Raw genomic sequence first — 144179 nt, 5'->3', positions numbered from 1 at the left:
ATTTCTGCAAAATTCCTAAATCATGCCTGACCCGTGAGAATGCATCAGGAAGAATTTGGCATTCCTTCTTTTCTTGTTCTCTGTGTGCCTCAGCTCTCTGCTACATTCTAAAGGATGCTCAGCAAAATAAATCCTAAGCCCCGTTCTCACCAACTTCTTTTATGAAACTTCCCAGGAGAATTTTTTTTTAACCATGACAAATTTGGAATCCACTGAAGCGGTAAGAAAACTAAAGTTGAATTAATCAGAATACAATCCCCAGACAAGACAATCACTGCAGATGAAGAAACCTGTAGGGAGGATGTTTGTCCTTGAAAAATATTTGAAAAAGATCCAGTGTGAAACAAAGTCATCTCACAGTGGGCTCTGAAGAGCCACATAAGATCAAACCACTAGGCAAATAAGATGATGGTGAGAAAAAAAATCCCTCTGAATGAATCATAAGTAGCCTCTATTTTCATCAAAAATCCCTTTTTTTTTTTTTTTTTTTTTTTTTTTTGAGACAGAGTCTCACTTTGTTGTCCAGGCTAGAGTGAGTGCCGTGGCGTCAGCCTAGCTCACAGCAACCTCAAACTCCTGGGCTCGAGTGATCCTTCTGCCTCAGCCTCCCGAGTAGCTGGGACTACAGGCATGCGCCACCATGCCCAGCTAATTTTTTATATATATATCAGTTGGCCAATTAATTTCTTTCTATTTATAGTAGAGACGGGGTCTCGCTCTTGCTCAGGCTGGTTTTGAACTCCTGACCTTGAGCAATCCGCCCGCCTTGGCCTCCCAAGAGCTAGGATTACAGGCGTGAGCCACAGCGCCCGGCCAAAAATCCCTTTTTTCACAGGTAAAAGCCTGTCCCTGTGAGATTCAAAAACTCCTGGGGCTTCCACAAAATTCCATTGTTTTCTCTAGTAAGAGGGAGAAATGCAAGCAAAATAGCATCAGAAGATAATGGAATAGGTCTTAAAAATACGGCGCATTGATTCATTCCATACACACCAGAAATGGGCCTGGGAAAGTAGAAAAAGAATATATGTTCAAATTCCCAGAAAATATCCTATAAGCAATTTTGTTCATTCTATCTGATGGCAAATACAGATATGTTAGTGGCCATTATTAAGCTACTTCTATTCTCCAAGGGCAGTGAGCTCTTTGCTGGGATTTAGAGAATGCTCACAGGGAGCACAAGAAGGTCCTGTGTGAGTATTAACTTGATAATTTCTAGATGCTTTTTTGTCTATCTGTCAGGTTGGGGAAAACACAAATATATTTTCAAACTGCTGATACAATGCAGAGGGCTAAACCCTTTGCCCTCAGGTCAGATTAACTCAGTAGATAAATGTCTTCAGGTAGATGATTGATCTAAGCTAGACTGTCACTTTAAAAATTTCTTATTTATTTTAACAAAGCATCAAGAGTTCCATGAAGACTCATAAGTCTATACCTTAAGTCAATCTGGAAACTAATCCCCTGTATTAGTTATCTATTGCCACAATAATGCTGTATAACAATCAACCACGAAACATCAATGGTATACAGCATTAAGTATTCATTGTTCACCTATTGGAGTTGTCAACTATGTGGCTTTGCTGATATTGCCTGGGGTCTCTCATATGTCTGGGGCTGGTAAGACTGTGTGTTCATGATCTGGCAAGCTAGAACAATAATGATCTCATGATCATGCTCTCAGCAAGAGAACAAATAGAAATATACAGTGCCTTCTCAGACCTAGGGTTGGAAATGGCATGCTGTCATTCCTGCTACATTCTATTAACCAAAGCAATTCACAAGATAAGCCCAGATTCAAGGGAAATAGAATCTGACTTTTCACTGACAGGAATTGCAGTAGTGGAGTGTGGCATTAAAGTCTGCTAGGTAACTCTCCACTTTCTCACACTTCACATATACCCTTCTCAATGTTTGACCTGTAAAGGATTCTCTCTAGATTGTCCTGGTAAGATTTTGGATCTGACATAAATTGCCATCAATTACCATCAGTTTACCCTTGTTACCTCCTCCAAAATTCATTCAAGAGCAGTCTAGAGTTCAATAAAAAGCAGGAAATTTTCCCTAATTATTTTTCCTACTATATCACAATTTTTGCTCAACAAATATATGTAGTACTCATCTATATTTTTTTTAAATTTTTAGTAATGTGTGATGAAATAAGATTTTAAAAATTAGGCTAGCACTGGCTAATTTCATGATCAATTGCAATAGGAGTCTCTCCAGGTGAAAATTAAAACACACATACTATCTGGAAATTTTTTAATTGAAATAAGGAACTAAAAACCTTTTTTTTTTTGACTTGGTGAATGGCCATGCTGAATTCTCTTACTTGAATAAATTCATACCACGACCGTATAGTTCTCAAAAGACAAATTTTTAACCACATCATTACTTCCTTCCTCCTCAGATTTCTTTTCATCTTTTTTCATTCCATACCTGTTCTGTTACCACTCTAGAAATAATATATAAATGGAAAATATTATAAGATCCTTTAGTTTGTAAATCCTTCCTTCAGTTTGTAAATCTATAAGTGTAACTTAATGAAAGAATTTGGTATTTTCAGTAATTATCTTTCCTTTATTATATTCCAAATGATTGTGTAAAGAGCAAGGACCAAAAACAAATCTTGTCTTTTTTCTCTTTTTCTTTTTTCTAGTCTACATCAAGACTAGAAGCAACAACATGATGAAACATAATATGTTTCTCCTGTTATTTCCATCTTCCTGGATTGATGATATACCAGGCAACCCAATTTTCCCCAAAGCATAGGTGCAACATTTAGAAAATTAAACCCCTTAAAAAGGCAAATGTAGAAGCAATTTGATAGCCCCTATTTCTTCCCACGTCCACTGAATCTCTTAATGTAGCACCTTGACCAATGAGCAGCTCATTTCACTGTAATACAAATTCTTTTACTCCGCCTGACAATCTACCTACCTTTTTGTATGTTAGAATGTGAAAAACAATGTCAAGAAATAAAACCACCTCCTATAACCTATATCTGCTGATGCCAACCTTATTGATTGCTTGACCTTTACTGAGTCTGCCCACTAGATGATGCGTAATGTTGGGGGATTAAAGATGCTGACTTATTGCTTTTCTAAGTCAAATTTAAACTCTGACTATCCAGAATCAAACCTTGCAGACTGTCCCAACCTGTCCCCACTTTGCAGTGCTTTCTCTGACATTTGGACACCATTATTGATTGAATTTTTAGCAGCTGTCATTCAAGGACACCCAGCTTTAGCTGGACCAGCGTTGGAATGGCAGACTCCCAAGAGCCTGAAAATGACCCAATTTGACACAATTGTGTATAATCTTTCTACAGAAATAAATGGGTTCAACTGGGTCATCAGTTTAACTGATAATTCTCATCCCGTTCTGATTGTCACAATTAAGAAACAGCTTTAGTAACAGAGGCATTCAGAGTCAAGAGTTTTTCTTTTTAAGAAAGGAAATAGGATAAAAAATCATTTAGCTTTCTCATTTCCAAGTATTTTGGGTATGAAATCCATGGACTAAAATCTATTTTTGTCTAACAGATGAGTTGTTAGCTTAATGATATAGGATCATTATTCACAACCATAAACCCCTACCATACACACACATACACACACACACACACACACACACACACATACACACTAGATAATGCCCTGGTGAAAAAAAGTCTGCCAAGTCTGATTGTGATTCTAAAACGCTAGTCCTGGCTGCATATCAATTGGGTTTTATTTTGCTTGCAACTAAAAGAAAATTTTCCATCTTTCAAAAAGGATTTCAAAGCACTTTAAAAGTGGCAAATAATTTTAAAGTTATGCACATGCTCACCTATGACAGTATATTTACAAGTCATTTGTGACCTCAAAGATAAAAGCCAACTCTTCTGTTTTCAGTTGGTGAGCAAATCACTCCTACTAGCTGACTCCTAAAAACCAGATACAAGGCCGGGCGCGGTGGCTCACGCCTGTAATCCTAGCTCTTGGGAGGCCAAGGCGGGCGGATTGCTCAAGGTCAGGAGTTCAAAACCAGCCTGAGCGAGACCCCGTCTCTACTATAAATAGAAAGAAATTAATTGGCCAACTGATATATATATAAAAAATTAGCCGGGCATGGTGGCTCATGCCTGTAGTCCCAGCTACTCGGGAGGCTGAGGCAGAAGGATCGCTCGAGCCTAGGAGTTTGAGGTTGCTGTGAGCTAGGCTGACGCCACGGCACTCACTCTAGCCTGGACAAAAAAGTGAGACTCTGTCTCAAAAAAAAAAAAAAAAAAAACCAGATACAAACTATAAACACCTCCCCGACAGAAATAATCACTGGAGTGCCACTATTGACTCAATATATAATTCAGACTGGAATTTATGCATCCTAATACTTTGTATGGTTTAGTTTTATGTGTATAGGCCCCTAATTCACTTTGAGTAGTTTTCCCATTGACATAGAAAAAACATTTTCAGTTAAGCTGTATATTATAAATCCTCCTTTTATACCCAAAATACAATAAAGGTGGTTGTGAGGACAGGAAGATGAAGACTACCTTCTCATTAAGGTAGCCCAGTAAAAAAAGATGGCCCTGATGCTCTAAAATAGTGGCCTCAAATTTTAGCATGCATCAGAATCTCCTGGAGGACTTGTAAAACACACATTTCTGGGCCCTACCCCCAGAGTTTCTGATTTAGATATGGGTTGGAAACCAAGAATTTGCATTTCTAACAAGTTCCTAGGTAATGCTGATGCTGATGGCCTGGGAACCACAGTTTGAGAACCATGGCTTTCAAACTAATTTATGTCAGTCTTCAACTCCTTTTTGATCACAGTCTACATGCTTTTCGCTTAGGCTAAGGTCCTATTGACTGCATTTCCTGAGATGCTGGAGTACATCTCATTACTCTTTGTTGGTAATTCTGTTCTTAAGGTCTAGAGTTAAAACTACAAGAAACCTGACAAGTTCTCCTACTTTACCTCCTCTGTGGTCCCTGGAGCTCTGTTGTTTCCACTGTGCCAGATGCCACTCTCAGATGTGCAATTTAAAGAATTTCTGCTCATAGCCACAGCTGTTTATGAAAACTGCAGACACCCACTAATCCCTTTCTCTCTCTCTCTCTCTCTCTCTCTCTCTCTCTCTCTCTCTCTCTCTCTCTCTCTCTCTCTCCCCCTAGCCCTCTCCCTCTCCCTCTCCCTCTCATAATACCCTCCAATAGAATTTACTCAATACTAGCACAAAGAGCCAAAATAACTTCCGCTTTGCAAGTTCGTTGACAATATGGATTCAATAGAAGCTAAATGACTTTCTGTCCTAGAAGGAAAATGGCATAAAGAGACTCTTCCCCAAATGGAAACGCATCTATTTCAATAGATTGCAGACCCAGGAATTCAGATCACAAAAGTAGATGGCTTCTCAGAGGCTTCTTCAAGCCAATTTTAATTCTAATTTAACAAACAAAGAACAGTAAGAGGATTTGTGTAAGTAAGAGGAGAGAAAAGCTCTCCTATTCTTGTTCCATCCTTCCTCATTCAGAGGAGTGAGATGGTGTTCAGGGGGTCATTTTAGAAACTGGTCCACAGGGATCCAGGATAAAGAAAATTGATAAATACAGGATTAGTCATCAAGACAGAAATGATAGCTAAAAATGCATGTTGGTAATATTAAAAAAAAAATTATAAAAGCAGGAGAAATACAAGAGGATCAAATTCTGAGGTACCAACTTTTCCCTTCATTACTTCAAGTTTTGTTTCTGATCAGATGTTTCTTCATTTTCTAATACAGACTTCTGTTGTATCTAATCAGCACATTGTTAGGAAATTAAGAAACATTTTTAAATGTTTAAATGTTTCTGAGAGCAGAGGTATCAAACTCTGTTCTTCCAGCAACACGAACCTATTTTTATCTTTAGAACTAAATCACTTCTAGACTGGGGGAAAATGTCTTAGCTTTCCACTATAAACAAGAGATTAAATCTAAACTCAAAGCAAAGTACTGAATAAATAAAAATGGGTACTCTATTATTCCTCTTTGCATATAGATTATTTACAGTATGGATTATTTGCACACTTTTAAATCTATCTAAATTGGCCTTAAATAATCTTCTTATGCCAAAAACAACTGATGTGTGTTCAAAATGCAAATTAATTTTAAGGTTAGCCTGAACAAAATACCTCGAGATGATAAACCAAACGGTTCCCCTTATGTACATAACACTAAAAATTTCTAGTGCATTCCTAAGTGAGTTTTTTTTTTTACAAACTTCCATATTTCTTATGCTCAGAAAATCAAATGTTGACTTATTTTTCTAATAATTTAAAATTCTCCAGCCTCAAAAAGGGGAAAAATTGAGGTTAATGACATGCCTATGAAGTAGCAATGATGTTTGTGATTTGACCCCATCTACATTCCACATCAAAAAGCTACTAGTCTTTATCTCTCTTCTTTCCCATTCTCTCTCACACATTTTTTATACCATCTACATTCGTCAAATCTTGCAGTCACTTTTTCTACTTTCTTCACCTTTAAATGATACATACTGGAAAACACCAAGAGGAAGAGTTGAGTTGACGTTCATAGTACCTGATTTTAACTCTCTGCTGGGACTAAGGTGTTCTTATTCACGAATTTTCATACACTCTGCCTCCTAAAATAGATGCTCTTTATAAAGAAGAAGTCTGAATGGTGTCGTACAGACAGCACAAAAGTATTAGTTTGTTACCAGAACTTTAAAAGATATCTGTTTCTTTAATTTTCTTGATAATAGACAAGGTATCTTTTAATTATAGGCTGAATTTTCCACCAGTTAATAAGTTAATTATAAAGAAGAAACTTATCTTTGTGCCCTTCTTTGTCCAGTCGTCTTTTCCATTTCAGAGCTTCTTCCTAAAAATGAGTCCTACCTGTTATTGTGTGCTCATCATATGCTAGACACTGTTAGGACTTTATACCTATAGACTTAACTCTTTATATTAGCTCATTTAATCGTAATAATAATTGATCATAACAATCATTTTAGAACTGCAAAAACTGAGTTTAAAAAAAATAAGAATTGACCTTGTTCAATAGCAACTAGTAACGGCAGAGATGGATTCTAAACTCTGAAGTTTCAAAGCTCATGCATTAAATTCCATGTACTGAAGACTTCCTTGGAAACTATAATCCCAGCAAAAGAACTCAAAAAGAATAAGATGGCAGAAGTTTTTCAAAGTCTAATGAGATCCAAATGTCAATTAAAGCTTCCCATAAGAACTATTCATTACAATTATCAGCTTTTGCTGGCTTACAAATAGGTTAAAGAGGAAATTAGCTGAAGTAGATTTTAATCACTTAAATGGCTTTTTTTTTTCCCTTCAACAGGTGATTTGTTTCACCAAAAGCAAATCCTGCCAAGAGAATTAGATAAATAAGCAACCTGTAATTGAATGTTTCTTATCTAGTCTTCCTTGGAAGTTCGTAGAATTGTATTCATGGTTTCTGTCCCTTTAGCTATGGAAAAAGTTAATATTTCAATTAATATCTTATAACAAAGAAAAGGAACTAACAGTGGCTTTTTTCTCTCTTCTATCTTTACTTTGTTCAGCTTTTTGCAACTGAACCAGTAATGCCAAAATCATGTAGGCTACTCAAAACATGGAATTTGCCTCTGTAAGTTATTTCACTATTTAAAAAAAAATCAGGCCGGGCGCAGTGGCTCACGCCTGTAATCCTAGCTCTCTGGGAGGCCGAGGCGGGCGGATTGCTCGAGGTCGGGAGTTCAAAACCAGCCTGAGCAAGAGCGAGACCCCGTCTCTACTATAAATAGAAAGAAACTAATTGGCCAACTAATATATATAGAAAAAATTAGCCGGGCATGGTGGCGCATGCCTGTAGTCCCAGCTACTTGGGAGGCTGAAACAGAAGGATCGCTTGAGCCCAGGAGTCTGAGGTTGCTGTGAGCTAGGCTGACGCCACGGCACTCACTCTAGCCTAGGCAACAAAGTGAGACTCTGTCTCAAAAAAAAAAAAAAAATCAGTGTGACATAGTTCTTTGGGTACTTATATATCATTCCATGGTATATAGAGATTTCATCAACCTAACACTTGTTCAACAGTTACAAATGAAATGACTTTCTCCTTAGAGAAATTCAGATGATGGGTTCTTTTTGAATTTAGAGGAAAGAAAGGATTAAACAAAGAATTGGGTAAGCAGATAAAACTTCCACTAAGTTTAATTTAGAAAAACCCTGGAACCTAAAATTATAATCATAGGTTCTGAAATGGAAACCCTGATTGATATATTATAAAAAGAAACCTACCAAAACTCTGTGCCCTTTGACTCCTGATCATGTGCTTGTCTTTCTAATTTAATAGATAATTATTTAGTGGTTCCTAGAGGTCAGGCACCACATTTGGTACTGGGGATAAGGCAGTGAGTAAAATAAACATGTGTCCTGCTCTTCAGGGAGCTCACGGTACAGTAGGCTTTCAGAATCTCTTAGTCTTAAAGTCACACAAATAAGAGTGTACTTTTCTACAAATGTGAGGAACTGTGTTTCCCAGAGAAAGTTCTGGAAAACACTATCTGTCCAAAGATCCAGCTTTCTCAGATTGGGGCCAGTTCCACTCTCTCCTCAGACATTTCAGTTCTATGGAAGGCCACAAAAAGCTAGTCGAAACTTGTACCTCTAACTGCTGGGGCTGAGAAAGGTGAAAAGCTTCTAAGATTGAAGGGATTCTAAGAACCCCCAGGGGGATTAGTGAACGTAATCCCAGCTCTTTCCCAAGGATGAGAAGCAAGCCAGGGTCATGTTCTAAAATCCCCTCTGCACTGTTACCACTACAACACCATGTAAAGAGTAAAAAGTTGTTGGAACCACAGAAAAATCTAGTGCTTGGTGGTAAGAATCTTCCCTCCATTGCTAGTGACAGAAAACCCAAATCAAATTGATTCGAACAGTCAGAGAAATGTACAGATTCAAGTCATTGAAAAGGCCAGAGGTGGAATGGGCTTTAAGTGCAATTTCATTAAAGCTTTAGTTTCCTTTCTCTCTGATTCTTGGAGGCACTTTTCTCTGTGTCTGTTTATCTTCACGATGGCTTTTCGCATGGATGTAAGAGCATTGCCGGCAGAAAGCGGTGCTACGGTTCTTTCTCCAAAACACCCAGGGTATAAGATGATAGGGTTTCCACAACAACTGAACAAAAACCCTAAGCCTTACTCTGAACACCTGAACAACCACTGTTACCAAAAGAAATAAAATCTACACCCTGGGTTCTGCCCAGGCCAGGAATCCCCATCCGTTGTGGCAAAGGAAATCAGATAACCGTAAGGAGCTTTGCCTATTCACATCCCTGTGCAAGGGATATGGATCACGGTGGCCACAGAGCGGGACGAGGTAGAATGGGTGCCAGAGAGACAACTAAAATAACCACTTTGTATGCTTTTCTTTTAATTGATTGTCTATAGTAATATGTTTTCTCCCAACAGGAACAACGTCCAGCAAGTAAAACCTACCTGCACTAGTTGACTCACAACCCATAAAAGAAGTGCAGCAGTGTTTCCAAATTCTTTTCCCAGCTAAATCAACAATAATGTAGAAACTCATGTGCTTCTCTCATAAAGTTTTATCAGCGATAGTAAAGGAACCTGGATAACATCCCAGCTAATCTGTCAGCAGCAGCTGGGGAAAGCATCAAAAAATGACTTTTTCAATTGTCTATCCAAGTATTGTCTGCACTTAATCTGCAGATATCCAACTGTTAACACTGGGGACTTCACTCAAACAAAGCAACTGCTACGGCACCCTAGGCACAGAGCCCCCGTGACCACCCTCTCAGAGTGTTAATTAAAAATCCCGTAATCAGAGTAAGGTTTGTTTGGGAAATGTCCTCAAGCCCAGCAGAGCAGCCTGATTTCTCTACTAATTGCTCTGATTCCCAAATGCTAGTAGAGGCTTTCTTGGCAGAACCTATTCTGGGTGAAAAGTAAGTTTCCCAACTCTTTTTAAATGAATTCATTCTTTTCTATTTGAGTTCCCCATAGGGAACACTGGCTTCAACCATTAGCACATTGGTCCTAATAGGTAACAGGTAAAAGTGCTTTTGCTTTTTTATTTTACCTTTTTGCTTCCAAGTATAACATGGTGAGTAAGCACATGTGCTTTGTGGTCCAAGAGTCCTGTGTCTGAGACAAGTTTCCACTACCTCTGTAGCCTAAGTTATACCAACTTCTCTATATGTTACAGAAAAATTTTTTAAACAGTAAACAGTAAAATCATGATTCATACAAATGAATACAAAACGAACATGTGTCAAATATTTTGTTTAATGCACTAATTAATGAGAGAACCAGTAAGATGTCATTAATATAACTGTTTAAGAGCATAATTCATATATCTAGGCAATAAAAAATACTGAATTGAATTTTACAAATAGAGGCAACCCAGTCTATCTATCCTGAAGGCAATGATCAGTTACAGTTTGGACACAGTTTATTTGCATTTCTAAGGAGAAAAATCATGATTATTAGTTTTCTAAAGCTTACAGAATGATAAATTAGCTCAAAGAAAATGAAAAATATAGATAACCCTGAAAAGTCCAACTAACAAGAATTTTTTTTACCATTTCAAAGTCTTTCATGATTTTTTTTCTGAAAATATCTGTCAAGTGAAAAACAAATTCATCACGAAAATGCAATTCATCATAAAAGTATTTGCAAAAGACATATCTAATAAAGGACTGTGGTCCAAAATATACAAAGAACTCTTAAAACTTAACAAAGAAAACAGACAACCTGGTTAAAAAATGGGCCAACTATCTTAACAAACACCTCAACAAAGAAGATATACAGATGCCAAATAAGTATATGAAAATATACCCCACTTTATATGTCATTAAGAAAATACAAATTAAAACAATAATACAATACCACTATACACCTATCAGAATGGCCACAACCCAGAACACTGGCAACACCAAATGCTGACGAGGATGTGGAGCTGCAGGAACTCTCATTCATTGATGGTGGGAAAGCAAAATGGCACAGCCACTTTGAAAGACAGTATGGTGGTTTCTTACAAAATTAAACATACTCTTACCATGCAATTCAGCAATCATGCCCCTTGGGATTTACCCACAAGAGTTGAAAATTGACAGTTCACACTAAACCTACACATGAACATTTGTAGAAGCTTTATGCATAATTGCCAAAACTTAGAAGCAACCAAGAAGTCTTTTAGTAAGTAAATGGATAAATAAACTGTGGTATCTCCAGGCAGTGGAATATTATTCAGCATTAAAGAGAAATAAACTATCAAGCCATGAAAAAAAAAATAGAGAAAACTTAAATGTATATTATTAAGTGAAATAAGCCAATCTGAGAAGGCCATATACTATATGATTCCACCTATATGACATTCTAGAAAAGGCACAAGTGTGGGTATAGTAAAATGATCAGTGGTTGTCAGAGACTGAGGGGAAAAGAGGAATGGGTAGGCAGGACACAGAAGATTTTTAAGGCAATAAAACTTCCGTGATACTACATGGGTGGACACATGCCATTATACATTTGTTCAAACCCATAGAATGTCCAACACCAAGAGTGAACGTTAGTGTAAACCATGGACTTTTATGTGTCAATAAAGGTTCGTAAAATGGTACAAATGTACCACTGTGGTGTGGGATGTTGATAATGTGGGAAGCTGCTATGCATGAGTAGGGGAAGGGGGTATCTGGAACTCTCTGTATCCTTCCACCCAGTTTTGCCATGAACCTAAAACTGCTCTAGAAAAATAAAGTCTATTAAAAATTAAAATAAAAAATCCAAACTTAGGTGAGTAAAGACTTTATTTTAAAAGACTACTACAATAAGAGAGAAAGGACTATTGCAATATGGAGAATGCTCTAATCATAAGATCTGTAAGCATGCTGAAGATATGGCAAAAAGGGGGGGGGGCTTTTCCTTTATAAGGAGGAGTAAATAACCCTAGTAAGAACTGGGTGTGGGGACCTGGGATGAATGGGTGGCCTGACTCACCAGTTGATCAGGGACTGCTTTGTCCTAAGGTTGTCTGATGCTCAGGAAGGCCCATTAAGGATGGGCTGTTCCATGTTCCAATTCTCAAGGGTGGGCCAAAGCTCAGGGCCTGGGGAAGGAGAGAGCCCTGACTAAAGTTTGATCAAGTCAAGTTAATGGGCATTTTCTTCAGTTTGGTAAATGGGGACAAATATTTCAGCTAAATATTTATGAGATAAAGAATGTGGGTCAGGCACAGTAGCTCATGCCTCTAATCCTAGCACTCAGGAAGGCAAGGCAGGAGAATCGCTTGAACTGAGAAATTCTAGACCAGCCTGAGCAAGAGCAAGATCCCCCTACCTGCCCCCTGATTCTACTAAAAACAGAAAAAATTAGCTGTGGTGGTACATGCCTATAGTCCCAGCTACTCAGGAGGCTGAGGCAGGAGGGTCACTTGAGCCCAGGAGTTTGAGGTTGCTGTGAGCTAGGCTGATGCCACAACACTCTAGCCTGGGCAACAGAGTGAGATTGTCTCCAAAAAAAAAAAAAAAAATGAAAATGTGGAGAGTCTATGCATGGCCTTGTTCTAGGTAAACAAGGAGTTCACTTTTGAGTCTTATCTAAGTCATGTGGGGAAAGGTAGATGTAATATTGTGAAATACAGTCATGTACTGCATAATGACCTTTTGGTCAAGAACAAATGTCATATTCAATGGTGATCCCATGAGATTATAATGGTGCTGAAAACTTCCTACCGCCTAGCGACATCATAGCTGTCATAGCGCAGCACATCACTCACATGTTTGTTGCGATGCTGGTGTACACAAACTTACTGTGCTGCCAGTCATATAAAAGTACAGCCTATGCAGTTATGTGTAGTACATAATACTTGATAATCATAAGAAATATTTGACTATGGTACTGGCTTATGTCCTTACTATACTATACTTTTTACTGTTCTTTTAGAGTGTACGCCTTCGATTTATAGTTTTTAAAACGAAGTTAACTGCAAAGCAGCCCCAGGCAGGTCCTCCAGGCAGTGTTACAGAAAGAAGGCGGCATTGTCATCATCAGAGATGACAGCTTCGTGCGTTTTATTGCCCCGGAAGACCTGCCAGCGGGACAAGATGTGGAAGTGGAGGACAGAGATATTGATGATCCTGACCCTGCCTAGTCCTAGGCCAATGTGTGTGTCTGTATCTTAGTTTCTAGCAAAAAAGAGTTTAAAAGTAAAAGAAGCCAGAGCAGCGGCTCAGTCCCGTAATCCTAGCACTCTGGGAGGCTGAGGGAGGAGGATCCTGTTATTACAAAAGAGTCAAAAAGTTAAAAAAGAAAAAAAGTTAAAAGTAAAAAGGTTACATGTCTTAGATTTGAGTCTGTTATCCATGGTGAGTTGATTTTCGTGAGAGGTGAGAAGTGCAGATCCTGTTTTAGTCTTCTACATGTGGCTACCCAGTTTTCCCAGAACCATTTACTGAACAGCAATTCTTTCCCCCAGTGTATGTTTTTGTCTGCTTTAAATTGGCACTAATCGATCAACACTCATGTGCACATATGGAAGTAACATTCACTGGGTGTCAGGCAGGTGGGAGGGGGGTGGAGGGGGTGGGAAAATTCACACCTAATGGGCGCCATGCGCACTGGTTGGGGGATGGGCACACTTGTAGCTCTGACTTGGGTGGTGCAAAGGCAACATATGTAACCAAAGTGTTTCTACCCCCATAATATTCTGGAATTTAAAAATAAATTTATACAAAGTTACAGTAAGCTAAGATTAATTTATTATTAAAGAAAAATATTTTCCATAAATTTAGTGTAGCCTAAGTATAAATTGTTTATAAAATCTACGTAGTATCAGTAGTGTTCTAAGCATTCACATTCACTCACCACTGACTCATTAACTCAGCCAAAGCAAATTCTAGTCCTGTAAGCTCCATTAATGGTAAATGCCCTATAAAGGTGTACCATTCTTTATCTCTTATATTTTAACTGTACCTTTGCCATGTTTAGATACACAAATACTTACCGTTATGTTATAATTGTCTACAGTATTCAGTACAGTAATATGCTGTACAGGTTATAGCTTAGGAGCAATAGGCTATTCCGTGTAGCCTAGGTGTGTATTAGGTTATAGCATCTAGGGTTGTGTAAGTATGCTCTATTTATACAAAGAGAAAAATCACCTAATGGCAGATTTCTCAGAAGGTATCTCTGTCATTAAATGATGCATGCCTGTATATATTTGGCCTTTGTCCAGTTTCCTGACATACAGCACCGAAAACTTTTGGAGTCTTCAGAATGATAAGATTTCTTTTGTAGACTTATGAGAGAGGCTAAAGGTTAAGTTGATCACCAATGGCCAATAGTTTCATCAATCATGCCTACTTAATGAAATCTGCATAAAATCTCAAAAGGACAGGGTTGGAAAAAGCTTTCAGATGGCTGAACACAGAGAGGTTCCTGGAGGGTGGCACAGCCAAAGAAGGCATGGAATTTCTGTGCTCCTTCCTACATACCTTGCTCTTGAACTGCTCTTGCTAATTAATCAAATCTGAGTTGAAGGTTATGAGAACTTCCAGTTTGTAGCTGGTCAGTCAGAAGCATAAGTGACAACCTACTACTTGCAACTGGCATCTGAAATTGGGGGCACTCTTGTGGGACTGGGCCCTCAACATGTGGGATACGATGCAATATCCAGGTACGCGGTGTCACAGTTAAATTGAATGAGAGGACACCCAGATGGTGTCCACTGGATAATCTGCTGCAGAATTGATTGCTTAGTGTATGGAGAAATATCCCCATACATCTGGGGTCACAGAAGTGTTCTGTGTTGTGAAAGTATATAGTAGGAGAAACTGACTTAGTTTTTCCTATATCTCATACCACAGTGTTTTGCAGTAAGTCATTTCCCATCCTAGAAAAGGGAGGATTCTTAGCCCTCACTGTTTTCCAAAGGCACAGGGCTCAGGTAAAGTTCAACATTGTCAGTCCACCCTTTTGTTCCAGATGAATGGATGCCATTTTGTTGCTGAGCAATTCCGAGGCACTCATAAACCTCCTGAGTGGGCTGAACCAGGGCTTAAGCAAGAGCTTCTTGAGGACTCTTGTTACTATTATTCCTGCAAAAGCAGTTGAACTATCTGTTGAGAAGTGGTAGCAAAGGTCAGTTGTCTTAGGGTCTTAAAAAGTAAGCATCTTCTAAGAGGGATATATAGAGAAAAAGAAATATAAAATGTATCATAGTAAAAAAACTGTAAAAAAAATAGCAAAAATCTTAGATACCTCTAAGAGTATCTAGCCTAGTAAATTCCCAGAGGTTGTGGGGGAAAATCTTTTAATTTTGTAGCACTGCTTGTTGAGTTTCTTGAAGCTAAACTTGCAATGTTCTTGGTTATGTTGTACACTGTCTTGGTTACCTTTCATATAAGGGCATGTGTGACCTGGGCATTTTGACACACTTCCTTAGTGGCCCACACAGTAGCTCATCCAGAGAGAAATCCAGCCTATGCATGGGATAAGCCCTTCAAGGTATATGTCAAGTTGCCAGGACTTAACTCACAGATCCTGGGGAAAAGGCTAGCCACAAGGCCAGAAAGAATCCGGGCAGTCAGGTTTGACTTCTTGGTGATGCAAAGTCAGGAGAGAGGGGAAATAATCGGATATGTTAATTTGGAGGGTTGTAGCCAAATAATGAAGAAAACTAAAAGAACTGAATAATTTGATATGGGTTAACAATTCATGCAAGATGACAGGATAAAGTACAATTTACAAATAGGTAACATTAAGAGAAGAAATCAATGAGATATCTACCAACTAAATATCTACACAAAATTTCTCTCTATGGGTCAAAGAGAGTTGATAATAGCATAGACTTCATAGTGTGGCCTTTGGAGAAAGCAGCCCAAAAATCTAAAACACACCAGACTCTTTAACACAATGCTAGGTACAATGTTAAATAGATGAGAAGTATTATGTTGTCATTATTTATTGATGCTGCTGTAGCCAAAATATCTTCCTTAAACCTGGCTTTTTCTCTAACTTTTTTTAATTACTGAAAATCTTCGCCCATTATCCCACTATCCAAGATAAACTCTATGGTTTGAATATTTGTCCCCTCCAAAACTCATGTTAAAATTTAATTGCCATTGTAACAGTATTAAAATGTGAGACCTTTAAAAGATGTTTGTTTATGTCATGAGGGCTCTGGCCTTCTGAATGAACTAATCCTGTTATCATGGAAGTGGGTTCATCATCACAGGAGTGGGCTTACCCCCTCTTACTCTCCCTCACTGTCTCTTTGCCCTTCCACCATGTGGTGCCTTCTGCCATGTTATGATGCAGCAAGGAGACTCTTGCCAGCTGCCATCCCCTTGATATTGGACTTCCCAGCTTACAGAACTGTGAGCCAATAAATTTTTGTTCTTTATAAATTGCCTCATCTGTAGTATTCTGGTGCAGCAGCACAAATGGACTAAGACAAACTCTGTTAATGATTTCTTTTATCACTGCTTATATGAACGAAAATGTACAAACCCACAGGTCTACAAAGAATAAACAGCCAAATTGTGGAACATCCGTCCAATGGTGCAATGGAAGAAGATAGCAGTGCGATGAAAGGCAGCCTAAAAGTAGCGTCTAGGAAGAGTTTGAATGACGTAGAAATATATCAGAATACATTAATTTTAAAAAGACATAGAACTGTGTAGCCAAATAAATAGAATAGATAACTGATTTGTAGATAGATGAAAAATAACAGAAACAATTCTTGCTATATCATTAGACATTCTACATCCTCTCTTATTTCTAGATAATATGTTTTGAGCATCTCTCTATTCTGCAAATAGTCCTTGAGAATATATACTCTTAAAGTTATAGCACAAGACATATTCCCTCTATGTTTTCTTTTTTTTATTAACCTCTGACTCTTTCATTAAGAATTATGTGGTGGCGGATGGAACGTTAAATTGGCAAGCTCATGCAGCAAGGCCCTAAATAAATCTTCATTTGAGACAAAGAAAAGTCCAAACCACAAATGCCATGGTCAAAAGAGGACTAGTTGAGAGAAGTAATAGAGAGAAAATTGGCTACTGGAAATATGAGGGAAATATATTTTAGTCTAGGGTTTGGAATGAGCCAATTTGAAGGGATTGAGGTCCTTCTCTCATTCCAAATATGAAGAAAATCAGAGTGGCCCTTCTCCCATCTCTGTTCTTTAAGCATCAACATCACAATAGTTTCCTGAATACCCATATTTGCCCATGCTTCTTTGGTTTAGCACAGGTTGTTCTTCTGACTGGGACATCCTCTCCCGCTTGTCCACCTGGAAAACTCTCCTTCATCATTAAGTGTCAGTTCAAAGCTATTTTCTGCATGAAGCTTTCCCCAGTCCCCCAGGGAAAGTTAGGTTTTCTTTTTCCTGAACTTTCTCAGGACTTTCATTATAACCATTATTTTATTATAACATAACTCCTTGCATATTGGTCGGTCTTCTCTCGTAGCCAATAAATTCCTCAAAAATAATGTTTTCACATCTTTATCTCCTGTACTTAGCATATTGTAGGTGCCAAATAATTATTTAATGAATAAATAAATGGACAAATAAATGGAATTGTATGATGGTATGAAGTGAAATTTAATTGGTTATTTAGGGTCAAAAATAAGGTCATGAGGCCATAGCAGTTTGGGTAGCCTATTTTTTAAGAATTACTAATATTTCCATTTTACAAATAAAGGAATTGGGATCTAGAATGATTAGGTAACTTACTCTAGACAGTAAATTTCAAAAAGGAAATGCAAATGGTTCTTAATTATATAAATAAATAAATACAAATTAAAACCATTTTCACCTATCAGATCTACCAAAAATATTGTTTTATAATAGACTCTTTGGGTGTGGTATAAGAGGCACATTTATATATTGTTGGTAAAAGTATAAATTGGAATCCCTGCCAATTTGACACTACAGTATATATAAGATTACAAATATATATAATCCTCAAATCATAAAATCCATTTTTTAATCTATGCATGGACTATAATAAAAGATGCCTGTTTCTCCATAAAAAAAGAAAATCCACTTTTGGAAATTCATTCTACAGAAATACCTACACCTGTTTGAAACAGTATAAAAATAAGATTCTATTCCTTGTTTTCCTAATATACATTGCTATATAGTTTGTAATATCAAGAGGTTAGAAAAATTTCTGTTATCTATCAATAGGCTAAACATATTATAGTACATATAGAGTAGTGCGGTTCTCAAAGTGTGATCCTCAGACAACAGCACCAGCATCTCCTGGGAATTTATTTTGAAATGCAAATTCTCATTTAATCAAAGACTTGAAGGTAGAGTTCAACAATCTGTACTTTAATAAGCACCCCAAGTAATTATGATATACACTAAAATTTGAAAAACACTGATCTAAAAATGATGTACCATGCAGCTAGATAAAAAGTGAAGGAACCATCTATGTGCTGCTGAGCCAAGGTCACTGGCATACAGTACTTTGTTGAGTGAAGAAAACAAGCTGCAGAAGAGTGTCTGTAATATGTTACCTTTTGTGTAAAAGGGAAGAGGAAAGAAACCATATTTTAATTGGCTTTTATATGAATTTTTTTGCAAACTCTGAAAATTTGGATGTAAGAAATTAAAAGCATTACCCAAGACTGAAGTATTTCAGCAAAGAGGGAACAGGAATAGGATGGAAACTTGTAACTATGAACTTTTTTATACTTTGTGATTTTTGAGCCATGTGAATATGGCCACTCTATGATTGACAGACAGATAGATAGACTTTTTTTGAAAGCATGTAATCTCCAAAGTTGTGGCTAAAGTACTACCTGAGCTAATTGCTTCCTATTGCATCTTTCATATCAAGACTTTGCAGAATTATAAATATTTCTGGGTTTATTTTTATTTGTAAAAAGTTGCTGATGACCTGTAATAAAATCAGGTAGATAACACACAGACACGCTCAGATGTAAATGCAGATAGACACACACACACATGCACACACACATAAAGAAGGACTGGCTACTTTGTTAACAAGATAATTAATTTTCCAATTGATTATTTCCAAATTTAAGACCATTTTCTGTCCATGTGCAGAAGTTTGCTTAATTGCAGAAAGGCACACCTATCTACAAACTGCCTGCCTAAATTGGGGCAATCAGTTAGACAGATCTAAACATCGCATCCATTAGCAATGCAAATAACAGGTCACACTGATTGATAAGAAAATTAAATAAAACTGCACACCTACTGTACGGTGTCTAACCCTATAATCTGAGCAAAGTCCAATAGTTTAGACAGTTTCAAATGTGCACAACTTAACTAAAGCTGAGAAATGGTTTTTGGTGGTTAGAGTCTGTGTGAGTATACTGTTGCTGTTAATTTGATGTGTGATCCTCAATAATTACTAAAAGATTCAGTTGTCCTTTTTACAAAAAAAAAAAAAACATAACCCTCATCTATCTCCCTGGAATATGATAGGAATTAATTAGGGATTTTTTTAACTTAGTAACATTTTTAGTTCTTCAATTCCAGACATTATGCAAAAAGCAAATAGCCTTGTCATAAATGTCTTACTATTTTGTCCTATTTTCAGTATAATGACACTCGGACAGAGTTAAATCCCAAGATCCCTTCCTGCTGCCAAACTTCAAAATGGAATCAACAGCAATGACCTCACCTACATCTCCAGAAGGACTGGAAAATTACAACTCCAGGTGGCTCTTTCTGGCTTCCGTCCTCAGGAGACCTTTACAGGCCCTGTGCTGTGGAACGCAGCCCTACACTTGGCGTATTTACTGCGCTGTTTGCTTTGAACTGAATTTGCCTCCAATAAGTACCTTTGAAATCCACATATTTCCTGAATCTACTGCCCTGCAGATGCCCAAAATGAGCCATGAGACTATTAAACTGTAACCTGACCTGCTGTGGGAAGCGCAAATGAACCATCAGTAATAGGATATAAGAGAACCAAGAGAGAGCATGGCCAGTGATGGGTACAATTGCTATCACGGTACTTCTTATCTATTTCAGAGACAGGCTATAAAGATTTTGGAAAATGTTTGCCAAGTGCTTTGAGTCCTAGAAAAAAAATATTAGTGGAATCATTTGAGACAAAGAAGGGAAAAGAGGTTTTGTTTTCTTTTGTTTTTAAAAAGGCAGAAAGAACAAAAAGGATAATAGAAATTCAATTCAATGACTATTTCTTGAGTGCCTACCAGGTACTATACTCTGGGCTCAGAACTAAGACATCTGAGGCACTTAACAGGACATTGCTCTGGAAGAGGAATGGGAAGACAAGTTTAATAACAATGAGGTAGATTAAAACAAATTTCACGAGAGAATTGATCCTATTCTTTGACGTGGTTTTTGTTTATCTGTTTTAGTTCCCAGCAACTAACACCGTGCTTCACACAGAAGGTGTACTCACTAATACTGAAGATATCAATGAACAGATTATTGGATACAAAACACTGGAATAAAGATTTTTTTCTGACCTTTTGTTTCTTAGTCTGCTATCCTGTCTACATATTCTCCAGCTTGTGATTTTAAAACTCCTTTCTAATTACCTAAATCTTACATGTCTTTGAGAGACATCATTTGTAGGGCTTAAAGTTTATTAGTAGCTATTATTTTTACTGCTTGGCTGTCATCCACACAGAGGGCAGTTTAGAGTCTATGCTGAAATAATACAGATGGCATGTTAGGAGTAAAGAAACTAACTTATTCCATTTTGCTCAGGACTTTCCCCAATTTAATGGCGAAAGTCCTGCTTCCTAAGAAGCTACTTAGTTCCAGGCAAACTGAGATGGTTGGTCGCCATAATTAGGGACTTCCTATGAACCTTTCTTCAAGTATTTTCTCTATATTTTAGTGTCATAAAATTGAAAATGTTAGACTGTAACTTTCTGGAATACAGGTTAGCAATTTCCCTTTTACAACAACTGAAGCTCTTCCCATCTCTTAACTTTCCTCCATAATATTCACACTTTTAAAAGTTGTCTATTACATCCCTACTTACTTGTATCCAAAAGTTTTTGAGCCAAAATATACATAGAATTAACTAAACTAGTCTACTTTTTATAGTTAAGGAAACCTGAATCCCAGAGAGGTAATTGGCCAAAGTCACACAATTTTTTTGTCAGCAGAACAAGGCGTGTGCTCTGGCCTCCGAATTTCCAGGTTAGTGCTATTTCTTTTACATGTAACTTTTAAAAATTATTCTTATATTCAACGAGTTAAAAATTATATTTTATGTTCAATAAGCCTAAATTATAAATATTGTTTTTCCCCTTTACTAGATTTGACAATTCCCAATAAAATCCTTCACAATGTTTTTGAAATCAACTTATAATTTGATTAACAGTAGTCTGGTTTTAAGCGCCATATTTAGCTGATGAATAATCAAAATAACATGAGCTCTTTTATTTATGATTACAAAAGTTATTTAACTGTTCAATGAAAAAGAAATTTTTAAAAGTACGTTTCTACTTATTTGGTTATCAAACTCATTTCTCTTCTTGCCAGAGCCCAGGGTTGCTTACTGGGTTTCCATGATCCAGTAATGTCAAGAGTAACTCACAGTATTTATCAGTTTAGCAATGTCATTTAAACTCTACAATAACCCTGTCAGGCAGTATAGTGGATGAGTTGTCCCCTGAAGAGTTTGGTTAAAACAAAAAAGTTTCCCTCTGAGAGTTGTACTGCAAAATCAATACAGTGTGTAGTGATACTGATATGCAAAGCTGATTTATAAAAGTCAATTGTATCCCAGACATGCATAAGGCAAGTTTGAAAATTTTTGCCAATACCTAGGTCATTTATAATGAAGGTCACTGGGCAAGTCAGTGAAGCTGATGATGGCATTTGCCTATTCAAGAGAGAGGACTATCCCTATAGTGGAAAAGGATACATCAGGATACACCTACTTTACCCTGGTGTTCCAAATTCAATCATGTAATCAGCTACCTTTTTTTGAGTCCTGTTACCATAACAACATTCTGACTTTGAACTTCTGAAATAGCTTGCCTACAAAGACAACATCGCCTAACCAAAGAATACCACTGTTCATTCCCAGTGACTTTCACATTTATCATTCCAAATTAATAAATTTTTATGCTAGTTTATAGATGAGTCTTTATAAATTTGGTTAACAAGTCTTGCCAAGAAGATGCCATTCTCAGGACATAGAAAACTCTATTCTTCCTAGATTATGGAGAATTCACCATGGTAAACGCCTCCTCCTGAGGCCCCTTAGCGGCCAGCCAGTTCACCTCTCCTAGTGACTCACTGTCCTTGGCTCTGTATCTTCCATACAAATGTCACCTAATGTCACCTCATTGTACATATGAGAAAACTAAATCTGGGAGTTAAATGCCTTGGCCATGGTTACTCATTTAACCTAATTGTGGACTGGAACTCAGACCTTCAACTCCAATTCCAGTGACTATGCTATCCTGATTTTGTGGCAGCCCCTCTGGTGCCATAGCATATCACCTTCAACGTCTTCAATTTCAGCCTCAGCTGAAATCCACATGAGCTCAGACTATCCTCAACTTGATAATGTCTCACATCAAGGGCATGTCACTCATCTTTCCGCCTCTTGCCAAAAGGCCTTTTCTGATGCCATAAAAGCCTGCTCAGCCCATGAGCAAACACAGTCCATAGGTTGTTCTCAGGGATATCCCTCAACCCAAGTGGAAATGGGAAGGGTTGGATAAATGTCTCTGACTCCTAACCCACAAGAGTGTACTTCTGGGAGATATGTTTCCCAGAAGGTCCCAGGAGAATCAAATATTTGTTTCCTACAATAACAACCTTGAAAACACTCCCTTATGTTGGATTTTCCTCCATTCCTTTCTAACTCTTCCCACACCCTCACTCCTGCTTCCTGGGATCTTTACCAAATAAACTATAGACATCTAAATTCTTTTCTCAAGCTTTACATTTAGGGAAATCCAAACCAAGACAGATACCTTCATTCTGAACGTAAACCAAGACAGACCTTCTTTCTCCCCGAAACCAAGAAAATACCTCCCTCATTGCTGCTCCATGAAGATCCATAGGAAGCACACCCTCAGGGCTTCACAAGAGCCCCAGAAATAGTTGGGCCAAGCTTTATGGCCCATGTTCTGACCCAGTAAATCAGATCCAGGTAAGAATTCTGGACCAGAGAGAACTTTTTTGGTCTTAGAAGATGTTACATTCTAAGTCAAGAAGAACACAAGAGACTCTCCATCACATGAGCTTCTGCAACTACCAATAGTCAGAGTGGTCTAATTATCTATTGCTACATAATAAAGTACCCAAAACTTAGTGGCTTAAAACAATGCCAACATTTATTTTGCTCAATGCCTTATAGTTTTATGGATTCTGTTTTGACCCAATCTTGAGACCCAGGCTAGAGGCCGGTAAGTTCTCCTTCCTAAGCACCCAATTATATCCACACACCCCCAGGCACCTCCCTTATCAGGCTCTCTCACTCTCAGCCACTACATGCCCGATCCTAATCACCTCAGAGCCTCATACCACACAACCAGCCACAGTCTTTATGCCTCGGAGCCCACGAATATTATTCTAATTAGCCAACGCTAAGCCTACTTGTCCTGTCTCACCCTTTCTAACCACAGCAACCACAATCAAAGCATCTACCCACAGTTCCCCTCTCTCTCTCTCTGCCCCATGATTGACCCTGATGTGGCCCTGCATGGGCATACTGTGTTCTTCCCAGGGAACTGAGTATGACAAAACTGTAAAATTCTTGCCAGTTTCTCTTTCTTGATCTGTATATGGCCTCACCATGCCTGGCCCAAAGTAAAATGGTTAAAACACTGAACAGTCCTGCAATCTTGGCAGGGCTTGATGGGGCCATCTCATCTCTGCTCCATATAGCACCAGCTGGAGTGGCTCAGAGGCTGGGTGACAGAGCCATCTAAAGGCTTGCTTGCTTATTCACATATCTGGCAGTTGATGCTGGCTGTCAGCTGGGACCTTAACTGAAGATGTTGCTGGAATACCTGCACATGATCTTGCTGTGTAACTGCTAAATTTGAAAGAGTTAAACACCTTAGGCAAAGTCACTTAGTAAGTGTAATTCTGGACTTGAATACAGGCTGGGCTCCAAGGGAGAGTGTCCCAAGAGAGAGTCAGATGGAAACTATCTTACCTTTTCTTATCTAGCCTCACAAATCATGCAGCATGCTGCATTCCACCTGTTAGAAGTGAATCTCTTAGGCTGGCCTCTATTTTGATGGGAGGAATGCCAAAGAATTTGTGCACAGAGTGTCTATCCTTGAAGGAACCTGCTATCATTGACCTTGCCATATCATCTTGTCTTAAGGATCTGATTCTTGGATTCCCTAAATTCCTGGAAACTGGTCCCCAAATTTCTTAAACTGTAAGAACTCAGAGACTTGTAAAGGTCTTTAAAAAGCATGCAGTTCACCTCTCCATCAACCTACCTGGAAGATGATTACTTAGATCAGGTTTAAACTCTTTAGATGGCAACAAGGTAGGTCAGTACTTCTCTAACTGCCTGTTTCACTGTGAACAACTCTGCTAGAATATTATTCCTCATCAAAGTCTATCTTTCCTTGAAAGCTCTAAGTCTTGGTTTCATTTGTAGCTATAGAATTACACAAAATAAATCTAATCCCTGTATCACTCAATAGTTTTTAAATACTAGAAAACAAATTATCTTCCTAAATCTTCTCTTTCCCAAATTTAACATCTCCATTTTCCTTACACATTTCTTACAGAAAGAGGGTTTAAAAGATCGTCTTCAAGTTTATTTTTTAAACTGAATGCAAATAATTCAAATTTATCCTAATTCAATTTTATGTTTGTCTCTGTTCATTTTCCCTATCTGATCTAACATTTTCAAATTATAATTGTCTTAATCTCAAGTTTTGTCTTATCTGAAAATCTGATGTACATATATTCTGCCAATTCATTAACTAAAATGTTAAAGAAAATCTAGATGTATACCACCGGTGAAAACATTCGTTCATCAACTCTTTCCCAGCTATGTCTATACACAAGGACAGTAAGAGATGCTTTTTACATTTTTTAATATAAAATACACTATGTCTTATAATAGTTTCCTAATCTGCCAGCTTATTGACTCTATTTTAAAAAAATAAAATAAGTTTCATGACTGTATCTAACAAATATTTAATAAATGTCCAATGAGTGTCAGTTGCTGTTCTAAGTATTTGTATACAGCAATGAACAAAATAGACAAGGACTTTGTTTTGGATGGGGGAAGACTGATAATAAACAAGTAGTTGAATAAATGAATAAGACTATATCAAAGTTTGATAAATACCTGGGGCAGTGGGTAAAGGGAATTACGTGATCAGGGAAGGCCTCTTGGAAGAAGTGGTAGTTTTAATTGAGACCTTGGTAAAATGATCAGGCCCATGAATATCTGAAGCCAGAGAGATATGACAGAAGAAACAGTACATGAAAAGACACTATGGCTATGTTTGAAAAAAAATAAAAAAAAGAACAATGTGGTTGTAGGTAACGAGTGAGGAAGGAAGTAGTACAGAATAACAGACTAGTAGGTAAAGGCTACTGCTTAGGACCCCAAAGACCATTATAAGGTGTCCAGGTTTTGTTAAAAGCACAATTGGATAATGAGTTATGGAAGTCCCCAAGACCATCCTCACTGCTGACACCAACGGCAAGGTTGGGGAGTCCCATCCCCAAGACCATCCTCATGTTCAACAATTAACTAGAAGGACCTACAGAACTCATTGAAACCTGTTATACTTAGGTTATGGTTTATGACAACTAAAGGATACAGATTAAAATGAACTAAGAGAAGAGAGGCATTGGGAAGAATCTATGCTAGTCTCACCCATGGGCTCTCCAGTTGTTGTCTTGCAGTGGAGTCACGGGCAGCACTGCATTCTCTTGGCAACTATGTGCAACAATATGAATGGAGTGTTGCCAATGAGGGAGACTCACCTGAGCCTTGGGGTCCAGAGTTTTGGGGGGCCTTGGTTAACTGTCTATGTACCTGTCCTTTATACTTAAGCCCCTCAATAGGCCAAGCTGATACCATGTGGCCCTAGACTATGGGAAGAAGCAAGGATAGAAGAGATACATAAAGAAGTTGGGAGGCAAAAATACAAGCAATGCCAGCATACTACAGGATCACTTTTCTAAGAGCACCTAAATCACTAATTTATCTCACTACTTTAAAATCTTGCCAGTAACTACAGATAAAGTTAGCTTATTTGAAAAAGTGGGATGTTTCTATTTTTTTCATTTTTTGGAAACTTTAAATGTTTCCTTGATTATGTAATAATGACTTGAACAAAATTTCTATAATTGCAAAGTGGGGAATAAAACAATTTTTAAGTATCTAATATTTGTCAGATGCTGTTAGCCATATTATGTATGCCATTTCATCTAATCATAAGCAGACTTTTTTTCAAAGGTGCTAGATATGAAGTCTTAAATTTAACTAAAGGGCCATCTCTGAGAAACAAAATGTATCTCTCAGGTGGTAATTTCAGTATATATGGACATTAATTTCACTTATTTAACAAATATTTATCAGCTGCCTACTATGCACCTGGTTCTTTGTATTCCCCAATGAAGGTGGAAGGCACTGGTGTCTGCCCCCTGGAGTGTCCTGCCCATTACTGTATGATACAATAAGAAACTCACACTTCAGCACCAAACACACCTAGATTTGAATGACGACTCAACTACTTAATAGCTATGTGGTCATGAGAAAATTACTAAATTTCTCTGGAACATAATTTTTGAATCTGCCAAGTGGGACTAACACCACTTACTTCCAATGGTTGTTGTCAGGCATGAATGAGAGAATTCAGGTGAAGTGCCTGTCCTCTAGTGGATTGTTAGTTCCCTCCTGGCGCTAAAGTGGTTTGACCTAAGGACTGCAGGCCTGTCCTCAATTCTCTTCTCTTTCTTAAAGCCAAAATAAACTGCAAAATTCTAAACATGATATTTAAAGTAATGATATTATATATTTCCCAAAATAGAGAAAATCTATTTTTATACTCTGTTGAAAGTTTCCAGACCCACAGTCCTTGTCTCATTTTTTCTTCATGCCTTTTGGAAATTCACGTTTTAGTAACCAGCCTCCATAATGGCCCTCAATAATCCATCTCCTGGTATTCATACCTTTCTGATATAATAGGACTGTTCTGTGTAACCAGAGGATATTGTAAAAGTGACAGTGTGTGAATTCCAAAGTTAGGTCATAAACATTGTGGTTCTACCTTGCACAATCTTGGATCGCTCACTCTGGGGACAGCCAGCCGCCATGTTATGAGCACATGCTCTCAGCCCTATGGAGAAGTCCCCATGGAAAGAACTAAAGCCTCCTGTCCAAAACCAACACTAACTTGCCATCTTCGTGCAAACAAATCCTTTAGGCCCTGAATAACCTTCAGGCCAGCAAACATCTTGACAGCAACTTCATGAGAGACTCTGAGTCAGAATTACCTGGCTAAGCCCCTCCCTGTGTGAGATAAGAAATGTCTATTGTTATAAGATGCTAAGTTTCAGAGTAATTTGTTATGCATCAATAGATAACTAATACATATAGATAATAGCCCACTTGAAGAGCCAAAAACAAATAACCAAGTGTTTTTCAGAGGCTCAAATACGATATAAAGACACATCTTTTTCATTTTCCAACACAATTCAGGATACTATTTTGCAGGCTGCTTTTGTTGTTGTTTTTATATTGTTATTATTTTTTTTCTTTTTGGCTTTGGTTTATAGGTTACTGACACAAAAGTACTGGCGTAATAAAAGGTGAGCACATTGATCATGAAAAACTAGGATCTAAAAATGTTAGAAGTGTTTCAGAGGAACTATCCCCAACCTGGTAAATGTAATTTAGTATCTCACCAGAAAGTAAAGCAGAAATGCAGTTCTTGGTTCTAGAGAGTTCAAAAGATACAGTGTAGACTATTCTTGAAATACAGATATAGAATAGGCCACCAACAAACACTGCTTCCTTCCTACAGGCGAAACTCTATGCATTTGGTAGCTGACTCATTTCATATAACATCATATTATGTAACAAATATATGGGTACAAAAAATTTTAAAAGGCACAGTTTATCTTTATGAAAGACAAAGGCTAAAAGTTGAAAACAAAGAACCCAAGGATTAGGGTGGAATAGTGTGAAATAAATAAAAATTTTCCATAAAAAATTCTATCTCTTTCCCTAAATTTAAATTTACATTAAATTCGTAGAAATTAAAGTCATAATTCTCATATTCTTCTATCACTTTTCTTTTGTATACTTTAATTTCAAACCTTCTACACTGCACGTTTCATGTACCCACACATTCACACACACTTTACACATGTACACACTTCTTCATTCTTGGTAATAATTATAGATTTCTATGGCTCAACAAAGGAAGGGTGAAAATACAATTCTTTGGCCACAGTCAGCATGTAAGTAAATCAGCAAAAGTAAGTCTAAAGTTAGATTTAAGCAAAATTCTGAATCGCCCAATACAAAGACTATAACTAGACCTTATTTTAGCTCCCACAACAGAATCCACATCCCTTTGGTTGTTTTTAAACTGGTTTCCATGCTTACAGAACTTGGCTGCTTAATTCTACACATCCCAGGAGGGTTAGCTAATCCTGTACCTGCTGTTTACACAGTCACATTCCCATCACTATGCCAGAGCCCTGAGCTACCCTAGAGAATTTTCCTATAGGCCCTCCAAAAGTTGCAGCTGGCACAACAAATCTTAGAGCCTCACTTACAGAGAAGGTATTCTGAAGTTGCTACAAAGTGCTTATTATTTCTATGGAAATTACAACCCACAATTTAGTTTGGAAAACTTCATTTCAGTTATAAGAAATAAATAGAACAGAAATTTTCACCAACAAAGATTCTGACTCATAGGCATCATCCCTAAATTCAATTCTACCTCCAGTCAAAATTTGTTAAAAATATTCAATCCTATTTCTTAATCTGGGCTTCCATCTAAAACCACAAATTACTACATCTACTTGAAATTGCTAAAAAAAAAAAAAATAAAAAAAATAAAACCACAAATTATCCTGACAGAGTAATCTAATTGTTATTTTCTCCTACTTCCCTAAAGGTAATAACAGATTAAACTATTTGAAACATGGGGATTTAAATTTCATACGCTAACTTCTCAGGATCTTTTAAAAAAATGTTTCATTATAACAGTTCAAAAATTTTAATCTCCTTATAACCATTGGCTCATTTTCTGAAGTCTCTCATTTAAATCCTTTATTCCCAAATTATTGTTATTGATCCATAAACAAGTAGATTGAATTGACATGAGATCCAAAAAAAGACATGAGATTATGTTAGGGCTATTAAAATTGCAAATATAAATATATAGGTGGGCATACATACTTAGCAAGGTGGCTAGGGCTACATTTAAGAAATGTTTAGGCTGGGAATAGTGGCTCACACCTGTAATCTCAACACTTTGGGAGGCCGAAGTGGGAAGATCACTTAAGGCCAGGAGTTTGAGACCAACCTGGGCAACATAGCAAGACCTCATCTGTACAAAATATAAGAAAATTAGTACAGAGTGGTAGCACATACTTGTAGTCCTAGTTACTCAGGAGGCTGAGGCAGGAGGATAGGTTGAGCCCAGGAGTTCAAGGTTACAGTGAACTATGATCATGACACTGCACTCCACATCCTAGCCCAGGAGACAGAGACACTGTCTATTATTTAAAATATATATGTATTATTTTTTCACTGCTTCAACCTATTATTTATATATTTAAAATATTAAAATATTTGGGTGGAGAGAAAGAGGTGAAGTGTCATATATATCAATGGAGATACCCAAATTTTTTATCTTCAATTAGATTTTGTTTATTGAGTTTTTAGTCAATTTTACTTTTTATGCCTGCTTTCAACAAAGCATAAGATAGGTTCATTTTAAAGTTATTTGTTTCCACCACCAGCACTGCACCATAGTTCTTAAATGACTGGATTCATGTCCCATCCTGCCCACACAAGAGTAAAACTCTTTTATATAGTGTGGTTTTCTAAGACATACATGTTTAGGTCTTTCTAAATCAGGATAAAACACATCTCTTTAAACATTTTATGAAGTCTTGTCACGATAAAATCTACAATTGGAGCAATGTTAAAATAGAGGCCGCAGTGATTGAAGAACCACTGAGGTCTCTGGACTTTCTATTATAAATGTGGATATCTTTCAAGATGAGCTTTCACTTTTTCTTTTTAAATCAAAGCAAGTCCAACAAAGGAAGACCTGCAGATTCTAAAACAGAATCCCAGAGAACTGGGCTACATTAATAGCAATGCAGTGTAATTTGGTGCATTTAAAAAACACTATCGTTCGCATTTTCCACAGTTTGTCGAGATAACTAAGTGAATGGTGCAGCCATTCTCAGAGCCCCCAAGCCATTAATAATGCTACTTGGGCAAAGGAGCAATCAAATGTGTCAAAACGATGTTAAAATATTTTTTCAGTATCTCTCACCTGGGGTTCGGATGCTAGAATGACCAAATCCATGGAACCTCCTTCAGGTTTCAGCAGTGAGAGAGTCCAAGTCCACCACCAGTAACTGAGAAATGATCACCAAAACTTCTGAGCAGTCCTTCTCAAACTATACTGCATATCCACCCGAAGCTACTGGAGGGCTTGAAACACACAGATTGCTGGGCCCCACCCTCCTGAGTTTTTCATTTAGAAAGCCTGGGGTGGGGTTTGAGAACATATTTCCAGATGATACTGATGCTATTAGTCCGGGGACCAAAAGAAGTGTCAGGGGAGCAGCAAAGCCTCTGCATAGCTTTATAGGGTACAAGATACAGATCAGCAGGCCTTTGGTTGCATACTAGAAACACCTGGGAAGCTTTTTTAAAATCCCAGGGCTTAAGCCACAAGCCAGACCACTTAAATCCTAACCGAGGGAGGGGCAGCCCATATATCAATAGTTTTTAAAGCACCTTCCCCCCCCAGGTGATGCCAATGTGCAGTCAAGGTTGAGAACCAGTACAGACCCTATTGTTGGGGTGGGAACTAGTAGTGCAGGCTGAGAAAGAATTCTTTACACTAAGATTATGATAGAAAGAAATAAAAAGTTTATTTTACTTTCCCTAAGAGAGAAGAAAGGGCACCGCAAGAAAAAAGGAAAAGAAATACTGGCCTCAAGGGTAAGGGGCTTGGGGTTTTTACTGAGATATAGGGAAAGAGGAAAAAAGAATAGTTACTGTTGCCAGCTGATAGCAAAAGGCCTCTGTGAAGCAGCTGTACTTGCTTTTTTTCTTTTCCTTTATCTCTTTGTGAGGCTGGCTTTCTCAGTCTCCTTGGAATGTGGTCTGGCAGGAACTAGGGGTATTTTCTCCTTCTATCTGCTCAGTTCTCTTCAAGTGCTGTGAAAACAAACTCTTAGAGAGAAGATAGGGCCACAGGTGGTCAATCAAACAAACGGGCAGCTATGTGCTGTGAGTTTACTCCTTTTTTAATTTCTGTTAATGTATTTTTCTCCATTAGATAGTTTAGTAGTAATGCCATCCTTTCATCTATAGCAATAGTTCTCATCCTTGACTGCACATTGGAATCACATTGGGAAAATTTTTTAAGTACTGATGCCTGGCTCCCACCTCCAAACACTCCAGGCATCAGGATTTTAAAAGTTCCTGGGTGAGTCCAATGTGCACCAAAGTTTGAGAATCACTGGGCCTTACCTAATTTGAATCTTTCATTATATTAAAAAAAGCAATTGACCTTAAGTCGTAAAGTCACCATAATCAAGTTAAAATTATGGATATATTTTTTTCCAAATTCAAGCATTTTAAAAGACAATTTTTTTATTAAGCCATTACAAATAATGAGGTCTAAAGGTGGGTCATGTCACAAAAAGGACAGAAAATCATTCATTCTGTTTCTCTAGAGGGAAAAACAATGCCCAATATAAAATATTTTTTAAAAAAATGAAACTTGAATCTGATCAAACCTCTAGATCCAAATACTAATTTATAGGAAATACAGGGGACCACAGAAACATGTTAAATGGCACCACAGCAATACAATCACGAAAAGTCAGAATATAGGAAACTCCACAGGAGAAATGATCCAGTTTCTTCAATAAATAAATTCTGAGAGAGAAAGAGAGACAAAGACAAAAACAGAGATGGAGGGAAAACATAGATTTTTAAAAGATGTTGACTACTTATCCTAACCAATTAGAATATGTAAATCTTACTTGGATACTAATGCAAACTTTAAAATTTAAAATATTATGTGAAAATTGGAAATGAGAAGACTGAGGATAATCTGATTTAGATTTAGATAAAAGATTTTAAAGAATCAATGCTATTTTTTCAGTATGCTGATGGATCGTCATTATGTTTTTAAAATGGGGGGTGCTTATCTTTTAGAGATATGTACTGAAATGTTTATGGGCAGAATTGACATCAGAGATTTGCTTCAAAATAATTTAGACATAAGAAAAGTAAGAGGGTAGAAAAGAAACAGGATTGACCATAAAGTCATAATTGTTAAATTTGGATGATGGGCACATGAAGATTTATTATGCTGTTTTATCTACTTTTTTGTATATATATTTGAAATTTGCCACAATAAAAATTCACAATGAAAATACAAGGCAAGAAAGACTTTTATGTAAATTTTCATAATAGCATTATAGGTAAGAGCCTAAAACTGGGAAACAAATCCATCAATTAGTGAATGGATAAACAAACTATTATGTATCTTCTCTTTATGCCTACAACGGCCTAATCTATATGATATGACCACCTAAAATAGGACCATCCATGAGATTCCATTCAAAGACTGAATTGTGAAAATTCTAGGCAGAGCTGCCTGCTCAATAAAACAGTTCCCACTCTACTCAAGATAGTATTCATCAACAATTCACTCAATGAATGGTGGAAAAAGCTAGAACTCTCACATATGAAAGGTCTATGATCCCCAAACATCCTACATTTAAAGGTAAGTAGTACGATGCTGATTTACAATCTCTTTTTTCAACACCGAAAGTTGATCTGTTTCAAATCCTGTTCCCTTAAATCCCTGGGCAATCCTGGCTTAAGCAAATAAACTGAAAAACTCTAGTGCATTACCTGAATACCTAAATGCCTGATACAGCGACAAAATAAAGGCTCTTAAAGGAAAAGTTATTCCGGGGGATTTCAGAGAGTATTAAAAAAGACATGTGTTGTTATATGAAGGTAGGGGTTCTCAGGACCTCTCAAGAAACAGAAGGTAGCATCAGACACATTAGCGACGTTAATATACAAGTCTCCCAGAAAATAATATGGGTAATAAATACATTTCCATTCAGCATATTCTTGGGGATGTCTTCTCTCTAAATATCATCAACAATGACAACAAAAAGATGGAAAATCAATTTTCAGGTCCATATCTAATTAAATTCATGTCTAAATGAGGTCATAAATAAAGGTGGAAAGTAAGCTTTTGAAATACACAGTGATAAATACCTTTTTTAAGATCAAATCCCGACATCGCTACCTATTTATAAAACTGCCTGTAAGGCACATTTAATATTATGTCTCAACAAGCATGCTTGCTTGTGAGTACAAAGGCAGGAGGTTCAACTTGATTTCTAACATGCAATTGCCCATTTTTCAGACATGGAAACTCAAGAACATTTCAATATTATTTCCACTGTGTTGCACAATGGTATCAATCAACATTACACCTAATCCATAGGCCAACACTAAGCAAAGCTATGAAACAAAGCGCCTTGCTCAAATTTTAATGTGGCCATATAGAATTATTTCTAGCTTACTGGTCAGTTCAGAGAAGTTGGCACCTTCCGGAAAATGCCACAAAAAGCAATTCATAGACCAAGACAACTAAGGCCTGGAATCTAAATACTTTCAAAGAGTCTAGTTGTCCCTCTACCAATCATGCTCTGATTCTCAAGTTCAGGAGTTAACCAGCTACTTTTTTTTTCAACTTCTGAACAACCACTCCCTCTATCACCCTCTAAAATTAATTACTGGTTTTACAAATTTTAATAAAGATGAATTAAGACAGATTTTTGTTTTAGAAAGTAGATTGAGAATTTCCCATATCCCTTCAGATAATTAGAAGCACCCTGGAGTGTTACAACTCACTGCTTGAGGGATGTTCTTAGCCAACAATAAACATAGGGTACAGGGGGCTGTTTCCTAACAGGAAACTACTGTCAACAAGCTCACAAGGACCTGTCATTGGGCCCCTGCACAGAAGATGAGACAATTGGTAATACTGGCTAGCTACATTCTCCCAAGAGCAAGCAGGGGGTAATAACCCTTCTGCCCTTTTGCAACAACCCTGCATATTAAACAAATGCAACCTCCATCCAAAGAGGACTTTGCTTGTGAAGTTAACATGAAGACATCAAAAGTGTAAATGCACAAGCTCTTTACACAAGGGCCAGCAGGTAGCTGGTTAACACCCAAACATCCATATTTAAGCAAAATGGAAGCCATTAGGCAAAATGGAGGCCACTTAGACTGAATATCTAAATCCAGTTATGTTCATTTTATTAACTTACATGAATATATATACAAGTTTCACGGCAGCAGTAGTTTTAGTATAAAATAAAAAAGACAAATCTATGGATTTGATAGCTTTGTTGTGAGTTTAACATGCAAAGGTGGGTGAGTGCAGTTGAAAACCTCCAGTGTACGGTAAATTTCAGCTTGGGGCAAATAAACCTGTCACTTCCATAAGTTAAAAAAGACTGGTCGGTTCCTGTGCACTGATGTTTATAAACACAATATGGATATTTCTCCACGTGAGCACAGTAATAAAATTAAACCTGTAACTGTGTCAACCCATACTGGTCATGTAGTGAGGAGCAATTTTAAAATAGCAACCTGTATTCTTTGCTAAAATAAGAATTAATCAAAAAGTGTTGATAAGCAGTTTTGATACAACTATGATAATGTAAGTAACAAGTAAGGACGAGTTATGCTTAATCATATGCATGATGGATTTAAAACATGTTAGTAATTTTACTGAAATTCCTCCCTTCAAAAGTTGAAGTCTACTACTCTACTGCTTGCATGTGGGCCAGACTTTGGGACTTGTTTCTAATAAACAGAATGTGGTAGAAGTGATGCCATGTTATATCTGAGTCTAGGTCACATAAAAAAGGTGACTTCCACGTGTCTCTTTCTCTCTTAGATTGTTTTACCAGGGAGAATTCAGCTGCCATGTCATGAGGACATTCAAGCAACTCTGTGTAAAAGCCCATATGGGGAGAAACAGTCCTTCCACTAGTAATCAGTTTGCCAGCCTTGGTAAGGCACCTTGGAAGTGTATCTTTCAGCTCCAGTCAAGTTTTAGATAGACTTTACAGACCCAGGCAACATTTTGACTACAACTTCCCGACAGACCCGAAGCCAGAAGAGCCAAACTAAATTATTCCTGAATTCCTGACCCACAGAAAGAATAAGATAATAAATATTTAATGCACTAAGTTTTGGGGTAATTTGTTACACAGTAACAGATGACTAATACAAAGTAGAGATTTGTTTGTTTTTAAGATCAGGGGTTGTTTTTAAGGTCAGGGGTTGCTTAAGATTGGGTGGTACTGTTGTGCTTCCAACACTGAGCATGCTTGCAGATGGCCACCGAATCTCCATTTTACCTTGTAAAAATGCTGAACCCAAAAAAACTTCATAATTGGCTTAAAATAGTTTCTAGAAATTTATTTCTCAAAGCATAAATTGTTGTTGTAATAATATATAAGTGAAGTATGAGAAATCTCCTCTACTTAGGTCCTGCAATGGTTCCTCCATCACCTTCAGGGTGAAATCAAAGATTTAACATAACAGGCCGGGCACCGTGGCTCATGCCTGCAATCGTATCACTCTGGGAGGCCAAGGCAGGAGGATCACTCAAGGTCAGGAGTTCGAGACCAGCCTGAACAAAAAACGAGACCCCCCATCTCTACTAAAAAATAGAAATTAGCTGGACAACTAAAAATATTTAGAAAAAATTAGCTGGGCATGGTGGTGCATGCCTGTAGTCCCAGCTACTCAGGAGGCTGAGGCAGCAGGATTGCTTGAGCCCAGGATTTTGAGGTTGCTGTGAGCCAGGCTGATGCCATGGCATTCTAGCCCAAACAACAGAGTGAGACTCTTGTCTCAAAAAAAAAAAAAAAAAAAATTAACATAACATGAAAGGTCCTTCATGACCTAGCTCTGCCAAAAATCTCAAATTTTATTTTCCATCACTCTTTCCCTCATATGATATACTTCACAGAAATAAATTATTTATACTTCTATGCACTTAAAATGGGTCCACAACAATTGTGAAAGCCTTTAAGATGGGGGGGGGAAAATTACTAGCTGTTCTGATTAGCATGCTCTTCTAGATTATCTTCACTTTCATTGTTTTTGAATTATTTTTCCACTGGGTAAGTCACAAAAAACTGATTGTCATGCAAATGTATCCCCTCTATACTAATGCAAATGAATTATGTCTGGTGGTGATGCAGTCACTTTTTGTCCTTTGGATATTGACCAATTTTGCATCTATTTGTAAATTCATCTCACCACTCATGATTCCTTATATCTGCATGTTTGTTTTTTTTTTTAATTCTCTTCTGAACCAGTTGTGATACCTTATTTGTTCCCTCATTAATTAATAAATTTAAAATCTTTGACATGTGTTCATTTAATATTTGTATAAAAGTCATAATTTTACCTTTTAATAAATATTTTTAACACATGCTGATTCACTCTTCCAAACTTTTGTATATGGTATAACCTATGACTAAAATGGTCATTCCATCATCTTCAGTATAAAATCCAAGCTATTTAGCACAACACAAAAAGTCCTTTAAGACTGAGTTTTGCCAGGTTATGGGGCATCTCCACTACCACAACATCCTGGTGATCTTACATCACTCATCTTAATACTCCTGCTCAGACATCATCTCCTCTTGAAAGACCTCTGTAATCATCTAGCTATAAATAAAGAGATGTGACACTTGAGGCAAATGGAATAGTATTTGGAAGCCTTTATGTCTGGAGCAGGCCAGGTGTGTTTGCTGCACTCAAGAAGTTTGGTGTGAGTCGAGAAACAGAGTGAAAGAGTGATGAGAGGTGATCATGCCAGTCCATGCCTGCCTAAACACAAAGGAAAGGCATTAATGTGATTTAAGTATGGGACAGATCTCATCATTTTTACTCTTTGAAAAGTAAACCATAGTTGCTGATGGAGGAGCAATGGAGAATGGAGGAGATCAGAGGAGAATGGAGGAAATAGATGGAAGGTAGACCAGAGGAGAAATAGGGAAACCAGGTTAAGAAGCTATTGCGATTGTTCAGGTGAGAGACGATACAGGGTATTGACTGTAAAGATTAAAAATAATAAAGTATATGTATTTAAAAGATACAAACCAAATAAAGAGGTAGCAGATGTCTAAAAGGATTCTGTGTTTCTCACCTAGATAACAGGACAGCACACAGTGTCACTTATTGAAGGAAAGAGCATGGGGAAGAGAAGCAGGACTTATGGACCTAATTAGCATACTTTTTGAAAATAGAGTCTTTAAAATAAAAGAAAGGATAACTCATTTTCTAAAGGAAAGAGAGTACTGAAACATAGCTGATTACACACACAAATGCTAAATTTTCTGGGTGGGATATTTTAGCCCATTGTTGGATGATCCATTAAAATCAAACTACTGTCTCATGAAATATACAGGCAGTGAACTTTAGAGAATGGAGAATAGCTAAGTAGGCTAAACAATACACAATGATGAGGGCTTATCCTGGCTCAGATGATAGCACCATGTGGCCTTTTTCAAATGATTTAATCCTTGTCCCTTCATCTGAAAAGAGCATCTGAAAAAGTAATACATGAATAGCAGCCTTACCCCAAATGTAAAATGAATTCAATCATCCACAGATGATATTTCATCTGTGATGTTATTCATCCCAACATGGACTTTTTTTACCTGACTACCCAATTTGGCTATCAACCTTAATCAAGTCAATCAAATAATTATAACATATCCATATTAGTTTGTTATGTTGACTTATAAACTGAAAATTCATTTTATATCAAGACATTCTTTCCATTTTAAATTCTAATTCCTATAGATTTAAGATTCAGGAGTCCCCAACTTTTTACAAATGAGAACATCTTATGTGATTGATTGTCTTGGAAAAGGTAATTTTAAATTGTGATTTATGATAAATATTGTTTGAGTATTTTGTATCACCATTAGGCCAATAATAACTTAAACTTAATTATGAAAATAGTAGCTAAAAAAGTTAAAATCAAATCAAAATAGGAAAGTAATGAGAATAAAACAAAACATTTGTTGGGTATGGATTATGAAAAAAATAAGACAATTGGGTATGGATTATGATCCAAATAATTCCTATAATTTTTTATCTAGTTAAATATAGCAGTAAATTGGGGAAAAATATAATATCAGATAAAAAGATGAGGAATAGGGACAAATGCTTACCCTATTTGAACTCATCATTTGGTTTATACCAGGAGAAAACTAATTATAGTAATTTTAAAAATTTGTGAAAACTCTGAGTGTGATAGGGACTACAAATGATACTTGTAAAAATAACAATGAATTTATTTAGAGATGAGACTGTGAAACAGCAATGCCTCAGCTAATGAGAGAATTATGATGTGGGCAAAGTGTACTAAAAAAGATCATTTCCTTCCTTGATAACAAAGGCTTAATTTAACCTTTTTTTTTAACTTTAATAATTCTTAATTGAAATTCTTTTAAAGGTATCATAGATGTTTCACAAGAAGGATGTTGGAGAAAACACATTTATTTAAAATATCCCTTAATGTCCAATAAAAAAACTAAAGTTAAAAAAGTTAAATAGGCAGGGTGCGGTGGCTCACGCCTGTAATCCTAGCACTCTGGGAGGCCGAGGAGGGCGGATTGCTCAAGGTCAAGAGTTCGAAACCAGCCTGACCAAGAGTGAGACCCCGTCTCTACTATAAATAGAAAGAAAAAAAAATAGAAAGAAATTAATTGGCCAACTAATATATATAGAAAAAATCAGCTGAGCATGGTGGTGTATGCCTATAGTCCCAGCTACTCGGGAGGCTGAGGCGGCAGGATCGCTTGAGCCCAGGAGTTTGAGGTTGCTGTGAGCTAGGCTGATGCCTCACTCTAGCCTAGGCAACAAAGTGAGACTCTGTCTCAAAAAAAAAAAAAAAGTTAAATAAAACAATTTCTACTGACACCAGAAAAGACCCAACATTATACACAAACATTATATAAAGAGTATTTTTCAGTTACATATCATTTAGACTAAGTTGAGTACATATACGAGGACCAACCCATCATCTCCCAGTTTAAGAGCACCATGCAGCACTGCAGGAAAGATGCAGGAAAATTTCTCAAGGCTCCTACTGATATCTTCAGCTCCAGAAATCTATAACCCAACCAATGGGCAGGATACAAGAATGCAGGAAGCCTCCTCTTAAGTTGGTTCTCCCTCCATAGATCAGTAGTGAAAGAAAACTTAGAAAAGATATATATATCTTTATATCTATCTATCTATATATCTATCTATATATATATCTATATATATCTATATATATCTATCTATATCTATATCTATATCTATATCTATATCTATATCTATATATATAGTCTTCAAATCCGTCTTCCTAAACTAACAGATAAGTTGTTTTCAGGAATGGGAACATAGAAAAAACCACAGAATTTTTTCATGGTGTCCTTATGTCCTTATGTGCTGACTCTTTAATAATAGTTATATGTAGACTTCTCAAGTGACATCTGACTTTGAAACCCAATGCTAATCTTTTAATAAAGCTTGCAACAGATTGATGAACATGTATTCCTAAGAAATTCATTCATCATTTTAATTAACAATAGGCCAGATGCAGAGGTCTTTTCTCTAAGAATGAGAAATGCACATTTTTAAATCTACATTCTTTGTATTAGCTGAATGCTTGGTAATAGTAATAATAATAGCTAACATTTATTGAGATCTTACTCTATAACCAGGCACTAGTATATGTGCTTTGATTATATACAGTATTCATTTTATTTTTTCAACAAGATTATAAAGTAGATATTATCATCTCTAAAGAGATGATAGATAACTGATCTCTAAAATAAAGACAAAATATTTGAATGACTGGCCTGATGTCATCTACGTTAGGTAAGAAATAGCAGACCTAGGATTCAAATCCAGTTCTGTTTAGATTCAAAGTCCATGCTCTTACTAACCACTATACTAAACCACTAAGGCAATCTTTAGTGCCCTTGGATTTCACAAAGAATCTTTATATCAGCTCTTTCTGAGACTTTTGTTTTTAATCAGATAATACAGGTCAGTCAATATTTTATAGATCTGCCAATATGTCCCTTTGTTTTTACTTTTCAAGTCATGCTCAGATCTATATTTTCTTTATTAAAGTAAGCATTACTTTAAAGTAATAAGCATTAATAAAGCATTTAATAAAGCATTAAAGGAAGTAACAACATTCTTACACGTTTGCCTTTTGCTTTTCCAGGGAGATAGACTATATACTGAGATACAGACTGAAATATTGTGATCACTTTGTTGCTTGTATATATTCAACTTGACATTATTGTATAGACTACATTTTTCCATTTTGTTGTGAACTATTTTGCTACTTTTCTTCAAACAAAAAGCCTCTTCACAGTTCAACTGTGTAAGTTTATGTGTCTTAATAATAACCCTACCTAAAGCTAGCAGCGTCCAAGGATGCTTAGCTTACCTTTCCATAAAATATCCCCTATTCCAGGCTACTGAGCTCTCCTGTGGGTGAAGTGTTTTCATAAAGATACATTACCAGTATGAAATACTAAAATCTAAATTACATTTTGACTTTTCTGCCTTCTGACTTTCTAACACTAACTTCTCTTTCATTGCTACCAGAAAACTTTTGTACACAATCCCTAAATCTTTGTTTGTAATTCTCAAGACTACCCTGATATCTACTTTGTATTTACCATCCTCTGTCCGCTTCTTCTCGAGTCTACTATTTATCCCTCTTTTGACTCATTCTTCTATTCTTTTCTCACTACCTTCTTAGATTTTACAGAGACTAAACAGAGCAATCTTTTCTTTATATTCAAATATGACATGTTTGAGACTTAAGGTTTCCTGTTTATTAAATAACAAAGTATTTCTATAAAAGTTTTCATTTTTACTTTTATTTATGATTTATTCTGTACATAATTCAAAACAGAATTTTCTAGAATTTATTTGTCACATTGTACATTTGAACGGGGTCAAAGGGGCTAAGTTGGAAAATTAAATCAAATAATAGCCTGTTTCTTTCTGATACAATCAAAAGAACATAAATGTATTTTTATCTATGATCTTATCTAAGATTTCTAACATTTCACAAAATGTTATGGCAAACATTTTATTTTCTAGTTTCACTGCTGAGTGATTTATAGTTATGATACATCAGGAATTTAAATTACAATGGATTAGTTGGAACCCCCAAAAGTATGTGAAAAAAACTGAACAGCCATACCAAATTCTTAATCTCCTTTTATCTTCTTTGTCTTCAACATGACTTGATTAAATGTGTTTTAAAATCAACTATTACTTTACAACTCAATAGCAAAGAAAAAAAAACTTAATTACAAAATGAGCAAAAGAACTGAACAGACATTTCTCCAAAGAAGATATGCAAATGGCTGATAGGTATATGAAAAAGTATTCATTCAACATTACTAATCATCAGAAAGGAATGCAAATCAAAACCACAATGAGATATCACCTCACACCTGTTATGATGGCTATAATTATTATAGAAAACAAAAAAGTTAAGACATTTTGGCATATGAAGAAAAGGGAACCATTGCATAATATTGACCCCAATATGTATTGGTGACACCACTATGGAAAACAGATAGAGGTTCCTCCAAAAATCAAAAATAGACTTATCATATGATCCAGCAACTCCACTTCTGTGTATATTTCCAAAGGAATTGAAATAAGAATCTCAAAGATATGTTTGCACTCCCATGTCTATTGCAGCAATATTCACAATAGCCAACATTAAGAATCTCAAAGATATGTTTGCACTCCTATGTCTATTGCAGCAATATTCACAATAGCCAATATCCATTAACAGAAGGATGGGTAAAGAAAATGTGGTATATGCATATAATGGAATTCAGCTTTTAAAAAGAAGAAAATCCTGCCATTTGTAAAAACATAGATGAAACCTGGAGGAAGAGCATTATGCTATATGAAATAAACAAAGCACAGAAAGACAAATACTACATTATATCACTTATATGATGAATCTAAAATAGTCAAACTCATAATGTGTAAAGAGTGGAATGTTGTTTTCTAGGGGTTGAGGTGAGGGAAAAATAGAGGTATTAGTTAAAGGGTACAAAGTTTTGGGTATGCAAGATGAATAAGTCCTAGAGATCTATACAGCATAATGCCAATAGTTAAAAATATCATATTGTATACTTAAAAACTGGTTAAGAGGGTAGATATTATGTTAAGTATTACAAGGAGGAGGAGGAGGGAGAAAACTTTTGGACATGACGGATAGATCTATAGCATAAATTATGGTTTCATGGGTATATACTTACCTCCAAACTCATCAAGTTATATACTTTAAATATGCACAACTTTTTGTGCATCAATCATATCTAAATAAAGTAATTTAAAAAAGATAAACCATTCTTCCATTCTTGGGATACTTCACTTAGTAGAATGGGTTCCAGCTCTATCCATGAAAATACAAGAGGTGCTATATCACCATTGTTTCTTAAAGCTGAATAGTACGCCATGGTATACATATACCACATTTTATTAATCCACTCATGTATTGATGGGCACTTGGGTTGTTTCCACAACTTTGTAATTGTGAATTGTGCTGCTATAAACATTCGAGTGCAGGTGTCTTTCCTGTAGAGTGTCATTTGATCTTTTGGGTAGATGCCCAGGAGCAGGATTGCTGGATCAAATGGTAGATCTACTTGTATCACTTTAAGGTATCTCCATATTGCTTTCCACTGAGGTTGAACTAATTTGCAGACCCACCAGCAGTGTAGGAGTGTTCCTATCTCTCTGCATCCACACCAACATTTATTGTTTGGGGACTTTTTGATAAAGGCCATTCTTACTGGAGATAAGTGATATCTCATTGCAATTTTTATTTGCATTTCCCTAATGATTAGAGATGTTATCTTAAAGGAATTGATGTTATGGTAAATCATATCTCCAGCCCCAATACTTCACCCCTCCCCATATTCATGCTCTTTGCCATGTGGTTTTGTGGTTTGTCCCATTCAAGGGGTGAAGTATATTTCCCTACCCCTTGATTTGGGGTTTGGCCATATAATTGTTTTGACCAATATTTGAAAAAGACTGTGAACCATTTGTGAGCTTAGACCTTAAGAGGCTTCCCATGTTTTTACTTGTGCTTTTATGTCTCTACTATCGCAATAACGTGCCTAGAAAGCCCTGCTGATTCCAAAAGGATGATGAGAAATTTATGAAACTGACCCACACAGCCAGCTGCCCCAGCCAAGAATACCCAATTTCCATGAGCTACCAACATTCATATCAGCTAAATAAATGCTTATTTTTGTATGCCACAAAGTTTTGGGTGATTAATTATCTGCTACTTTTGTAACAATAGTTAACTGGTATAGATATTGATAGGAATAAAATGTGCTAACATTAGCAATCATTAGTCATACTGGATTATGTATATTCACCATATTCCAATTATGTACTGATCAAAAATGAAAGAACTTCTCCATTATATCTTAAATGTCCCATTTAAGAAAAATGAAGATTCAAAATCTGGATATCATAGGTACTGCCAATTGCTTAATTCACCTAAACAATGACTATAAATAATAGACAGTCCTATTGTGTATAGGCTTTGATTGAGTTTTCCAAAAGAAGATTTAAAAAATCACATTTCAGGACCATGGCTGCATAAAAAAGATAGACCTGAAGGCTACCTTTGAGGGGGATGATAACTTATCTTAAACATATTTATTACATGACTGGTATTGTCACTTGTCAACTAATTTGGGGGTTACTTTGGTTTGGGTTTTCTTTTATTGGTCACAACCAGATTTTGGTTTTTTTTGTTTGTTTATTTGTTTGTTTTTTTATTTCGGCATATTATGGGGGTACAGATTTTAAGGTTTCAATAAATGCCCATTTCCCCCCCTCCCCCCAAAAGTCTGAGTCTCCATCATGACCATCCCCCAGATGGTGCACATCTCACTCATTATGTATGTATATACCCGCCCCCCTCCCCCCTCCCACCTGCCCAATACCCTATTACTGTAGTACCTATGTGTCCACTTAGGTGTTACTCAGTTAATACCCATTTCAGATTTTGTTTTTAATTCACTTTGGTCAATCCTAAATTTTAACCAGTATAATAGCATGCTTAATATTATTTTTGCATTCCACAGTTCTTGATAATAGCAAACTAATTTCTGTAGCAGCATTTGATGAAAATATGCTTATGGAACTCATATTTCATATCATTGACTATAATGAGCTGTTTTATCAAACTGTCCTTATGACAGTATTATAGAGAAAATGATAAATTTACTAATTTATTCACTTGAGATTCCATTTGAAAATTTTAAAAGAAAGGAAAAGATCAATGAAGTCAGGTAAATTAGGCTTTCCTGAGATATGTCTGGGTCTATATGAAACAATAGCTCTAACTATTCCTGCTCTTAATGAAATGCTGACATTAAAAAAGAGTTGATTAATTATTACTTTTAATAAAATTCTGCAGAACAAATAAAAAGCTATGAAATACCTTATTGTGAACACATATGTACAATGTTTGCTCATAAGCAGTATCATTACTGCCATGATTTCATATAGAATTGGCTTTTTATCACTTTTATTTTTACTGAGCTTTTAATTTAGAAATTATCAGTAAGTAGATTTATCAATTAATGAGACTTACTAATCATTTTGTGGGACTTTTCAAAAAACCTTTGGAGTAACCAGAAACTGTAACATAGCATTTCTTTCTGGGACTCTGACATACCAATTGTCATAGATGATGCTGAAATTGGTGTAAATACAATCACACGTACAATACACTAAAGTGTCTTTTATCAGTCATTGTGCTCTATAGAATTTACGCTCACTGAACTCTAGAAACAATATTAACCTGGAGCAGTTCAGAGTCTTGGATGGTCTGGATAAATAATCTTTAAACATTACAAGACCATGACATTTTGTTTTGGAATCTTTGCTTGCTATAAAATGAAGTCATTGCTTTTTTTTTTTTTTCATTTATAAGTCATCAGCAATGAAAATCATTGCTCTAATAAATTATTTAACTTGATCTCCTCTTGAGGGCTTCATTCTCTCATTCTCCCTTATCTGTAAGAAAACACATACAGTAAGGTTATTTTAAGTGCCAACTATGTGCTTGATAAATGTCTACAGTAAAATGCATTGAAGCCATAACAAACACTATTTTTCTCCTTTCTCATTGTTCCCTCTATTTCTAATGTGTCCTGCCTACTACATTAAAACTGCCACTTTTCCCTCAATTCAACTAATAAATACTCTCCCAAATCCTAAAATGATAATGAATTCTAAAAACAGATTAGAAAAACATGACATTCTTAATGGAATTTCATAAAGGAACAATGAAACTATAATTTATGAAAAACCCCAAATCCTCATTAAATAAATAGTGGAAGCACAGCTTAGCTTTGGAATTTTAGTGTTGAATGCCAATATCCTCTGAGACTATAAGGTCTGAGGAAAATAAGCTCTTTTCATATAGATTTATTTTCTGCAGTTTCACAATAACCAACTGTTTAAAAAAAATAAGAAAGAGGACAGTTGAACTTATCTTGCCTCATTTGGGTACCAATGAATGGTGTGCTATTTGTACAATCTTAAAAACAGTGCTACAGTCATAAAGATGGGCAACACTCATATCCTCCACAAAGAAAGATTAAAAAACAAAACTATATAGACAACCACACATCAGATAGAGTGTCTGGGGAGAACACTGGAATTCAGCAAAGTGACAAAGATTGTCTGCAACACAGAGACTTAGGATGGCAGCATAAAGAAGAAAGAGAAGCACATGGCCTGGATCAGCTTGGAGCCAAGACAGACTCCCTACTACAGGAAGAAGGTAAGCAGAAGCTGCTTAGCACTCTGCATTCCCAACACAGATGCCCACAATTCTAGCTACATAAAAGCCCCACAGCCCTTGCAGGCCCTGAACCAGTACAGGGCACTACCTAGAGTCCATATGACTGTGTTATTCCATGGAGGATATTCACACTGGTTGGCCCTATCCCCAGAGACCCAGGTCTTCACAGGATATCACCACCTTGAGAGGAGAGCCATCACCAGCGTGCATACTGCCCAATAGGCCTTGCCAACATCCCACTACATCCACCCAGGAGGCTGAAGCATCATGCCAACAGCTGACCCCAGTGGTGCAGACATGACCCTGGCGCCCAATCTCACGCAATGCCCTATGCCATGGGGCACAGGTAATCTAGCACAGTGGGAAGGCAGCCCCAGAAAAGAGCTGATATGTGCACTACCCAGAACCTGATAGCCACCAGACCAAGACCCACTGATGCCACTGGCAACCCTACCTCCTCCAAAGCAAAGCCACCCTGCACCCTCCCATGCCTTCCATGGGCTCAAGGACTGGTCCACTCAGGGCCTGTCACATCCACTAGTGACCCCAACCCCTCCAGAATGGAGCTGCTGCACACTCAGGCTCACCCCCTCACAGGGACCAAAGGCCAGCCCACCTGGTCTCCCTGCCCCCAGCACAGCTTCATCACAGCTTCCACAAACAATTGCAGCCTAGTCCACTGAGATACTTGCAGACACCACTGATGTTAAATACAGTTGAAGAAATCAAATAGAAACTACACCACTGCACCCACCTAGAGTCAAAGCCAAAGGATCCTCCCTAACTAAAAATATAGAACACATCTACAGGAAAAGGCATTCTTTATGAAGGCTATTCCATAAAATTGGAAGAAGCAACAATTACATCAGACACACAGATGTCAAGTAGGAACACAACAAATATGGAAAAGTAAGCAAACAGAATACCTTCAAGAAACACAATAATTCTCCAGAAAAAGATGCAAAAATAAATAAATAAAATCTATGAAATGCATAAGAAGAAATCCAAAATAATGATCTCATGGAAATTCAGCAAGACAAAAGAGAACACAGAAAGACTATTCAACAAGATCAGGAAAACAATTCATGATCAGACTGAGAAATTCAACAAAGAGACAAATATTTATTTAAAAAGAAACAAACAGAAATCTTGACATTGAAGAATTCAATGAGGGCATGGGCAATATATGTAACCTTAACACTTGTACCCCCATAATACACTAAAAAAAATTATAATAATAAAAAAGAATTCAATGAGGGAAATCTCCCCAGACTTGGGAAGCTTTTAGCTATTATTTCATTAACTATTGTTTCTCTGTTCCTCGCTACTATCTCTTTCATATGACTTAGCTCCTCACTGTTCCTATCATTCTAGACAAAAATCAAAATTGCCCCATCAGTGGCTGCTAATCTTCTAGAATAATTCCTCCCTCTCTCAGAATCATCCTTAATCAACTATTTCTGAAAGCAGTTGAACTCCAGTGAGCCCCCTTGCTAAAGCCCTATATAACATTCTACCCTACCTTCCCAACTTAGAAGTCTCCTTCAGAGTCTCATGACCAGCATTTCCAAATAAAATCTTCTCTCCTACCAAAAAGAAAAACACAGTGATACAATAGTCAATGAGTCTATGTTTCATCATAAAATACCTGATCATCATCATAATAATACCTAAAATTATTGGTTGATTATTATGTATTAGATGTCAAGAATTGTCTTGTATTGTCTTATGTATTCCTCACCACAGCCTTGTAAGCTATTTACTAATATTTTTCTATTTTATAGATAAGGAAACTGATGCTCAGAGAGATTCACTAAATTACTGTATTCACACACTATTCTAACCTGATGGTATAGCTGGTATAACTCCATCAAAATCTAATATTTCCTATTGTTAATAATTTTCTCTAATGTCTAAAGTTTTTGTTTGAGCCTCTGTGTTATAATTCATAAAGAATGATAAATAAGGGATTATTTTTTTTCATGACATAAAGAAATATAGCACATAATTATCCTTCCATAATATCATCAATAAACTACTGCACTAGTGATAAAGTTCTATGTCTGATGAAAAATTAGGATTGGTCAAGCCAGTATTTTTGGAAAGTTGACAAGTTTCATAAAGTGACTTGTTTTAAAAGCTACATTTTCCATGAGAAGATGTTCTAATTCCCACGTCCTAGACAAATGAAGAATTGTGCCAACTTAGCGATTAGGTCAACAGTTTTATTTCAGGGCTCCCTTATAGGTAAAATACCTATCACATAAACCTGCATACATAAAAATCCCATCCTAATTTTAAAAAATTAAAATGATATCTTAAATTAATTAATTAAAATGATATCTTAAATAAATAAATAATTCACCTTTAAAAGGTGAATAAGTACATAAATAGATAGAAGATAGATAGATGGATAGATAACATTTGGTTTTGACTCAAATGACTGTGTCTTCAAACTGAACCCTAAGTGGAGGATAGGGGAAATGTGGTTATATGAGCTCATCCAGCAACTTCTCTAAATCTTTCTACCATTCAGATTCTGCCTCTTTCCCACGTGCTGCTCCACATTTGAGCTATTTCACTGAACCTCACGTCTGAACAGACAGAAACTGCCTGACTGCTGGACCACCATTCTGCTAAAACTCATGCAGCATGTTCTCCTGTCCCATATGCAAAGGCTGACATCAGGACAACTACACCCAAAGACCTCATCTGATCCATCTGAAACACATTTGTTATAATTCAGTAAGCAGTGTGACTGCCCCCCCCAAAAATGAAGTATTCCTTTCCCTTTGCTTACAGTGAGAATTTGGTAACGAGCAATGTTTCCCTTTTGCTTTGACCTCCAAGAAGGTCAGAAGCAAATTTACAGCTTAATTATGTAAAACTTTACAGTGTTTTCTTTTTCCTTCCAGTATAATTTACTCTATTTTGGTTTTTCATGCTGCTGATTTTATTTATATTTAACTAATTAAGCATTTATCCAACTGGATTTGCTGGAACACTTGTTTTTATATATGTTAATAGATGCTTTATAAAAAAACCTTTTAAAATCTTTTTGAGAAATAATTGCCTAATAACTATAACCCATGTCATCCTCAAGAGTCACTTTGTACTGAATTTTAAGGAAACCTCAACAATTCCAGATGAATTTAAACATGAAGTAGTTTTGTCATAATATCTATTAATATCTCAGAATATAGTTTTGGAAATACTGTGCTTCATCATTATGTGTATTTCCTCATAGCCACTTTCTATCTTTGGGGAAATTAAGGTAGGTATAAATGGATGGATGGATGGATGATTAAATAAACAAATTAGAATTGAATCCTTTATTAGAATTGAATTCTCTTCCAAAATTGCATTGTCTATTATTTTAATTTCAAGTTGAATTCTTTTTTTCTCACTCTGTTTCCTGGGCTAGAGTGCCATGGCGTCAGCCTAGCTCACAGCAACTTCAAATTCCTGGGCTCAAGTGATCCTCCTGCCTCAGCCGCCTGAGTAGCTGAGACTACAGATACGCACCATAACACCTAGCTACTTTTTCTATTTTTAGTAGAAATGAGGTCTCACTCTTACTCAGGCTGGTCTCTAAGTCCTGAGCTCAAGGGATCCTCCAGCCTCAGCCTCAGAGTACTAGGATTATAGGTGTGAGCTACCACTTTCAGCCTCAAGTTGAATTCTAGAGCACAGATATGTAGAAACCTCTATACCTATATGACCAGCCTATTTGAAGAAAGACTTTAAAGCAAGTTAAAATAGAGAAACAAATTTTAAAATTTTTTTCTGAAAGAGAGTAAAAAATAATAATCAGTAAAGTGGGAGATGGAGAGAAGGAACCTAGAAAGAAAACCAATGAAAGAGAAGGTACTGCAACAGATCATCAAAATTAGCTCTGAAGCACTCATATCTAAGATAAGAAAAAGCAAAAAGAAAATACAAAAGTGATTTCAAAATAAGGGCTCTCTAACAAAATAAAGCAGACCGTTATAAATTGGTATAAGAAAACTTTGGTCATTCTGAAATCTAAGAAGGTTTATCATGAAAAAACTTATGGTATTTAAAAGTTGGTAATAGCTTAGACATCACTAAGTAATATCATTTTAGATTTTATTTAATTATATATTTTAAGTATATATCAGGAGATTTAAAATATGTATCTTATAAATTATAAATGTAATGCATTCATTAAACAAACCCAGAATACATTCTTTTCTGTATCTATTTTGGCAGTAGGATATCAAGGTGAGTGAGACAAACCCCACCCTACATATACAGAACTGATAAAAAAAAAAGAAAAGAAAAGAAAAGAACCTAATGCATGACTCATAGATAGATTGGAAATATTAAAGCTAAAAAAGAAGACTAGGGAGTAGATGCTAGAGCATATTGATAAGGACATTTCTCTGGAGAGAGCCAGCGTGGAATGACTTGGTCTTATCCATAGGGCTCCCTAGGGAGGAGAAGACGCAGCAGAAAGTCAGCATCCTTGGAAGCTGGGACCTAGGAAGATGCAAGTGACAAAAAGAAATAGAGATGAATCCACTAGGCTGGCCCACTGGACTGTGAAGCCCAGTGAAGGCAGGAACCACAAATGCTATGTTGACCATCACATCTCCTGTACCCAGTACAGTGTACAACATTGTCATCATCTTACTCCTAGCTTGCCTCATGAACCTTGGTACTATTACCCAATACCACTACGATGCTTTCTACTTTTCCTAAGTATTTCCTCCAATCTCCTTCCATGATATCTTATTTCACCCAAAAGAATCCCTATTCCAAAATTTTTACTCTGCTTTCTCTCCTCACTCCCCCAATCTTCCTTCAAAATTCTCATTTAAACAAAATTCTCATTTAAACAACTACTACAGTTAAGAAAAAATAGAGTGCTTAAACTTTCATATTTTCTCATTCCAAAGTATTTTTTGCATTTAATATTTCTAAATTAAGGATGTATCTAAAAATTTATCCATATATTTAATATATTACAATAGCATCTTTTCCTCTTAAATATTATTAAATAAATGATACATATTACAATCATTGGTATCTTAGAATGAAGCATAGTAATTAACATTGATAGATAAATTGTTGGTATCCCATATTATTAATACTTTTTCTTATTAATAGCCTTTTAAGAGAAAATGACATAAAACAATTTAATCTAGATTATGCTGAAAAGGGAATTTATTTGCTCCTGTATCTAAAAAGTCCAGGAGTTCAAGCATGGCTAGACCCAGGGAACTGACTGTTGTCTTCAAGCCTCTGCTCCTCTTACCAGCTTTCCTCTACTTTGCCTTTATTTCTGGCAAGCTATCTCCAAATGACAGGAAAAAATGACAACACTAGCAGTTCAAAGATTAGTTGGCCCCGTGAGTTTTTATCCTGAGGATAAGAGGGCACCTTTCCTAATTGATCTGACAAAAGTCCGTGCTGTGATGGATTTGGTGCAGGGGGTACCTAAAAGGGGGATCAAAGTTTCCAATGCACCTCCTTAGGTAGCATTGCTCAAAGAGAACCCCCGATAGTATGGATTTTCCCACTGTTTTCGATTTCCAGCTCTTGTTAAATCAAAGCCTCGGTAAAAATGGGTTGCTCTGAATGGTGTCTCGGACCAAGTCAGCGTCCCACAGTAAAAGCAGAAGTCCCTAGATTAATTATAAGTGATAAAAAGACAGTTACCATTTTTAAACATCTCCAATCCATTCATACAGAGACATTTGAACAACACACCTCTTAGTTTTTTGTTTTCTCATTGCTGTGTTACTGTCCTGGGTGTTACAATGTTATCCTCTATGATTTTGCTTATTTTACATTTCTTATAAAGAAACCAGAGATCAGTAGGTACAGAAGGGAGTGTCATCGTTGTTCAGTCTGCCATCCCCACTACTATTCACCACTTACCATAATACAGACTCAAGGACATTGAGACTTACCCAAGGTCAAACAGAACAGAAGTAGTATCTATGTTCTCTCTACCATATGTTTATAAATTTAAAAGTATAAGTCTGCCTGTAAAATCATTAATGAATACTTATCTTATTTTAAATTCCTCATAGTTCCAAAGACTCATAACTTCAACTCTTAAAGACTAACAAAGAGAGAGAGAGGAAAAAAGGAAGTTACACCTGAGTTTTAATTCAGAAAATCTTTTAGATTGGACCATTGTTGTGTCTTACCTTAAGAGTACCTTGAAAAAGGGAAAAATGAGGTTCTTTAAAATCTAGACATTTCTTCCATTTCATTTTTCAAATTTTTAAAATAATTTTTAAAGTGTGACTAAAGGTAAAAAATCACTTCTCCTAATATTCGTTTTAAAAAGTCTACAAGCTTCAAAGACACTTTGTGCCCAATAGACTTGACCTTAACACCTTAAGAAGTGTTACTGTATTCAGTTGACTCTAGGGTATGAAAAGCAATTCCTCACACTTTATCAGCTTTTGACAATAGGCACTTATGGGCCTGAGTGATCTAAAATAGATTAATGAGGCACTAAAGTACTTTAAATGAATAGTGGAGCATTTTAAAATTTATTTTGTTTTTTAATTCATTTAACTGCAATCCATTTAACAGCTGAAATACTCCCTCCTGAACATATTAAAAGGCATATTACATTGAAGTTTTACTAATTTATTATGTTTCAATTCATTTATCATTTATTCATTTTATTAATTTATTCATTGAATTGAGCTTCACCATACAAACATTATAGAAATTAGTGATTTTTTTTTCTTATTTTTTTTCTGTTTTTTATTTTATTTCTTTTGGAAATTAATGATTTTATTGGGCTCTGTAAGAAACAAATTTTCAGCAGGTTAACCAAGGAATTTGGAATCTGTGAACAAGAACTCCATTGGCAAAATGCAAAAATATAATCATCGTTTCAAAGAGCGCAGGATGAATATAATCCACTCAGGAATTTTGATTCTATCTCCTCTAGAAGGTAAAGTTTTTAAGATAATGAAAGATAGCTTGAGGGTGTTCTACATCATTCCCCTTTTGTTATCTTAGTCATTGATTAGTAATATTTCCCCTCCATCCGTCAGAGACTCACTTTTTTAAGTGCACCCCCTACTCTCCTCTCACTGATAACAATAATAAAGATCTTTATAAACTGATTCACACCATTGTCTCATATGTTTTCAGCTATGCAAATGAGGAATAATGGTGGAATTTTTAGTATCTACATGCATCATAAAGAAATATGTAAATAAAATTTGGCAAACTAGGTGGGGGAAGATCTTTCTTTTTCTCATGAAATGACAAAGTTTTGGCCATCATATATGTGGAATGTTGTTTTTGCCCCCTAGGATAATTAAAGTCTTTTTAAAAAATATTTTCATTTTTAGTGGATGAAAACTTTACCTGTGAGATTTAACCAGAAGCTATTTTGTCATTTGTGTCCACAGAACCAACCCCCTCTGGAAAACAGTCCTTTAAGAAAAGCATTTCCCGCCTGGCGCGGTGGCTCATGCCTGTAATCCTAACACTCTGGGAGGCTGAAGCGGGCGGATTGCTTGAGGTCAGGAGTTCGAAATCAGCCTGAACAAGAGGGAGACCCCCGTCTCTACTATAAATAGAAAGAAATTAATTGGCCAACTAATATATATAGAAAAAATTAGCCAGGTATGGTGGCACATGCCTGTAGTCCCAGCTACTCGGGAGGCTGAGTCAGCAGGATGGCTTGAGCCCAGGAGTTTGAGGTTGCTGTGAGCTAGGCTGATGCCATGACACTCACTCTAGCCTGGGCAACAAAGTGAGACTCTGTCTCAAAAAAAAAAAAAAAAAAGAAAGAAAGAAAGAAAAAAAAAAAAGAAAAGCATGTTTCCTTGGTCAACTCAACTGCCTTGACCACCTTAAACCAACACCCTCAAAGCAATTTAAAGGAAGTGACTGGGCTGGCTTGCTTAGCACTCTGTAATCTCAACATCTGGACTGATACATGTAAATACTACCTGAGGGGTCAGCACATCCAGAGAGTGGATCATCCAATTCTGGATCATTCTTGCTGCTGAACCATTTCTAACCTTAACTATCACTCCCATTCTTCAATCACTGTGCTGTGGTCTTCATCCATAGTGCCTACCTTCCTCCCTTGCCATGCACAATGCCTTCCACATTTTTCAATAAATATTTGTCAACCAGCATGCAGTGGCTCATGCCTGTAATCCTAGCACTCTGGGAGGCTAAGACATGAGGATCACCTGAGCGCAGGAGTTCAAGACCAATCTGAGCAAGAGCAAGATCCGTCTCTACTAAAAATAGAAAAATGAGCTGGGTGTGTGGTGCGTACCTGTAGTCCCAGCTACTTGGGAGGCTGAGGCAGGAGGATCGCTTGAGCCCAGGAGTTTGAGGTTGCTGTGAGCTAGGCTGATGCACTCTAGCCCAGGTGACAGAGAGAGACTTTGTCTAAATAAATAAATAAATATTTGTCACATGATGGATGAATAAAAGAACACCAATTTCCTAGGTATCCCATTCTTTTCTAGTGCCCCTGTTTTACGCTCCAACCTCTCAGAAACTGGATTAGCCGCCCATGCCTGAGTTTCTAACACCTGGTGCTTGTTCAAAGGTACCATCTGGATGGCTCCTATTACTCAAAGCTCAGATTATTTTCTGTCCTGCCCTGTATTGATACCCTTCACTGAGAATCCTATTCACATTCTAGAGAGTCCTTTTCATGTCCTTCAAGATCTCCCCTCCAAAGTCTGATCTCACAACTTAGAATGTAGCTTCAAGTACATTTTTCATGAGACCAATTCTTAGAATGACTGAGCTTGCACCATAATTTCATGTTCAAGCCTGTAGATTCTGCTTTCTTTACCATGTCTCTTTACTTAGTCCCTGCCTTCCCTGTTTAGATATAAACTATCATTGTCTAATGTCTGATTCAGACAGTTAGTTCTTTTTCCTTTTGTATGGAAGGACTAAAAGGAGATTCCAAATACAATGGTTTCTACAACCACGTGTGGAAACACATTCTAGTGCATCCAATATATAAAAAAAAAAAAACTCAGGTTTAGTGGGGGAAATCCTCTAGATCATGCCAATTTCCTGCTATCTCATCTCCTGTATCAGACTGTTAAGCATCATCAGAGAAAATTACATTTATTCATTCAAAAATATTTACAGAGTGCCTCTTACATGCCAGCATCTCTGGTAGACTTGGAAGGTATACTGCTGAATGTGACAGACACAGATCCAGTCCTCACAGTGCTCAAAACTGGCCCATTGCTCATTGATGGTTATCACTACAGATTTGTAGTTTCCAGGTCTCTCCAACCATCCCATGTGTTCCCAGACAGTTCTGCCCCACATTTCCCACTGTAGCTCTTTCCAAACACCTTCACTCACTGCAAGTTCCTCCTCCTCCATCAATTTCAACAAATATTTGGGAGATTGTTCAAATAAAATTATCCAAAATTATCCAAGATTTTGGAATTTTCTACTAAAATCAAAACCACATACATTCTGACAGCTTTCCTGAGCTATCAGGAATAAACCCAGCTTGAGGGAAGTCAAGATTCACAGGTCTTCCCTTGTCAAATTTGGCATTACTGAACATAGTAGAAGAATGAGGGAATTCAAATTCCTCTCACTTTTAGACACTGTTATAATAATATACACTTTAAAGGCATTCTTATAGCATCTAAACCTCATTCAAATGATTTTGTATATTGAAGAGGGAAAAATAAACAAAAAGTAAACATATACTAGGAAATATATTTGACTCCACAATATTTGACAATACAATTGAACAGAAATATCGACTGCATTTTTTAATTCTGCCTGTAACTTGCCTGCACAGATATCTCCTGGAATTCTGTGACAACAATTTGTCAATTGTCACTTTTCTAGAATGACATTTGCTGTTGCTACAGTGTCACCTACTTAAATGTATCTTGATTTATATTTTGCTTCTTGTGATGAACACAGTTCAATAATACTCCAAATCAGCATATTATAAAACCCTTCGGGGGGGGGAGATTTGTAAAAACACAATTTGGCCTTTACCTAAAATTTCAATCACACCTAGAAAAATGCACCTATCTTTTAAGTGTAATTTTTCAGCATAAGTATAATTTTCCATGATTTTAGCCTGTGGTACATTTCAGAATTTAAAACATAGAAGGCGGCCGGGCGTGGTGGCTCACGCCTGTAATCCTAGCACTTTGGGAGTCCGAGGCGGGCGGATTGCTCAAGGTCAGGAGTTCGAAACCAGCCTGAGCGAGACCCCGTCTCTACCAAAAATAGAAATAAATTAATTGACCAACTAAAAATATATATACAAAAAATTAGCCAGGCATGGTGGTGCATGCCTGTAGTCCCAGCTACTCGGGAGGCTGAGGCAGTAGGATCGCTGAGTCCCAGAGATTGAGGTTGCTGTGAGCCAGGCTGACGCCACGGCACTCACTCTAGCCTGGGCAACAAAGTGAGACTCTGTCTCAAAAAAAAAAAAAAAAAAAAAAAACATAGAAGGCATACAACTTTCACTGGGAAAACATACCATTTTTTTGTTTTATATACCAATTGTCCCCTTAAAATGTGTAAACATGAATAGATAATTGTTTTGTAACATAATTTTCTACTTAAAATTGCAAAAATAAACTAAGTTAAGATAAAAGCTCAATGTAAAAGTAACAAAATACTCTACAGGTTGCTAGTTAGAATCCACACATGATACCAAAAAATTACTAGATCAAAATTTAAGACAAATAACTAGCATATCTTTTGCATGCATTCTAAAAAGTTCAACAGAATGAAAACATCAGGGAAGGTGGGGGCGGGGATCTTCCTTGGTAGTAATCACAACAATTAAATAACTTTATTATTCAGTGGAGCCAATGACATTCAAAATTAAACTATTTTACCATAATTATTGATCATGTCTGTGTTTTACAGAACATAACCACTGGGAATAAACAGACATTTTTTAAAAGAAATACACTTGATTATACTGAGCCAAGTATATAGATTGATATTTTTAACAAATGCTGTCTGAAAATTATGGCTGAAATGTCTGGAATCTTAATTAAAATTCCAAGAAACCTGGTGAAGCTAGGAAGCTAACGAAAAGAAAAATAATTCCATTTTCTGGCTAGCTCCCAAATGTCAACTCTTTTCTTATGACATTATGAGATCTATATAAGATATACTAAGTAACATGCTATTGAAACTTTTAGCCCTTTAGTACAGTGATATCTCAGTGATTCCCAGGGGTAAATCTAATTGAGTTAGAAGGTATCCTGCCCAAGTTCTTAAAAGTTCCCCTGTAAGACATATTTCTTTTCTTTCTTTTTTTTTTTTTTATTTCGGCATATTATGGGGGTACAGATTTTAAGGTTTCAATAAATGCCCTTTCCCCCCTCCCCCCACAAGTCTGAGTTTCCAGCATGACCATCCCCCAGATGGTGCACATCTCACTCATTATGCATATATATACCCGACCCCTCCCCCTTCCCACCTGCCCAATACCCTATTACTGTAGTACCTATGTGTCCACTTAGGTGCTACTCAGTTAATACCAGTTTGCTGGAGAATATATCTGGTGCTTGTTTTTCCATTCTTGGGATACTTCACTTAGTAGTATGGGTTCCAGCTCTAACCAGGAAAATATAAGATGTGCTATATCACCATTGTTTCTTAGAGCTGAATAGTACTCCATGGTATACATATACCACATTTTATTAATCCATTCTTGGCTTGATGGGCACTTGGGCTGTTTCCACAGCCTTGCAATTATGAATTGTGCTGCTATAAACATTCGAGTGCAGGTGTCTTTTTTGTAGAGTGTCATTGGATCTTTTGGGTAGATGCCCAGCAATGGGATTGCTGGATCAAATGGTAGATTCACTTGTATTGCTTTAAGGCCTTTATCAAAAAGTCTCCAAATAACAAATGCTGGCATGGATGCGGAGAGAGAGGAACACTCCTACACTGCTGGTGGGACTGCAAACTAGTTCAACCTCTATGGAAAGCAATATGTAAGACATATTTCTTGCCCATTCCATTTGCCCTGGAGGATCCTTTTACCACCCTACACATACCCTTGGTAAACCTCTTCCCACCTACCTGAGGACATAAGCACCACAAGTACTCACCAGCAAATTGGTATTAACTGATCAACACCTAAATGGAAATATAGGAATAACATTTATTGGGCATTGGGCAGATGGAAGGGGGGAGGAGGGGATAGGTATATACATACATAATGAGTGCGATGTGTACCATCTGGGGGATGGACACACTTGAAGCTCTGACTCCTGGGGGCAAGGGGAGGAAGGCAATACACATAACCTAAACATTTGTACCCCCATAATATGCTGAAATAAAAAAAAATCCAACTGCAAATATATATGGCATACTTAGCTGTTTCTCAGTTTCCATAGTCTGATTTTTCTTTTGTTCCTAGATTTTTATTTTTCCTTCCATGTCTGACTTTCTATATTCAAAGTCTCACTCTTTTATCTTGGAGAGCTGAAATCTCTTTACCATTTGTTGAACATGTCTGAAAACTGTTTCTTAATAAATTATTCTGAAACTTTTTTCAAATGGTTTATATTCAGGATGGGCGCCAGATTTATTTCCCTTGTGAGCTATCATAGAGCTTGGGCATTAAAATTGGGGCATACCAGCATGTAGATACCTCAAAGAACTAAGAGTAGAACTACCATTTGATCCAGCAATCCCATTACTGGGTATTTACCCAAAGGAAAAAAAAGACATTTTCTTTAAAAAGACACCTGCACTCGAATGTTTATAGCAGCACAATTCACAATTGCGAAGATGTGGAAACAATCCAAGTGACCATCAATACATGAGTGGATTAATAAAATGTGGATATGTATACCATGGAGTACTACTCAGCCACAAAAAAGGTGAAATAATACCTCTTGTATTAACCTGGATGGAGCTGGAGACCATTCCTCTAAGTGAAGTATAACAAGAATGGAAAAACAAACACCACAGGTACTCATCATATTAAATTGAAACTAATCTATCAACACTTAGGGGCACATATGGAAATAACATTCATCGGAAATCAAGCAGGTGGGAAGGAGAGGGGGGAAAGGGTAAATTCACACCTAATAGGTACAACTCACACTATCTGGGGGATGGGCACACTAACAACTTTGATCCAAGTGGTACAAAAGCAATTTACATAACCAAAATGTTTGCTTTAACACTCTAGTAATATTCTGAAATTAAAAAAAAAGAAAAAAAATTGGAGGTATAGAATCCTAAGACCTCAAAGCCAGGTTTTCCACATAATATTTCCAAGTAATTGAATATATTTATATTCAATATATTTTAATGTATTTACAGAAAAATTTATATATTGGAAGACAGAGAAGATTGTCTACAGAAATGGGTGGGGAAGTTGAAGGAAGATTTCTATACCATCTCACTTGCAAATTTTTATTTAATTGCTTCAAAACTTACCTCTTCCTTTTTTTTTCCCATTGGTAATATATAAATTTAATAGGATCTAGTAGTTACACACACAAGAACACTAATCGCTGCTTCTTTTTTTTTTTTTTTGAGACAGAGTGTTGTTTTGTTGCCCAGGCTAGAGTGAGTGCCGTGGCGTCAGTCTAGCTCACAGCAACCTCAAACTCCTGGGCTCAAGCAATCCTCCTGCCTCAGCCTCCCGAGTAGCTGGGACTACAGGCATGCGCCACCATGCCCGGCTAATTTTTTCTATATATATTAGTTGGCCAATTAATTTCTTTCTATTTATAGTAGAGACAGGGTCTCGCTCTTGCTCAGGCTGGTTTCGAACTCCTGACCTTGAGCAATCCGCCCACTTCAGCCTCCCAGAGTGCTAGGATTACAGGCGTGAGCCATCACGCCCGGCCTAATCACTGCTTCTTAAAAGGTGAAGACTCAAATATTTCTCAGAGAGATGCCAGGCAGCAGTATACGCATTAATCCCTACACTATGAATAGCTTGAGTCTGAAAGCCCAAGTTAAGTTACAATAAGATAATGCAAACATTTATCTGCAATATGCCAAAATTCAAGCATCCTAATGCACAGTTTTCTTTATCCTGGCATACATGCAAACACTGCTGAAAAGCTATCAGCCTTTAAAGCAGTCTACCAGCCCACCTGTTCATCAGAAGACAACCTCAGAATGTAATTGTCCACAATTTTACTATTCATCCTATATAAATTACTAATCCTCAGGCAGGAGGGCCAATCTACTGAACAATGTTTCAATGTGGCTTAGTCAATGAAATGATGACTCAACCAAGAAAATCGTGTCAGACAAGTTCAAGTAATAACATTATGATTAATTAAACTTTTTATTGATTGGCAACACAATTGATAAGCATTTAATTATAATCTTCCTCCCAATGGCATAAAATGCATTCCTCACAGCTAAGAATTCCTCATACTTGTCAATTCAGAACCCAAGTTCTTATCCTGGTTAACAATGGGATTAAAAGCTTCCAAACTGTGGAATTACAAACAAATTTACTAGAAGCCTGAGTAATAACTACATACAGCATCAATAAATATAGTTTTATATAATCATTTTTATGACTGCATGCTATTTCCTTTACACACCCATTCCCAAATATATTTAACTAATGCTCTATTTACAGATATTCAGACTGATTCAGACTTTTCACTATCATAAACAGTGCCATAGGCTGGGCGTGGTGGCTCATGCCTATAATCCTAGCACTCTGGGAGGCCAAGGCCGGAGGATCGCTCAAGGTCGGGAGTTCAAAACCAGCCTAAGCAAGAGCAAGACCCCCATCTCTACTATAAATAGAAGAAATTAATTGACCAATGAAAAATACATAGAGACAAAATTAGCTGGGTATGGTGGCACATGCCTGTAGTCCCAGCTACTCGAGAGGCTGAGGCAGAAGGATCGCTCGAGCCTAGGAGTTTGAGGTTGCTGTGAGCTAGGCTGACGCCATGGCACTCTAGCCTGGGCAACAGAGTGAGACTAGCACTCACTGTGCGTCAGACACTGTGCTATGGCTTTTATTTTTTTATTTTATTTTTTTTGAGTCAGAGTCTCACTCTGCTGCTAGGTAGGACTTCAGATACCAACTAGTCCAACTCTACTACTTTATCAATGTAGAAATAGAAGTCAGGCCAGGTTAAGTGACTCAACTAAGGTTAAGTAGCTCCTTAATAATGAAGTTAGAAATTTTAATGAACAACTTGTATATTTTTTATTTAGTAAGAAGAATAAGGATATCTAATTAGTCTTCCGCTAAATCTAAGATAAGTATGGAGGTACGTGAACTTCAAGGTGTTTAAAAAAGAAAAAAAAAAAAATAAGATAAGTGAGCTGGCATGCTTAAAGAGAGTATAAAAGTGAATCAACATTGGACAAAGAAACTTTGAGCAACTTTTTCAGGGTTTTTACAAGCCATCTCTACTAATTTATCCCCAATTTCATTTGTAAAACTTTAATAGGAATAGAGTTGCTAAGGATTTTTTTCTATCAAAGATATTCACTTGCCATATATCATCTATGAGGGCACAGTAATATATTAGGCTTTACATAGAGATCTACATAGAGAAATGGTGCTCTAGAAACCCACAAAAACTCATAAAATCTTGCCAAATCTTTTTGAATTCTAACATTAGAATTAGACTAAAACCCTTATGAAATTTGAGTTGTGCTTAGTGTAGATGAAATGCAAACAGAAGTTTCATAAAACAAAGTAGTCATTGAAAAGCTTACCACAAAGTCCAAAACTTCTTGAATAATCTCCTCTTTTTATAAAATTGAGTATCTGAGGAAAATACATGATTAATTTTAATTCCAAATAAACAAGTTCAAGGAGTCTAGATAAAATAACATCTGGTTGGCAATATCTTATGTAGTCATTCCCAATTTTCTTTTAAAATAACCACAAGACAGAAAAGACAGAACAAAAAGAAGTATCAGACTAGATGAATATAACTTATTTATAAAATCTTCATCAAATATCCATAACCATAACATAAATAGTGCTGACGTTAGGGCCTCCCTATACTCTTCCTCATAACCAAAATTGAAAAAATAAAGAAAAAAAAAAAGAAAAAAAGAAAAGGGGCAGTGCATCCCTCCTTTTGGAAAAGAAGGTCAAAAGTTCATGCTCATAGATCCAAGTCCTCATTAAATAGAAAAGTAGACAGGTGTCCTTTACTGTGAGATGAATAGTCTCTCTAAGCAGTGGCCTGAGAACTATATTCACCCTCATATTTCAACACATATTCCAAACAGAACAAAAATCAAAGACATAGTCAATTATTTGATTAGTTGATCAAAAATCCATTGATCCTCTTCACAGTCTCTCAATCCCTTCATGTTGTCACTTCTCCCCTTACTTACCCAACATTGCATTGTCAATCTCTATAATTGCTCCTTTGTCCTTTTGTTTTATTTTATTGTCTGGAGAAACTCCAACCACGATTAAATGTACTGATGCTGCACCTGTCCTGTACACCTGAAAGTTGATGGAGAAAATCACTCAACCAGACTAACTTAAATGAATTTAAATTCCTCCCACTAACTCTAGAAGGCACTTCATGATGTCCATTAATAATGCCTCATGTCCATAGTTTGTTCCCACTTCTGGTTTCCTAGCCAACTACTTCATGCCTTCTTTTGCCTTCTCAAATTATACCACCTCTTCCCCATACTCATTTTTAGCTAAATGAAAAAATGGAAAGAACCAAAAGAGAACTTCCATGAACTGCTTCCACCACATCCACACACTTATCAACATCCGTGTCCACACATTCTGCCTTCCCCAGATGAATTGTCCAACTCTTATTGACAGCCTATAGACTGACTATATTCAATCCCCCATAGTAATATTACCCCAGCAATTCTTCCCTCTCTTTAAGTTCACTGAGCTTCTTTAGGACAGCTATTTTGAATTCTTTAACAGAAAGGTCACCTATCTCTATCACTCCGGGATTGGTCACTTGTACTTTATTTAGTTCATTTGGTGAGGTCATGTCTTCCTGGATGTTCTTAATGCTTATGGAGTTCATTGATGTCTGGGCATTGAGGAATTAGGTATTTATTTTAATCTTCCCTGTCTGGGCTGATTGGAACCCGACCTTCTTGAGAAGGCTTTCCAGATAGTCAAAGGGAATTGAGTGTTGTGATCTAAGTCTTTGGTCACTACAGCTGTATCAGCACTGGGGGTGCCCCAAGCCCAGTAATACTGTGACGCTTACAGATCTCTGGTGGTACCACCTTGGTGGACTTGAGTAAGATATGGGGGAATTCCCAGATTGCCAGGCAGTCTCTCACTCTCTTTCCTCGCCTCTTATTAAGCCCTTATACAGAGTTTCTGAAAGTGATAATTTGAAAAAAAAGCAAAAATGCTTAAGTGTTATGTGCTATGCAGACCTGATATTAAACAACATTGAATGACAGAGTGAGACAGCTATATTCTCATTTTTTCCTATTTCATTCATTCTGATTATCATATACAGAGAGCCACAATTGTCGATTCTTATTAGAAAAAAAAATCTTTTAAAACTATTTAGTCTTGAATTGATCAAATAAACACATGTAACAATAATAAAACATAATGACAGATGTTTGTATAGTCTTACTATGTTCCAGGGACTATCCTAAACCTTTTTGCATATTTTGTTTCATCTTCTTTATAGTTCTATAAGGTAAGTATAATTAATAGTTCCATTCTAAAAATTATAACACTGAGACCTAGAGAAATTCACTAACTGGCTCAAGGTCATAAAACTAGTAAGTAGCAGGGCAAGAATTTGAACCCAGGCATGCTAGCCTGTGCCTGCTCTTAGCTCCCATTCCTTGACTCAAAGAGAATACAAGCATATACAGTGAAAAGTAAGGATGCTCTACTTCCAGCCATCCACCCACCCTCCTATCTCCCCAGAAGACAGCCACTGTCACTAGGTTTCTTATAAACACTTCCAAAGATATTCCAAACGAATATATTGACGCGTGTGTGTATGCATGTGTACTACAAATAAAACCTTTTCCACATCATAATTTAATTCACATAAAAACCACAGAGTTTTAGCAGCTCTATTATCTTCTATTGTATGGATGCACCATAACTTTTTGCTAATCACTATTGAAGAGTATTTATTTTACTCTAGTCTTCTGCTGTGTCAAAGTAACCTAGTACATAGGTCATTTGGCACTGTCTTAAATCTTCAGCATAAATTTCTAGAAGTACAATTTCTAAGTAAAAGGATATGGGCATTTTTAAAATCTTTGTTGGCAAAGAGAGAGTATGGCTCAGAATTAGAGCCTTCAGTAAGCCACAGCATCTAGCTAGACTTTAATAACTTTACATTGATGAAACAGTGAGTAAATCTTTAAAATATTTATTTTGTATAAATATTAAAGATGGTTGGTCATTGAGCAGTTAAATGTGGAAAGACTTCAAATGATTACCAATAATTTCCTTGGACTACCTATAAAAGGAAATCAAAACATGGGAAGGGATACAATCATTTTAGAACTCCTCTAGATTCGCTTCTGCAGTTTTGGTATTTTAAAATATTTTCATGATTAAAAAAGAAGTGCCTCCCCTCTGGATGAGTACAAACTGCCTCATAGTCTTTCTTCATAACTATTCATAGTTTGACAGCTTTAACCTCATTCAAAATGACAGCACACTGAGATGTCTCTGCATGGTGATTTCACCCTCACTCACAGATTAGACAGACCTCTTATTCTACCTCATGCCAACCCTTTTGTTTTCATTCCCCTCAATGCCTGGTAAAGGGTATTTCATAAATGTTGCCTACCCAACATGTTTATTAAAGCTTTCCCCAACTGATTGCATGATTACATTCTATGCACAGACGTGTTTCATAGATTTTTACAGATGTTGCTGGGCCTATAATTTGTCTGCCACTTTCAGTTCGCCAAAACACTCCTGAGTTCAACTGTGTTGCCATATCTAATATATCTTTAGTGTGTTTACGATGCCCTTGGGATTCAGTATCTTCCCTTCCCCACATAGCTGTTCTGAATAAAAATGCATCCACAAAGCATACAAACCATTTTGGATGTGGTCTTGGCCTGTGGAGCCACTGAAATTCTAGATAAGGAATTTACTTAAAGAAAAAAATACATGTCTCCGCAGTTACTTTCCTTGGTTCTTTTATAAAATATGCTCTGTTGTGAACCTCAAATTGCTTTCTTTGTATTTGGAATGTGGTTCCAAATTACATTCTAGACTCTGTGTTTTATTACCACATATTTCTATTTTAAATGATTAGCCAAATATAATGTCCAAATCCACTTACAGAAACTTTTAATCTTTGTCTCAGTGACTACGTTTTCAAATCCTAGGTTGAAACCACGCACTGTGAGCATGATGGCACGTGCTCACACTACTGCCAAATGGCCTTTGTTTCCTTTTTATGTTCCCATAAAAATTAGAGTTTGAAACTGTGTGGGAGTCCAAGAATTACACACATTACTTCAAGTACAAAGTGCCGCAGCCAATTGTATTATTTTTAATCAAATTATTATTTTCAATAGCATTTCCATCCTTATTCAAATTCTCCATTTAATATATATATTAAATTTTTACCATTGGACCAAAAGAAAATATTGGTGGAATTATTGACCTCAAAGATAATGATTCTACCCCTCAAGGTCTACAATCCACCCAAGAAAGATAAACTACAAACCCTGAAGAGAAAGAGATTCTCAAAACTATCAAATAATTTTATTTCAGTGTATTACATTTGGTTTCAATTTTGTTCCATGTAATTTCTAATGTGACCGAGGTGTATATCAATCTTTTCAAACACTCTGCAAATAAGAAAAACTGTTATTTTAATAATTCTTCATATCATTTTTGCTATTATTTAAAATATTAGGAAACATATCAAGCTTTCTTTTCCTAACTAAACAAAGCATATTCCTTTGATATTGTTTTCCAATAATTTGTCAGTTCTTTGCCTTATCCTAACAATAAGTGCTCATTGAGTGAATTAATTAAGATCAAATTTTCCCATCATACTTCATAGAATAGATCTGGGCCAGCTGGACCCCTCATTTTATAACAGTAATTGCAGCCATCACTTACTATGTGCTTGCTATTTGTTTGATACTCTTGAAAGCATGGAAACAGACAATTTCCTATAAATATCACAATGGCCCTATGATATAAACATTATCTCCAGTTATGGATAAGGAAACTAAGGTTTGGAAAAGTGACGTATTTTCTCAATGGTGGATACGTCATATGAAGCAAAACTGGGATTCGAGCCCAGGTCTTGCAGGCCAAACCCGTAAATATTAATACCATGCCCATCCACTACCAAGCTAATCAGGTAGGGCCTTATGTTTGATTTATATTTTGACTCACATGAAGTAACAAAAAAACTTTATTTTAAAGTCACGTTACAAAATTAATATTAATCAATAAGCTTCAGGTAGACATTATTGATTTAAAAGCAGATAATTGCTTTTGATGAACAATTTACCCCTTATTAATATTGGAAATTACTAAAATATGTATTACTAACAATTGGCCAATATCTTCCACTTTTATCCTAAGTTAATTTATTCTTCATTTAATTCCATTGTTTGCTGATTCACTTTCAACTTTGTGCTTCACTGTGACCTCCATAATCTTTTCTTTTTGTACTCTTAAGTCTACACTAGTCATTCATGATACAGTAATGTTGAATTTCGTTCCAAATGGAGATAGATTTTTACATGTATTATGTACATGTGTCTGCCTTTCTGCAGGTACATACAGCTATATCAGCTGTATATAAAACTCTTTTTAAGAAACTGAAAATTGGCTTATACAGAACTACATTCTCTATAATTTAAAAGCTTTTGGGTGCCATTTTATATTTGCAAAGTACCCTAATAGTTTTGATTGGCTTTTCAAAACAGGATACTAAAGCACAGGATTTTGTTTTTCCCAAAGGGCACCTAGAGTTAGAAGCAGAATTAGTACTCTGTGCTATTAAATCAAAACTCCCCCATGTATTACTTAATCCACCCAGCAACATGGGCACCCAAAGATTGAAATAAACAGAGAGCCAGATATTCAACAGTGGAGCTAAATTTCTCACTTATAGTTCCTCTTTAATATGGCACATTATCACTGCTATTTTGTACTATTAATATTAGTCATATAAAAATGTATGTAGCTAAAATACAACTGCATTAATTTTAGAAAATACCTGGAAGTGAAAAGTGTGGTGGAAAATGATGTTAGAACAATACATTGGTTTGGATAGCTTTTCTTCAAATTGATTTTAGCATTTGGTCTGTAGTGTGGAAAAGGAATATAATAAATAAAGATTGACTGACTTTTAAAATTTTTTTTAGAGACAGGGTCTTGTACTGTTGCCCAGGCTGGAGTGCAGTGGTGTGAACACAGCTCACTGCAGCCTCAAACTCCTAGGCTCAAGTGATCCTCTGCTTCAGCCTCCAGAGCAGCTGGGAGGACGGGCACGCACCATTGTGCCTGTTTAATTTTTTTGTTTTTCTTTTCGTTTTAGAGATGAGGTGTTGCTATTTTGCCCAAGCTAGTCTGGAACTTCTGGCCAGTCCTCCCCATCTCAGCCTCCCAAAGTTCTGGGATTCTAGGTATGAACCACCATGACGAGACTGACAATTTTTTTTTTTTTTAATTTCTCATATGGATGTCATAAAAGGGTAGCAGGCATTGGCATAATTGGTTTACTAAGTTTTTCTTTTAATTAGTTATTAACATTTAACTATCAAAGAGTTTATGTAAAAACCCAGATTTCCAGCACCTTTCGAATCATAAGCTCTGGTTACAGTGGATTGAGTATCTGCCGTCCCACTAATCAGAGGATGTGACTCTAGTTTGCTACAGTTTCCTCTTGCTTGCCTCCCTGGTTTAGATTACCTTCCTAGCTTGTGTCAAAGATGGCATTCGTGGCTCTAGAAGAACTTAACCGGGCTCTGAAAGGTACCACAGGAAACTTGACTCAACACAGTGAAGTACAGTGATAGATGAATTCATTACAAAATCTCAATAAAGATGCATTATACATGCTGGTCAGCCTAGGCCTCAACTAGTAGATGGATCTAAAAGCATCATGATCCATGAAAGTTCTGTGAAGAAAAGATTTGCTCCACTTGAGACTCTTTTTCCCTCTACAACACGATCAAAATCAAGAAATCTTAGAGAACTTAGGTTTTTAGCATGTCAATAAATATTGCCTGTTTTTCCAAAGGCCCAGAAATCCTGGACTTGAAGAGGGCTTTTTAGCCTATGATTTTAATACCTATGAAAACTGCAAAATATATCTATTCCTAAGAGTCCCCTGGACCAAGGGTGATTAATGGAACAAATGGAACAAATACAGATCCAAATCTGTGCCCAACAAATGGAAGAAAATTCCTAAATCTATTCACAAACCAGATTATATCCAGAAAGTTCCTCCAGTAAATAAAGTTAAAAAAAAATAGTATAAAAAGAACCTTCAAAAAAAAGTATTCTCATTTGGTTATTTTTATACCATTTGTGAAACAGGAATTGTTAGTAGAGATAACATTCTCGAGTCTTCCATAGATAGCCCTATCCTAAACCTCAACATGATGTACAGCTCTCGAGATCAAATAAAATTTGACCTAAATATGAGTATCTTTCCATCATGTTGGCACTGATTAAAAGCTTAGTTTAAATTTAGGAATGCCCAGCCCTGACATGGCATTTACATTAATCCATCCTATGTTGCTGACAGAAAAGCTCAGTTGTAATGCATTGTCAGGTGTTTTTATCTCATGCAAGAGCTTACTCTCATGAGCAATTATAATCTAATTAAAACAATTAATGTTTATTCCTTTGAGAAATATAGTTATTCACAGATATCAGAATCTTTTATGTTTTCCACGTACTATATAATTCATATTTTGTTTCTCACTTCTGAGACTCTTCAGGTGTTATTTCCCTGTCATGCTAAAATAGAAATGTACCTGGTGGCAATGTTTTCAATACAGCTATTTGCAGTTAAATTGAATAAAAAATGAATAATGTGTTTATTAAGAGTATCAGGAGCAGAGATGCAACTTTTCTCGTTATGTTATATTACTGTTTCTGCTGAGCTACATGATATTAATAATTTTATAACATAAATAGTAGATTAAGTTTGAAAAGTCATAACATCTATAATACAAGAGCATACCTGCACTGGAAATTTGTCTAAACAGTGGCAATATCCTTTAAATCAATATAAAATATAAATATGGTACACACTTTTAAAATTTTATCTTCTTGGAAAGTGTTTTCATTTCTTAAAACTAGAATACATTTTTATTGATATTACAATATTTCTATGAACACATTCTCCAGTAAACCTAAAGGGTCTTTAACCAAATAATAGATGTATCAGAAACTAAGACAAGAACTAGTAAGACAATGACATTTGTATACTTAGCTTTGCACGTGCCACATACTCTATTTCAATGGACAAATAAGTATAAATGTTAATGGACAATAATGACATACAACTTTTTGAGTTTACTACACCAGGCACTGGTTTTAAATGTTTTGTATTACCTCATTAAATCTACACACCTGGCCGGGGGTGGTGGCTCGCGCCTATAATCCCAGCACTCTGGGAGGCCGAGGCAGGCAGATTGCTCAAGGTCAGGAGTTCAAAACCAGCCTGAGCAAGACCCTGTCTCTACTAAAAATAGAAAGAAATTAATTGGACAACTAAAAATATATATACACAAAATTAGCCGGGCATGGTGTCACATGCCTGTAGTCCCAGCTACTCGGGAGGCTGAGAAAGGAGGATCGCCTGAGCCCAGGAGTTTGAGGTTGCTGTGAGCTAGGCTGATGCCATGGCACTCACTCTAGCCTGGGCAACAAAATGAGACTCTGTCTCAAAAAAAAAAAAAAATCTACACACCTTATTAGTATTATTCTCTTTTGACAGAAGGAGAAACTGAGTCACAGAAGGGTTAAGTAAATTGCCAAAAGTCAATCAACTAATAAATGGTGGAGCCAGGATACAATTCACACAGTTTGACTCTAGTGCCTGGACTTTCTAGTATCTTTTCCTGTGCTATACTCTCTGCTAAATTTAGGACTTCTCCCTTTTCAAAGTTGTAGTCCAGGGGTCCTCAAACTTTTTAAACAGGGGGCCAGTTCACTGTCCCTCAGACCATTGGAGGGCCAGACTATAGTTTAAAAAAAACTATGAACAAATTCCTATACACACTGCACATATCTTATTTTGAAATAAAAAAACAAACGGGCAAAAACACCCGCATGTGGCCCGAGTGCCATAGTTTGAGGATGCCTGTATGCAGTCACTCAGTTGCTGTCCATGAGTTTTGAACCCTCTTGCCATCCTTCTGAGATGACCTCTTCTGTAACACTACTGCAAGGCAGTCAAAATAAGCCTATATTCAGACACCCTGCCTGCTACTTACAAATTGCATGGATCTAGGCTTGTCATTTAAACTCTCTAAGCCTCAGTGTATTCATCCATAAAATGGTACCTATCTTATAGAATTGTTTTGAAAATTGAACAAGGAATGCATATAAAGCACTTAGCTAAATATCTGGCTCATAGCAAGCACTTTATAAATGTTGACTGTTGCTATTACTATGGCCTTAATGTTCAAGGGCATGCATAGGCTTCTATTAAGGTGTCAAGAGATTTCCTTGAATCATCAAACAAAAGCACAATTTCATATCTGATACAGGCTGTGTTGTTTTTGGTTTTAACTTTTTTGCTTGAGCTCTAAAAGGGGGAGTTTTTCAATAAAGTGTATATGCTCCATTAAATGGATAACTAATGATCTTACTGCTAAAGTTGCAGATCTTTCTGAAATATTAAGAATACAAATTAAATAATAGGAAAGTATCTATGCCTTTTAAGCCAAATCATTAAAAAAAACTATATTTTCTAATGGTATACAGAACAACAGTGAATCAGAAAAATTTGTCAGAATTTTGTAAAAATTTGGAAGAAAGTCTTAATGGGCTTCTTCAGCATTCTTTAGCTTAAGCCAACATATCATATTTAGAAAACAATGTCATAAAATAACATCCTTCTATTTATGTCCTCCCTGTCTACAAGGCAAATACTTTTAAGAATTTTTTACTCGAACGTACTATCCGTTCATTCGTGAATGTCATAAACTTTAGTAGTTTCCAAATTTTTAATCACCTAAAGACAATGACAATTTTAACCAAATGAGGTTCATTATAGATAGGATGACTTTTAAAAGGTAGAATCATAGTGGCACTAATCAATTTTAGGTTTCAGGGGCCCTCATTTGCTTGGGCCCCTTCTGGGACCCTGGAATGTTGACTGGAGATGCATTTAATTTGAGTGTAGCGGGAGTTATTTATGTCACTTCCCTGGACAGTTAAGTTATTGCTGGCTCTCCTGATGTAGAAATTAGCTCCAAGAATACTCCCAATACCCACTGTGGTGAATTTTTTTTTTCTTTTTTTTTGAGACAGAATCTCACTCTGTTGCCTGGTCTAGAGTGCCATGGCATCAGCCTAGCTCCAACCTCCAACTCCTGGGCTCAAGCGATCCTTCTGCCTCAGCCTCCAGAGTAGCTGGCACTACAGGCATGTGCCACCATGTCTAGCTAATTTTTCTTATTTTTGGTAGAGACAGGGTCTTGGTGTTGCTCAGGCTGGTCCTGAACACCTGAAGTCAAACGATCCGCCCACCTCGGCCTCCCGGAGTGCTAGGATTATAGGCATGAGCCACTGGGCCCAGCCTCCAGTGCAGTGAAATATCCAGCATTGTTTTGCAAAGGTGAGAGATAAAGTCATATCATGATATGAACATGGCTATGGTACTCAAAACTGGAATTATATGAGTAGTGGTGAAGAAATGAGATTACAATGTATGGAGACAGAAGTTAGTCTGTGGAAAATTATAGAAATGTGTTGGCAGTTAATTAACAAAAACATAATTTCCTTTGATCTTTTAATATTTGAAGAGTTTTTTTCCAGCTTTTCTAAATGTTCAACGGGTTACTTTTTTCTAATTTTAAATATATGTGTATTGTTATACTTAATTTTACATTTGTAATTTTGTATCCTTTTACATAAAAGAACCCCAAACCACATAGGCTTCAAGGTCAAGTCCCATAAAATCTGGGTTCACCCTGAACATAATGTGTAATAGAAGGCTGATTATCCCGTTTCCACACTTCTCCCAGATTGTCGCCTATACAGTAAAACAAAATCTTCCTCACTGCAAAAAATGTCTTCTGTGAAAAAATAAAAAATAAAAGTATGAGAGTAACAGAACCAAGCCAAATTAAGAAAACTTGAAAAAACCCTCAATTATGCTTTTTCACATGTCAAAATAATTGTCCATATCTACAGCAATTTCATCATTCCATTCACAGAGTCAAGGTATGCAATGATTTTAACTTAGCTAAGACCTCTTAAGTATGAAATGCATTAATCTAGTTTTAGAATTAATCCTTTTGGAATATGCCCACTACCTGATAGAAAAGATTGGCAAGATTTAACCTTGATTAAAGCACAAAACTATACCCACCCATGCATAAATATAAATATAAGTATAAATATATTTCTTCAGTTTTTCAATTATGGAAATATCAAAGTAAGAAAGGCTCTGATTTAGAATTTTCCAAAAGAGTTAAATTTATTCCAGGGAAGGAATGCCCAAGTCTATAGTACCCTTCATTTAATGGTCATCCTAAAACTTCATCTCCAAGGTTTGGTCAATATTGGATGTGGCCATAAAATTTCCAAACTGCCCAGCGACAGTATCGACAAACACTTCCAAGATACCTATTAAGTATCTTGTTCTGGGCATCATAAGCTACCTAAAAGCCCATTTCAATTTTACAGTAATTGACATGGCAAATGAAATGATCATGGGCTAATAGGTGTCATATAAAATGTACTAAAATGTCACTGATTGAATAGATGATATATTGCTTTCATGAACTCCTGAGGCAGGGTGTGGCATGGGGGTTGTGATATTGAATTAAGCATGATGAAAAGATTGTAATTTATTGATTGGAATAAGCAAAAGGCCTTTTTACCCAGTAAGTTTGGCATTTACCTATATTGGGGCACAATTAAAAAAAAAACATAAAAACAGATTCTCCACAGGCTAAGTACCTCAACATTTGGCAGTTGGGGGTATTAGTCTTAAATTTTGCCATTAAATCATTTTCCCCAGGGAATCTGCTGAAAGAGGAAATCGGAATTAGATAGTATTCTAGCTCCACCAAGCGACAGCTTGATGTTGTTGCTGTGTTGCTACTACCCATCTGCCAACTTCTAAGGGGTAGGCTAATAAAATAATGTATTCTACATGCCACATGCTCATCCAGCTGGTCAAACCTGAGGGGATTTTCTCTATTCATTCATGTCCAAAAAAAATTGCATTTGTACTTCTAAAATTCTATTCTCAACTCTGCCTTTTTAAAATATGCTTGAAATAGAAAATCATACAGTAATATAATTGTTTTCAACTCATTATTTCACATTCCATTGCGAGCTTATGATTACTTTTGTTGAGTAAATATTTAATACAATTGTATTATTCTACCCAGTTATTTGTGTTTCAGAAATTAAAGTTTATATAACTGAAAGTAGTCATCTTATTCTTTAAAAGTGTTCAAAGTAAATAAGAAAGCATCATGGACATTTCTCAAATATAGTTTTTAATAAAGAGGGATTTCTCTGGCTCACACATGGGAGAGAGATTTTTTGTCAAATAAAAAGCTGTATTATTTTTCTGTTAATAAAGGTAATACATATTCACTATTAAAAATAAATTATTAACTCATGAAACAGAAATATATTTAAAAACAAAAACAAAAAAATTCAAAACCATTCATAATTCCTCCATCCAAAACTAACCAATATTACCTTCTGGCAGTTAATATCAGGTCATTTGCTGAATGTATATTCACATACGTATTGGAGGAGTACAAAATAGTATTGTATAACACAAGCTATTTTTAGCATACTCTTTTCCTTAATGGCAGGTATAATGTATAACATTATGTTATATAGGTGTTTAGTGCTCCAAAACATGAATATATTATTCTTAGTATATCCAATATCCTTTGTTAAACTTTTTTGTTGCTGCCAATTTTTCTCTATAACAGACAACTCTAAATATATAATTTTTCGTGATATAGCTATATTAATATCAGAAAAAATAACTTTAAGCAAAAAACATTCTTAAAATAAAGAATTACTACTTCATGATTAAAAGGGTCATTCTACCAAAATGATATAAAGACTTTAAACTTTTATACACCTAAAGAATAACTTTAAATTTAAAAGCAAAAATTGACAGAACCAAATTATGCTGATATTACATAAGGAATTTAGGCTGGACAAGGTGGTTTGTGCCTGTAATCCCAGCACCAGAAGTAGTTTGAGGCTGCAACAAGCTATGATCATGCCACTGCACTCCAGCCTGCAGCCTGGGTAACAATGTCAGACTCTGTTACTTAAATATACATATATATAATATTTTATATATATTTTATATACATAAAAGAAATTTTACATACATAGGGAATTATATAAGGAATTTTTACACACTTTTGATTATTGCTATATTATTATAGATTCTATATCCTTAGCAAAAAAGTGGTAAGACTATAGAAAATTTGAACAACACAATTAACAAGTTTGTTAAAAGAACATATAAAGAATACTTTACCTAACAATGAAAAAATACCTATACTTTTTGAGGACTGAAAACATATGAAAAATTAATCATTTGCTCTCTACAAAGCAAAATTCAAAAATTGTTTTTATATGGACCATAATGCAATTTTGAAATGACATTATAGAGATAACTTTTAAAAGTCATTTTGAAAATTAAAGTTCTTTAAAATAATTCAGACTAAAAGAAAATGTCAAAATAAAAATAAGAGAATACATAGAATTGAATTATAAGGAAAATACTACCTATCAAATTTTTATTATTTAGATTGTTAGGAAAGAAGAAAACCTGAAAATGGATTCATTGAGCTTTCAATTTAATATCTTAGAAAAAGAACAAAAGAATAAAACTAAAAAGGATAAAACAATAAAATAAGAACAGAAATTAATTAAATAAAAAAATCAGAGAATAAGGATCAACAAACTAAAAGTGGGCTCTTGGAAAATATAAGAAGTTGACAAGCTTCTAGCAGGACTGATCAAGAATAGAAAGAAGGGCTGGGCGCGGTGGCTCACGCCTGTAATCCTAGCACTCTGGGAGGCCGAGGCGGGCAGATTGCTCGAGGTCAGGAGTTTGAAACCAGCCTGAGCAAGAGCGAGACCCCCATCTCTACTATAAATAGAAACAAATTAATTGGCCAACTAATATATATAGAAAAAAATTAGCCGGGCATGGTGGCACATGCCTGTAGTCCCAGCTACTTGGGAGGCTGAGGCAGGAGGATCGCTTGAGCCCAGGAGTTTGAGGTTGCTGTGAGCTAGGCTGACGCCATGGCACTCACCCTAGCCTGGTCAACAAAGCAAGACTCTGTCTCAAAAAAAAAAAAAAAAGAATAGAAAGATAAGCCTTCCATAAATTTTTAAAAATGGAAAAATGAACATTATTACAGATGTGTTATTACAAAGATTAAAAGACAATATTATTATGAATAATTTTATCCTAATAAATTTATACACTTAGATGAAGTATGTAAATACACACACACACACTTAATTTTGTCCAAACTGAATCAAGGAGAATCTTTTTTAAAAAACTAAATTAGTTAACTAAAGAAATGAAGTCAATAGCCCAAAATATTTCCACCCACAAACACAAAAAAAACAGGCCTACACATTTTTAACAGGTGAGTTTCAACCAAATATCTAAGTGTTTTTTGATCCAATCTTACATAAATTCCTACAGAGGCTAGAAAAAGAAAGTACACCTCTCTACTCATTTTATGAGGCTAGTACAACTTTGATATCAAAAACAGTGCAGAAGAAAAGGCAATTAATAATCAGTATCAGGCCGGGCATGGTGGCTCACACCTATAATCCTAGCACTCTGGGAGGCCGAGGCGGGCAGATTGCTTGAGGTCAGGAGTTCGAAACCAGCCTGAGCAAGAGCGAGAACCCGTCTCTACTATAAATAGAAAGAAATTAATTGGCCAACTAATATATATAGACAAAATTAGCCAGGCATGGTGGCGCATGCCTGTAGTCCCAGCTACTCAGGAGCCTGAGGCAGGAGGATCACTTGAACCCAGGAGTTTGAGGTTGCTGTGAGCTAGGCTGTTGCCACGGCACTCACTTTAGTCTGGGCAACAAAGCGAGATTCTGTCTCAAAAAATAAATAAATAATCAATATCAGCCAGGCGCGGTGTCTAACGCCTGTAATCCTAGCACTCTGGGAGACTGAGGCAGGCAGATCATTTGAGTACAGGAGTTCGAGACCAGCCTGAGCAAGAGCGAGACCCTGTCTCTACTAAAAATACAAAGAAATTAGCTGGACAACTAAAAATATATAGAAAAAATTATCTGGGCATGGTGGCACATGCCTGTAGTCCCAGCTACTCAGGAGGCTGAGGCAGAAGGATTGCTTGAGTCCAGGAGTTTGAGGTTGCTGTGAGCTAGGCTGACGCCACAGCACTCACTCTAGCCCAGGCAATAGAGTGAGACTCTGTCTCAAAAAAAAAAAAAAAAAAGAACAGAAATTAATTAAATGAGGTAAAAAAAAAAATCACTAGTCAATATCACTAGTTAACATACATTAAAATATCTTAAATACAAAATTAACAATGTGGGCCGGGCGCGGTGGCTCACGCCTGTAATCCTAGCTCTCTGGGAGGCCGAGGCGGGCGGATTGCTCGAGGTCAGGAGTTCGAAACCAGCCTGAGCAAGAGCGAGACCCCGTCTCTACTATAAATAGAAAGAAACTAATTGGCCAACTAATATATATAGAAAAAATTAGCCGGGCATGGTGGCACATGCCTGTAGTCCCAGCTACTTGGGAGGCTGAGACAGAAGGATCCCTTGAGCCCAGGAGTTTGAGGTTGCTGTGAGCTAGGCTGACGCCACGGCACTCACTCTAGCCTGGGCAACAAAGCGAGACTCTGTCTCAAAAAAAAAAAAAAAAAAAAAAAAAAAAAAAAAAAATTAACAATGTGAATCCAATAACTAATTTAAAAGATAATACAACATGACCAGGTTGTGTTTTGTTCCAATAATATAAGGTTGGTTTTTCTACTAGAAAACCTCTTAATACAATGTAGCTTATTACTATTTAAGGAAGAAAACTAATTTCATTATCTCAATACAATCAGAAGAAAAAGTATTTCATTCATTCACTCAAGAAATATTTATTATTGCTTACTATGTGCCAGGCACTGTTCCAGGTGGTGAGAAAAAATCCCTGCTTCTGTGAAGTTTGTATTTCAACAAATAATAAGTAAGGTATATAGTACAGCAAATGGTGTTACATGCTATGGAAAAATTAAACAAGTGAGAGCATTGTTGGGGTTCCCAGAAGGAGTAGGAGGTTGAAATTTCATCTAAGTTTATCAAGGACAACCTCTCCATGAAAGTGACATCTAAGACCTGAAAATGGTGAGAGACCAAGCCACAGATTTATATGGAGTATAAAGATTCAGGTAGAAGGTACAGCCAGTGCATTCACTCTGGACAGAAGGGTGCCTGGAGTATCTGAAAGCCTATGTGTCTGGTGCAGAGTGAACTGGGGACAATGAAAAGAATTGAGATCGGGTGACAGGATGGCATGAGAACATAGGAAATGAGATCAGATTGCATGGGGTTTTGTAAGGACTTTGGCTTTTATTGCGATGAAGATCAAATGCCATTGAAAGAATTTAAGGAAAAGAAAGTGATAAGATGTGGTTATACTTTAACAGGATCACTCTGAAGAGTGTACCAGATCCATTGTAGGAGATAAGAGTGAAAGCAGGGTGACTAGTTAAGATGCTACTGCAATAATCCAGGCAAGAGATGATAGTGGCTTGGACCAGGATGAGCATACTGAGGGACTGAGAAGTTATTGAATCCTGAGTATACTCTGAAGGTACAGAAAACATTGTTTGCTCACAAATTTGGTATAAGGTTCGAGAGAAACAGGAGTCAAGGATAATTCCAGAAGTTTGACCTGAGTAACAACAAAAATCCAACATTCACTCATTATTTAACAATTTAAATTTTTTCTCAAATGTTTTCTCTTACATGTGGGAGCTAAATATTAAAAACAATTTATCTCATGGAAACAGAGAATAGAATGATGGTTATCAGAGGCTGAGAAGGGTAGTGGGGGAGTGGGGATAAAGTGGGAGTGGTTAATGGGTACAAAAATATAATAAGATAGTTAGATAAAATAAGCAATATTTGATAGCACAACGAAGTGCCTATAATCAATAATAAGTTAAGATACACTTTAAAATAACTAAAAGAGTGAAATTGGAATGTTCCTAACACAAAGAAATATCAAATGCCTGAGGTGGTGGATACCCCAATTACCTGGATTTGATTAATTCACATTGTATGCCTGTATCAAAACATCACATGTACCCTATAACAATATATGATTATTATGTACCCATAACAAATAAAAATAAATTTTTTAAAAAAATTAAAGTACATTTTTAAAAAGAATTTAAATTTTAAAGAGGTAAAAAACAAAAAAACACCCTTTTACCAAACTTCAAAAACAAAACTTTAGGGGTGGACAGGAAATGCATCTTCTCAACTAACTAGAAAATTGCATGCATTCCACCTACTAAGCCAAGTAGAGAAATGAAGAGCTCCCAAGAAACTTAAAGCCAGGAGATTGAAATTTGTGGGCACTGCTAAATGCCAGCAGGGACCACATTTTCTGAACCATTTATTATGGCTGCCCCACATCAGTCCCCATTGAGTAATGGTTTGTATTCCAAATGTTTTTAGTCCATTTTGAGGAACTCAGGATATATTATTCTCACAGAAACAATGAGAGACTAGGTAAAATGTTTGAGACTAGGTAAAATACCCCACAGAAGACCACTAAACCCATACCATAGATGAATTATTAATATATTGTTACTAATAGGCCCACAGAATGTAACCATCATGGGCAGCATTGCTTCTCATGGAAAACTAATGTCAGCTTCCACCCAAACACCATGATGGGTTTTTTCCCTCCTAATGCAGCTCTTGCAATGGGAAGGTGAATTTTTCCCCACCTGGTATTCAAAGCCATAGGGGTAAGATTCCAGAAGCCTCCAGAAGGAAATTTAGAAAATATAACAAATTCACAGTTCTAGCCCTCCCGCAGTCATTTACCCCAACCAAATCTCCACCTAGACAGTCTCAGACATAACCAGTGACAGCAAGGAAGAGTCCTGAGCATCTCCAAAGTCACAGTGATCAGAACTGTTGATCATTCCTGGCATGCTTTGTGAAGAGGACTTCTGGTAACTAGGCCCAGAAATGAGTCCTCTGGTCAAAGTTCCTGTCTAAGTTTTTGAGTTCAGTATTCAATCAAGGGCTGTCTGGACAATAGCAATAAATAGTATCCATAGGAGGCTAGGGGATAATAAGATACTCCCTTACCTGAAGCAGAAGAGGCCAAGAACACATTATTAGGCCAGGGAGGCCCATTGGCTTGTCATTTCCTGCATGGCATTGTGGGTAAATGGACTTCCTCTAGATGTTCTATAACACCCTTGGGAGACAAATGGGTGACAGGCACAATTCTTCCCATTTTTCATGAAGAGGATATAAAGCCCAGAAAGTGTAAGTGGCAGAGTTCCAGAAAGCTTTCCAAAAAGCAAGAAGCTAACCTTCCAAAGCCAGCCACTCTCCTTCTAGGTCAAAAGTCCTGCATCATATACAAGTATTTGGTGTTGAGACTTTCTGAAAAATCTTTTGGGATTTGTTAATGAAGCACTGCTCAGGTCTTCTGAGAAAAAAAAATAGCAATTTATAACTGTTACATTTTGCAAATGTTTCAACCCTCTGAATAGCTAATTATGCTCCCTAGGACTTTTCCTAGACTTTCCTTGACTATTTGAATTAGTGATGAATTACTTGGCATCTTCTGATTACACATGAAATCAAATCTTCTTACTTCTAGTGTTTTTCCCCCTCTACTTCTTTCCTAATTACCTGAACTACTCAGGAAGAATACTGATATCCACTCTCATTTCTAACAAATTTATGTTATATGATATTTATGCATACATGTCAGACTTACCAAATTCATTGTTCAACTCTAGAAAAGATAATCTTATGGGCTACTTTATGTTCAAATTATCTTTACAAATTCTATTTTATTATGTAAATCCATGTTTCCATCATAAGCAGGACTTCTCAGAAATCTCTTTGGGCTGCAAGAAGTAATGGGTTTTGAAATACAGTTTTTAAAAAATAGATGACAAATACACAACACAGAAAAAATAAAGAGAAAAAATGGACAGAATAATAACAATAGATGTTTTTTACTCTTCAGTTATTTAAGTCATAAAAAGTACTGTTACACCTTTCATCTGACGTCTCATTGAAGTTCTTCTTTAAGGCATTCAGCATGCCAACCTTCTCAGAACTTTTCCTCATTCTAAGGAAAAGAGTAATGTATACTTCAGAAGTGTTCATTTTTAAAAAATTCATTTCTGAAAATAGAAGATGCCAGATTCTTTGACTTCATTTTTAGTCAAGTGTAAGGTTCTTAATGCTCGCTGTCTTCTAGGATAATTAGCTAGACAAGGAATTAAAAATAACACAAATGCCAAAGAAGAACAGTAGAAAAACTGGCCATTTTCCCTGTGTGAGTTACAGTGCCTAACATCTCTGCTGTCATTTGGAATGTGTGAACCATGCTGGTAAATAGATGAAAAAGCCATAGGTGGTCACACTATCACACAATGGTCAGCAGCAGGACAATGAATAAGGGAGAATGAGCTGGACTGGGGAACAAAGAAAGGAACTAGAGACAAAATGAACTTCTTTCTTTCCATTAATCATGAACGTCTGTGCCTCTTTCTTCTCTATGGCATAGAATTTCTCCCTAAATCTGAAAATGATACCTAAGAATAAAAAGTGCACTTTAGTCTGGAGTCATTTTGCCATCAACCAGAGGACCAGTCACCCATGGAAACGGGGGCAGCCAGCTTCTCACAGCCGCCCAGAGTCAGAAGCTAAGAAGAGAAGCCTGCTGGTTTTACTCTCCCACAGAGGGGCAGCTCCGTCACAGACACCTCCAAGGCAAGTTGGTAGCAGTCACTGCAGTGAGAATGGGTTGACCCCAAACAGAGCTGGAGAGAGTTTCTATCTACTATATACCAGTAACTGGGGAGCAAAAAAGTAAAGTCACTTGTGGCTGCTGTTTGCAAGGATCTTATTTCAATATTTAATTAAGGTTTTTATTCCCTCAGCTTCTTTAACCACTATTTTTTCATATAATAGGCCACATGTATGTGTATATGTGTTCAATTAAATGAATGGGGTGTGCTCAGCTCCTCCCTGGGCTTTCTTCAAACCTTTACTGATGCTGGAACCTAACAATGCTTACAAAAATGATTTGGAATCTTAAAAGCATTCAGGGATATAGCATGTCAAAGAATATTAATTTATATGAAGACACAGACACAGTATATTGCTAAGTTAAAAATAATATCAGTATATTGTTAAGTCTGGAAAGCAGTTACACTATGTTATTTTTTTCTTTTCTTTTCTTTTTTTTTTTTTTTTTGAGACAGAGTCTCACTTTGTTGCCCAGGCTAGAGTGAGTGCCATGGCGTCAGCCTAGCTCACAGCAACCTCAAACTCTTGAGCTCAAGCGATCCTCCTGCCTCAGCCTCCCGAGTAGCTGGGACTACAGGCATGCACCACCATGCCTGGCTAATTTTATATATATATATTAGTTGGCCAATTAATTTCTTTCTATTTCGAGACAGGGTCTCGCTCTTGTTCAGGCTGGTTTCGAACTCCTGACCTCGAGCTATCCTCATTGCAATCAAATCTCACATTCTAAAAATTGTCTGTCCTGACACCTCTATTTAAATCTACAACCTATTTCCACATTATACCTCCACATATAATCTCCTATCTCCAATCTCCCTTAGCCTGCTTCATTCTGTTTTTCTTAACAGAATTTAGGATTTTCTAACATAGTGTAGAATGTACTTATTTTATCTATTGATTATTTTATCTATTGGTTATCTCGGCCTCCCAGAGTGCTAGGATTACAGGCTATGTTATTATTTTAGTTACAAATATATATTCATTCATTCCTTCAACAGACATTTATTGGACATCTACTATATGGTAGTAGCTGTTAGACTCACAACAATTCTTTGCCCTTGAAGATTAAAGGGAGAACAGAGAGGGAAGCAAGCATAACAATAACCAATAGATAAGGCCGGGCGCTGTGGCTCACGCCTGTAATCCTAGCTCTTGGGAGGCCGAGGCGGGCGGATTGCTCAAGGTCAGGAGTTCAAAACCAGCCTGAGCAAGAGCGAGACCCCGTCTCTACTATAAACAGAAAGAAATTAATTGGCCAACTGATATATATATAAAAAAAAAATTAGCCAGGCATGGTGGCACATGCCTGTAGTCCCAGCTACTCGGGAGGCTGAGGCAGAAGGATCGCTTGAGCCCAGGAGTTTGAGGTTGCTGTGAGCTAGGCTGACGCCACGGCACTCACTCTAGCCTGGACAACAAAAGTGAGACTCTGTCTCAAAAAAAAAAAAAAAAAAAATAACCAATAGATAAAATAAGTACATTCTACACTATGTTAGAAAATTCTGTTAAATTCTGTTAAGAAAAACAGAATGAAGCAGGCTAAGGGAGATTGGAGATAGGAGATTATATGTGGAGGTATAATGTGGAAATAGGTTGTAGATTTAAATAGAGGTGTCAGGACAGACAATTTTTAGAATGTGAGATTTGAGGACAGACTAAAAAGTTAGGGGGTAGTCAGGGTATATTGACCCACTTGGAAAAGATAGCCAGACAAAGGCCTGAAGGTAGGCATGCCTGGCATGCAATGCGGTGAGTGTGGCTAAAGCAGAGGAAACAAGTGGGGCAAAAGAAAATCAGAGAGGTACTATGGGGGTCAGATAATGTGGGTCCTGATATTTTTCTCCATATTAATACTAGAATGGTACAAGCTAAAATAATTTATTTTTTTTGCTGAGTTACAGGATTGCAAATAACTTACATTTTCTTTGTTCTTTTCTGTGTAATGATTTCACAATTACAAAAAAAAGTTATCATAGGAAACAATTTTAATAAAACTTTAGAATAAATCCAAACTATCCTAACTCCTTCTTCCTTGCTATAGCTATAAGGGTACACTAAAGAGTTCAGGCTTCTTCACTGGCTATGAGCATATATATATACCTTGCAAACCACAATCTCTCTCCCCACAGCAGGGAAGATAAGAGAAAAGCAACACTCTTGTGCAGCCCAAAGCTCAGAGCTCACGCACATCAGGGCTGCTGCTTCTTAGAGCTAGCATCTCCAGTGGTTTGATCTGATAGACTCTGTGCCCTGACATCTAGGCCTATGAGTCCTGCCTAACCAATTTCTGCCTTAGGCATTCAATTCAACAAATACCAACTGAGTACCTATTACCAGCGGTACAATCTCTGCCACTTTGGGTTCAAAATCTAGGTGACTATCAGCTAAAACAACAATTACAGTAAGCTGTAATAGAAGGTGTAATGAAGGTAAATAGAGGGTGGCCCCAGAAGAATAGCCTGAGCATGAGTTGGGAAGAATGAGAAAGCCTTCCAGGAATGGGATGTCTGAGGTCAATCTTGAAGGTTAAAAGAGAATGGGACAGCAGGATGGTTGGGCAGGCAACTTGGCAGAGAAGACAGCTTCTGCGAAGACACAAAAGCAAGAGATAGATCTGTGCTTCTCAGATATTAATGCGAACATAAATCACTGGAAGATCTTGTTAAATTGTAGGCTCTGATTCAGGAGGCTGGGGGTGGGGCCTAAGATTCTGCAATTCTAATAAGCTCTCAGGTGATGCCAACATGGCTGATGGAAGGACCACACTTGCTGGATGAGGGACCACACTGCATCGCCAGTGGCTACAGCAGTGCATTTCCAAACTTTGCACACTGGAATCACCTGGAGACTTTTTTAAAGTACTGATGCATGGCTCCACTCCCAGATATTTGGATATAATGGGTATGGGATGCAATGTGGGCATTGGGGCTTTTAAATCTCCCCCAGGTGGTTCTAACATGCAGTAACATTTGGGAATCACTGGCATCCAAAGGACCAAAAGAAGGCCCAATACCTACAGGGAACTGGAGGGAAATGAAATGGGAGAGGTCAGCAGGTGCCAATCATAAAGGGCCCCCAAATTTTCACACCTTAACAAGTCTGGAGATATATGTGTGTGTGTGTGTGTGTGTATATATATATATATACAGTTGCTTTTGCCTATTTTTAATTGATTTTTTCTATATATATATATACACACACACACATCTATGTTATATGTATACATACACACACACACACACACACGAAGAGCTGCCTGTTCAATATTTCATCTCTTGAATAGCTAATAGACATCTCAAAATTACTGTGTCAAAATCCAAACTTCTGATTTCCACCCCCAGACCCACCAGAAAACCTCCATTCCTCATTTAGTCTTTCCTGTCTTAGTAAATCTCAGCTCTGTCCTTCCTGGTGCTGAAGGAGTCTTCCTTGAACCTCATACCCCACATCCAAACTGGAAGTAAATCCTATTGGTTTTTACCTTCAAAATATATCAGGAATTGTCTGAGATTTCTTCAAAATAGTATGGTAGGATACTCCAATGAGTTACAGATAAAAGAAAATTGGTAATGAGTTACTAATTTTTTTGAAGTTGGCTTATATTAGTCTCTCAATTTTTGTATGTTTTCAAAATTTTCCACCATGAAAAGTTTGCCCATATATTTTCCCCACCTTCATCACTACTGCAAAGGTCTAAGGCACGCTCAGTTCTTATGTGGGTTAATGCAAGTGCTCCTTAATTGCTTCCTAAGCCCTTTCTAATTGGCTTTCAGTCTAGCCCCATTTCCAGCTATTCTCCACAAAGCAGCAAAGACAACCAGTTAGGTAGGTTCTAATTACTCCTCTGCTCAAAACTCTCCAATGGCTTCTCATGCCGCTCACAGGAAAAACTAAAGTTTTCACAACGCTCCATAATCTGCATCATGCTTGCCCCGTTTCTTCTTGCCTCTTTGAACTTATTTCCTATTTATTTCTCCTATTTATGTCTAAACACATGTGAGACTTCTTACTTTTTCTTCGAAACCATAAGGCACATCCTCCTCATAATGTCGTTGCAGTGATTGCTGCCTCTACCTGGAATGCTTTTCTCCCAAATATCTGCATGGTTTGTCCTCACCTCCCTCAGGTCCTCACTCAAATACTGTTTATTGGTGAGACTTCCTTGACTTCTTTTTTTGTTTTATTTTGTTTCTAATTGACATATAATAATTGTACATACTTACAAGATATAGTGTGATGTTTGATACATATGTACATTGGGTAATAATCAATTACATATCCATCACCTCAAACACTTGTCATTTCTTTGTGGTAAGAACATTCACAATCGTCTCTTCTAGCTCTTTTAAAGTAGACAATACATCATTGTTAATTATAATCACCCTACTGTGCAATAGAACACCAGGACTAATTCCTCCTGTTACTTTGTACCTGTTGACCAACTCCCTTTGCCCCTCCCCACTACTCTCCCCAGCCTCTGGTAACCACTATTCTACTCTCTACCTCTATAAGATCAACTTTTTTAGATTCTACATATGAGTGAGATCATGTGGCATTTGTCCTTCTGTGCCTAGTTTATTTTACTTAACATAATGTTCTCTAGGCTCATCCATGTTGTCACAAATGACAGAATTTCACTCTTTTTTATGGCTGAATAGTATTCCATTGTGCATATGCACGATATTTTTTAATCTATTCATCCACTGATGAACACTTAAGTTTATTCTATATCTTAACTATTGTGAATAGTCCTGCAAATAAACATTGGGAGTGCAGATATCTCTTTGACATACTGATTTCATTTCCCTTGGATATATACCAAGTAGGAGAATTGTTAGATCATATGGTAGTTCTGTTTTTAATTGTTTGAAAAACTTCCATACTGTTTTCCATGATGGCTGTCCTGCTTTACATTCACACCAGGAGCAAATGAGTCCCTCTTTTCCCCCATCCTCACCAGCATTTGTTATATTTTGACCTTTCCATAATAGCCATTCCAACTGGGGTAAGATGATATCTCATTGTGGTTTTGATTTACATTTTCCTGATGATTAGTGATGTTAAGCAATTTCTTCATATATATGTTGGCCATTTGTATGTCTTCTTTTGAAAAATCTCTATTCAGATCTTTTGCCCATTTTTAATTGTATTTTTTTCTATTGAGTTCTTTGAGTTCCTTATATATTCTGGATATTAACCCTTTATCAGATGCATAGTTTGTGGATATTTTCTCTAATTCTGTAGGTTGTCCCTTCATGCTGTTATTTCCTTCACTGTGCAGAAGCTTTTTAGCTTGATGTAATCGTATTTGTCTACTTTTGCTTTTGTTGCCTGTGCTTTTGAGGTCTTATTCAAAAAATTCTTTTCCAGACCAATGTCATGACTGACTTCTCTATTTTTAATTTGAAGTCCTGCCTCCAGCACTACCTTCCCTGCTTTATTTTTCACACGTATTCATGATCTGACATAATATTTATTTTACCTATTAACTCAGTCATTTTCTATCTCCTCTGTATTGACCCCTAGTCCACCTTCCTAGAGCCAATTAGAATGTAAACTCTATAAAAACAATGATTTTCATTTGTTTACCCTCTGTATTTCAAGCTACTTGACCATATCACCTGGTAGATGGTACTGTATAAATTCACCTGGTAGGTGGTAGTTACTCTGTAAATATTCATTAATTGATTGAATCAGTCTATCAATCAACTAGCATTTGTCCTGGCTGTGCTGGATAAGAGACTTCTTTCTACCCCACATAAAGTACTTAGCATACTTTGCAATAGATGGCATCTCCTATTCTAACACATATTTCCCCACAGCAAGGGTTGACAAGCTTTTTCTCTATAAAGAGCCCTTTCCTTTTGAGTCATACAATCTCTGTTACAACTACTCAACTCTGCCATTGTAGCATGCACTGAACCAATAGATAGTAAATAAACAAAGGGGCATGGTTGTGTTCCAATGAAGCTTTATTTCAGATTGGGCCCATGGAGTATGGTTTGCCAACCCCTACTTTATAGCAGGGCTTCCCAGTTTTGTTACTGAAATATATGTAAAAGAATTATCTTTCACATGTCAAGCAATACAACCAAAAGCAATAAAAATAATCAAATCCCTCAAAATAGGTAAAATAACTTCAAAGTAATAAATGGCTGATGTGACCAATTCACTGAAGACTATCATTAAGGAATTTTGGCATAGTTTATTAGGACTTTGCATTTCTTAGACATAATGGTATATCTAGTAATTAATGAAGTTTTGATGAAATGTGGTGAATTCTGCTTGAAATATTTAGAATAGTTTCTATTTTCTACACTGAACTTTGACTAACATAATGTACATTTATCTAACTTGCCTAGAATAGTTTATATTCTTGCATATTCTGTCTATAGCATTCCTTTGATCTATCAGTAAATTAAGTGTGTGTGTGTGAGTGTGTGTGTGTGTGTGTGTGTGTGTGTGTGTGTGTATGAGAAAAATTGGTTGGGGAATTTGCTCCTTTGAAACAAAGTTAATTCCTAAAAGCTTCCATTTCTTAATATAATTATTTAAAATTATTTTAATTATCTGATTTAGAATCTTTCCAGGTTATTGAGCAAATTTAGATTATCTGTTTTATAGAATATACTTTATTCATTTTTTTAAAACTAGGACTATTTGCCTATCTATCTCTAGTTTTCCTATTTTCCTTCATGATAACCGGTACTGGTTTAGTGATCTAAAGTGCAGCTTCTTTCAATATTATGAAAATTTACTCTTTATCACTGAGGAAGCAGATTCATTTGAAGACCTAATATGTATCACATGTAGGAATATCTCTGGCAAAATGATCCAATCATAGTACCATGGATTGGGAGAAGGGACCAGAAATATATAAGAGTTGTAGAGTAGACCAGAACAGTGGGTGGAAAACTAACTCAAAGAAGGCTGTCACTGGAGACAAGCAGCCAGATGTATAATGCACAATGTCCAAAGGCATAATGAAAGTAACTGCATCACAATTTCCAATCAGATCTATCTTCAGCTATCTTCCAATTAGTTCCATCTTCAGCTAGGTCAAATCTGTTCAATTTGTCCACTGAGTTTATAATATCAGTGACTACATGTTTCACTTCTAAAAGTTCAATTTGGTTGTATTTGTTTCTTTTTCAAATTGTCTTAGTCTTTTTGAGAGTGTCTACTTCTTTCTCATGCTTTGGATTCCATGTTTATATCCTTAACAGTTCTAAGCATTCTTATTTTGTCTCTACTATTCAATAGTTCTCTTTATGTTCTTGGTAGTATATTACTAATGCTTATTTTGTATGCTGGCTCTTAATCATTATATATTGTTTTCTTACATGCTTTGTAATTTTGTGTTGTGAACTTGTCAGCAGCAGGATTCTCTTGATGGTAATCCTGTACTATCTGGATTGAGGGCGCTCCCCTAGAGAAGTTTTACATTTACTTTGCCCAGGGTGTTCACAGACTCAGACCTCTTTGATGTTAATGTGCTGGTTTAGTGTTTTCAGAACCACACAGATAGGAATATTTTAATACTAACTCTGGATAAGAATAAGGATATAGTCATGGATTTTCAGGACAGTTTTTTTCTATCTAAAATTCTAAACAAAGATATACAAGCTTGAGACACTATTCAGTACCATTGGGTAGATAGTTTTTCTAGCATGAATCTTCAAAGGCCTCAGCTTTGCACAGGAGTCTCAAATTCAATCTTTTAAACTCATGTAATACCAAAGCATTGTCTCCTGTTCTAGTGTAGGTACTGAGATCGAAAGCTCTATGTGACTGAGACAAGACATCCATCCCTCCCCTGAATCAACTACCCTTGCCCCCAGGCTGCTAAGCATACTCCCTCCGTGTGTACTTATGACTCTGGTTTTCAATTAGTACTTCATTTTTAGCCTAGCGGAGATTTCCTTACATGCTTTCTAGCTCAGCTATATACTTTTAAAAGATACTTGTAATATATTATCCAGCATGTGTAAGTGTTTTATAGTAGGAACATTTCTGGGTAATATAGTTTGCCATACTGCCAGAAACAGAAATAGCAAATAGTAGAGTGATGCCACAAAAATTAGCAGGATATGTTCAAACTGAGCATCCCAAACCTAAAGAAAAATCACTACAATTCTTCAGGGATTTGTAAAGAAAGGCAACCCTGAATGTAGAATTTTACAAAGTGTCATGAAATGTAGTAATAAGAATTTAGAAGCTTCTTTTGAGGTTTCTCATTTTAAAGCAAAAGTAAAAAGCACAGCCACATGCATTGGGGAAACACTTGTTATTTCTGTCACAGTAAAAATTGCTGGAATAATATAAAGAAAAGCATATGATGAAACCTTAAATACATTTCTTTGTCAGTAAGTATTGTTGGATGATATATAGAAAACATCACAGAAGAGTGAAGAAACAAATGTCGGAACAAATTATGTAGTGTTGAAGGTTTGCTATACATTTGGATGAAGCACTGATGTTTCTAACACATTTCAGCTATGGTAGTTTCTGGATTCTGTTTCCAATAATAAAACACATTAAGAACTGTTTTTTGTTTGTTTGGTTGGTTTTTGGTGAGCCATTAAAAAAAGAACTGAATAATATTTTCCCTCAATAATAAATAATTTCACTTAGAGAAAAATATGACATATGAAAAATTGTGTGACAACAATTTGTATCAGAATTTTTTTAATTCCCAAGCAAGGGTACAGATAATATACCCCCCCACCAATGAAAAGCATTCCCTTTCTTACTTCCAAGCAAGCTGTTGTGGCAAAGATGGTGAAGCCATAGAGAGCAAATTGCTACAGGATGTCATGGACGAGGTTACTTTTATGAAAAAATTAGTTTTAGAAAAAACTAGAAACTAGTTTTTAGTTTTAGAAAAACAAAAAGACATTTAGGGGACTCTGCACTCTTTTATGGAAAGTAACTGTTTAGATCAGGTTCCCTGAAAAGCAGATTCCTTTTTTTTTTTTGAGACAGTCTCACTTTGTTGTCCAGGCTAGAGTGAGTGCCGTGGCATCAGCCTAGCTCACAGCAACCTCAATCTCCTGGGCTCAAGCAATGCTCCTGCCTCAGCCTCCCAAGTAGCTAGGACTATAGGCATGCGCCACCATGCCTAGCTAAATATATATATATATATATATATATATATATATATATATATATCAATTGGCCAATTAATTTCTTTCTATTTATAGTAGAGACGGGGTCTTGCTCTTGCTCAGGCTGGTCTTGAACTCCTGACCTCGAGCAATCTGCCCACCTTGGAGGATTACAGGTGTGAGCCACCGTGCCCAGGAGAAAAGCAGATTCTGACAGGGAGAGTTGCATATAGAAATGATATTGGGGAATGCCCTCAGGATCAACAGCCATGGGGAAGGGAAGAAAGCAGGATTGAGCAGAGGGAGCAGTGGAAGGTGATGCAGTTATCACAATGTTCTCAACCAACCCCTTGGGGCCCACTGGAAATGAGATAGCCTGTCAGTATTGTCTCACCTTGCAGCAAGCTGGCCAGACCTTTTTTTTTCCCTTAATTTAATTTTTAGTTGACAAATAAGACTTGCATATATTTATGGGGTACAATGTGACATTATAATATACGTATACATTGTGGAATGATTGAATAAAGCCAATTAACATATTCATTACCTCACATACTTATTATTTCTTTGTGATGAGAACATTTAAAGCCTTCTCTTTTAGCAATTTTGAAATATATATTACGGTTAACTACAGTCACTATGCTGCGTAATAGATCATCAGAACTTATTCCTCCTATCTAACTAAAACTTTGTACACTTGCCCAACATCTCCCCTGTCCCCATCCACCCGCCCCCAACCCCAGCCTCTGGTAACCATAGCTCTAATCTCTACTACTGTGAGTTCAACTTTTTAAAAAATTCTACATATAATTAAGATTATGTGGAATTTGTCTTTCTGTATCTTGCTTATTTCACTTAGCATAATGTCCTCCAGGTTCATCCATGTTGTCACAAACGACAGAATTTCCTTCATTTTCAAGGCTGTTACTATATTCTGTTGTGTATATATATTACATTTGCTTTATCCATTTATGAGATGATACACACCTAGGTTGCTTCCATATCTTAGCTATTGTGAATAATGCTGAAATGAACATGGGAGTGCAGATATGTCTTTCACATATTGACTTTGATTCCTTTGGATATATACGCAGAAGTAGGATTTCTGGATCATATGGAAGTTCTATTTGTAGGTTTTTGAGGAATCTCCTCCATACAGTTTTCTATAATGGCTTTACTAACCTATATTTCCACTAACAGTATAAGAGGGTTCCTGCCTTTATATACACCACAGGCTAGTTGTTGGAGGAGGCCTCCTAGGAAGGGGTGTGACCTTGGGCAAGGCAGCTTTCTCTTCCTGAATAATACCTAGAGAATGATGCAGCAGAGAGCCTTCAGCCATCAACATATTCCTGAAAGGCTGCTGGCGCTGCACCACTGCATCCGCAAGCAATCACACAGAGGACTGCAGGTGACATTGTGGTGAAGTCCTTAACAGAGCTGGCAAACTTACACATGAATTATTCATTTTTCTCTTACAAAAAAAAAAATCAAGTGATCAAATATGCTGGCTTCTGCTATAATGACAATTAGTTGACACTAAAATCTGACACACCACAAAAAAATTCAATCTAATAATAAATGAGGAAATGACTACCTCTTGAAAGACATTTATGCTATGGAGAGAGCTTTATTAAAACAGAAGTTTGGAAGTGTTACCATTAATACATGCTGTTATTTCCAAAAATTATATGGCCTATGAAAACTCCAAGATTTGCACACTTAAGACACCTGGAAAATTGTTTTAACTTGCTTTAAAAATTTTAACTGTTTTAAAATTTTTCAAATAGTTTCAGCACATGTTAAACATGGGTGTTAAAATTTTAGAAGGATAGACTTTCAATACATAGAAATTTCCAAATTATTTTTTCAACAAAAATATAATATTTGCATAATTTCAGATTAGCTTTGAAAGATAAGTATTACAATTTGGAAAGGGTACTCAAAGATACACTTTTTTTCATTTGGGTTTACATATATTTGGAAGAACATTTTGAACTATGACAGCCATTAAAATCGAGTACTATTCAAATAAATTTAAAACATAGGTTTTCAAATTTCTACATCACAAAGCAAGCTAAAGCAAGTTTTTATATGAGAGTGAAGCATCTCATCACACAATGATTCAAGGCTTAGAATTATGGACTTACCCAGAACCAAGATTCAGCAGCTCAAGGCTCCTGGACTTCCACAGCCATTCCCCAAATGAAGTCCTTCTAGGACCCAGCTCCTAGATTGTGGCTGGTCACCCTTTCTGATAACTTAGTACAGCATCTCCAGTGCTTTATCTTCACATGTTACCATTAGTATAAAAAATTTTGAACATGTACACCCATTTATTTGTTTAGAAGCTATACACAAGTGTTATTCTTCTGATAAATTATCTGTATTATGTAACATCCACAAAAGTAGAAATTTCAAAAAGGCAAGACAATTCCTTACACAAAATGCATGAACCATGAGAGATTCTGCAACATAAGCAGTATTTATTCTTCAGAAATATCATGGTCATGAGAAACAGAGAGATTTTCAAGTTGAAGTGACAAATGCATGATCCTGGATTGAATTCTGAATCTGAAAGGGAAATTTTGGAGAAAATAAGCAATGTTTGAATGGGATCTGTGGATTCAATGGTAATGTTAGATAAATGTCAATTTCATAATTTTTATTTATGTACTATAAAAACACCCTAAGTATTAAGGAGCTACAGGACATCATGTCTGCAACTTATTTTCAAAAGATTCAGGGAAAAATAAATACCACAGTAATATATGTGTATTTGTGTGTACATTTGGGGCAGGGGGGAGCGATTGGGTATTTCTGTATGGAGAGAAAGAGAAAGAAAGAAAGAATGCAAATATGGACACTGCTAACAATTGGGGAGTATGGTTGAAGGATTGAAAGATATACTGAGTTCTCTGGTTCTTTGTCCTACTTTTGCCACTTTTCTATAAATTTGAAATTGTTTTATTTTTTATTTTAATTTTTTTGAGACAGAGTCTCACTGTGATGCCTGGGCTAGAGTACTGTGGCATCGGCCTAGTTCACAGCAACCTCAAACCCCTGGGCTCAAGCAATCCTTCTGCCTCAGCCTCCTGAGTAGCTGGGACTACAGGCATGCGCCACCATGCCCGGCTAATTTTTTTTCTATATATATTTAGTTGGCCAATTAATTTCTTTCTATTTTTAGTAGAGATGGGGTCTCGCTCTTGTGCAGGCTGGTTTCGAACTCCTGACCTCGAGCGATCCACCCGCCTCAGCCTCCCAGAGTGTTAGGATTACAGGCGTGAGCCAACACGCCCAGCCTTGAAATTGTTTTAAAACAAGAAAAGTTAAAAATCTATTAGCAAACAATAAAAACTTTCTTTAAAAATGAGACAAAAAATAGAAACTAGCTTTAAAATATTATATGTATTAAAAGTACAAAGTACTGTATTCATTTTACTAAAATATTAATAACATTTTCAGTATGAGAATATTGGAGATTATAGATATTTGTCCTGTCCTCTTCATTATCAAACTGTTCCAGAGGAAAACCTTTGGTGATCTTTTTATTAATGAAAAAGATAAAGTTTCCAAATTGTAAAACTAATCCTTCTCTTAAAACATTAGATTTAATAATTTAAAAGTAAATTTTATAGATTAACATTTAATATCTGAGAATTAATGAATCATAAGCAATTTTAACAAATTTAATATCTATTGCTTACTGTTCAAAAGATTTAAATTATTTTATTTATTAAGACTACATTTTCATTTTCTCATGAAATAAAATAGAAACAATTTCCTATAAGATACTCAAAATCTTCACCATGTCTAATTGTTTTCCACATTCCTGGTTTTCTCTCTTCCCCATCAAAATGGGGCGACATTCTCTGGGTATTCAAGATACAAACTATTATTGTACAGGAGAAAGTGATAATAGTTTTGGCTGCAAAAAAAATTGTTCTTCCTGAGACCTTCTCCCTAACCCCACCCTCATTCTGATCCCAAAAGAATGGTAAAATGATACAGTAGAGTTATCATTTAGCAATCAGAGTCATATAATAATTCCCTGCTGCCTCCTTCCTTCAGCTCTTCTGACCTTTCCTGACTGCTTCTGAATCACCAAAGGGAGAGCCCCCAGTCAAGAAAAACAGGCAGGTATATACATACATAATGAGTAAGATGTGCACCGTCTGGGGGATGGTCATGCTGGAGACTCAGACCTGTGGGGGGAGGGGGGAAAGGGCATTTATTGAAACCTTAAAATCTGTACCCCCATCATATGCCAAAATAAAAAAAAAAAAAGAAAGAAAGAAAAACAGGCAGGGCTGGGCGTGGTGGCTCATGCCTACCGGTAATCCTAGCACTCTGGGAGGCCGAGGTGGGCGGGATTGCTCAAGGTCAGGAGTTGGAGACCAGCCTGAGCAAGAGCGAGACACCATCTCTACTAAAAATAGAAAGAAATTAATTGGCCAACTAAAAAAAATATGTATATATATATAAAATTAGCCGGGCATGGTGGCACATGCCTGTAGTCCCAGCTACTTGGGAGGCTGAGGCAGTAGGATTGCTTGAGCCCAGGAGTTTGAGGTTGCTGTGAGCTAGGCTGATGCCACAGTACTCTAGCCCAGGCAACAGTGAGACTCTGTCTCAAAAAAAAAAAAAGGGAAAGAAAGAAATAAAAGAAAAACAAGCAGGAGGTGGAGGGATTGTGCACTGACTTAAGAAAAGCCTGTGAATGGTGAATATGCAGTTGCTTTAATTACACAAACAGACCCCAAAAATACATGCAAACAAAAGTTATGTTTTTATTTGAGCATTTATATCTCACTAGAATGTAATACAAGTTGCAGTGAGGACTTGTTTAATTCTGAAATGAGGTTTTTAACTAACTTTGCAGTATGTCTCCCCACAGCAAATTCCTCAAACACCGAGAGCCATTTAATGTAGGCACCCACAAATGGCCAAATTCCTCCAAAAGTCTGTCCCAAATCCACTGTATACAGGATGTTGCTGAGTACTGTGTACTACATACAGTTAGCTTAAAAAGAAAGCTATGTGCAAGAACCCACTATTGAGCAGTTTACTCATGCACAGGTAATGAACCATACGCATCACTCATGAATACTCATCCATGGATGTAGAAGACCAAAGTTCTTTTGGGAATTATCTCACAAATGTAGACAAACTAAGAATCTTGGACATACAAAAAAAGCCACTTTTGCTGAAAGTAGAATAACCTTATATAGTAGTCCCTATTTAACCATGGTTTCCTGCCATCAAAAAGAAGAATGTAGGCCGGGCCGGTGGCTCACGCCTGTAATCCTAGCTCTCTGGGAGGCCGGGCGGATTGCTCGAGGTCGGGAGTTCGAAACCAGCCTGAGCAAGAGCGAGACCCCGTCTCTACTATAAAATAGAAAGAAACTAATTGGCCAACTAATATATATATAAAATTAGCCGGGCATGGTGGCACATGCCTGTAGTCCCAGCTACTTGGGAGGCTGAGACAGAAGGATCGCTTGAGCCCAGGAGTTTGAGGTTGCTGTGAGCTAGGCTGACGCCACGGCACTCACTCTAGCCTAGGCAACAAAGCGAGACTCTGTCTCAAAAAAAAAAAAAAAAAAAAAAAAAAGAAGAATGAGATATAGTAAGGTATTTTGAGAGACAAAAACATCACAACACTCATGTAATTTTTATTATAGTATATTATTATAATTCTTCTATTTTAGTATTACTGCTCTTAATCTTTTGCTGTGCCTAATTTATAAATTAAACTTTATCATACATATGTATGTATAGGAAAAAACATAGTACATACAGGGTTCAGTACTTTCTGTGGTTTCAGATATCCACTGGAGGTCTTGAAGTGTATCCCCTACGGATAAGGGAGGGCTAGTGTAATTATAATACAAACAAGCAGTATGATTTGGCTGAGTTTTTTTAAATTGTTACACTTTTTATATCAACTTGCATAATGGTGTTTCCATATGAAAAATGGTAACAAGAAAGACAAAGATTTTTGCCAGTGATTATGTTTCCCCTGATATAAGAACTTAATGATATAAAAAGGCAAAGAAGTGGATTATACTACAGCAGGACACAGAAAATTCTAAGTTTTTATTTCATGATGGATGATGGGGACTCAGAAGGGTCAGGGATTGGGAGGTGGGTGGATGATGAGAGGTTGCTTGGTGGGTAAAGTATGCGTTGTTCCAATGGTGGATGTGGTGAAGGCCCTGACTTTACCATATCAATGTAGCAAAATTATACTAGTACTCCATGAATATATACAAATTTTTAAAAAGAAGAAAAAGAATTTATTCCAATAGCAAAGGAAAGAGAAAAAGAATGAAACTCACAGGCTGTTTCTTACATTTGCCAATAATCTCCAGCCAAATACTACTGGAAACATGCCTGTAGCTGAACAAAGTTGGGTTTCTTGATTTGTTGCAACAATGGAGAACACACTCTGTGGGGAACCATGGGGCTTCTCACTAGGAGATATTAGAAAGGCCTTATTATAGAATTTGGGCTTGTAGTAGGTGAGTTGGGGAAGAGTTCCAAGAAGGAGGACTTTGCTTTGGATTGGATGTTATCGAGAAATGAAGTAATTCTATGATTGAGTATCTTAATAATTCTTATCCAGAAGGTGAGAAGATTGAAGTGATACTAAAGTTGTCATTGGTAAAAAAACAACAACAACAACAACAACAAAAACGAACTAGCTGTCATTCATATCAGCCAGGATATGGAGATATGGCTGCCATTTTTACGGTTAGGATAACATTAATGTTTTTGTCTGTGTTCAAAACTGATTACAGAGTGGCCTTGTTTTTGTCTTGATCCACCATGGTCACAGAGTGGCCTTGTCTAGAGTTGGTGCTTGTGTTCAGGCCAGTTTCCAGCTGTCAGGGGTTACTTTTTTCTTTCTCACACTGATAAAATGGGAAAACACTTTAGCAAAACTTCTGGGAATACTGGGTGCTTAAGATTGGAATGACTTTTAAATAGAATATATTCATAAAAGATTATGGTGCTTTAGGCAAATTTACTGAGCAATAACATAGTAAGAAATAGAAAATAGTTCAAGAGATCATTGGGTTCATCTCCTTGGCTCCAGGGTTGATTTCTCCATCTTAAAAGTTCCTCTTATAAAAATTACACCGTTTCTACTGGCAGGTCTATTACTATAATAAGGAATTCCAAATTCTCCCTCATTAAATTGTAAGGTAATTTCTTCCTTCCTTCTATGTGGAGATAGACAACAGCCAGCCAATATTCTCTTCAGAATAACCCTTTAAACATATGAAACTTTCATCTTCTCTCCTCTGGAAAAGGTAGCCTCTTTTCACAAAGCAGGTATTTTACGTGTCTAAAATTGGTATGCATCTCTCCATCTGCTGCCTCCACCTTAGTGTGAGCCCCCATCACTTATTATCTAGAACACGACAGTCACTTCCTAACTGGTCTCCTCAACCAGTTGTTATAACAGCTTAGGTACAACCTTACTACCCACTAGTCCAGATCTAACTTCAACATTCCCATAGACTCCAACCTCGCAAAGGTTGCGGCAGGGCCCATAGCACTTGTGCTTCCAAAGGGGAGTGTGTGTGTGTGTGTGTGTGTGTGTGTGTGTGTGTGTGTGTGTGTTGGGGTGGAGGAAGGTGGAAGCTGATTGAAATTCTTGTTAAAATAAAACACAAATCATTCAACGTATAAACAAGTGACAATATAATCCAATGTCAAAATACAGGATTCAGGCCGGGCACGGTGGCTCACGCCTGTAATCCTAGCTCTCTGGGAGGCCGAGACGGGCGGATTGCTCGAGGTCAGGAGTTCGAAACCAGCCTGAGCAAGAGCGAGACCTCGTCTCTACTATAAATAGAAATTAATTGGCCAACTAATATATATAGAAAAAATTAGCCGGGCATGGTGGCGCATGACTGTAGTCCCAGCTACTCGGGAGGCTGAGGCAGGAGAATCGCTTGAGCCCAGGAGTTTGAGGTTGCTGTGAGCTAGGCTGATGCCACGGCACTCACTCTAGCCTGGGCAACAAGTGAGACTCTGTCTCAAAAAAAAAAAAAAAAAAAAAAAAAAAAAGATCAAAATACAGGATTCAAAGAAGACAAGTAATGGGCAGTCAGGAAAAGAATCGAGAAATACTAATGGGAAGGATTCTCTAAAAAGGTTGAGAAATAAAATGTAACTTCAGTCAGATAACGAACAAGATTGCAAAGGCCCTTGAATAACTAAGTATTGTATGTGTTTCCTAAACTTATTTGCATAACCCCATCACATCTGAATATTACCTGTACTATTTTCAATATTTTTCTCTAAATTAATTCACCTTGTCTACTAAAATAAATTTATTTCAAAAGGAACCCATACCATTACATTTATATTACTATAAATGTTAGTTTTGTTCTTCAAATATACATTAGACTTAAAATTTAAAAGTATGCATTCAAGCACCACTTAAAGTCATCTCATACAAAACAGTGGTATGCTGGACACACTCTGGGAAACACCAACCTAAATACTTGTAGTTAGTCAACAAATGCACAGCTCTCCTAAGCAACAAAGTTATACTTCCTCTTTTCTCCTCTTCCCAGACACCACCTCCCCCATCCTCTTTCTCATCCAATCTTCTTTAAAAAGCTTTATGTGCTCACTCTTTCCAATTCCTCTCTTCCTATCTTCTCTTGCATTCACTCCAATCAGGTTTTTGCCCCCAACTCCACCACTTGGCTTATAAGATACCAATGTTTGTCAGTTTTTCCTGACTTATTGGACACACCTCAGTTTTCTTTACTGATTTCTCCTTTCTCCTCAACCTGTTAATGTTGGCAAACCCATGGGCACTGTCCTGAAACTTCTTGCCTTCTCTGTCTATACTTGCTCCCTTGCTGATCTGGTTTGGTCATGTGACCTTAAATACAGTTGTATGATGTATAATGACTCCCAAATTTGTTCTCCAGCTTACATCTCTCTCCTGAACCCCAAGTGTGTATACTGCATACCTGACACTGACATTCGGATATATGGCAAATCTCTCATACTTCACATGATCAAATCTGAACTCCCAGTCTTTGCTCCCAATCTTACTTTACCCCCAAGTCTTCCCCATCTCAGTTGACAGCAACTCTATCTAAAATCCAGGCCAGGCGCGGTGGCTCACGCCTGTAATCCTAGCACTCAGGGAGGCCAAGGCGGGCGGATTGCTCAAGGTCAGGAGTTCGAAACCAGCCTGAGAAAGAGGGAGACCTCGTCTCTACTATAAATAGAAAGAAATTAATTGGCCAACTAATATATAGAGAAAATATTAGCCGGGCATGGTGGCGCATGCCTGTAGTCCCAGCTACTTGGGAGGCTGAGGCAGCAGGATTGCTTGAGCCCAGGAGTTTGAGGTTTCTGTGAGCTAGGCTGACACCATGGCACTCACTCTAGCCTGGGCAACAAAGCAAGACTCTGTCTCAAAAAAAAATAAAAATATGGCCGGGCGCTGTGGCTCACGCCTGTAATCCTAGCTCTTGGGAGGCCGAGGCGGGCGGATTGCTCAAGGTCAGGAGTTCAAAACCAGCCTGAGCAAGAGTGAGACCCCGTCTCTACTATAAATAGAAAGAAATTAATTGGCCAACTGATATATATATATAAATAAAAAAAAAAAATTAGCCGGGCATGGTGGCGCATGCCTGTAGTCCCAGCTACCCGGGAGGCTGAGGCAGAAGGATCACTCCAGCCCAGGAGTTTGAGGTTGCTGTGAGCTAGGCTGACGCCACGGCACTCACCCTAGCCTGGGCAACAAAGCGAGACTCTGTCTCAAAAAAAAAATAAAAATAAAAATAAAAATAAAAATAAATAAATAAATAAAATCCTATCATTTCTTACCCAAGTCTCTGCTCCCACCCTGGTGAGAGACATTACCATCTCTCTGATAAAAACTGCAATTAGCCTCTACCCTGCTTCTTTCCACAGTATAATTTCAACACAAAAGCTTTTAAAAATATGTTAGATCATATCACTTCTGTGTTCAAAATCCTTAGTGGCTTCTCATCCTATAGAAACAAAATCTTTACAATAGCCTACAGAGTCTTTAATAATCTATCTCCCTGTTACTTTGCTCACCTCCTCTCTTCTATCCTCTTTCTTGCTGGCTCTGCATTAGCATCAGTGGTTCATATATGTTATATATTGTCACTAATCTTCAAAAGCTATCATTACTCCCATTTTGAAACTGAGAAAACTAGAACCTAGAAAGGTTCCTTGGCCAAAGTCAACAGCTAGTGCTAGAGTCAAGATTTAAAGTCTGTTTTACTCTGAGATGTGCCTCTCAATGATATCATGTTGTCTTATACAAACCTTCTGTTCTTCCAAAAATAAACCCAAGTACACACGGAAATTTTATCATGACAAAAGTGAGATTTCGTATCAGTACAGAAAAGGTGTTGAAACAACAGAAAACACATCTGGGGGGAAAAAAAGTAAGCTAAATCCCTTCCTCATTCTGACACCAAATTGAATTCCTGGTAGAGCAAAGATTTGACAATTAAATTGAACTTATAAAACTTCTAGAACAAATCACAAGTAAAATTATTTATAATATTAGAGAGGAGAAGATATTTCTGAGCAGAAACAAATACAGAAACATAAAAAGATTGATAAATTCAGTACATAAATTTTTAAAACTGCTAAATAGCAAACATATCTGAAACAAAGTCAAAGACAAACAGCTAATGGGAAAATTATTTGTAATGTATACGTCAGACAAAGAGCTAATTTCCTTAATTTACTAAGAGCTAGTAAAAAATAAATAAATAAATAAGAAAAAGGCCGGGCGCAGTGGCTCATGCCTGTAATCCTAGCACTCTGGGAGGCTGAGGCAGGCGGATTGCTCAAGGTCAGGAGTTCGAAACCAGCCTGAACAAGAATGAGACTCCATCCCTACTATAAATAGAAAGAAATTAATTGGCCATCTAATATATATAGGAGTTAAAAAATTAGCCGGGCATGGTGGCGCATGCCTGTAGTCCCAGCTACCCGAGAGGCTAAGGCAGCAGGATTGCTTGAGCCCAGGAGTTTGAGGTTGCTGTGAGCTAGGCTGACGCCACGGCACTCACTCTGTCCTGGGCAACAAAGCGAGACTCTGTCTCAAAAATAAATAAATAAGTAAGAAAAAGAAAAACATTCCATTTAAAATCTACAGAGATGTGCATAAGCAGTTCACAGGAAAATAAAAAGACAGCTTGAATTGACTGAAATCAGGCTTTTTCCAATGGTACTCTTACCCCTGTAACCCTCTCAGGTGATGGTAGAGCATTCATTTATACTCCTTGAGTCTTTGGACCTCTTCTGCCTCCCTTCATCTCTTTTTCTGTAACTCTTTCAAGTCTCTCTCTTCATTCAACTGTGACTCGCCACATAACTCACCCCCTAGCCCTGCCATAAATGCTGGGGGACCTCAGTGTCCACACAAGCAACCAGTCAAACCATCAACATCTGAGGTCCCTGACTTCTTCATCTCCAATATCCTTCATTTCACCCTAGCCACTCCCACTCCCATGGGAGTCCATGGGACACCTTGAACTTTTCATTTTCTATCACTGCCCCCCCTCAAAATTCTCTATTTCAAACAGCCCAGGCTCTTACAGTAAAGCTTCTCCTTGTAATTTGCATTGTTAATTTCATCAGAACTTCAAGTTTATGAATACCTCTATTTTCTCTCAAGACATCAGTCCTGACCGGCCACCTGCTTTGTTTTTGCAGTTTTACTTCCTTACTTATGCACCTTAGATTTCATGAACCATCACTTTGTTGATATTCTTGCCAATATCCTAAAATTATCCTCTGGCCTTCTCTTCCAGGCCTGCATCAACCAAGGTACTTTGTTTTTTCATGCCTGCAATCAATCAGCCAAGCACTACTGGAGCAAGCTATTGGGTGTCATTTTATATCAATAAATAATGGTTTTCCCTACCCATTGCCAGATCTCAGCCCACTTGTTACTACTTTAGAGAAGCCTTCCCAGATTGCCCTGGCTATGTACTGTTATCCTATTACATATTCTCTCACAATACTGCATTACTTTTTCATCACACTTATTATTAATATAATTGCAATTTTATATTTATCTTACAGTATCTGATAAACATCAAGAGGACAACATTCCTCACTAGACGAGGACTGGTCTTCAGTCAAGGGTATGCAAGTAGCTGCACTCCCCTGCTAGAACCTGCAAACAAGCTCTCAAGGTCTGTGAAAATGAGACTGGATAGGAAGAAAACTTTCACTTTTCATTTTATTCTATTTTGTACTGTGGGGGAGAAGGGAAACTTCCCCTTCCCCTTGGAAGTTTAACTGAAAAATCAACTCACAATAAGTCAAATTAATAAGAGAAAGAGATTTACCATGTGCATAAGAAGAATCACAGAGTGATTACTCAATATGCCAATGGGGTCCAGAAATCTATATATCCTTTTTTTAGAAGGGAGAGGAGATGAAGAATACAGGTAATTCCGTTTAGGGGCAATAAATGGTTACTAAGGAAGATGAATAAATACTTGGAAGAATGAATGGATGGGGAAAAACATATTGACTTGTAAATGATACTCTTTGGAAATTAAATTAACATGAGAGACAGGTATTATATTTAAAATGACTTGGGCCAGATCTGGTTGCATTCTTGATATTTCTTCCTGCAATATATTGAGATAACAGAAAGGGGAAAGGAATTGGTTATTCTTTTTGATGGGTCTGGTTTTTTAGGAAGAAAGAGGGAAAGCTCCTTCCAATGCCTGTTGTTCTCTAAGGGCCTTTAATTGAAAATACTCTTTATACCAAGGAGTCATATTTTGGGGTGAAGTTTCCTGAAGTTTCATTCAAACAAACTCCTTCAGTATTGTTTGAATGTTATAGCCATCTATAGAGGATTTTTTTTAAAAAAGGTAAAATCATGACTTTCATATAAATCAAAATAAACTGATGTCAGAATTTAATTTCACTTATTAATTACTAAGAAAACCAGTAAGATATTATAGCCAGTGCAAAGAAGAACTCAAAGAACCACATGAATTTGGAAAATCAAGAATGCTAAAACAAATTTATAAATAGCTGAAAAACAAATATATCCTCAAGGTAATAATTATTGAATTCCACTGGCCACAGTTATCTGCATTTCTATGGACAAGAATCATTTGAATTATTATCAATTTTCTATAATATACAAAGTTGTAAAATAGCTCCAAAACAATGAAAGGCTGAGATAAGCTGGAAGGGTACACTAAACAAGACACTAACTATTAATAATATGTTTTACCTATTTCAAATTTTTTCACAATTTTTCATTTTACGTGTGTGTGTTTATTAAATACTAATAGATATAATGTATGAACAATTACTTTTAATAATGTCAGTAAAAATTATCTATGTGAAGGATTATGGCATAAGATTTTATATACAAAAAAACCTCAGACATTATTTTAAATTCTTGAAAAAAGAACCTTATAATTCCATGGCAAATTCTAATTACTTAAAGAAAAAAAACCCTAAGATAGACATTTACAAATAATTATCCATTAGCATTCCAATTAATGCTCACTTAAATGGTCATCTAAGATGCTTTATATATAAACAGTCTTTTTAAGAACACAATGTTCTTAAAATTTTAAGAACATTGTGTTCTTAAAAAGTGTTAAAATATTAACACATTTTAAGGAGATAAAATGACAGAATTCAAGCCAATATTCTCCCATCATCTTCCAAAGAATACAATCACAAGAGATTACTATGCCCTTTTGCCTTGTACTTATTATAATTTGCATTAATATGGTTTGTGATAGTTTTTCTCATTATATTCAAGAAAGCAGCTAATTGCCTATTAACTGTTGTCCTTTAAAAAAGAAAAAAATTAAAGCTTAGTAAAAACAAAATTGTCCAGACAAGATTTCATTTAAAAATTTCAAAAAGTAATTAGATTATTTGTGCTCTTATTTACTTCTTATTATGTGTTAAGTATAACATAGTCCCACACACAATTACTTGTTTAAATTACCAGCCCACCCAAAATTATTTCTACCCACCAAATTTTCACTTACCTTTGCCATTGTGATTAAGCATTTGGTGAAAATCAGGATCAGTACTAAACATTGAAACAGTACTAAGGATGTATTAACACTTTAGAATTAACACTAAAACTATTACACACCTATTGCTTATTTTTATTTTGAGAAAGGGTTTTGCTCTGTCGCCCAGGCTGGAGTGTAGTGGTGCAATCATAGTTCTCAGCAGCTTCCAACTCTTGAGCTCAAGCAATCATTCTGCTTTAGCCTCCTGAGCAACTGGGACTACAGGCACATGCCACTATGGGGGTGAAAGGAAACTTCCTCTTAACCCCAGAAGGTTCATCGAAAGATCAAATCACAGTAAGACAGATTAATAAGAAAAATTTTCTTTACCATGCGCATGGGGAGAATGAAAGTGATTACCCAAAATCCCAATGGCATCCAGAAATTTATACACCCTCCTTTTAGAGGGAGAAGGAGATGAGGAATATAGGTAATTCTGCTTAGGGGCAATACATGGTTACTAGGGAGGATGAACATATACTTGGGAGAATCAGTGGATGAAGGGAAACAGATTGACTTGCAAATGATACTCTTTGGAAATTAAATTAACCTGAGAGATGGGTATTATATTTAAAATTACTTGGGTCAGGTCTGATTGTATTCTTGATCATCTTTCCTGTAAAATATTGAGCTAACAGGCAGGGGAAGGGAAGTTGATTCTTCTTCTTTTTTTAATTTCAGCATATTATGGGGGTACAAATGTTTAGATTACGTGTGTTGCCTTTCCTACCCTTACCCCCAGAGTCAGAGCTTCAAGCGTGTCCATCCCCTAGATGGTGCGCATCGCACTGGTTATGTATGCATATATCCATCCCCTCCTCCCCCCCCCCATCTGCCCAATGCCCGATAAATGTTATTCCTATATGTCCACTTACACGTTGGTCAGTTAATACCAATTTGCTGGTGAGTACATGTGGTGCTTATTTTTCCATTCTTGGGATACTTGACTTAGTAGAATGGGTTCCAGCTCTATGCAGGAAAATACAAGAGGTGCTATATCACTGTTATTTCTTATAGCTGAATAGTACTTCATAGTATACATATACCACATTTTATGAATCCACTCATGAATTAAATGGGCACTTGGGTTGTTTCCACACCTTTGCAATTGTGAATTGTGCTGCTATAAACATTAGAGTGCGGTGTCTTTTTTATAGAATGGGCATCTACCCAAAAGAAGTGTCTTTTGTTCTTTTGGGTAGATGCCCAGTAATGGGATTGCTGGACCAAATGGTAGATCCACTTGTATCGCTTTAAGGTATCTCCTTATTGCTTCCCACAGAGGTTGAACTAGTTTGCAGTCCCACCAGCAATGTAGGAGTGTTCCTATCTCTCCCCATCCATGCCAACATTTATTGTTTTAGGACTTTTTAATTAAAGCCATTCTCACTGGAGATAAGCGATATCTCACTATGGTTTTTTTTTTTTTTTTTTGAGACAGAGTCTCGCTTTGTTGCCCAGGCTAGAGTGAGTGCCGTGGCGTCAGCCTAGCTCACAGCAACCTCAAACTCCTGGGCTCAAGCGATCCTCCTGCCTCAGCCTCCTGAGTAGCTGGGACTACAGGCATGCGCCACCATGCCCGGCTAATTTTTTATATATATATCAGTTGGCCAATTAATTTCTTTCTATTTATAGTAGAGACGGGGTCTCGCTCTTGCTCAGGCTGGTTTTGAACTCCTGACCTTGAGCAATCCGCCCGCCTCGGCCTCCCAAGAGCTAGGATTACAGGCGTGAGCCACAGCGCCCGGCCCTCACTATGGTTTTGATTTGCATTTCCCTGATGATTAGAGATGTTGAGCATTTTTTCATATGTTTGTTGGCCATTATTCTGTCTTCTTTTGGAAAGTTTCTGTTCATGTCCTTTGCTCACTTTTTGATAGGGTTGTTTGATTTTTCCTTGCTGCTTTTCCTGAGTTCTAAATAGATTCTAGTTATCAGCCCTTTATCAGACGTGTAGCTTGCGAAAATTTTCTCCCATTCTATAGGTTGTCTGTTTGCTCTCATGACAGTTTCTTTGGCTGTGAAGAAGTTTTTTAATTTGATCACATCCCATTTATTTATTTTTGTTGCTGTTGTGATTGCCTTTGGGGTCTTCTTCATAAATTCTTTGCCTTGGCCAATGTCTAGAAGAGTATTTTCAACGTTTTCCTCTAGAATTGTAGTAGTTTCACACCTTAGGTTTAAGTCTGTTACCCAGACTGAGTAGATATTTGAGAGAGGCGAAAGATGTAGCTATCCAGTTTTCCCAGCATCATTTATTGAATAAGGATTCTTTTTCCCAGTGTATTTTTTGTCTGCTTTGTCAAAGATTAGGTGGCTATATAAGGATGGTTTTATATCTGGGTTCTCTGTTCTGTTCCACTGGTCAATGTCCCTGTTCTTGTGTCAATGACAAGCTGTTTTAATTGCTATAACCTTGTAGTATAGTTTGACGTCTGGTAAATTGATACCTCCTATTTTGTTCTTATTGCCTAGGATTGTTTTTGCTATACGGGGTCTTCTCTGGTTCCACAAGAAGCGTAAAATTATTTTTTCTATATCTGTGAAAAATGATGATGGTATTTTAATAGGGATTGCATTGACTCTGTAGATCACTTTGGGTAGTAGAAACATTTTAACAATGTTGATTCTGCCCACCCCAAGAGCATGGTATGGTCTTCCACATGTTTATGTCCTCTGCTATTTCCTTCTTCTGATTATTCTTTTTGATGGGTCTGCTTTTTAGGAAGAAAGAGGGGAAGCCCTTTCTACTGCCTGTTGTTCTCTAAAGGCCTTTAATTTAAAATATTCTTTATACCAAGGAGTCATATTTTAGAGTGAAATTTCCTGAGCACCTTCACCACCATGTCCAGCTAATTTTTCTTTCTTTTTAGAGATGGGGTCTTGCTATGTTGCCCAGGCTGTTCTCAAACTCCTGAGCTCAAGCTATCTTCCTGCCTTGGCCTTCCAAAACACTCGGGTTAGAGGCATGAACCATCACTGCTGGCCTGCTGCTTATTTTTAAGTGTTCATAGCAGCATTATTCATAATAGCCAGAAAGCAGAAACAACCTAAATATCCATAAGCATATGAATTAGATAAATAAAATGTGGCAGATACATACAATGGAGTGTTTTGTTGGGCAATACAAAGAAAGTACAGATATATGCTACATAACAGAAGAACTTTGAAATCCTGCTAAAAAAAAAAAGGGAGCCAGTCACAAAAGACCACATAGTGTATGATTCCATTTATATGAAATGTAGCAAATAGGCAAATCTATTGAGACAGCAGGTAAATTAATGCTGGGAAGGGATGGTTGGGTAGAAAACAGGAACCACTGCTTATAGTTATGAGGTTTCTTTTTGGGGTGATAAAAGTGTTCTAAAATTGATTGTGAGAATGGGTACAAGTATCTGTGAATATACTAAAAGCCACTGAACTGTATACTTTGAATTGTATAGTATGTAAATTATACCTCAATAAAGCTACTATTTATTTTTTAGAAGTTAGGGGGAAAAGGTATATCACAAGGATCCTTCATGTCACTCTTTTATAACTACATCTACCTTCTTCTTACCACTATCTATCCACATTTCTATTCCATGGCAACCACTAGTCTGCTCTCCTTTCTAAAATTTTGTCATTTCAAAAATATTATATAAATAGAATCATACAGTATACAGTAACCTTTTGGGATGGCTATTTTCACTCAACATAATTTCTTACAGATTCATCCAAGTTATGGTATGTACCAATAGTTCATTGCTTTTTATTTATTGCTCTTGCTATGGATGTACCATAATTTAACCATTCATTCATCTCTTCGATGACATGTGGGTTAATTCTAGTTTGGGGTTGTTACAAATAAAGCTTCTTTGAACACTCATGTCTAAGTCTTTGTGTAAACATAAGTTTTTGTTTCTCTGGGAGACAAAATGCCCAAGAGTGCAATTGCTAGGCTATATGGTCATCATATGGTTTTTACAAAACTGTCTAATTGTTCTTCAGAGTTGCTGTATCATTTTACATTCTCACCAGCAGTGTATGAGTGATCCGGTTTTTTTGCATCCTCGCCAGCATGTGATGTTGCCATTATTTTTTACTTTAGCTGCTCTCATAGGTATATAGTGTCATCTCATTGTAGTTTTCATTTGCTTTTCCCTGATGGCTAATCATGTTAAAATATTCTTTTCACATGCTCATCTGACATCTGTTTATCCTCTTCAGTGAAATGTCTACCTATGTACAATTGGATTGTTTGTTTCTTCACTGTTGAATTTTGATGATTTTTATGTATTATAAAGACTAGTCCTTTGCTGGATAAGTGGTTGTATTATTTTCACAGGGCTGCCATAACAAGTTACAATAAACGAGATGCCTTAAAACAACAGAAATTATTTCTCTCACAGTTCTGAAGGCCAGAAGTCCAAAATCAAGGTGTCAGCAGGGGTGCACTCCCTCTGGAGGCTCTAGGGAAAAATCCATCCCTTGCCTCTTTCAGCTTCTGGTGGCTGCTGACATTCCTCAGTTTGTGACCACCTCTCTCTCTGCTCATCTTCACATGAGTGTCTGGATTACCGCCTCATGACTATAATCTCTGTCTCCATCTTCACATTGCCTTTTCTCTGTATGTGTCAAATATCCCCTACCTTATTCTTGCAAAGCCACTTGTGATGGCATATAGGGTCTACCCAGATAATACAAGATAATCTCCTTATCTCAAAATCCTAATTTAATTACATCTATGAAGACCTTTTTTCAAAATAAAATAACGCTTGTAAATTCCAGAGAGTAGGACTTGATATTTTTAAGTGACCATTATTCAACCTACTACAGGTGGTTTGCAAACATTTTCTCCTACTCAGTATCTTCTTATTATCTTCTTTTATTTTATTTTATTTTTTATTGAGACAGAGTCTCATTGTCTTTCCTGGGCTAGAGTGAGGTGGCGTGTCTAGCTCACAGCAACCTCAAACTCCTGGGCTCAAGCAATCCTCCTGGCTCAGCCTCCCAGGTAGCTGGGACTACAGGCACAAGCCACCATAGCTGGCTAATTTTTTCTATTTTTAGTGTTTGGCTAATTTCCTTCTATTTATAGTAGAGAGGGGGGTCTCACTCTTGTTCAGGCTGGTCTTGAACTCCTGAGCTCAAGCAATCCTCCCGCCTTGGCCTCGCAGATTGCTAGCTAGGATTACAGGCGTGAGCCACCATGTCCGGCCTCTTTTTATCCTCTTAACAGGATCTTTTATAGAGCAATGGTTTTAATTTTGATGAGGTACAATTTATAAACTTTTCCTTTTATCTTTTGTGCTTCTGTTATTCAGTGGATTACTTTTCATAAAAAGGGCTATTTGAGAAGCAAACAGATGAGACCCACATTCCTCAGCCCCGGCTGAGGAGTCATGTCTGCAATCCAGGACATAACTACACTATATAGGAGTAAATGTAGGCTGGAAAGGAAGTTAAAGCAAATTTATTTGTGTCTTCTTTCTGTGTGAAAGCCTTGATGGCAAATGGGCATGACAGCACACATAAAGTTGTGTTTTAAAAGCCAAAGACAATTAACTAAAGGGAATGAATGAAACATTATAGTAGCAAAAAAGTTAGAATCAAGCAGAATCTTAAGGAATAAACTAGCAGAGTAATTCTGAATTTAATCCTGAAATAAGAAAAAAATATATATAAAGCATTATGGCAACAATTGGTGAATTTTTTTAAATGGGGGTCTAGATACATTACCTAGGCTTGCCTCAAACTCCTGGACTCAAGCAGTCCTCCTGCCTCGGCCTCCCAAGTGGCATGGACTACAAGCACATTTCAAACACCTGGCTGACTATTAAAATTTGAATATAGACTTTAATTTAAGTAATAGTTTTATATCAATGTAAACTTTTCTGATTTTGATAATAGTACTGGGTTTGTGTAAGAGAATGTCCTTTTCTCCTGCGAAACACATGCTAAAGAATTTAGTGGCAGGGCAATGTCTCTCCAATTTACACTCAAATGGAACAGCTCTCTTCCCAGATGAAAATAGAAAAGTACAGCAGTCTCCAGAAAGGTGTTTAGAACCTGTCTAAAGTGGTTGAGGATGGTTGGCCAAAGGAGACCAGGTGTCCTAGAATTGGTCACTTACCTCAGTGGTTCTCAGACTTGGCTATACGTTAGAATCATCTGAAGGCTTTTAAAATTCCCTAGTGCCTAGGCTTCACTCCATCTGCCTACTCACTAAATCAAGATATCTGGGTATGGGAACCAAATAGTAGTTTTAAAGATCCCTAGGTTATTTCACAAAGTTTGAGAATCATCGTCTTAGCATTTTACTACTCAAAATGTGGTCCATAGACCAGCCTCATCATCAATACCTGGGAGCTTGTTAGAAATGCAGAATTTCAGGCCCAACTCCAATCTATGCAATCAGAATCTGCATTTTAAAAAGATCCCCAGGTGGTCTACGTACACATAAAAGTTGATGAATATCAGAATCATCTAGAAGACAAAGTCCCAGGCTCACTGAAGTACAATACGGGCTGTGCCCCTATGATTTTACCAAGGGCTCCAGAGAAAGAGTTTCAGCATCTGACCATCCCAGTCTGACTCTTAGAGACAGAGTTATTTAACCACTGTTAAAAAGAGTAATTCACTATTTAATTTTCTGAAATTGGGCAATTTAATAGTATAATCGATAAACATCTAGAGTTAATCATACTTTTTCTTATAACTTCACACTAAATCATGATCAAAATCTGATGCTACTAATACTCATTGCATTATTATTTGAGCAAAATAATATCTTAAACACAAAGATGTTGGATAATAAATACATAATTAGTATTTTTTGCTATTGTTTCATGCTGAATATGAAGATGAAACATTTAATATGTAACTAGCCAAGCTAATAGCATTGCCATAGATAATCTAAAATATAATTAGTTTAGGGTTTTGTGAATACATAGGCATGTCTTTTTTGTTGGTTTTTTGAGTGCCATGGCATCAGCCTAACTCACAGCAACCTCAAACTCCTGGGCTCAAGCAATCCCACTGCCTCAGCCTCCCGAGTGGCTGGCACTACAGGCATGCACCACCATGATCGGCTGATTTATATATACATATATATATATTTTTTAATCGTCCAGCTAATTTCTTTCTATTTTTTTAGTAGAGACGGGGTCTCACTCTTGCTCAAGCCGGCCTTGAACTCCTGAGCTCAAATGATCTGCCCGCCTCTGTCTCCCAGTGCTAGGATTACAGGCATGAGCCACCACGCCTGGCCTGTAGGCATGTCTTGACTGCTCTAGAAACCACATTCTTGTTGTCTAACCTCCTTTACCATTTGCCTCTTCCTCAGTTGTCAGCCTCCTCTCTTACTGTGATACAAAGTGCCACCGTAAGGTCAAACTTGTCTTCTCTGGGTGCACATCTCCATTCTAGTCTTTCAGCAGTTGTAGGACTAAAGATCTTGTTTATATGAATAAAGTTGCTCACTAAAGAGATATTTCCCAAGGGTAAACAACAATTTAGATACTAGGGACTATTTTGTATTATAGAAATAAATGTTGAATAAACATGCCTCTAATCAAAATGTATAGAATTGATGCATGTGATTCTCTCTGCTTGGGGAAAAAAACGTATAGAATTGAGTATGTATGATTCAGAAAGTTAAAAAAAAAAAACTATATCAGGGTTTCAGTATTTACGCACTATTAATTTCTCTTAACAAAAATTGGAGTGAAGGAGTGTTAGAAGAACAGAGTGTTAGAACTTTGAAAATAATTTTTCTGACTCTGTTATCTCTATTTCTCCTTTGCATCAGAGTTATTAGCCATTCATCTCTGTAATGAGTGTTTAAGTTAATACAGTGACACAGGAACATGTAGTGGTAGAAAAAATACAAGAAATCACTTCAAGAAACTGTGAGACTTTTAATAAATCATATAACCTCCCAAATCCATAAAATTGAAGGAGATGGAACTAAACAAACTCTGACTCTGATCCTACTTTAATATTCTTATTATTCCTTTAATGCTTATATCCCTTTTACTGATCCATAAGTGTTTACTGGTTCATTATGTCAACATATATTACAAAATTAAAATTAACAATAAAATAACATTACAGTAGTACTTTGTGTTTACAACATAAAGCTTTAACAAGAATGGCATATTTCTGGCACGTGCATATCCCCTCCCCTGTGGCCTATCTATAACATACTCAACAAATTGACAATGGCATTATTTCCCTCGAGTCCAATACAAACTCAGAATTCTTCTCAACACAGAGTTTAAATAAGCGCTACTTCATTCATTCATTCACTCACTCAACAAATATCTATTCTGAGCCATCTTGTGGGATCCAATATAAAGTAAGACAGACACAGCTCTATCTTCATAGAGCTTACACATTTTAGGAAGGATAGACATTGAAACAGTAATTGCCATGCATTAAATGCAGTATGAAAGATGAAACCTTTTTGCTATACCTGGTTTAGGATTTAGACTATTTTTAAACTAGGAGCATAAGAAAATATTTCAAAGAATTTACATAATTCCATATACAAAGACTTATACTCTCACTAGCCATTCACAAAGACTTCCACTCACATTTGTCTACGGTAGGCCTTTTAGACATTTGAACAGTTTGATGAAGTGTCAAAGCAACATCAATAAACTTACAGAGCATCATGATTAAGGACACAGGCCTTAGAGTCAGACTGTCAAAGCTTGTACCTGGCTTTGTGCTTACTAGATTGACCATATTATGCCTCAATTTCTTCATCTGAAAAAAATAGGTTTAATAATAGTGCCAACTTCATAGGCTTATCCTGAGGATAAAATGACTTAATTCATACACAGCAGTAGCATTTTCCTGGCACAAAGTATGCCCTCATCAGCGTTAGTCATTGTAATTCAATTAATGTTCACATGCCTGGCACTATGCTAAGAGAAATGAGAGCCACTAAAAAAAAAAAACCAAAAAAAAAAAACCTGTATTTTTTAAGAAAGCAATACATATATCTGAAACACACAAATGAAACATACAAGCATACAAATAGCATAAAAGAGTTATCTATTCCTTGTACCCCGTCAACCCATTTTATGCCTGTACAAGCTCTCCATAATCTCTAACTACTGACCTAAAAGAAAGTACTAAACCAACATATGCAGGTACCAAAAAGTATAGTCACAAAACAATTTGATGCTTTGCTGTATTTTAGTTCTGACAATTTTGGTCACCAAATTTCTAATTTATGTATTGCTATTCCAGTTAATCCACATCAATACTGCATAACTATGGTGTGGATCTTTCTCTAAAAAGATTTTTTAAAATATCAATTTCAGGGAGGAACCAAATTAATACATTTCTTGGTCAGCAAATGAATAGAAAATAGAGTTGTATTTGTTTTAAAGTCTCTCTTTAAAACTATGGAAAAATCAGAAAGAAAAAAATTAAGTCTGCCCAGAATTTTAGCTCGTTAAGTAAAAATAAAAGACAGTAAAATATGCACATTGTAATAAATGTTAGGAATAAAGCAATTAAATATTAATAATAAGCAGCTTTATTGGAATATTAGAAACTTGCATGGAAAATGTGTTTATTATATTTTAAATACATCATAACATTAAAATTAATGAAATTAGAAATAACAAGCATTCACAGTTTGAAAAATTCTGAAAGTAATACAGCTACAAATATTCACTAGTATTTCAAAGCAAGATTTTTAAGAAGTTAAAATTATTTTAATTTTATGCTATAACTATTCTAGTATCTATTAAATTAAATGAGGAATTTAGAAGAAGAACCTCTCACAGATTCTTCTCAGTCTGTCTGCTAGATGACATGGTCCTACACTGTACTTTGCTGATACAATTAAAATATGGATTATCTTTGACTTAGGCTGGGTACTACTGTGATACAATAAAAGGAAGGCCGGGCGTGGTGGCTCACGCCTGTAATCCTAGCACTCTGGGAGGCTGAGGCGGACTGCTCGAGGTCAGGAGTTCAAAACCAGCCTGAGTCCCGTGACTCGGCTTATAAAAAAAAAAAAAAAAAACCAAAACCAGCCTGAGCAAGAGCGAGACCTCGTCTCTACTATAAATAGAAAGAAATTATGAAAGAAATTAATTGGCTAACTAATATATAAAGAAAAAATTAGCCGGGCATGGTGGCATATGCCTGTAGTCCCAGCTACTTGGGAGGCTGAGGCAGTAGAATTGCTTGAGCCCAGGAGTTTGAGGTTGTTGTGAGCTAGGCTGATGCCACGGCACTCATTCTAGCCTGGGCAACAAAGCAAGACTCTGTCTCAAAAAAAAAAAAAAAAAAAACTATAAAAGGAAAAAGTAGCAGCACCTAGTCTAGTTGTTAACAACATGGACTTTGGAGACAGACTTCCTGGGTTCAAAATCCGTCCACCTCCTTGTACTATGTCACCTTGGGCAAGTTACCTAATCTCCCTGTGTCTTGAGTTCTTCCATGAACACACACAATAATAGTACACACCTCAAATGGTTGTGGTGAAAATTAAATGAGATATATAAAAAGCTCTTAGAAAACAAATGGCAAGCATTCAAAAACTTGAGTCAATATTAGATCTTAAATCAAGCTTAATGATAACTAAAAAAAAAAAGTAAAATAAATTAAAAAAAAGAGAACTTAGAACACTTGATCATGTAATTTAAGCACCTGCTATTCCTTGATTCTCTCGTTACTCAAAGTGTGGTCAGTGGAGCACAACCATCAGAATTACTTGTTTGAAAAAGCAGCCACCTAATCCTCACAGTAGGCAAACTGAATTAGAATCTCTTGGGGTAAGATCCCAGGAATCTGCACCCTAAGTGATTCTTATATACACTACAGCTTGAGAAGCACTGCATTAAGCTTAATTATGCTCAATAGTATTCACACAATTATCTTTTGCTTTGTTTATCTCCACATCTGAAATGTGATCTCTACTTATACCATTCATCCAAATCTTTCAATAGCTATTTATTTATTGTCTATCAAGTGCCAGGCATCATTAATTCAAGAGCAGACTCCAAGTTCAGCTTTTAACTTATTGTGCCATCCTGGTAAAGCAACTGACCTTTTCTCAGAACGTTTAAGTTTGGTGTCAGCTGGATAATTTCTAGGGTTGAAATGAACATCATTAAAGAACATAGATTCATGTTAGTGGAGCCAATGGAAATAAGCCACCTCCCGCTATGTCTGCATGTGTATGTATCTAAAACCTTTTCTATAGAAGTGAAGACATTAGGGCCAATATGGCAAATAAATGTGACTTCATATGACAACTCTAAATAATCATTCATATTATTGGTGTTAATTGCACCCTTGAGTGCTCTGTTCAGGATTTTGAAGCTGCCTCTTATTTTAGCAAGAAAAGCTCCATTTGATTATTCATGTCTGCTATGGAAGAGAGGAGAGTTTGAAAACAAGTTACTAAACTTTTCTAGACCTCAAATTTCTTATCTGTATTATGAAAATAATAAATTTATAGAATTGTAGAGTTTAAGTGAAAAAAATATGTAAAACACATAGCACGGCTGGGCGCAGTGGCTCACACCTGTAATCCTAGCACTCTGGGCAGGCAGATCATTTGAGCTTAGGAGTTCAAAACCAGCCTGAGCAAGAGAAAGACCCCTTCTCTACTGAAAAAATAGAAAGAAATTAGCTGAACAACTAAAAATATATAGAAAAAATTAGCCGGGCACGGTGGTGCATGCCTGTAGTCCCAACTACTTGGGAGGCTGAGGCAGTAGGATTGCTTAAGTCTAGGAGTTTGAGGTTGCTGTGAGCTAGGCTGATGCTATGGCATTCCAGCCTGGGCAACAGAGTGAGATTCTGTCTTAAAAAAAATAAAAGGCATAGCACAGTGTCTGACGCACAGTGAGTGCTTATGAAATGGTAGCTGCCATAGTTGTGATTACTTCTTAGAAATTCTGGATGACATAATCTCAGTGGGAGAATACAGTATGGGCTACAAAACAATCTCCAAAGCTATTTTTGCTACTCTTAATCCCTCAATATCACATTCTTCCATAGCAAAATAATTTTTAGCTTAACATATTGCCATCCAGAATAAATAACACATTTCCCAGACTCTCTTGCAGTTCTATATGGTCATGCAATTAAGTTCTGGCCAATGGGTATAGGCAGAGGTGTTAACATCCCTAACAGACTACTGGCAAGTGCCCTTTGACTCTTTTTTCTTTATCTCTTTTCTTTATCCTGCTACATGATACTCAGAAACCACTATGGACCATGAGGATGAGGGATACATCCTAGGGACTGCAAATCAGTGAGTTTGAAAGAACCTGGTTTCCTTAGGATTAAGCAAAATGAACTCAACCCTAGATTGCATCTGCCCAAAACTTCCCTTGAAAGAAAAATAAAAGCCTGTCCTATTTAAGCCAATATTATTTAGGAATCTTCTGTTACTCACAGCCAAATCCTGTTCAAGTTGGTAGCTATCTTGATAGATGTGTAGTATCCAGCAAAGGGAGTTAACAATCATGTTCCTCTTCCCTGATTAGACCACACCTTATGTATTATGCTTCATTATGGATGCCATGTCAAAAGGCATTTATATAAGCTGATTCCTGAGTAGAGCAACAAGGATAAATACCCTCAATATGTCACAGGAGAAATGGCTGGAGGACCCGGGAATGTTTATTATGCTAGAAAAGAAAACCTGATTATTGTTTTCAAATATTTGAAGTTATTTCTCCTTTCCCAGCATTAGGTACCATCAATTCTTAATGTAATTCTGAGGTACTACATTTGATATGTGATCCTGAGTTTCATAATCCTCAGCCTCGGGATACCAATAAACTCTCTGAAATATGCAAATTTTTGTTTGAAAAGAAATATGTGCACTTTTCCTGGGAAAAACATTTGTAGTTTCCACAATATTTTCAAAGACCTGTTGATTCCAACAGAAATACAGTTCCTTACTATCAAATTGTACAGAAGTGACACATGCTTGGACTCTTGGTATTTTTTTCCCTCAATGGTGGATCAGAGCCCACAAATTCATGCATTTCTATTCTTCAAGTATCTATAATAAAGACCCAATCTGAAGTCTGACCATTTTCAAGATGGGAAGGGGCAAGGCACCCCTCAAAAAGTAAGAACCTCCAACCCATGATCAGGGCCAGCTACATAGTCTGTGTGAGCCAATGCAAAATGAAAATATGAAGCTCCTCATTCAAACCACCGGAGAAAACCTTCAGCTTACCAATAAGTAGAGAAGCACTGAAAAGAAAAGGAATTGTGGGTTGTCCTATCTTTCCTTTTCCTTCTAGGTCATTATTTTTTGTGTAAGTGGTTAGAAAATATAATTAAGGCTCCTCAGTTTTTCATTGCCTTTCTTTGCACAAGACAAGTTGTGGTTTGAATGGAAAGCATGGCCTCTCAGGGGCTGTCAGCGTCCTAAATGCCCAGTTGCAGAGGTGTTGATATGGAACATAAGCACAGAACTCCAGCAGACCCACAATTCATGAAAGTTCAGTGAGATTCATAATGACTAGCCAAGTTCAAAGATAAAATTATTAAGAATTTTAAGATGGTAGCAGAGTATTTCAATGAAGTGTGAGCCCTTTTCAGCACAGGTCAACACATGCCTGTGAAGCTGGCTCTGGTCTCTGCTCTCACTTCCCATTTCTTACCTCTGGCCTCAAACAACCACCAACCTCTCTGCTCATTTCTTCTTGATGCTTCTGCACAGAAAGGCACACTGCTCAGTGGTAGTAAACTGAAGACTAACAGAGATGATCTGGTGAACCTGGAGAATAAGAGAATTGTTGGCTGGAGAAGGAAGTTCCAGCTTCTTCCACTCATGCCAGGAGGGCCCTAGAGTGAGGATGTAAATCTTAGTTATCTTTTTAAAAAAATATATCTTTATAAGTAATGCCCAAATTCATAGCAACTGATCAGTTTTCATTTATTCATTCACTTATTGTCCCTTTACTTGACTACTTTGAATTGCTCAAGAGATGCTGACAATTTAACTGTGAACAGTTAAGGCAGATACAGTTCTTGTCCTTATGCAACCAAAATAGGCAATGAATGACAAGTTAGCATCGCAAGTAATACCAATGGGAAAGTGAGGGTCACTAAGGGTAAAGTAGATTACTACAGGGCTTAGGGGACAAATAAGGCTTCCTGGAAGAATTCAGCTGTACAATGAGACCTTTAGCACGAATAAGAGTAAGTCAGGCCAAGGGAAAAGAAAGAACAACTATTCTTGACAGACAGAAACATGGGCAAAGGTGGCAAGAGGAATTTCAAGGAAAAGAGAAAATTCACAAAAGGTGGAACCAGGAACCATGGGGCCTTTTAAGAATCAAACATATTAAGGAGTTTGAACTTCGCCTTAAATGCAATGGGGAGCCATTGAAGAGTTCCGTATTTGTTCATATTTGCTTTGTAAACATAATACTCTGAAAATGAAGAACAGATGCTTTGGAGTCTGGTTAGAATGAGTACTGGCGCAGTTCAGGGAATGAGATTAGGTAGGAGGCTGGATTGGGGGGAAATGTGACTGGGTATGAGAAATACTTAGAAGGTAGAGTTGGCAGGACTGCGTGAGTGACTGGATGGGGAAAGATTAAGTAAAGACGAAGAATAAATAAGGACGACTGCCCAGGATTCCGGGTCTATAACTGGATGGATGCTAGTGCCATTTCCTGGGAAGAATTAAACAGCTAGGCCAGGCGCGGTGGCTCACACCTGTAATCCTAACACTCTGGGAGGCCAAGGCAGGAGGATGACTCAAGCTCAGGAGTTGGAGGCCAGCCTGAGCAAGAGCGAGACCGTCTCTACTAAAAAGTAGAAAGAAATTAATTGGCCAACTAAAAATATACATAGAAAAAAATTAGCCGGGCAAGGTGGTGCATGCTTGTAGTCCCAGCTACTCGGGAGGCTGAGGCAGGAGGATCCTTTGCGCCCAGGAGTTTGAGGTTGCTGTGAGCTAGGCTGACCCCAGGGCAACAGAGTGAGACACTGTCTCAAAAAAAAAAAAAAAAAAAGAATTAAACAGCCAGGGGTAGCCCGGCTAAGAGAAAGAACATGTAACTGAAATTTTCAGATATCTACAGTTTCCCCAATACCTCTCTAATCCAAAGTGTGTTGCCTGTTTTCGTTTTAATTTCCCTAACAGCCGCCTCCAAGTAGCAAGCAAGCTGGCTAACTGCTTGAGCAGGTAACCGGTCGAGATTCTTCTCACAAGAGGGAGCCCTTGAGCACAACCTGGGCGATGGGAAGCTGTCAGACTAAAGAAACAGGAAGCTTTGAACGAGGTAACATACCCCGTCTTAAAGGTCTGGGCGTCACTCCACCCATAAAAGTCCAGCGACTCAGCAGAAAAGTCCTGGCCTGGCGAGTTCTGAGGGGCTGGACCACTGGTTCCGCCCCCCAGCGGGGGCGAATGGAACCTGGTAGATGCCCGGATGTGGACGCCCGGCCTGAGTGCGTCACGTGACGTCGCCTGGCTGGGTGGGACTCCGCCGGCGTTTGTGGCTGTGGCTGCGCCGTCGCGTCACGTGACCGCCCGCCAGCTAGCCAATGGGTGAGCGTGGCGGAAAATTTCGAATGTTGTCGCCGTAGTTGCGGACGACGGGAGTCGGTGCCGCAGACCTGGAGGCCCCGGATCGCGGGCTCGCGCGCAGCGAGAGACTCTCGCCGAGCCTTGGAATGTGAGGAGGAGGGCGGCAGCTGCTGCAGAAGTAGTGGCCGAGGTAACGTTTTGGACTTGCCTGAGGGAAAAGGGTGGCCAGGCCCACTTCCGGCGACCGCCTTCTCGGCTCTCCCCGAGGCCCTCGGAGCAACTGAAAGCCGTAGGTTTTTCAGGTGTGGAACAAAGGCGTACTGACCCCTCTCTTTGGCTTCCCTCAGCTTCTCAGTGTCGTTCTAAATTCGATGGCCGATAGCTCCCGATGCGGAGTCGAACTGAACGGGTGCTTTATATGCTCCTGAGCCGCTTGATCGATCTGTGCTTTCCGAGGCTCCGGTTTCCTCTTGTTAAATGCGGTCGCGAACCTCCTGCCTACCTTGCAGAATTGTGTAGACTAAGAGATTCCCAAGTAAAGTTTTTGCAGTCGTTGAAAGCCAGGCTCAACGTGAGGACACACAGAAAAACTGGCAGCTATTGTTTTGGGCAGCGTTGACGTCCTTTCCTTGCCCAGGCCTCTCACTTCCTCAGTTACCCTGGAGAGGCCTGAACTGACTAGTGCGCTATCTGGCTGCCTCCCCTGCAGACCGAATGGAGAATTATGGGTGGAGATCAAATATTTTAGTTCTTTTGGATCCAGAGCCCATGCACAAATACTGTAACCATTGAGACCGTCGTCCTGCCCCCTTGGCCTGTCTCAGCTTTCGTCCCTCCGTTCCCTCTACACACTCCCTGATAACACAATCGCCCTAGACAGGAAATAAAACTTATGACAAATTTCTTTTATGATATTAACTTTATTAAATGTGATAATGAAAGCTTTTTAGATAAGGCTTTGCTTTTAAAATACCGTAAGTAAACTAGATCATTTCCTTAATCTGTATGGCTCTCAAACATCTCCAGTTCTAATTTCAGAACTTCATTGTGGTAGGCCGTTTTATACAACCCACTTGCCATTACTGCTTTAAAAAATAATTGCCCCTGCTCTGCTGGGAACCTCCCAGTATATATTGTATATATGTTGGTAGAAAGGAAATATTTAAATGGAATCTACATTATATTTAAGACCCCAGACACTGCAAAAAGGAAAATAAGACCTGGAGAAAATATTCAAGAAAATGTTAAGTTTAGGAAAATATTTTACTTACTTAGAGGAGATGAAAATACCCGTTATGGTGAAAATTGTATACATGGATTATCATAGGAAACAAATTTTTTTTGCAACGTTAAAATCTGCAAAGTGCTATCTAGGGTAAAAGATATTCATAAAGAGTAGCTTGACATGTTTAGTAGCATGATGAAGTGTATCTGATTTGTAGCACTGAAAGATCAAGTGTTCTTATGTATTAATATACTCAGTAGCATATTCCTCTGACATTGTATGTTTTATACTTTTTTTTGAGACACAGTCTTCCTCTGTTGCCCAAACTAGACTGTAGTGGCGTCATCATTGCTCACTACAACCTCAAACTGTATATGGAACAATCTTTATTTAATGTCTTATTTGCTATATTCATAATTTACAGCCCTGAATTTTAGCAGTAACTTTGAGAATACTAACATGTTCCTCTGCCCTAGTTCCTGCGCATTCCAGCTCTATAATTATTATAATAGCCTATTAAAATTGTATGTAGAGCTACATAGTTTAAACCTCTGTGGAACACCTTGACTTTCTTGATAGTGTGTGCATATGTTAAGTGTTACTGGATTAAAAGAGTGTGGAAGAATAATTGAATGAGCTATTCTGATAAATTAATAATTAGAGAAGATCTGGAAAACAAAGTACAAATATATGATCACTGCTGAACTAATGCTGTAAGTTTAAGTACTAAAGTTGCTTGTAAACATTTTTTGTAAGAAACGTAAATAACTATGACATCAAAATAATAAGCACTTCCCATATTGCCTAGCATATAGGCTCTAGTGAGTATTTGTTAAAGAATGAATAAGTGGGCCAGGCGCGGTGGCTCACGCCTGTAATCCTAGCACTTTGGGAGGCCGAGGCGGGCGGATTGCTCAAGGTCAGGAGTTCGAAACCAGCCTGAGTGAGACCCCGTCTCTACCAAAAATGGAAAGAAATTAATTGACCAACTAAAAATATATATACAAAAAATTAGCCGGACATGGTGGCGCATGCCTGTAGTCCCAGCTACTCGGGAGGCTGAGGCAGGAGGATCGCTGAGCCCAGGAGATTGAGGTTGCTGTGAGCCAGGCTGACGCCACGGCACTCACTCTAGCCTGGGCAACAAAGCGAGACTCTGTCTCAAAAAAAAAAAAAAAAAAGAATGAATAAGTGGAATATTATGGAATTTGGGGGTTGGAAATCCATATTCAAAAAAACTTCCCTATAAAGTGCCTGAGGAGGATAAGATTATGCCAAAAATATTAATGAGATTCTAAAGCTGCAAAGTTTAAATTATTATCAGGTCAGCTAACTTATCTACTTTGAGTTACAGTTGAGTCTATTTAATCCATTCTTTATAACAACCTATATTTTCATTCTTAAGTCTTATATTTGATAATATTGTCTGTGAGAAAAATTAAGTATTTTTTGTTTTAAATTCTTAGGCATAAGATGGCCAAGGAAAGGTGCCTTAAAAAGTCCTTTCAAGATAGTCTTGAAGACATAAAGAAGCGAATGAAAGAGAAAAGGAATAAAAACTTGGCAGAGATTGGCAAACGCAAGTCTTTTATAGTTGCACCGTGCCAAATAATCAGTAAGATATTTTTATGTTTTCCTTCACATCACTTTTTAAGTTTAAATTTAATAAGTGATAAACTTTTTTGTCCTCTTTTAGCCAATACTTCTACACTGCTCAAAAATTATCAAGACAACAACAGAATGTTAGTTTTAGCTTTGGAAAATGAAAAGTCCAAAGTAAGAGAGGCCCAAGATATCATCCTACAGCTGAGAAAGGAATGCTACTACCTTGCATGTCAGCTATATGCATTGAAAGAAAAATTTACTTCACAACAAACAGAAGAAGCTGCTCAGGTATTTTTATTACAAAGGCTGATTTCTTAAAGAAAATTTCTTAAAGAAAAAATTAATCCATAAGTAAGTTGTTTAGATCAATTATGTTATTTAAATTAATTACTGATAGCTCTGTTATTAGTGAATTGATTAAAACATCCTTCTTCAGTGCTCCAGCACAGCTACTGTGTATGGCTAATTAAGAAAGCTTCAAGCATGTAGCTGATTAAGGCTTGTGCCTGCCTAACTTGGTTCTGAAAGCAGGTTGCAAGACAAAGTATAGAAGAAATAATTTAGCCTTTTATACTGCCAGTCCACTTGAATGTTCAGCTAAGTGAGTCAAAGACAATACAACTAAGCTAAAGGTCTAAAAGTAACACTTGAAGTAGACTAATCCAAAAGTTTTGATCAATGCTAGCTTAGCTTTTCTATGTAGTTTTGCTATATCCAGTAGGGTTTTATAAGAACTACCTTTATTTGAGGAATGGGGAGTATTTAAGTGCTTTTTGGAGAATCTTTTTTACCTATTTGTTGACTAAATAAGGAAAAGTATACTTTAACTTCCAGACAAGAAATATGCTGAATATTGTGTTGACCAAATTTTTAATCTGATTCTGTTTGTGTCTAAGGTTCTAAAGAAGGGGGTCAAAAATGGTCCTGCCAGCCAAAATATTACAGACATGGAGAAAATTCGCTTTACGATATTCTTTGTGTCTCATTGTACGTTAATACTGAGAAGAGTAAAGATGAGCCAGTTTCTCCTTCCCTTTTCCCAGAAGCCACTGCCAGGGAAATCACTTGGGGCAGAGGAAAAGAAAAGCAGTGGTGAGTGTCAGGTGTTGACAGAACAGTTTACTTTCTTCTCAGTGGCTGTTTGCTATGCCAATGAAGACAGTTGCATTGGCAGTTAGTCCAGGAGGCCAGATAAGAAGACCAAGGATTGGGGGTACTTGAGAAAGGAATTAAAGTCACCTCTCCATTAACAGAACTCAGTGAAAGAGTTCTTACTTTCCTATAACTAAAGTGATTCCTTATTTTTTCTATGTGTGATAAAGATACATGTGCAATTTATACATATACGTAGGTACACACATAGGCAATATGTATGTAGACAGTGTAGATGAGAATTGCCTCTATAAAGATTAGAGATGATTTCTTCACTTTCATGTGAGGTAATATTATTTTTATTTTTTCAGAATACAATCTTTCCAAATTTTTTCTTTGCCTTGTTCAGTCAACTACTAGGAGAAAAAAACTCTCCAAAGACATTTGAATCTTCCTTTTCCCTTTCCAAAGTTTTTGCTGAAATGACACACAAATAGTATAAAATGAATGCTCAATAAGATAATCACAAAAGCAGTGGGAAAAAATCTATTATCACAGGCCCTTTAACATTTATCAATGATTTTTGAGTATTTATTAAAACATTGTAGTTGCTAGACATATGTGTTAGCATTTAAAACATCAAGGTTTATTTTCTGCCATATACTTACTGTGTGTGTCACTCGTTCTCAACCGTCATTCTACACTTGTGCTTCATTGTTTATCAAGTCAACTTAGCAGTGATGGAGAAGCTTAAAATGCTTTATTTATAAGAATGTTTTCTTATCTACCAGTACTTAACTTAGCTTGTGAGTAATTTCTGTAATAGTAGCCTTTCATTCCTTAAATTTTATAATAGATCTTTTTAGTGATTTGTTTTTAAGTTATATTACTGTATAGTTAAATATTCTTCTCTCTTTTATTTATCTTCAGTAATTAGTTTCAGAACATTAGCTATATGGATATCAAATTTTAAGGTTTTTAACAGAATTACATTTCTGGTTGTTTTGTTTCTGATGAAGAGTTTTAGCCTGTTCATTATAGCATCAACATATATATGCATCAAATTTCAAAAAACAATTGAACTAAATTAGAATGACTTCTTAGGAATTGAACTAGAATTCTCATCTTCCTAACACAAATCTACAAATCTTCTTCTGTCTATACTTATGTTCTCCATCATCCTTTTTGAAACAATGGCAGAAGTGTCTCTGCTCCTATTGAAGGCCAAGTTCCCCTTATACATCAGATTACCTCTTTTTACTTCCTATAGGACTTTGTTCCTGGAAGTTTGCTCACTCCTTCATGTGTTTCCCTCTCCACTGGATCATTTCAGTTGTCATACAAATGTTCTTTAGTATTTCTCACTTTAAGATGAAAAGAAAAATGAAACTTCTCCTGGTCTCATATCTCTCTATCTTGTTTCTCTGCTTCCCTTCACAGCTGAACTTTTCCAAAGAGAACAATGCATTCCTCATCTTTACTTCTTCAGCTTTTGAAACCACTCTTAATCTGGCTTCTATACCTACCATTCTGTTGTTGCTGTGTGTCAAGGTCACCAAAACCTCCATGTTACGAAATTCAGTGGTCACTTCTCTTTCTTGACCTTTTGGTAACATGTAATACTTTACTTGAAATACCTTCTCTCTTAGCTTTTTTGGAACTCCTGAGCTCAAGCTATCCTCCCGCCTCAGCCTCCCAGAGTGCTAGGATTACAGGTGTGACCCACTGCACCCAGCCTTCTCTTAGCTTTCTTGATATCATGCCCCCCTAGTTTTCTTTCTACCTTTCTGATTTTTCCATGTCAATCATTTTGGCTGGCTGCTTCTTTGCTCTATATTTAAATGCCAGTTGTCCTACACTCGTCCTCTCCCATAGCTTTATATACCATCTTTCTGCTGGTGACTTCCAAATTTATAGTATAAGAACTAAACACAGATACACACACATACAGCTACTACTTGATAGCTCCACTTAAACATTTATAAAAGATCGCAGACATACTTTATAAAAAGCACAATTCTTTTTTTCCCCATCCAAAGATATTGTGTACTTCTGGCTCCCTCTGTCTTACTCATCTCAGTAAAGTAGCCTACCCATTTGCTTAGGCCAAAACCATAAGAGGCTTCCTTCTCCTTCATTGTCCTCTCCTCCATCCCTTTTCCCTCCCTGAACATGATTTGTTATCTAAAAGGCCTTCCACTTGGAAGGCTTCATTTCTATAGCCATGACTCTAGTCCTAGCTGATATCATGTTGTACTTGATTTACTGTGATGATTCCTTCTACTCCTGGCCACTTTCAATCCATGCTTCACATAGTGGCCAGACTGGTCCTTTTAAAACTTAAATCATTTATTTCCCTTCTTAATATTAATTAACTTCCCATCACAGACTAAAATCCAACCTCATGGTTTTCAAGAGCCTACTTTATCTGGCTTCTGCAAGTGCATCGTCTACTGTTCTCAGTGACTATGTTCCATCCATACAGTCTTTCTTTCCTAAACACAGCAAGGTTTTTCCTATAGCATGACTTTTGTACTTGTGATTTGTACTGCTTCCTTTTCCTCCTGCTCTTTCAATGGATGTTTCCTTTGAGTCTACAAATTATCATCTATCTTTGTTCTTTTTTTTTTTCCCCTGCACTAGAATGTAAGCTTTAAGGGGGTAGGATTTAATCTCTTTTTTAGCTATTATAGTTCCAGTTCCTAGAATAGTGCATGGCACCGTAGTAGCCTGTCAATAAGTATGTATTGTTGAATACATGAATGTTTTTTTATGACGTACTTTGGTTACAACAATGTTTTGTTTTAATGCATTAACAGAACCAGGAAATATGTCCCTCTAGAATGGACTCCAATAGTGATGACAACTCCAGGGATTTATGTGTGAAGAATTTACTGTGAGTATCAAATTCCTTATTATGATTATTAATACCAAGAAAAATTTAATTCTGCAGTCCATTTATAAAAGGAAATTTCCATCATATCGACACTTGGATTTGGGGTCTGATACTCTCTCAACTGAGAATATCTTTAAGAAAATTTGATGTGTTAAAATTCTATTATTTATAGCCAATGTAAAGGTTTCTTTTTCTTAGATGTAACTATTAATACTTTTTTGATGTCTAAGAATAGGAAGCCTTTCTAGAATTTTTAAACTATTCCCTTCAGTCATATTTTTCTCTGTATCATGTTTTATTCTAGGAAGGATCGGTTATTGAAATGGCAATATTTTACCAATCCTACAAATAGTCTGATTTAGAAAATACATGTAATAAAACAACATATTCAAAATAGCTGTCACACTGTCTTGTTGATCCAATTTATTTTTCCAATTAGATCCTATATACCCTCTTCCCCTTCTCTTGACTCAAGTGTACTTTATTTGTTTGCTTATGAATTATGAGATTTAATTACATATAGTAAAATGCACAGATCTTAATTGCACAGTTTGATGAGCTTAACTAATGTATATATCTGTAGAACTAAAGCCTCAATTAAGACAGAGCATTGCCATTGGTCTAGCACAGGGTTTCTCAGTCTTGATACTAATGACATTGTGGGCCAGATAATTCTTTGTTGTAGAAGGGTATCTATGCATTGTGAGATGTTTAGTAGTATTCTTTATGTCTGCCCACTAAATGCTAGTAACATCCCTCTCCCCAAGTCATGAGACCCAAAAATCACTTCAGATATCGCCAGATATGCCCTGGGGAGCATAATTGGCCTTGAGTGAGATCTACTGCCATAGACAGTTCCTGTATCCCTTTCAAGTTTATCCTCTTCTCCTTATAGAAATAACTGCTAATATGATTTCCATCTCCATAGATTAGTTTTAATCATTAGTAGTTTCTAAACTTTTGAACTTTGAGATATGACAAAATTGTTATGTAATGGGCAAAAAGTAAGAGGAGGTAGTTGATTTTTTTATAAGATTTGTAAAGTAGTTATTAGTTACAACAGCTCTATATCTATTACCTAAATCTGTTGTTAAATTTTCGATATCTAGAGTGGAAAACTCTCTATGGAAAATAAGGAATAAAATTATAAGTAAAATGAAACAGCCAGTAATAGTATTAGAACATGAAGAAAATTTCTTGTTTCTTAAAACCAAAGAAGAACAAGATTTTTAAAGAAAATGAAAAATGTTAAACAATTTCAGGCCAGGCACAGTAGCTCACGCCTATAATCCTAGCACTCTGGGAGGCCAAGGCAGGTGGATCATTTGAGCTCAGGAGTTCGAGACCAGCCTGAGCAACAGTGAGACCCCATCTCTACTGAAAATAGAAACAAATTAGCTGGGCAACTAACAATAGATATAAAATTAGCCGGGCATGGTGGCACATACCTGTAGTCCTAGCTATTTAGGAGGCTGAGGAAGGAGGATTGCTTGAGCCCAGGAGTTTGAGGTTGCTGTGAGCTAGGCTGATGCCATGGCACTCTAGCCCAGGCAACAGAGAGAGACTCTGTCTCAAAACAACAAGAAACAATTTCAGAAGAGTTCAGTAGTGTTAAGCGCCATAAAGGCATGTATTAACAACAAAGCACAGCTGTGCTAATGATAAAACAGGCTCCTAAAGAGTTAAATAATCTGCCAACTTTGACCTGGGAATATTATTTAATTTAAATAAAAAAAAAAAGAGTTAAATAATAAAACTGTATTTTTAAAAAATATTTTTTAAGTCAATTCTGATTAGCTATTTCTTCAGTTAAATGAATTGGATTATGGCATGTTTTGAGGTGTAAAATATATCCAGCTTGATATGTTAGTTCTTCCAGTGGGAGTTGAATGTCAGTCATAACAAATCAACCTTCATGTAATCAACATAAGTGTTTTTTGGTTTCCTTTGATATAGAATAGACGTATTGATTTGGAGTAGAATTATGAAATGCTACCAAAGGAAAGAAGAAAAACCTATAATTTAGGAAAGTATTAAATTTGTTCTTATTACATAATTATTAAATATATTTCCATTTTTCCTTGGTATTTTCTAAGGCAAGTTCCTCTTGAAGACACTGACCTTCCAAGACAAGGAGAATCATTTCAAATAGAAGGTAATTCAAGTGAAAATGTAAAAATATTACTAAGGGTAAGATAAGATCTTGAGAACAGGTAACATAATTACATTTCTCTAATTCCTTTTTTAATAAAACTTTTAAAATCTGCTTGTCTGGCATTCCGCTCAAAGCAAATCTGTTTATTTTACACAGAATAATAGTGTTTTAAAATACATCCATTCATTATGCCAAATCTTTAATCAAAAACTTTGGCTATGACTATGGCAGCAGTTTACTGAGCCCTACTGTGTGTCAAGCTCTGTATTAGGCATTTTACTTACATTATCTCACATCACTGGGAGTATAAGCATAGTCAGTCCCATTTTATATAGACTCAAAGAGTTGAAGCATCTCACATGAAATAGCCCAGATGATAAGAGCTAGGGTTTAAACTCAAAGCTGAACTCCAAAGCCATGCCCTTTTTACTATTAAATTATATGTCATTATCCTCAAATATCAATCCCCTCTACTGGAATAAGCATTGAAGAAGGGATAGCATTTGAATACGCAAAACCAGACAAATATCTTCACTTTTCCTTAAAACACAGATATTTCTTACCTGAAAGGCTTTCCAATTATCAAATCTAACTCATCTTTCAAAAAACAACTTAGCTTCCACTTTCTCGTTGTATTTGTCCCACTTTGGAATATAAGGTTCTGCTCCTCTGAATCTGTACTTAATGATATAGACTATTCATTTTTCTTTAAGCCAAGAGCACATGAAACCCCATATTAGAATATTTTTGAAGATTATACAGGTTGAGTATCTTTTATCTGAAATGCTTGGAACTAGAAGTGTTGCAGGTTTTTTCAAATTTTGGAGTATTTGCTATATGCCAGTTTCAGCATCATCCCTAATCAGAAAATCTGAAATTCAAAATGCTCCACTGAGCATTTGCTTGGAGCGTCATGTCTTCACTCAAATAGTTCCAGATTTTGAAGCATTTTGGATTTTGAATATTCAAATTAGAGATACTCACACTGCCTAAGATTCTTTCACAGGTCAGATATAAGCCATCAGTTGATCACTGGCAAATAAATAGATGGTAATATTAAGTTCCCTGGATTTTTATTTACTTACTGTAAATGTAGGAAAACTATAGTAAATGCCATTTCTGTCATTCCATTTTTAACTTTGAATTCCAAAATTCTTGAAATGCAAATTTCCACAAAGTTAAGACTTTTTCTGATTTATTTTTTAAATTCTCAGAGCAAGTATCCATTATTCCTCAAGATACACTGGGATTTGATTCTGATTCATGTGAAGCTAAGTCTACTGATAATGTCTTACCTAGAACTGTATCTCTCCGTCGTGGCAGTTTAAAGAAACATTGTAACAGTCCATGTCAGTTTGACACCTTGGATGATTTTGAAACCAGTCATTTGGCAGAGCAGTCTTTTGAATTGGAAAAAATTCGATTTGTAGACCCACTAGTAAACGTGCACATACCTGAGAATGTAGAACAAAATGTCTGTCAATGGAACAAGGACCACATTAACTTATCAGCAATGCTGATTCACCCAGGAATGTTTACTAAAACAAAAGAAGTCATTTTAGAATCTAAATCTGAACAAACTAAAAATAAGCATAGAGCTGCACAAGAAAGAAAAAGAGAAGAGAAAAGAAAAGCTAACAGAAGGAGAAAATCAAAATCTAAATCAAAATATAAAGAGAACAAAAGTGAAAATAAAAGAACTATTAATATTTCCCAAAAGAAGTTGGTTGAATCTGTCAGTTGTGGTGATGCTTACAATTTTAATTTGGAAGAGGGTGTTCATCTCACTCCTTTCCGAAAACAAATGAGCAATGATTCTGATAGAGAAGAAAACAACAAGTCTGACGTAAGCATCTGTGAATCAATTAGCTCGGGAGATGATTCTGATGACCTCTATTTGCCTAGTTGCAAGAATATTCAAAATCTCGCCAGCAATTCAGATAAGAGACCCGTCACCAGGCCTCGATCTAAAAGAGCACTAAAACTTACAGATGAAAAAGAGACGGAGGGTTCTAAGCCAACAAAAACTCCTACCAGTAAGTGATCTACTTGTTTCCCTGCATTTTTAATGTTTATGATAAATGATCACTCCTGATGCTTATATACTATACTTACCATCTGTTTCTCTGGGGGAGGTTATAAACTTACCATCTGTCCCTCTTTAGGGCAAGTTACGGTATGATTAAATAGTGGGAGACTGGGGCTGGAAATCACAGTTGTGTTGCTCTGACCTACTTCATGATAATTTAAATCCTCTTTAACAACAAAGATTACTTGTTATGGAGACAGTATTTTTATTTTCAGTAAATGAGATTCCCCTACGGGGGACTTTTTTGTGGAGTTAGGTTGAATTAAAATATCTTTTATACACTCACCTGAAATGTCCCCTTGAAAATGAAATCAAACTTGAATCCAGTGACTTGTCATTTTAATGGCTTTGCTTTATATTTAATTTGACAGGAACTATGATTTAAAATAATTTTCTAGTTGGTGAAGATAGCCTAATGAGACCAAAAAATGTTTCCCTCAATTGATGAGTTTAGTATTCTTTTGTAAAACATTTATAAGATATCTAAAAACTGTGGCTCAGAAAGTCTTGCTTTTATGAGATCAAAAGTAGGCTTGGTGCAAATGTTGGTAATACAGCCTACAGTTGCCCACAAAGATTTTCACCTTGCCATTTTAGTTAGTATGGTAAAACTAATGTATATGGTCAGATTGTATCATTCTCAAAATACTGTTATTTTATTTGATCCTCAGAAAGTTCTGTGAAGTATAGTTGTGTGTTATCATGCTTATTTTGTTTATAAGAAAACTAAAGCCTAAAAAATTGAAGAGACTTTCCAACTTCACAAGTTAGGTGGTGGTAGCGTGCAAATATCTTTTTAAAAAATATGCTGTAATGACGGTAGAATAAGACTGGCAAAATATTGATAATTGTTGAACTTGGGTAACTCAGAGTTCATTATACTATTGTCACCATCATTATGTATGTTTGAAAATGTCCACAATAAATTTTTACAAGAAAAAAAAATACACTGTAAGGTAGTATTACTCTCAGTTTGTTCCCCAGACTATGAGCATCAGTATCACCTGGAAACTTGGAAATGCAGAATCTCAGGTTGTACCCTATACTTTTGAGTCAGGATCTGCATCTCTTTAACAGGCTCCTCTGTGGATTCATACACATTAAAGTTTGAGAAGCATTATTCTGGAATATAGCAACTCATCTGATACTGTTACTTATATATATTTCTCAAGCTGAAAGTTGGAATAATTAATATGGTATAATATATTTATGTGACAACAAAAAAATACTGTTTTAAACCCAGATGACCCTAGAGCATATGCCTGCTTCATAGAAAATCATTTCACAGTTACAAATTAGGTTTGGGGGGATACAATTTGCTTTTTAAAGCTATTTGAAAGGACTGTTTGTCTTTCAGTGTCCTTACTGTGTTCTGGGCACCTGCTTCCCAATACAGATGTACCACCAAAGTAGAATAATTCGAGTGTTTCTGACAGGAAAAATACTGGGTAACTTTTTAACATACTAGCTTTATTAGAGGGAACCCCTTTTCTCCTAGTTTACACAGAGGCTATGATTTAGATGATTCTCATTAATTTAATAGAAGGAGTTTAAGTGGGTTTATAAAACTAGAGGGGATTGGCTGTGATAGCTTGAGCCTTTTATCTCAGCACTTTGGGAGGCTGGGGTGGGAGGATCACTTGAGCCCAGGAGTTTGAAGTATGATTGAGGTTGTAGCAAACTATGATTGAGCCACTGCACTCCAGCCTGGGCAACAGTATGAGGCTGTCTCTTAAAAATAAAACAAAACAAAACAAAAAACTATAGGAAGCTACTTAGGTATTAAAAGAGATAAAGAGGCCATGATGGTTCTAAATAGCAAAATATGACTAAAATGAAATTCAATAGTTAGTTTAAACTAACTTTTTATGCCCAAGCTACCCTAGAAGAATTTTAAGTTTTAGTAAAGTGTTCTATCAGTTGTTCACATCTACTGTAGTTAATTATTTCAACATTGTTTGGTTTGAGAGGAAGAGAAAAAAACAAAAAGGTTAAAAAAATCTATATTATAAAATGTTGGATTTTGTATACATTTGAGATGTATAATTTTAGTTCCTGTGATTTTGTCTCATTTTGTTTTGGAGCCATATTCAGTAAAAGTTGTTTCTGTAGGTGCACCACCTGAAACTCACCAGTCACCTCATTTTAGCCTGAAGGATATCACCAATGTCCCCTATCCTGCAGTTAAAATCAGGAGACTTTCTCTTTCTCCAAAAAAGAATAAAGAAAGCCCAGCAGCATCTCTGCCTAAGCGTAGGTGCACAGCCAGCGTGAACTATAAAGAGCCCACACTTGCTTCGTAAGTATTTGATTTGTGAGAACACATTTTTAATGATGCATGTTGGGGAATAATGTTATAGAGCTTTGTTCAAGAATGAGTTATATTTGAAACATAAAAATTTAATAAACTGAAGTAGAAACATTAAAACTGTCATATTTTACCATAACTTTATACCAAAGAACAAGTTAATATTGGGATGTTTATAATTATGCCTAAGATCTCTTTTTGCCCTTATAGGAAACTGAGAAGAGGGGACCCTTTTACAGACTTATGTTTCTTGAATTCTCCTATTTTTAAGCAAAAAAAGGATTCCAGACGTCGTTCTAAAAAAAGTGCGAAACAAATATGAAGAAGCTTTTGTTGGATACTGTTTAAATTCATCCTATACTCTTTTCTATTGCTCCAAGAGAGAATATGTAAGACAGTACACAAGTGGGTTGAACTATTGCCATAGAATATTCTCTTGATAGGACTCTAAATCATTTCTTCAAGACTATACTTCAAATGTGATGTTTTATCTTAAAGCTTTAATAAATTTATTTTTTCTTTTGAATATAAATAACTGGACTTAAACACTATAATTGTTTAGATTTCTGATGCTGCCAAAACTCCTTAATTTTAGTCAAAATGTATATTATACCAACATTTTGGAAATTAATAATGATTATTCAAATTAAGATTATTTTAATTATAAGTTTCTGGCATCTTTATTTTTCCCTTAAGTGGGGGATAGTAGAGTGAATGATTTTCTAAGACAGGCTAAGGATCTTTTGAAACCCTTTATATACTATTTGAGTGAAGTAAATCCTTGATATTCACAGTAGGGTATACCCTAAGTTATTTGTGAATCCCTTATATAACTGTGTATTTAGTTTTTTTTTAATAGATGAAATGTATATGGGATCATGATTAGAGAAATTAATGATTGTTTAGGCTCAGGGACTAGGTAAGTGATTAGTTCTGAACTCCAGGCTCTAAGTGTATATTGTTCAAAGTGCTGCCTCAGTAAAATCACAATATGTCTCTAAAATCACAAATGTCTTTCAGGATAGCTTATTATTTAGTTTAAAAATCTCAAATGTTAAATGTGTAAATACTAAGGACTTTTCTGTATTTTTGATCCACCAATGAGAGGGAATTAGTTCAGTTTAGAAAGTTTGACATCTATACTTGTATATACCTCTTTAAATTTTAAAACACTGTAGATTATCCATTTTTAAAGAGCAATAAAGTTCATATAAGATAGCAATTATGTTTCCTTCTGTTCTTTAACTATCAAAGATAGAATATCTGTCTGGTTGTCTTACTTTCTAGCCTTCACTGTTTTATCCTTGGACATTTCCTCTCCCCTCCCCTTCTCTATAGTCATTGCCATGAAACTCTCATCTTCCCCATCATACTCTCAACCTAACACCTCTCTTCCAGCTTTTCATTGTGCAGTCTCCCAGTTTATGATCAACAAATTCTGATTTTATTGAGTGACTCTTCCAATTCTGATCTCAAATTTTCTTGACTGCATCTCTATATCTTTCTATGTTCCCTGTCAGTCACAACCAAAATCCTTTTTATCACCTCCAATTTTTCTATCTCTAAATCATTGATTCATACATCCTACTCCTACCACAGTCTTACTTTTTCAGTTTGTTTCTTTGCCATTCCCCTTATTCATGGAAACTCTACAGTGACTTAGAATAAATGTAATTTTCATTTTCTCAGTTTCACTAGCTACATTTCAATTGCTTAGTAGACCCGTGTGACTAGTGGTTACCATACTGGACAACTGGTAAAATGTAAAACATTTCCATCATTGTAGAAAGTTCAATTGGATTATAACCTATGGGCCAGATCCAGCACACTGCCTGTTTTTGGATGGTCTGCAAGCTAAGAATGGTTTTTGCATTTTTAAATAGTTGGAAAAATCAAACACTTGGAATCAATTTTGATGATAAGAAGCACTAACTTTGAACCCCAATACTGAACCTAAATAATATACCTGATTTTGCCTCTTGGCCTTTAAAACCTAAAATAGTCACTTTCTGACCCTTTATCAAAAATGTTTGCCATTTTTGATAAAGGGTTCCTGTTCTAGACCATTGACTGTCTCTACTTTTGCTTTAAAGCTCATTCTGTTCTGATATTTTCTGATCTAGCTTTGATCCTCATCTTCCTTTCATTCTCAGAGTCAGCCATTATCCTAAATAATATCTATGTTAAAAGTTTTTGTATTGTTAGTGTTTCTATATTCTTGTTGTAGACTGTTAAGTATTGTTTTGTATCCATAGACTGTTTAGTATTGCTTATTTGTAGACTTAAGTATTGTTTTGTATCTTAACGTTTTATATGAATGTTACCACATTGTACATACCCTTTTATAACTGACTTTTAACTCGACATTGTTTTCAAGATTTATCCATGTTAGCAGATATAGAATGTTTTCATTGTACAGTATTTTTATTATGTAAATAAACCAAACTTAAACAGTTTTTCTTTTGAGAGACAGTTTGTTTCTACTTTTTTATTACTTATAAATTAGTACTGCATTGAATATTCTGCATACTTTTAATTTTAAATTTGCTTAATTTTAAATTTGCTTAAATTTACATATGCTTAAGTTTCTATGGAGTTGACACCTAGAAGTGGAGTTGCTCAGTTGCAGAGTACATTGAACTCCGATTTTTACTATGGGTTTGTAAATTGCTCTCTACAGTGGTTGACCAATTCTTCTATTATAAGGAGTTTATCACTTTCCTAACAGCAATTTATAAGTTCTAGTATCACCATGCAGAGTGCCTCACTTGGTGGTATTAAACATTAAAATTGGCCAAGCCAATGAGTGTGAAATGGTTTCTTTCTTTGTTTAAATTACTATGAGATTGTCTCACTAATTCAATTACTTGTAAGAATTTGGGTTTTTATTGGTCATTCTCATTTCTTCCTCTATAAATCACTTATTGTGTCTTTTGACTGCTTTTCTTGTAGGATGTCTTTTTCTTTATAAAAGTATAAATTTTTTAGATATTCTACATACTATTTTTTATTCATATGGTTTATAAATATCTTTCCTCAGCTTCTGCCCTTTTTTTAACCTTGCTTATAATGCCTTTTGATATTTAGGAGTTTTAAATGTTAGTGTGCTCTACCACTCTTTTCCTTAAGGTTTTGTCTAAAATTTGTACAGGTTTGCTTTTCATTTTAAGGTCTTTAAACCATATGGCATTTATTTGGGGGACTAGAGATCTAATTTTAGTTTTTCCCATGAGGTTAACCAGTTGTCCCAGCACAATTCATTGCTTGATCACTCCTTTCCCCTCTGGTGACTCTTTCCCTCTTTGTCATATACCAAGCTTCTTTCAGTTGGTTTATTTGTCTAGCTTTATACAGAGTACTGTATGGTCACAATTTGGGAGTGCAGGGTTGTGAGGGGAGTAAATATAAAATTTATCATTTTGATTTCAGTAGCATTAAGTATATTCCACATTGTTGTGCAAGCATTACCACTATCCATTTCCAGAACTTTCATCATCCTAAACTGAAACGCTCTTCCCCCCAGCCCCTGATAATCATTATTCTACTTTCTATCTCTATGAATTTGACTATTCCAGGTACCTCATAGAAATGGAATCATATAATATTTGTCCTTCTGTGTGTGGTTTATTTCACTTAGCATAATATCTACAAGGTTCATACAGGTCATATCATGTATCAGAATTTTATTCCTTTTTAAGGCTGAATAATATTTCATTGTATGTATATACATTTTCTTTATCTATAAAAGGACATTTGGGTTTGTGTATTTTTTAAAGAAATGTCCATTCAAGTCCAATGACCATTTTTTACGTGGGTTTTGTATTTTTTTCTTGGTGGGACTTAATTCTTTATATATACTGGATTTGTGATTTCCAAATATTCTCTCTCATTCTCTGGGTTGCCTTTTTACTCTGATGATAGTGTCCTTTGATGCACAAAAGTTCTGAATTTTGATTGAATCTAATTTATATGTTTTTCTTTTGCCTGTGTTATTGATGTCATATATAATAAATGATCACCGAATCCAATGTCCTGATACTTTTTCCTGTGTGTTCTTCTAAGTCATAATTTTTTAATACACAGGTAGAATTTGCTAATATTTTGTTTAGCATTTTTTACATATATGATCATAAGTAAAATTTGCCTGTATCGTTTCCCATCTACACCTTGTATTTTTGGTATCAGAGCTATACTAGCCTCATAAAATTAGTTCACAATCTTTTCTCTTTTTGCTCTATGAAAACAAATTATACCTATTGATGTTCTGGTAGAATTTGCCACTAAACCTGTCTTATCCTTCTGTACTTCTGTGGGAAAATTTGTCATAGTTTTTTAATGATTTTAAGTCTAGCAGATTCTCTAATTCTTGAATCTGTTAAGTTTTTCTTTGTAGGGAGAAATCATAGATATACATGTATTGTGGTAACTGCTATAATTTTATTTCTATCAAATATTTTTGTTTTTTACTCTGCTTTTTCGTTCTTTTTTATGTTGTTTTGACAAGGGATTCTATGCTTTTCTAAAATGAAATTTAATTTTGACCTCAAAGTATAACAATTATATCTTCCAGCATTTAATTTTCTTATGGTCTTGACTTTGTTTGTTGAGAACTTTTGTCAGTCTAATATCTGTTCATATTTTGTTAACTTATCCCTAAGCATTTCATGTTCTTAATTGTAAATGTATTTTTTAAATTCATTTTTGTTTGCTGCTAGCTTATAGAAATGTAATTGATTTTCATATATAGACCTTGCTGTATTAACTCACTAGTTCTAGTACCTTTTTTGTAGTTCATTTAGGTTTTTTTTTTAATGTACATTATCTTTTTCTTTTTTGACACTTAAAAATTTTATTGAGAAATTTTCAAACACATTATCTTATAGTCTACACAAAAAGACAGTTTACTTGTCTTTCTGATTTGTCTGTCTTTTCTTGCTTTATTCCACTTACTTGAACTTCCCTTATAATGTTGGACAGAAGTGGTAAGAGCAGATATATTTGCCTTGTCTCAACCATGGGAAGAAGCATTTGGTTTGTTGATATTATTATCCTGTGATGTTGGCTGTATGGTGTTCATTGATAACCTTTATCAGATTGAGGAAGTTTCCCTTTATTTTTTGCTAGGAGGTTTTTTTTTTTTCTTTTTTTAAAATCATGAATGGGTGTTGAATTTTGTCAAATGCTTTATCTGTGTCTCTTGAGATGATCCTATTTTTTTCTCCTTTATTGATATGGTGAGTTAAATTAATGGATTCCCAATGTTAAACCAACTTTGAGTTATGGGATAAACCCCTTACTTAGTCATGATATATTATCCTTTTTGTATATTGCTGAATTTTATTTGTTAAAGTTTTGTTAAAGATCGTCATATCTATTTTTTTGTGAGAGTTATTGGCCTTTGGTTTTCCTACAAATTTGTTTTCTAGCTTTGGTTTTCAGGGTAGTATTACAGGCCTCATAAAATGAATTCACAAGTCTTTCCACTGCTTCTGTTTTCTGAAAGAGTTTATGTAGGATTGATATTTCTTCCTTAAATGTTTGACAGACTAATGAAAACATCTGTGCCAGGAGTTTTCTTTGTAGAAAAGTTTTTAATTATAAATGTCTTTCTTTTTTTTTTGAGACGGAGTCTCACTTTGTTGTCCAGGCTAGAGTGAGTGCCGTGGTGTCAGCCTAGCTCACAGCAACCTCAAACTCCTGGGCTCAAGCAATCCTGCTGCCTCAGCCTCCTGAGTAGCTGGGACTACAGGCATGCGCCACCATGCCTGGCTAATTTTTTCTATATATTAGTTGGCCAATTAATTTCTTTCTATTTATAGTAGAGACAAGGTCTCGCGTCTTGCTCAGGCTGGTTTCGAACTCCTGACCTCGAGCAATCCGCCCGCCTCGGCCTCCCAGAGTGCTAGGATTACAGGCGTGAGCCACCGAGCCCGGCCTCTGCTGACTTTTTGATTATGATGAATTATTTGCTCACTTGTTTCCTAATTTTTTAATGTAAGTTCATCATTCATGGAACTTTTTTCCTTCTGAGAGAAAAATCTGTGGCCTGGGTTGTGGAAATATCCCTGCAGACTGCTTTTGTGTTGCTTTTACCACGAGCCCTGGAGGTATCATCTGCCCAAGAAGCAATTTTTACTTTATGTTATGTTTGGGGATTTGTTTAGAGATTTTTAGAGCATGTAGGAAATGTAAATTTGAAGCCCAAACCTGCTTGAGGTAAAGTCCAAGGCTTCAAATCCTTAGAAAACTTTTTTAGTTCATACTTTCACTAATGTGTACAAACCTTTTATAGATTTGTAACCTTTTATAGCTTTATTGTTGGGGGTGGGGGGTGAGATATTAACAATCTGTTTCACTCAACCCATATACACATTAAAACCTAAGCCCTTTAATTAGAGATAACAACTTTCCCAGGGTGACCAAAGAACCAATACACGTGTTGACCCTCCATTTTTAGTTTTCTGTTGTTTATGTCACTTGGAGATTACCTTTTCTTCTTTGTAAGCCCAGCTATGTCCTTAAATTTAGTGCGTTTCACCTAGCACTTCTGGGTATTTTTAGGGGACAAGGTTAAGTTATCTTACTCTTTGATATTGTGTAACCAAAAGTCTTCAGTCCTATCGCCAAGATGGTTTTTTAAAGTGACAAGATGTGAGTATGCTTAACAGCCAATTTCCTGTTTCTTTCAAGATAAAATCCAGTATTCTTAATATGACCTATTATGGCCTTGGACCATCTCACAGGACACTTCTCTTTACTTCCTACAACTCCTGTCATGTTAGATTCTCTCAGTTCTTTGCATTTCTCAGCCTGTATCATCTCTGCCTGCTTTCCTCTAAATTTTGCCTTAGTTGTGCCTATTCATCTTCCAATATCACAGCTTAAAATTCACTTCCTCTGAGAAGCTTCCTCTGAGCTCTTGCTTACCAGATTTTACCTTCCTTTTTATAGTCTCATAGTACCATACTAGCAGAAGCTCCAGAATTTCTGTATAGACAGGGTCCTAGGGTGACTTTCTGAATGAGGAAGATAATGGGGCTAGGGGTGAGAGGCTAGGGAACCAGGGATGGACCTAAGAAATTTATCTTAAAGCTACATTTGCTTAAAGTGTTTTTATTTAATTTATATTTTTATTGAAGCCACCCTTGATCCCACCACTGCAAGATCTACCATCCATTGTAGCACTCTTGACGCTCGTAATTACTGTTTAATGTCTGCCCTCCCCATGAAAATGTAATTGCTACTTTGATCATTTCGTACCCACTCACATTCTCTAAATCCAGGCTCCTTGGCAGTGTGTTTCATGACCCTATCCAAACTGATCCCCAAAACACATCATCAACTCTTACCCCAATCTGACATTAACCTCTCACCTCTGAATTCGCTAATGTTACATTTCTTCTCCAGTTCACATTTCTTCTCCAGTAATAGATTTTTAGCCTTAAAAGCTGATGACTTATCTTTGTATCCTTATCATTTTAACATAGGAGATGCTCAATAAAGGTGGAATGAGATATGAATTTGCAGTGAAGAGCACAGAATGTGAAAGGAACAGGAACTACAGTTATAGGCCTAATATCCAGATAATTCATGCTGCAACAAACGACAGCTACTCTTTAAATATAAACGTGGCACTGCGCAGTGTTTAAGAACACTGACTCTGGATCCAGAATCCCTGTATTTGACTTCTTGGGGAAACTGCCTCTCTTTATCTCAGTATTTTCATTAAATTGTCATAAGGATTCAATGAGTTTATATGTTTAAAATGCTTAGAAGAATGCCTGACACCTAGTAAGTGCTCGATAAGTGGTAGATTCCTGGATAAGAAAATTACTTGGTTATAGGACCCCATGCAGCACCCACAGATTGACTATCCGCACTAAATTCCATCAGCTAGTTCAAACCCACTTAGTACCAATACAGATAAAACAGTGTTCATATTCTATTAATGATACATGAATACTGTTTTAGGTAAAAAGCCTTTTTTAATTTTTAAATTTATAGTATTAACTTAAAATTTTACAGTGTTTCACATTCACTTGAAACCATCTTCACATACATTATTTAAACACATCCTCACTACAGCTTCGAGCAGAAAGGTGTATCTAATGAGAATAGATTAAGGATGGTGAACAGGACTATGCTTAGTGTTTCATCATAAAAGATGTTGGGAAGTAGCATTTGTGCAAGAAGATACATGTAATAAAATAACAAAATAGAGAAGCATCTAAAATTTATTCCAACTTGGTATTCATAGGAAAGATGAAGAAATGTGGCCTGGATGGGGACTGTTAGGTGGGTTCCAATAGAGCTACACGCTCACACACAAGGAATTTTGATCTTTGGCATCTTGGAAAGTTGGTATCTAGCATCATGATGGAAATTTTCATTCTCTCCCCCATCCCGTTCAGTATTTTCATCAATAACATGAATATATATGAGAAAACATAATTTGCAAATAAATTTATAATGTGTAAATGCAAAACCTAGAAGGGATAACAGTAAATAGTGGGACTGGAATAAAAAATGCTTCACACATTAATACAAATAAGTGAAGAGGGATTTTTCTAAAAAATTAAGCCCACATCTACTTTGGGTTGGGGGGGGTTGTTTTTTGGGTTTTTGTTTTGTTTTTTGTTGTCATAGCAAGGGGTTTTTATTACCTGGCACAAGAGTAACAGGGTAGTTCCCAAAGCAGTGTGTTAAGCCCACATCTACTTTGTGACCTAACAATTTCACTCTCAGGTATTTACATAAGAGAAATGAAAGCATGTATTTACCAAAAAACCTGTAGTGTTTATAGCAGCCTGATTATAAAAGCCAAAACCTGGAAACTACCAAAATATCCCGTAAAGTTGAGTAGATAAACAAATAGTGGTATATTTCAACAACAGAATACTACTTGGCAATAAAAATGAACAACTATTGATACATGCTAAAACATGGATGAGCCAGACTGTATGATTCCACTTACATGGCATAAAAGAACAGACAAAACTAATATATGGTGATAGAAATCACAAGTGGCTGCTTGGAGATGGGGGAGGAGAACTGGCCTGAAAGGGGCACAAATGAACTTTTCTTGGGTGATGGAAATGTTCTGTGTCTAAATCTTTAGAGTAGTGGTGATACTGGCGAATAAAATTGTCAAAAGGCAAACTGAACACAAGATTTGTGTATGGTATGTTAATTATATCTCAATTTTTAAAAATGTTTTTAAAATGTAGAAGGGTTCTTGAGTTGTGTACACAGCTACAATTGTACAAGTGTCCTTGGATGTATTAGAGGGTAGGGACAGTGCTGGCACACTTAATAGCACTCAGTGGGAAAAGGTTTCAATTAGAACTTGATCACAAACTTAGTATGAACTGAGGGTGAATTTATTCAAATCTTTAAAACAGCTAAATTCAACCCAACCTATGGACTAACTTATAACCTTTTGCCTGTTCCCTTGTTGAATAGCCCTATTGCACAAAAAAGCAAATTCTTTGTTCTTAGATGTTTTTAGGCAGAAACTAGATGCCCCAAGATAAGAGGTTGACAGAGAGCAAATATTCTGAAACTGGGGTTCCCCAACGAACTTTAGGAGGGTCCAAGGACCAAGTGAACTGATTATGCAGAAAGTGCATTCGTGCAAACATATGCATTCTTTTGGGAAGGTCCAAGGATTTTCTTTTAAAGAACTTCAAACCTAGATAAATTAAAACGGGCAACTCTTGGTTCAGCTCATAAAATTTCTCACACACAGTAATGTGCATATAACGACGATTCGGTCAGTGATGGACTGCATATATGACAGTGGTCCCTTAAGATTATACCATATTTTTTACTGTACCTTTATATGTTTATATACACAAATGCTTACTATTGTGTTACAGTTGCCTACAGCATTCAGTACAGTAACATGCTGTACAGGTCTGTAGCCCAGGAGCAACAGGCTATTCCACAGAGCCTAGGTGTATAGTAGGCTGCGCCATCTAGGTTTGTGTAAGTACACTGATGTTTACACAATGACAAAATCGCCTAATAACACATCTCTCAGACTGTATCCCTGTCATTAAGCAACACGTGACTGCAAATGAATATACACACACATAAATTATACATGTTGTTTCTCATCTTTTTCAACTCCTGGCCCTACTAAAGGTTGTGTTGCATTTCCCAACAGGAAGAGGGAGCAGGAAGCTTGACTTTTGTTTTGCTTTTCTCTGCTTTGTTGAAATTATACCGTTTAATAAACTCCACCAGAATAAACCCTATCTTTGTCATTGTTAGTTTCCTTTTCCTGTAAGAAAGTAAAGATGTTCCCATAAAGAAATCAAGGAATAAATATACATAAATTACATTAAAGAAGACTTTTCATGGTACTTATGGTTGTTCTGTCACCTCCTTTTAAGATCTTTTTGTTTACGTTGTCGAAGCTCTTCCTCCAAAGTATACCTGAAAACCTTCTGCCACTTCCTCTTTATTTTTTCCTCTTTAAATTCATTTTCATCTTTTTGCCTAACTGGGACATTAGTAACACTAGTTTTACTCTGCCAATCTTCATCACAACTTACATGGGTAGCACCAATACAGCCAAAGGAGAAAGTAAATACTACTACCAAGAGCCTTAAGACTCAAGCAGAGATTGACTTCAGTC

The 144179-nt window shown here is 36.6% G+C and overlaps 2 protein-coding genes across 4 annotated transcripts; one reads left to right on the top strand and one right to left on the bottom strand.

Moving 5' to 3' along the window:
- Positions 1 to 92891: 92891 nt before the first annotated feature.
- LOC105881571 (uncharacterized) lies at positions 92892 to 121247 on the bottom strand. The gene is made up of 8 exons (XM_076001383.1): positions 121241 to 121247; positions 120948 to 121039; positions 120570 to 120687; positions 120235 to 120447; positions 119929 to 120145; positions 118288 to 118403; positions 96343 to 96399; positions 92892 to 93113 (listed from the first exon to the last, which is right to left on the bottom strand). The coding sequence occupies exons 1-8, from the start codon at positions 121245 to 121247 to the stop codon at positions 92929 to 92931; spliced, it is 1005 nt and encodes a 334-aa protein (XP_075857498.1). The 3' UTR covers positions 92892 to 92928.
- On the top strand, positions 120178 to 135966 carry SGO1 (shugoshin 1). Of its 3 annotated transcripts, none has more exons than XM_012783269.3 (8): positions 120178 to 120357; positions 122859 to 123007; positions 123089 to 123285; positions 126909 to 126985; positions 129082 to 129140; positions 130355 to 131176; positions 133342 to 133528; positions 133748 to 135966. In XM_012783269.3, exons 2-8 carry the CDS (start codon positions 122866 to 122868, stop codon positions 133857 to 133859), a joined length of 1596 nt encoding a protein of 531 aa, XP_012638723.2. In that variant the 5' UTR covers positions 120178 to 120357; positions 122859 to 122865; the 3' UTR covers positions 133860 to 135966. The 3 variants fall into 3 exon arrangements, with proteins under 3 accessions (XP_012638723.2, XP_075861772.1, XP_012638724.2); XM_012783270.3 differs by lacking the exon at positions 120178 to 120357 and adding an exon at positions 120369 to 120469; XM_076005657.1 differs by lacking the exon at positions 133748 to 135966 and having other exon boundaries at positions 120179 to 120357; positions 133342 to 133547.
- Positions 135967 to 144179: the final 8213 nt, after the last annotated feature.

The sequence above is a fragment of the Microcebus murinus genome, chromosome 1 (assembly GCF_040939455.1).
Source record: "Microcebus murinus isolate Inina chromosome 1, M.murinus_Inina_mat1.0, whole genome shotgun sequence".
NCBI classification, from domain to species: Eukaryota; Metazoa; Chordata; class Mammalia; order Primates; family Cheirogaleidae; genus Microcebus; species Microcebus murinus.
Note: the sequence above shows the minus strand (reverse complement) of the source record. Positions and strands in the feature narration are given on the sequence as shown.

Excerpts from the sequence above, each read along its gene's own strand:
- LOC105881571 (XM_076001383.1), bottom strand. Across the intron at positions 120,688-120,947 it reads CGACGGTCTCAATGGTTACA|TCTACACAATTCTGCAAGGT; the intron begins GTATTTGTGCAT and ends GGAATCTCTTAG. Across the intron at positions 120,146-120,234 it reads CTGCGGCACCGACTCCCGTC|CCACAGCCACAAACGCCGGC; the intron begins GTCCGCAACTAC and ends GCGACGGCGCAG.
- SGO1 (XM_012783269.3), top strand. The coding sequence starts at position 122,866 with ATGGCCAAGGAAAGGTGCCTTAAAAAGTCCTTTCAAGATAGTCTTGAA. Across the intron at positions 129,141-130,354 it reads AGAATCATTTCAAATAGAAG|AGCAAGTATCCATTATTCCT; the intron begins GTAATTCAAGTG and ends TTAAATTCTCAG. Across the intron at positions 133,529-133,747 it reads AAAGAGCCCACACTTGCTTC|GAAACTGAGAAGAGGGGACC; the intron begins GTAAGTATTTGA and ends TTGCCCTTATAG.